Genomic DNA, 121896 nt, shown 5'->3' with positions numbered 1-121896 from the left:
TGCCACCGTGAGTTAATTAGCAGTGAATTATGTGCTGCAGAGGCTTCCTACGATAAGCGAGGTGAGAGCAGGAAGCAGTGATGCAAGAGCATTTGCTGCGTAGTACAATGAATAACTGGGGATCTGGCATGAGACACACAGGAAAAATCCCTGGCTACAGGTTACTGCTGCAGTCCCCCACTCGCCTCCTACCTCACTGACCCCTGGGGAGCCTGTGACCACGCTCTCTTGCTCTGGTTTTAATTGCTTGTGCTTGCATTTTGCTTTGCGTGCAGCACAGCCCGAAGCAAAGCCCACGATGCTCCCCTGCCCGAGGAAGCACGCGCTGCCTCCCAGGGGAACTCGCACAGGTGATGGCTTGCTCAAAAACTGACCCGTGGCACCTGCCTGTAAATACGGAGCTGGCCCCATGCTGCACCGAGGGGCGTGGGCAAGGCCAACTACCCTGCAGGGATGGGGCAGGCAGGCAGGCAGTGTCGATGCACTTTGAAGAATTATAAATCAAGGAAAATGAGAGTGCTGCAGGATTTCAGAGTGTCAGAGGCAGATTAAAAGGCTGTAACATTCAGGAGCAAACAAAAACATCAAGCGAGATTTATGCTGAAACAGCCTCGGTGTTCCCAGTGCTCCCTGCACCCATTAGCACAGAAGGGTGGTAAGTATGTCATCTGCCATCGCTGTGTACAAGGTGCTGCTGGGCTGATGCTCACACCTAATTCAGATGCACGTTGTGCCCTCTGGATGCACCACGGAGCTTTGGGAAACAAAGGCATTAAATAAATACGCAGCCAGGGAGCAGGGCTGCAGGACTGGCGCTGCTGTGAGGCCGGGCTCCCTCCATCTCCGTCCCCCTTCTCTCCACTTTTCCAGACCCGAGGAGTTTCTCTTGCAGGCTGACGCTGATGTTCTCCAGGCTAACACTTGGACTTGATGATCTCAGAGGATTTTTCCAACCTGAATGATTGTCTATGATTCTACAAAAGAAGACCCAGCCACACAGGCTGATGTCCACACTATTTGGCCATGTATTATCTCCCAGTTCTTAATTCAATCTTGAGCCGTAAGAGACTGGGCAAAGCTGCCCTGAGAAGAGGTGTCCTACAAACTGTGGTAGAGCCTGGGGCTGGCTTTATTAATTTTCCCTTAAAACGTCTGGCATTGATTGCTCAGATACAGGCGGAGGAGCTGGGCCGACCTTGCTGGACATCAAAGCCTACCCTGCGAGACTGGAGCTTAATGTTTCAAAGAAATCTGCGCCGCATCCAAGTGTGTACAGGATATGTGCATGGCTTCCCCATGGATTTATCAGAAGGAAAACCAAAAAGGAGACAAACATCTTCTGGGGTGAGCTTGCTGTTTGTTTTCTTAGGGCACTGAGTGAAACGTATCCATGAAACCAAGCGTCCATTGCTTACAAAACCACGGGGTGTTATGAAATCCTGAGCCCGAGGAGGTCAGCAGAAAGGCTCCAGCAAGGCTAAATCAAGCTTCAAATAAATGTGGTTTTGGTTTGCGGCGAACCTCTGGAGAAGAAATTCCAGAGAAATGGTATAAAGTTTGGGACAAATTCCCTGAGATTTCAGGAGGCAGCGAGGGGCCACATGCTGCAAGCCCGTCCCCCAGGGAGGCAGGGGAAGGAACATGCGCCTCGATTCATGCCATGTGGGGCCCTAAATTGGGGTCTTCCTCAGGTAACCCGAGGCCCAGCCCTAGGCACTAACAGCATTTGTAACCATCGCATTAGAGGACAGCGCTAAATGAGGATTAAATGATTAATTTCGTTGTTTACCATGCAGTTGCAATGCTCATTCCCAGATGCAAAGACTCAAACTGCATTAGAAAACACTCACCGTCTCGCTGAATAAATGCCCTCATTTGTCTTTTTTTTTTTTTTTGTTCCTTACAGGTCTTTAAAAAATAATTACAAATAGATCTTTTCTTTCTGCCTTTTCCCCACCTCCCTGCAAACAATGGCCTGTCCAAGGGCACCTCGGCTGCAGCTGCTGCTACCTGCGAGAGAATATATTACAGCCTTCACCTCCAGGATCACCTTGGAAACGGCGGAGAGGCTTTATGTGGTGTCCAGAGGAGACCTGGCCGTGGTGCAGGGCCTCGAAAAGGGCATTGCCCTTCTGCAGAGCGCTCTTGATCCTCTATCTGTGGGTCACAATCCCCGGGTGGGTGCATCCTGGTGTGGGCTGGCACATCCAGCCCTGGCCCCACAGCTGTGGGCATGGTGAAGTGAGAGTGGATGCACTGGTGTCTGCCCCAGGTGCTGGGTGCTGGGGCTAGGAAGCTGTTTCAGGCCCTGTTTCAGCTGTTTCAGGCCCTGTTTCAGCTGTTTCAGGCCCTTTTTCAGCTGTTTCGGGTTGTCAAGCTCTCTGCTGTGTTATCACCAGGAGGAGTCTTCGCACCACGGAGAGGAGGGAGCCCGCTGCTGCTGCAGCAGGGAAGCTGATGGCAAGGCAGCTGCAGCTGCACCCTGCCGAAATCCATCCCTGCCTCCACCGCCTGATGCCCTCCTGGAAAGGAACAACCTCACAGACCTACGGCCAGTGGTAGGCAAAATGGCAATGCAGCCATTCGGCCTCTCGTGGCAAGGGTTTAGGCACTAACGACACAGCAGAAAATAACTGAGTTCCCCTAGGACAAACACACGACAGAATATACACGCAGAATGAAATCAGGCTGCTGTTTCTACCTTCTTAACCACAGCTTTTTCAAGGGGTCACCACCCGTGCTCCCTCTGTGCACGTGGGACAGCTCTGCTGGCTGCTGCAGAGACGGCGGTGGCATCTCTGCAGCGTTTTGGCCGCTCCAGAGACCGCTCCCAATGCACATAAGGCAAAGTGAAGGCCTGGTATAGGTCAGGCTCGTAGCATTCATCTCGCTGCAAACCAAGGGGATGCTAATTGTTCTACTTAATCACCGGGGAATTTTGCAAGAGCTGTCCTATCTCTTTGGCAGAGCACAGAAATGATGGCAGGGTGGTGGGGAGATGTCACTGTGCCAAAAGGAGTGGGGGAGCGTTGCAGCTTTTGGGGGCATGACAGGTACGTGGGCCCCTGGGCATGGCATTTCTCATTAAATGAGCTGCACTTTGTAATATTTTCACCAAATATATGTATATTTCAGTAATGGGGGTGCTGATGAGAGTGAACCCAGAAAAATGGTGGACATCAACAGACTGCATGATGGAGGTCAGAGAGAGTGTTAATTGCCTTCAGAGGGCCAGCTTGTGAGCTCTTTGCAGTATTTTTACCTGCCTTTACCTCTTGAGGAGGCACAGTGATGCTGTAAGAACAGGGCTGTGGGTGATGGTGGTTCAGAGATCTGGGTGCACATCCATGGGCTGCAGAGGAGCCCCCTGGCCATGCAGCAGGTCCAGCAGCCTTGCTATAGGGTCAGGAGCCATACAGCACTGATCAGCACCACTTTTATCAGAATGAGGTAAGTTCATGGGGACAATAACCTCATGGTTTGTGTTTTGTTTTGTTTTTTTACTCATGAGTGTTGAGGATTTCAGCTGAAGGCTGAGCTCAGGGATCAGCACCAGGAGCATCCCCGGTGCTGCAAGGCCAGGACCAACTCCCCCCGCCCTGCTTACAACTGGGGGAAATCAGAGAGAAAACGGGCGCTTGGCGTTGCCATGGATACTGTGAGGCCGGACTTGCCGAGAAGGAAAAGGTTACAGAAATCTGGATGCATCCTGAAAACGCTCCAATTGTGTTTGTTTTATCAAAAAAAAAAAAAAAAAAAAAGTTCCTTTGCTTGTGCAGAGGTGACATGGGTGGCCTCGCAGTTTCTGATTCCTGCTCCCCCACCCTCGCCCCATCCCCTCTTTGCTGCTGGCCCTGTGTCCACTGCTGGAACTGAACCCCCAGAAATGCCTTTAACAGTTTCCTTCTTCCTTCCCTGTCTCCGGCCACCACCTCCCCTCTCCCTGCCCACCTCTGTGCCCTTGTGGGGCTTCCAGCCCCACGGGGCTGGCAGCAGCAGCTCCTTTCTTCCTCTCTTCAGGACATCGCAGCCTGGACGTCACCACCTTCTCCCTTTCTTCCTTCCTCTCATTGGAAGCTTCTTTGTGGGAGACAGCAAACAAACCCAAACCGGTCCCAGCCTTGGCCCACTGCTGAACCCAAATATGTTTGCATTTCTCCACAAAAGCCACCACATCCCAGGCGTCACAGCCAGATTGCGAAGTGCCCTCCAGAATGCCCTTCTTGCATCTCCTCTGCTTCCCCTCTTTCTCTTCTTACCAATAATTATAGCTGAGGGTGAGACAAAGCCATCGTTGTACTTGCCCTCCAAGGATAACATGGGGGAAATGCTGTAAAAACTCCCCCGAGTTAGCTGGTCAGAGCAAAGGGGACTCGTCCCTGCAGTAACACAGCATTATATTATATTTATATTATTTGGTACTGATAGAACTCGAACATTTATTAAACTGCTGTGAGATAGTGATTTAGTATTTTATTGTCATTAAGGAAAAAAAAAAGTTCCTAAACTGATTTAATAAATGCTTGAGGGATGGTGCTTTAGCAAGCCATCACAAATGCTGTGACAAGGCGGTGGATATATAACCCTTTACAGCAGGATCTGAATTGCCCAAATGTTAAGCCATCTTCTCACATGATGACAAAGAGCACAGCTTCTGAAGAGTTGCCAGTATTAGATACCTCTTCGTAGGTGGTTTTACAGAGATTTTATTTGTGCCTCATTTAATTTCCACCATATTTTCCACTGACTCCTTACTCAATGTTACCAGTATGTTTGGTAGGAGAAAGCCATCATTTAATTCAACTGAGGTAGCTTTTTTGACAGATCAACCTACTTTGTAGATAAGATTTATATGGTTTTCGCAATCATCCGTGATTTATTTTGAAAACAAAGTGCTAGATAGCACGCTGGAGAGGCTGGGAGGGAAGATTTGTACAGTGTTTTTTATTTCCATTTTACCCAAGGGAACCTGAGGCCAAGGAGGTTAAATAAATGCTCCGAGTCACACGGGGCACTGGGCAGAAAAGGAAATTCAACCCAGACCTCTGCACGTCCTAGACTAGAGCAGGGAACGTCAGATGGGTAACCTTGGTCAGGGGATTCTCAGCAAAAGTCTTCTTTCAAGAAACAAATTCCTGGCAGTCCTTCCCCTGCTAGCTTTCGAAGCTTTCACGCTGCCAAAAAATGAATTGCTCTCTTTGACAAAGCTTTCGAATTCATTCAGGCTGAATCTGTTTCCCCTTCTGGATTTCAGCTATTAACCACTATTTTTATCTCTGGCACATCCAGCCACCACATATCCTTACATAAAGCCACTTCCCGCTTTTTCCTTTTGCACTTTGAAGGAAATGGGATTGCTTGAAACGGAGACATGCAGAAAGGTGGCTCCTCTTTGAGAAGTGCAGGATTTCCAGGCAAATCTTCAGTGCAGAGTACTCCTCACAGCAAAAACTAGTTTTGCTGAGGCACGTGATGTGCTGTGAGGGGTGTTTTTATTCACCATTTATTTGCAGCCATGTAATGAAATACCTCTTCTTTGTTCCAGCCTGTTTCCAATTTAGTCACTGAGAAATAAAGGAATCCTGGGAATACACCCATCTCTTATCTGGCACAACAGCAATGTCAGATTTTTAATTTTGAATGAGACGACTAAAAGTGCTTCATTAGACAAGGAGAGGGAGCTGCTGCATGGGCTGGAAAAGCTGGGATGTGATGGGATATTCCTACAGCAGGCAGTAAGTGAATGTCCCACTATCACAACCCAACCCAGCTGCTCTGCTTCCTCTGGCTTCAGCTGGCACCAGTTGGCTACAGCCATGCAGGTGTTTTTAAATGGGGAAGAAAAAATTTCTCATTTGTCAATGAGCCTCGACTCAGGTATCTGTTAGCCACCATGGGGAACAGTGACCCTCCAAACACAATTTGTGACTATTTAATGTTGCAACGCTGTCTCGCTGCTGTTCAAAACGATTTGGGCACCATCCTGGAGAGAACTGGGAGTACGTGTGAGGAGGACTTGTGCAGAAGAAGCCAGAAAGGTGCTGCTTTTGTGGCCAAGCTTCCCAGCATTTACCAGGAGGATCAGAAGGGCAGAAAGCAAAGGAGCAATGTGTTGGAGCACGGTGCCTTTGGGCTGCATTTCGGTGGTCTCTCTCGATGTTCTCAAGAAGCAGTAGGGTTATATGTGGTGAAACGTTTGCAATGTCTGGTCTTTCCTTCTTCCCCCCCCCTTTCCCAAACACACAGCATGTGTCTGATGGGCAGATTCACTCTCTGGAAAGTGGTAGTTGAAATACAAGCTTTAGTGTACAACTGCGCACCGATGTCTCTGTGGAGTTAAAGCAAAAGGTATGTTCAGATGTGGATTCTAAATGTGAGCATAGGGATTAATTTCCTTATTATCCACATGCATGAACAGTACAGAACAGGTAGTTTTTTTGCTACTTCAGAATAAATAAATAAACTTAGCAAAAGCTCTGAGACCCAGGAGCTGTAGCCCTCTGCTAATGGTTTGTGCCCAGAAACAGTGCACGTTAACAAGCCCGTCTCTGCTGAAGCTTTTGATATCGCTGTTGCACTTGACAACCCCGACACTGAAGTGGCTCGGAAAATGTCTCTGCTGGCCTTGCTAATGCGCAAACTGCCTCCTTGCACTTACCGAAATGCCTCTTGCAAGCACACACTGTGCAAACACGTCAGTGTTTATTAAATCTGGGCCTGAGATGTGGAGCGGCCTCGGTCTACTCCGATACCACGGAAGACAATGTTCCACCCCCTGCAGGGTCAGCTCTTAGCTGGTAAATAAAGCTATATTCTCATTCTTCATCAAGTAAATTCCCTTTCTCTGGCAATTGCACACCCTTGGAGTGATGCCAGCGCTATCTGAATGTGACTTGCCCTTTGGGGAATTTCCTTTAATATTTTCTCTCAGAGGGATGAGAGAAGCTCAGCATTATGACGCCCTGTATTCATATAAATACCATGAAATGGTTGTTTACAGTCAGCTGTGCAATAGTCCAGCAAAAAGCCCCACTGTGCTCATGATGGGAAGGGTTTAGAACAACAGGTAGCTCTGAGAGGACCTGCAGCCAAAAGCTAGATGTATTTATACTTGCTGCTATGAGATTTCTGGTGCTCAGCATCTTTGGGGATCACATCACTATATTAACTGCTCAAGCTTTCTGAAGATTGAAAGGCACAGCCTGGACCCTAGGAGACAACGTGGAAACGAGTCAACAATCCAGGGGCAAGCCCAGTCAGTTCCGATAATCTCATCAGGCAAACTAAATATTTAAGTTGAAGCACAGACACTTTTTGTGGTGAGGATTTCAATTTGGACTGGAATTTCACAGCTGTTTTTGGTGTCTTTGATCTTGAACCAAACTCAAGTCCCCAGATGCCCCAGGCTTTGAGGAACCTCAGAGAAGCCATCTCTGAATCTCGGTCTGAAATACGCTGCTCTGTGGCAGTGGGAATCGAGTTTCCCATGGGTTTGGGCTCTGCATTCCTTCCCTTCCCCTCCCAGCTCTCTCATTTCCTCCCCGCCTGGCCGGGCGAGCGGCAGCATCTTTTATGCCGTGCTTGAAGTTACGCACGGGCAGACTGGCCGGCGGGTTCCTGCCTCTCATTACAGATAAGAGACTGAAAGTGTTTTTCCCCTTTTATTTTTTTATTTTATTTTATTTTATTTATTATTTTTTTTTTTTTAATTTAAAACTTGTCAGATGGCACAACTGTGGGATCTCTGTGTCTGTCAAGCAGGATTGAAAGGGAAAGGTGGATTAAAAAAAATTCTTAGCTGGTCACTGAGACAAGGTGACAGCATAGGTGTTGGTTTCCTTTGAACACTTATTGAAGCAGAATCTTGGTTATAGATATCAACTTTTCCATTTTACCTCTTTTTTTTAATGCTTAAACAGGTATGTTCTGCATCTGAGACCTTCGATTTGAACACAGGATGAGTCTACTGAATGGTGTTGGGTCATTCCCATTACCCTTGTGTCAGAAGCAAAAGCAGCACAACTTCATTTTGGAGTTTTGTCCTCAACCGTCCTGTAGCCAAAGCATCATGGTTTGGCACTAGGTGTCTGCAGCACAGCCTGGGGTGCAAAGAAGACAGGCTCGTGGGGATCTGAATCCACCCCTGTGAAGAAGCGAGAGGCTTTTGAGGGCCCTCTTCTCTCTGACTCTGCTCAGGAGTGCCCTCACTGGGCCGGCCTCCCTCCAGAGGCCATTGAATTAGTGAACAAGCTGTCAAAACGTGAAGTGAAGATTAATGCAGTGACCATGGGCTTCCTGAGGGCAGCAGCGGGTAATGCTCCTGACCTTGCACCACCAACACCGCTGCTTCCAGGCAAGGCCATATCCAGCAGAGCCTGGGCTGCAGAAGAGTTGTTAATCCTTCAACAACAAAAGTTAAACTTTCCTGTGACAATATGTTCTCCATTACCCAGGATTTTTAAGGCTGAGACCAGAGACCTTCTGGAAAAAGATATTGTCATTCACCAACAAATCTGGGGACATCCTGATAACAAGTGAAAATTTAAGAAGATGGGCAGATAAATCGGTCTTTTCTAGGCTTAAATTCTGTGCCTGTAGCATCCTAGGGCCCAGGTTCTCCACTTTCTTTGTTCAACCAGGATAGACAAAAGATGCTGCCTGGGACTGCTGCTAGCCCCCTGGTGTTGTGCTGGCGGGGAGATGTCCCATCCAGTGCCCCCTCTCTCCTGCCACCAGTGAGGGGTGGTGTGAGCACCCAGACCCCCTCGTTCTGCTACTCTGGGTTTAACCACTGCACAAATGGCAGCCAAAATTCATTAACTTGATTGCTCAGAGCTGGCAGCAGTTTGGAGAAGAAGGAAAGAAACTAGAAAATGTTATCCCTTATCTCTGCTGGGTTTCTCAGGCACAGAGTGGAAACCTGGGTGATCCATGAGCTCTGCTGAGCATCCTCATGTTATGAAGAGATCTGGTATCACAGCCACAAGTCTCCTGTATCGTATCTCAGAGATAGGGAAAAATACATTCTGTGGGATATTTTGAGGAAACAGCTGATAGAAGAGCAATGAGATACCGTCTTTTCCCCTATGGTAATAAATTTAAAAGCCAAAGAAGCAGAAAGATAAGCCATAAGAAAGAGGCTCAAGCTTCATTGTTCATTTTGATAATGTTAAAACGCTCGAGATCAACGAGAGCAGAAGCAGAATGTGCTTCCATCAGCAAAACTTACAATGAAATTAGATGTCTGCTTTACGTGTTAATGGCTGCCAAGAAGCATGCTCTGATCTTTCAGCTGTCATACTCTTGTTTAAAAATGATGGATGGCTGGATTCAGCATCTTCTAAAAGGTGAAATGAGAGGGTCAAAAGAGCCCTGAGACCTTTTCTGCAGGAGGAGCTGGATCCAGATGAACCATTACTTGAACAATTCTGACCTGACAGGGACTGGCACCAGAATCATCCCCAAAGGTTGGCACTGCTCTCAGGCACAGGCTGCCAGTGCTTAATTTAAGGATTATTGGCAGTCTGCAAGGGATGGAGGCAGAAAGGGAAGGCGAGCAGCCTCAGTCGTGGCCTCCAGAGGAGCAGAGAGGCTGGGCACAGGGCTGGAAACTGAAAGCAAGGAGATGCAGCTGTGTTTTCCCACTGCGCTGGGGCTCTGTGGATAAAGCAGATTGCACTATGGAAATATCCTTTTCACTCCATCAGCTCACCAGCAGAGCTCCAACTGCGTAGGTTAACACCTGCGCTGAAAGGTGGAAATTGGATTTTCTTCTGAAAATCGAGCTGGGAGAGTAAACTTCATTCCCTGCACACTTCATGGTAAGGGCTCAGAGGCAGGCTCCTCCAAGCTGCTCCACTTCATTTCCAACTGCTGCGGGTATTGCTGGTGGGGGATCCTCTGTCTGCATGCCAGCAGCCTGCAGGCATATCGTTCCCCGTGTGCAGGTAGAGCTTATGATTTCATTAGGATACCCTGGAATTGTGCAGTCTGAGCTGCTGTCTTTGTACTGATGCGCAAAACATTTCTTTATAACTAAGGGGCAACAATACCTTGTAATGCTAGGATGTACAGCCTTTCCGAATGAAAAATGCCAGCTCGCGCAGAGCAGCATCACTGACATATTTCAATGGCCAGAATGAAGCCATGCCTCATAAAATGCAGGAGGTGTTTCAAAAGCTATCCTTCAGAACAGGCTGAAAGAGTACTCCAAGGAAGAAAAAAAGGTTGAGAATCAAATACTGGGGAAAAGTTGCTGAATGCAGCTGACATACACATTCTAGCAGTATTCCTATGGTAAGAAACGGAGCTCTCTTCAGTTTATTTACTGAGGCATTCAGGTGAAAAAAGATAATTTTCTCACTTTTGAGTTTCTGTGTTTATCATTTATATATTCAGCATCATACAAAAGTCTTTCAGCACTGGCACTGTGAACAAGCACCCAGAAATCACACATTTTCTTGGCTACACCAGGTATGAAATCCAGGTTTCCCTGGGATGTTGTTTTCTATGGCAGACACTCAAACAAATCTTTCTGCAAGACCTCCGTGCTTACAGGTTTAACGAACACGTTGTTTAAGGGCGAGTGAAGATTGTCCAGGAAAAAAAAGCCAATAACCATAAAGCCGCAAAGGTCATAAAGCTAATCAAATAAAATTTTATTACACAGCAGGTGAGATTCCCTTTATTCTGCTCTAAACTTTCTCTGCATTAGATAGTTTTCTCAGCTGAGGCATCTGGCTGTGAAACAAATTCCAGAGGAGATTAGGTGAAACTGAATTTGGCCTTCTGAAGAAAAAGCTGCAGTCCTTTGCCTTACTGAAAGCCCTGCAAGAAGAATGGCATTGCTTGCATCATTCTTCAGTTCAGAGCCACCATGCAACAAAAAAACTCCCTCCATCAAAACCAATAAATCTATAACCTTTCCCCAAAAGTTACGCTTGTTTTGGAAAGGAGACAGTGCATAGGACCCTATGAAACCCATCCAGGAATTTGTTTTCAACATCCGTAGTCTGCAGAAGGAGCTCAGATGCTCTTGTACCGTGCACAAGACTTGGAGGCATGCTGATTAAATAGCACCCAGGATGCTGTGATGCTGCTTCAGTGATCTGTGTGCTGGTTTGCAATCATGGTCCTGTCCCTGGAGACACAGAGAGCTCTTCTGTGAGACCTCGGGGACCTGCAGGTGCTCTACCAAAAAGTGCTGGGATGTGAGTTCAGCATGTTGACACAGAAAGGGTCTCTCACCATGGCAATGATCCTTATGATCCTTATGGAACCCTTGGGCTCCATATTTTTCAGCTGTTTTTTTAATTAATATTTTTATTTTATTTTATTTTGTTTTATTTTATTTTATTTTATTTTATTTTATTTTATTTTATTTTATTTTATTTTATTTTATTTTATTTTATTTTATTTTATTTTATTTTATATTTTATTATGTGTAAATACATACATCCCTTTGCCCACACATGCATGTTCACTCTCCTGTAGAGAAGCCTTTTAGAAAACTGGAATTGCTATTAAAGTGACCCCTTGTTGGACAGCAAAGACAAAATAGTGCTCGTTGCAGAATAATTACATTGACAAATTACTGGAGTTGGATAATGTTAATGTCAATGCAGCGCCCCATGTCTTCAGTAAAACTGCACCAGTATGGGGGAAACAGAGAAAAAACAGGCCACAAAAGTAAGTTTTGGAAATGTAAATAAAACAATAGTTCAGTGAGTGGGGGTAATTAAAGGATGGTGGAGAACAGAAGGACAGCTTTAACTCTTCTTGGAGCTGCTGTGCAGCATATGAGTTGCTCCTTTAACTTATTATTGCATGAAATACATAATTTACAACCACTTGAAATCAAAGAAACCGTAAATTTTACCCTCCCTGGCACAGAGCCTATTTTTTTCAAGAACAGTAATGATTAGCAGAGCACCTATTTTTTAAGTGTAGTTATAACAAGAGTTCAGTGGCATGGATTCCTTACGTCATTGTGAGTGCAAGAGGGGGCCAGCACAAATATTCCAGTAAGACAGTAAAACCCTACTGGGTTATCCCAGACCCCTTGGCATTGTGAATGCACAACCTGAAGGTAACTGTGACCTGCAGGACTCTCCACAGAGGCTTTTATTGACTTTATGCTTCACAGACAAAACCACAACGCTACTGAAACTCGGCTGGTTCAAAGGAAGGCCATCTGAATGCACTGCAGCATTCTGCACTGTTTATGCAGTGAGTCTTTATAAAGGTTCCTGGAAAACTTGAAAAACTTTAGGAGTATAAATGATTTTTCCCCCAAAAGGATATTGAAGTGCAATGCCATTCTTTAAATTAACAATGAGGTAAATGAAAGTTAGTTTGTTCAAATGACTGGCTTTATTTTTGTAGGGATGAGGTGGAACATTTTAAATAATTTGATTCAAGTAAGGGCAAGAATCTGGGTTGTAAGTCTTCGCAGCAGGCAAATTAATTTCCTTTTCCTTTCGCTCCAGTTCATACAAATGTTCAAATCCACCACCAAGCTGGCAAGTTCATTTCTAAAACAACCTACTGGCTCAGCAGCTAATTGTAAGTTAAAAATAAGGTGTGGTAGCTGAGTGCTGTTCAAAGCCATAAAAGTACTTCATTTTCCCCAGCACTAGTATTTACTTGCAGATTTAAAAAAAAAAAGACCCTGGCCTCGACAGTTTATTAAGACTTTCTGTCCTGTGCTGCAAATTGTCTTTAATGTTGAAAACTGGATTTAAAAAGTCTTACAGATGACCCTTATTTTCTGAAAAGTAAAAGGAAAACATTTATGTTTCTATAATGAGAGCACTGGAATTAAACATTGTGATGTCAGTCTAAGCAGTATTACTCTAGCTGCTGTACAGTTCAGTGATTTTACTATAATAGTTTCTCATCATAATGTTTTTTATCTGTAGCACATAGGGGATGGAGAGACTGACAGAGCTGTAATCTTTCTTTCAGAAGCACGGTGTTAGATGAGCTGGGGCCAAATGAAAATACAACTCTGAAAGGAAGATAAAGCTGGCCTTTATAAGACTAAAGTAAGACATGTCAGCCTTTCAAATGAAAGATAGGCGCTCTGAAAATAACACCGTGTATTAAGAAGAGATGGTACACGGGGTAAAATTTGAGTTTACAGGACAAGGCCTGGAGTTCATTTGTTCCTGGCAAAATGCTGCACACAGTTGTGTGAGCTCTGTGTGAGCCTACAGTCGTCTCTGCTGTTTCTTCTTGGTGCAGCCCGGTGCGCGCTGTGTTGAACATGTTCATGAAGGCTAGCGCCCTGCCCCAAAAAACTCACCATTTATTAGACCACATAACGAACAAACATGTTCTCCTGGTTTCACAGCTGCCTGCGTGTACCTGCAAAGCTCCTTCAAGCGTATCGGGGCAAACTAAGCCTGGAACAGCTTCAGCACGGATGGTGGCTACCACTGGAGCTGCCAGCACTTGCCAGGATGCCCTGGAACGAGCGCTTTCTTCCATTGCCCTCCCCAAGCTCCAGAGCTGTCTTTTCTGTGACCTGCAAATGTTTTATGGGCACTGTGCCTTCCAGCCCAATATCTGCCCAGCAGTGCTGCATGGTTGCAGTGAGGGGAAATACTCCGGTGTCTCCGAGCTATAGCCAGATCCACCACCGCTACCACACGGGCCATCAGAATTTTAACAAGGCGATGAGATTGCCTCGTCCTTGACAGGACGAGGGGGAATGGGCTTAAGTTGCGCCAGGGGAGTTTTAGGTTGGATGTTAGGAAGAACTTCTTTACTGAAAGGGTTGTGAGGCATTGGAACAGGCTGCCCAGGGAAGTGGTGGAGTCACCATCCCTGGAGGTCTTTAAAAGACGTTTAGATGTAGAGCTTAGGGGTATGGTTTAGTGGGGACTGTTAGTGTTAGGTCAGAGGTTGGACTCGATGATCTTGAGGTCTCTTCCAACCTAGAAATTCTGTGATTCTGTGATTCTGAGATTTTTTACACCGCAGTGGATCATTGCCAGTTTTCGCGACCCCAGCTATAGTTTTACGTCAGGCCTTCACATCAGATTAAAGCGGGGTCTTTGACAATTTTGTCTTTTGCAGGTCCATCCGTGGGACCGCACGTTGTGCCACGGGGGCGAAACAACCTCAGGAGCTGCTGCTGGCGGTGGTTTAGGATGCACTGAGGGGTTACGTGGCAGTTTATGGCGGGGGGATGGATGTGGAGGGTTATGGCGTGAGGTGACGGGATCCTGCTGGGGGTTAGTTAGCAGGGACAGGGGGTCTCGAGGCGTGCCGTGAGGTGACACCGTGCATTGTGCCCCCCAAACCCTTTGGGGTGCCCGCTCCCCTCACCCCTCAGCCCCATGAGGAGCGGGGCGCGGCGCCCACGGGGCTCGGGCTCCATTTTGAGCCTCCCCACGCCCACAGCGGGCACAACGCGCGGCTCCCCCGGGGCTCTTTATTGAGGGGCCGCGGCCGGGGGCGCCGTGTGGCCGCGGCTTTGTGGTGCTTGTGCGGACACAGGGGGCGGGGGGCGGCCGCCATTGCCCGCGGCGGCCCCCTCAGGGCGCGGAGCCCCTCGCGCCTCGGGCCCTGCGGGAGCGGCCGGCGGCCGCGGCCCCTTTAAGGCGCGGGGGCGCGCGTCACGTGGTGCTCGCCGGGTGCTGGGCGGCGGTGTAGTCCCTTGACCGGGGTGGCAACGGCGGCCGGCGGGGCTAACGGCGGCGGGCGGGACTACAACTCCCAGCGCGCCCCGCGGCGGCGGGGGCCGTCTGCGGCCGCGTCCAGCCCGCTCCCGCGGTGCACGCCGGGACTTGTAGTCCTTCACCGGTAGGGATACATGGAGACGGCGGGCGCGAGAACTCGTCCTCCCAGCGTGCCCCGCGGGGCGGGTTCCCGTCAGCGCCAGGGGGAGCCCCGCGACGTACAGGGGGATCACTTTCCCCTTGTGTCCGCCATATTGGACGGGAACTCCGCTCCGCGGCGCCGGGGCCGAGGCAGCCCCGTGGCCGTGACAGGCGCCGCGCCCCGCTCCTCGCCGCCCTCCCCCCTCCTCCTCCTTCTCCTTCCTCCTCCTCCTCTTCCTCCTCCTCGCCGCCAGGCGCCATGAGCCCGGCCGACGCCAAGCGCGGAGCCAAGCGGCGGAAGAACAAGCGGGGCGGCGGCCTCGGCAGCACCGGCGGGCCGGGGCCGGGCGGCGGCGGGGGAGCGGGCGGCTTGGCCAAGGCCGGGGCCGCGGCCTCAGCGCCGGCAGCGGGAGGAGGAGGAGCGGCGGCGGCGGCGGCTGTGGCGGTGGCAGCAGCACCGGGAGCGGCCCCCGGGAGGGCCCCCGGGCAGGCGGCGGCCGCCTCAGCGAGCCCCGGGGGCGGCCTCCTGCAGGCACCGCCCGCCGCTAACGGAGCCCCCGGGGGCGAGGTGAGGAGGGGGAGGGGATGGGGGGGACGTGGGGGGGGGTGGGGAGCCGCCCCCCGCCCCAATTCGGGGGATTTGGGAGGTGGGCGGTGGTCCCGAGGGGTTTGGGGTTGGGGGCGGTGCCCGCTGCCCCCCCCCCCATTTTCCTTTTTCTTCCCTTTTTTCTTCATTTTTTTCTTTCCTTCTCCCCCCTCCCCAGCCGCGGGGGGCTTCGCCTCAGGCCCCTCCTTCGTGGGGGAGAGGCGGCAGCGGGGGGCACGGCCCCTCCTGCGGCGGGCAGCACAGCCCAGCCCCCCCCATAGCCCCCTCACAGCCCCCAGTGGGGGAAAAAACCCCCAGGAGCAGCGCCTGGGCGGGTCGCTGGGCCTTTCTGCCAAGGCACTGCCGGAGGATGAAGCCTTCAGCAAGGTGTCCTGCTAGCCCGAGCGACAAAGGAGTGGATAAGTTGGTGCTCTGTTCTCCCGTGAAGGTTACCTCGTTATTTTATGATTTTATTTTTTTTTTACCCGCACAAAGGTTGAGATTATGTGTCATATTTGCACAAGGATTTCCTGCTGACAGCATCTTCAGGCTTCCCTGCGTGTCGCACAGCCTGCCCGGCTTCCTCTTGTTCTCACAAACTTGTGGTGCACATGAGGGGGGCAGAAGAAATGGCTCCTGTGTCACGGGGCGGTTAAAGCACCATGATAATGAATGCTTTTTTTTTTGCTGTCAGTGTTATTTTGTGTTTTGCTGGTCGATAAACGATTTGCTATTTGTAGATTAACTCATTTTTTCTTTATGGTAGCACAAAAAGCCAAGAATTATTTAGTTACCTGAAGCCCACGGTGGCTTAGAGTAACCATTTGTCTCTGTCTGTTCTAACCCGACGCTTATTTCAGGTGTGATTTCTCTTTGGGACAGTGCCGCTTGTATGCCTTAGATATCCAGCAGAATGATGGACGTAATGGTGAAGAGATGTGCAAGCTGTTTTTAACTTCACAAATCATCCCTTCTGGTTAAACCTCTTGTAGGAAGGTGCATCCTGTGTTGTTTTACGTCTTAGATTGCAAGTTCTTGCAGGCCCGAGTTCCTAGGAATAAAGAAGGGGAGTACAATGAGCAGCGGAGCGATGGGCAGGATGCTTCACCGCTGTGATTCAGAAAGGCTCCGCTGTCCCTGCTGGTTGGATCTCTTGTCCCTTGTGCTTAGGTGCAGTCCAGGACTTTGGTTGGAGAAACTGTACTGGATCGGGTCTTTTTCTGAAATTCATTCTCTTAAGGGCAGCATCACTTCTAAATGTTCTGCTTCTTGTTTCTTCCTCCTTTTAGACTGGGTACTTCTTAATCACATTTCTTAGTCTTCAGCAGTCTTTGCTTGGAGAGTGAGTCTCCCAGGTTAAATGCAGTATTGCAGCACCAGATTTCTAGGAAAATACATCAATATATTATTACTTGTACCAATACGTTATTTGTACTCTTTCAAATATGCACAACATGTTATTTTGAATGCATTGTGAGTTTGTCTTAGTTGAATTTTCTTTGCCTGTACTCTTAGATGTGTATATAATTCATCAGATGTTTGTGTTTTACTTGTCAGTATGGCACAAGTGACCCAGAAGACTGATGGACAGACAGGGACTTAACAAATCTATCAGATCAATTAGTTAAACTTAGAATAAACCAGTGACAGATTTCTTATTTAATGAAACAGTAAACACTAGAAATGGATTATAATGGGGGTAGATAAATCCCAGTGCTCAGCTTCCAAAAGGCAAATGCTTAACCTCAGAGATGCTCCTTTCAAGCTGGTGCTGCTTCCTCCATGCTGGATTCCGTGACCTCTTGCTTGACATTTTCAATACCTTTCGGTGGTTGTGGCAAGAAGTTGCCAGCAGCGAACAAGATGAAGGTTTTGTCTCTGAAAAAGTTGAATGATAAAGCATCATGAAATGGCTGTGAGGTACTTGAAAACGTGCTGCCCTTAATGGCCAGTAATTTGCTAGTTAAGGGTACGTGGTCAAAACAAGGCCGCGTTCTGTGACTGAAAGCCTACCATATGTTGCCTCTGGATGGAGTTGAGAAAGAAAACTGTGTGTTTTACATGATTGATCACTTCTAAATTAGGTGCAATGTTTGTTTTGGCTGCGTGGAGAGTAAGCAACGCGCCAATAGCTGTAAGTAGTACCCAGACTTGCTTTACTTTCACCTTGCTCAGAATATTCTCAAGTTCCTGTTAGTGGGTAAGAGAAATCAGCAGCCAGTTCTCTGCTGGACAAACGTCTTAGGAAGTATACATATATATAAAATTATGAATAAAAAAGCACAATTTCTAATTTCCAGTGGTGTTTGCTAGTTGTTAGCATGCTTTGTTCCCATCTTTCATCACTTCCCTGACATTAGGGCATCCATGCTGGATGTTCTGGGCACGTTCTTCTGTTGAAGTTTCATTAAATGCTTCTTCCAAAACTTGTCTGAAGTACAGAATGAAATGAGAGGTTGGAGAAATGATGCTCTGTGTGTTTTGCCTTCCTGTCTGTCAATAACTTTCAGGATAAGGTTTGCATTCGGTACGTTTTATGGAAGGGCTCGAACAGAGTTATAAAATGGCTTTATTTATGGCTGGAACTAAAAGCGCATGTGCCACTATTAAAATTCGAGCTGAGACTGTTAGAGCTAACAAATATATTTTAATTGAGGCTTTTATGTGTCTTATCTGGAATATTATTTTTAAGACTGTAGGCTACATTCTGCGTTACGGTTACGTGCTATGTCTTGTTCTGGGCTGCAAGTGGGCAACTCCTAATGGAATCTTCCTGGAAGCTATGTTGCCCCGTGCACATGCTTTAAAGCATCAGAATTCATCCTGTACAGCGCTCTCAGATGTTTGGAGTGATAGGCAAGTTCAGGATGCTACGGCAGTGTTTTCAGTGCAAGGGAGTATCTCCGTTTTGGAAACCTTTAGCTATGTCTAATTAACTTGGAATTGAAACTGAAGTCGTTCGTTTCTGTGCAGTGCTCCTGCAAAACTTCCCTAGGAGAGAAAAATGAAATATTTGGGGAGTTCGTGTGTCTTTAAATAGACCGCTGCCTGTTTTTATTCTTAATTCTGTAATGCATCGCATCGGGCCTTCTGAGCTTGCCCCTTTAGCTCTTTGACTGGCGGTTGGGTCATAACCAACTGCATCTCACAGCATCGGTCTTCAGCAGCAGCTGCACACCCAAGGTTACTCCGTAGAGACCTGCCTGGTCCTCAGCGTGCTCAGGGACTTGGGAGCGAAGGGCTGGAGGTCCCTGGCTGACCGGTCGCTGGAGGCCATCGAGGTGAATAATTCAGTAGCCATTTTACAATGCTCTCGCTTCTGTTTCTCCAAGTATCATTTCCATCAGTAAACTGCAGCAATGCATTAAACCCTCTTGCGCTGGAGAGCTGTCGATTTTTAGAATTTCCATGAGATATTTCACTGGACTCTTCCTTTATTTATAAGATGGTTCCTAAATAGATATTCTATTCACGGCAGACCATACGTTGCCACCCCGTAGACCATTTTTTCCCAACAGCTTTGTAGCTCAGTGCTCCAGTTGATTGCACTTCACTGATATCCGTGCTTGATTTGTTGGAGGTTTTTCTTCTTCTCTCTTCATCCCTCCGTGAGTCAAACATTCAAAAGAAATAGTGTATAAAAGATGAGCTTTGTCTGCAACTCAGGAGTTCAACAAATACCCAGCTTTTGTACATAGGTAACAAAAAAGGCAGGTGTATTTTGATCAATTTTTATCAGTGCTCAGGTAAACTTGATAATTCTAATAAAATAATCTTGTAACCTCAAGCTGAGGAAATGGGTACTTCAAAAAAAAAAATCATGATATTTCATGAGAAAGAAGTCTTTTGATAGTCCAAGAGCACACTTCTTCCTCTGACTAAATACAATTCACTCCTTTTTTTTTTTTCCCCTGTAAATGGAGGTGCCTCGAAGAGCTTATGCTCTGCTTGTTTTTTAATAAAAGGAGATGTAACAGAAAGGGCTGAAGCCATTAGGGCTGATTTTAGGTGGAACGGTTGAGTTACCTTGCTAATTTAGAAAGGAATCGTATTGCGACTTAGGTTGAAGCGTTCTAGTTAGCTTCATTTAAAACAAGCTTAGTGGTTGCATAATGCTCACATTAATAGCTCTTCCTTAGTATCTTCGTGTGATCACTGAAGGTATTTTTCAGCTAAGAGGTCGGGGACCACAGGCACACCTCGTGCCCCTCCGTTCGGACCCGGTAATGCCGCCCCTGGGCAGCGTGTGCCTGCCTACTCCTGACCTTGACAGATCTCCGATCCCCGATGGCTCCATTTCTCCCCCACCTCCTGCACCTGCTGCATCATGGTCAATTGATAACGAGAATAATCGCTTGCAAATTGTTAAATGAAACATGTGCAAAGTGTGGCCAAAATTGCATCTGGTTCAGCGGTGCCTAATCGGGACTGGCTAAGTAGCCTACTATGGCTTTGTTAGCAAGGAGCTGGGGTTCGTTCTTGCTGGATTGGTTGCAAAATGGTTGAAAGAGATTAAAAATATATTTTTAACTATTAAAAAAAAAAAAGACTGACTCCATTCCCTTCCAAACTTCGGTTTCCTGTCTGAAAATGAAACCTTGATGATTTAATTCAGAGGTAGGTTAACTTGAAATTAGGTTACTTGTCAAGTGGTGGGTATTGATGGCAACAGCCAGGGTTCTGACCAGTCACTGTCCTGCAGGTTTTTGATACAAAACAGCACCTGAAGTGTCAATTTTGTGTGTGTAACACTAGATTTTCTTTGTTACAGTGGGTATCCTTTTGTAGTGGTACCCTGCCATGGGGGGAGCCCTTGGATCCCAGTCCCTGCGATGGTTTTTGTAGGGATGCTCCTCAAGAAACATAGGTTTGGTGAAGATGTATTGTTAAGAAGTTAGGAGAAATAATTGGAGATGAGCTTGCTTTTGCTTAGGATGGACGGGGCTTCACGGATGTGCGAGGCAGGGTTCCAGCACTTGTATGGGTACAGGTAATCAAAGAAGATTGAATATTTGTTGAGGCTCCTTCAGTGTTGGGGAGAGGTCACTTCACTTTAATAAAAGTGATGAGAGCAGCTCCTACATCTTTCTTTCTTGTGCTAAGTTTTCGTTTGAATAGTGACCGAGGCAGCTTTGGACTGCTCTATTTTGAGGAAGAGTACGTCATATGTGAAGTTTTCCTGGGATAATGGAAAGAAGGAAATACTGAAGTTAAATAGATAGACGATGCTGCAGTTTAACTCTCTCTCTAATAACTCAATCCACAAGTTCAAGTTTCTTCTGCTGCAGATGAGGAGTTCAAATGGGAAATGACATCTGTAATGCTGCTCTTAATGTTATTAGGGGAACTGCCACAGTTGAGGCTTGTCAGAGGATGCAATACAATAAATATGCCATTATTTCTTCGGCATGAGTGTTACTTGATGATTTTCTATTATTAAAATTCAAGGCAGCCTCTGACACTGCTGACCTTCACCTCGTAGCCGTGTGAGCAAATACGCCAGGAACTGGATGAAAGCTCAGAGCAGCGCCGTAATTCTCCTGAAGTATATCCTTGGAGCAAATAACTCGGCTGTAGCACGTGCAGCTGCTGTGGTGGTGCAGAGGTCGGTCTGAGCACCGCGCTGCACAGCGGCTTTCAGGGGAACAAATTCCTGGGGTTGCCTCGTGAGGCTGCTGGATGAAGCTGTTCCTGCTGGACTGGTGATGGAGCTGGAGAGAGGCGTTCAGGGAGCACGTGTGCTTATGTAATTAACTGAGCTTCTGCTGGACAGGCTGCATGACTTAGGGAAAATGTGCTTCTTTCCGTCACAGAATTCCTAGTAATGACAGGGGGTGCTTGGGAAGGAGGCATTCCTGCTCTGAATCACGCTGCAGCAGACAGGTCTCTCTCCACCCTGTATTATTGGCAGCCTGAGGGGACTTGGATACAAGCTGGGCACCCAAATGTGGGGATAGTAAGGAAGTCTCTGTGGAGGCCTTATTTATCCTTGGCCTGCTTACTCAGTTATGGCTTCTTCACTTTAAAAAATAAAACTTAAAGCTCAGAAAGGTTGAAATGAGTGAGCCTCATCACAACCTTGGTCGCGTCTTAAAATTGAAAAAATAGTTTGGCTTGTTTATTGGAAGGAAAGAGTGACTCTGCTACGCGCTTCTTGGAAGAAAAGCTCGGGCTACTTCCAAGAAATCCTGCGGTGTGTAGTCTCGTAGCCTCTCTTCAGACCCAGACAAAGAAAATCAAATGGGCTGCGGATGCTTCTATAGATCTGTAGTTGTATGGTGGAACAGCACAAAGCAGCACCTCTTGCACCTTTACAGCAGTGACCCTTTAACACCTTGGACTGGGTTATAGGAGCTTCCTCAAGTGTGTGTCTGCAGGAGCTTTAGAAACACGAGGCCGCAGCCATCCAGCTAAATAACCAAGTCCTCCCAAGGTTACAGAAATCATCGCTTCAGAACCCAGAGCTGTAGAGTTCGTTGATGTAGAAAACACATCGGTAATGGCACCTGGGCTTTAGGACTGCTCTTCTCCTGCTGGGCCTCGAGTGTGGCTGTGGGAGGTGACGTCCTGCTGCAGGAGGGGCCGGGAGCTGTAACGAGGAGTGAGGACGGAGCGTGCACGGCTGGCAGTTGCTCTGAGAAAAAGCTGCTGGATTTCTTTAACTGCTTTGGCAGCAGCTCAGTGGTCTGCGTGGAGCTGCGAACAGATGGAGGATGTGATCAGCTGTTGGGGCAGTGTGTGCTGCTCGAAATAGCTCCTCCTTGTCTTCTCCAGGGAAAGGTGGCAGCACGGGTAGAAGTGTCCAGCAGCCCGGGCTACTTTGCTGTTGTGGAGCTAGATCTTCAATACCTGTCTGCGTTCTTGTAGACGCTGTTATGCCGGCGCTGTCAGGGTGTTAGTGAAATCACAGCTCGCATCGCAGTGTCAGCTTTGTTCACTTCCATCCTCAGGTCGTTGCTCACTTTGGAAATAACAGCTTCTCCGCTTAAAAGTTAAAGCAAAACCAAGCAGTGCAGAGGCAGCGGCTGGTTTATTTCCCATCTGTGCATGTGCTGAGAAGGTGGGTTCCCTACACATTGTGTGCGGCTCCAGTATTAAACACCGTTGATTGATAGCAGTTCACTACGTGGTGTGAGGCTGGTGTGTTACCTGGAGTAAATAAATCCAGTAGCTGCCCTGTGAATCTGGAAAGGGCCCCGTGGACCTGTAACTATCTGTAGCTTCTTTAATTAGGGCTGTAAACACTGGCAGCTGAAGTCTAGAGCAGTGAAATAATTGCTGGGTGCTGGTGGTGAGGTGTCCCTTTTCCCTCCCCCTTAAGGTCTGCTCTCTCTCCATCTTTAGGAGATTGAAAGCGTGGCAGGAGTGACCATGGAGGTTATTCCCCAAGAGTGAAGGGTACCAGGGGCACGTTCCCCTACAGAAGCTGGAGAAGGCTCACAGTCCCATACAGTTCAGCATTCAGAAAGCTTCTGGGGAGAGGCATAAACCAGGTGCAGCAGGTTGCGTGAGGACCATCCATCTCATCAGCCAGCTTTCGTCTCAAATCGGCCACCTAGGCTAATAAATGATCTGATTCATGGTAATAATCTGCCTCGGAGGTGGACTTTGCACTCTTTGGTGCTAACGTGGCTGGCTGGTGCGCAACCCAGAGCTGGTGTTCAGCCTTGCCCATCAAATGGGCTCTGTGTGCCACTGGGAGCTGGGATCCCAGGTACCTGTCAGCTAGACCAAGGTGTGAACATGACCCAGAAACAGCATCTTCATCCAATTTGGGTGTAGCCCCTTTCTCAGGGTCTGCTCTTGTCTTTCGGTCTTCTTGTCTCTTCCCCATCTGTCGGCAGCAGCAGGTGCCAGTCACAGGTTGGCAAGCTGAGAGCAGGGTCAGTCTGGTTCGTGGTTAGTGAGTGGGGATGGGGCCTTTGGAAGGACAGAGTAAGACGTGGCATTTTGATTCCTCTTGGATGATGTGGCAGAAGAGTTGATTCGGATGAGGAGAAAACTGTAAAAGCATGAAATTGGTTGATGTTAGATGAAAAGAAGCTCGGCCTTGTGAGATAGGTGAGTGAGTTGGTGAAGACTCAAACCTCCGCTGAGCATGACGTTATGTAACCTGCTTTAATTGAACTTGACTAGTAAGCTTTCTAGATGCATCACCTAATGACAGCCTCCAAACCTCTGAAGGACAGGGCTGGAGCTTGGTCATGTTGGTGATGTAAGGAAAAGAAGAGAAGGCAGTCCACAAAATCCCACTTGTTTGCATTAACAGACTTCTTCCCAGAGTCCTGAAAACCTATGTATTATTTCATTAGGACATTTCTCACTGTATGTAGCACTGCAATTTGCTGGAACTTGCATTGGATGTAATGTTCTGGAAAGTGCAGTGAGGCTCTGCATTGACTCCTGGTCTGCTTTAAGCTCTGTGCTGCCTCAATGCCCATTCCTCCAGAGCCGAAGAGGCAGTTTTAGGCTGGGATGCCACACTGGGATGTGATCTGCCTCCTGCTTCTCCTCTTCGATGCCTCTCTCACAGGCAGAGCAGTGCAAGCAGCTGTGTTGGTGCAGCTGGAGGCAGGGCACGAGCTGGGGGCATTGCAAACTTCTGGCTTTCTGCAGTATTTTGGGACTGAGGTAATTTTGCTTTTAAACTAAGGGGGTTTTGAAAGCCAAAACTGCTGGTTTTTTTTTGTTTTCTAGGTGCAGGAATAGTGGCTTTTGCTCCTAGAGCAGGACCCTTCCAAAGCAAGGAAGGTGGTGCTACCACTGAGCTGTACACAAGCACAGCTCAGGTGGTTTTTTTTTGAGTATGACCTGGTCTTTTTCTCCTTCTTGCTCTGGACGCAGCAAGCTAACAGCAATCATGCGGTGTGAAGGCACTGGGAGTTAACAGTCCTCACAGCAAACTTGGGCCAGTTTGTGACCCTCAAGGAGTTAAGGAGCCTCTTCCAAATTGTGTAGCTGTGTTAACCCCAGTAGTGGGCTGTTCCAAGCTTGTAGGGAGTTCATCCCCAAGATGGATGTGAGGCTCTGAATTTGGGTAACACCGTTGGTGACACAAGCCCAGCGGCTCCTATGGACAGATGTGAGTGTACTCATGTTCATACACGTGTGTGCATGGATCCAAGTGGTTTTAAGCATGGCATTCTTCAATGGGGATCAGTGGTGGTGTTGTGTGAGTTGGTATGAAGTACCTTGTGGGCATGTGAATATTTCTGGAACGTGTGCTCACCGTGGTAGTGCTGCTCCTAGCCAGACGAGTGCCCAAGCAATGGTTTTAACGCTGGGTTGCACGGTGAAGCCAGTCACTGGGAGCACACCAGTTTGCCTTAAACAGCAGATCAGAGCCACAGCCCAATTTTGCCAGCCTTTAGTGTTTAATTGGTGTGGAGTTAATGACCAAAAGATTTCTTAATTGCTGTAATGCTTCCAGGCTGCTTATCTTCAGTAAGCTGCTAGCACAACAGATGGCAAGTCAGTGGCTTAGCTGAGGTGGGCTACAAGTTCTTCATCACTCTGTTTGAACGGCCATAACTTCCCGATGTGGCTGCAGATGATGGGTAGTCAAAAAACAAAATCTCCACTGGAATAGGCGTCAGGTGAATTCAGGTTCTGTTCCATCTCTCAGCAAGGCACAGAGCACTTCTTTACCCTCAGAAGACTTTGCAGTTACACCTGTGTGATCATCTTTATTTCATCTTTATTTCATCTCAGCTCTTTTTTCCCTGCTACTCCCAAGACTCATCTCCACGAGCTGTCACTCTCCGCTCCTGTTCAGGGCGTCCGTGGGGAATTGTCCTGGTGGCTGCTGTGATGGGAGACAGATCGGCACAGCAGGGCTGGAGCTGGGCTTTGTGGCAGCGCAGTGTCTGGCTACGAGGCTGCAACACGGCAGTAAGAACAGACAAAATTAAACGCCCATGGTTTTCAGATGGGCATTGCTTTAAATAACAACAACTGATGTTTCAATGGAAAAAAAAATGCACAGGATTTTTTTTCTGTCCTGAATCCAGGCTACCGTACGTGCACACTGTTCTCCCCTAGCTTTAATTTTGAAGCATTATGTAGGAGAGGGAGGAACTTTGTACTGAGGAACACTGCAAAGTGACGAAGTTAAATATTAATTAGTATTTAATGTTTTCAGAAGTGCTGTCACTGGCCACCCAGCTTACTTGTTTTCAGAACTGTGGGGAAATCATGACACTTGATCATCAGTATTTTGGGATATTATGCTTAGTGTGGTTTTAAAACTTGGCTGACACACGTCTTCATTACGAAAATGAAGAGGAAAAGTGTTATTTTTTTTGGTGCTCTAAGTTATTCTGAACATTTGTTTCCATTTTTTTCATCAGGTGAAAAACATGGTGGTTGTATAGGGTTTGCTTTGGTCCCTAGGAGTTGATCAAAACATCACGAGCGATGGTCTACGGAAATGTATTCCTTAAGTGGAGTTTTCAAATAGGAATTTGAACGAGTGCTTGCCTTTTGTGGCTTCTGCCTAAGGGACAGAGTATGTATATTTATCTCTATTTCCTATTTCAAGTATACATCAAAGTCTGAGGCCAGCTGTGAAGCTCAGAAGTCAGCGGGGTGCTGCTGTTACCTGGTAGTGAGCTCATCCTCTGGCAGTAAGGTGCTGCTGAAAGCTGGGCAGAAATCGAGTCAGGTTTGTGTGTGGTGGTCCATGCCTGTGTTCTCTTGAAGCCTAGAGGATATGGAAGTCCTCTCTTTTCCTGAAAATAGTATAGAAGAAATCCATTAAAGGAGGTTGTTTCCAACCCTGTTAACGCGTGTGAGCTTTTGCGTTGACAAAATGACTGATGTATAGGGTGCAGTGTAATAGTACCAGAGTACTTGAGTTATTGCCCTAATAGTAAAAGTTGCCTTCCAAATAATTGTGTTTTTATTCTTTGTTATCTCAAGCTAAGAATGAGCTCTTCGGATGAGATAATTTTCAATGGTTTCTTTGTGGTCCGTGTGTTTCCTCTTTTTTAATAACAGGAATTTTTTCTTCAGGGTTTTATTTTGTCTTGTCCCATCTCAGACGCTTCTGCCACAAGTGCGCTCTTCCGTATGGTTTGCCCAAGTAATATAATGTGTAAAAATTAAGGGTTTTTTAGTGTTTATGTTAGCTGATGATCAGAAAAAAAAAATGCAAAGGAATTTGCATTAAGTGTCCCCTTTCCTGGGATTTAGCAGAGCAGGAATCCCTTTGGTTAAACCACAAGAGGGTCACTGGAGGAAGATGTCCTTCGGGCACTTGTTGCACCTGCCCCTGCAATAAGTGGTTGTGATTCTTCCTTCTCTCTTAAAATTAATAAATAAATCAAAGCTCACTTTTCTGGAGAGCCAGCCCTCTGTGCTCTGCTGACCTGTCCTGTGTAGTTGGTCTGCCTGCAGGGAAACTCATTGGGAAACTCCAGCTCCTACAGGTGCCTTAAAATGCTAGAAAATAGTGGTGGGAGCAGCAGAAAGGATGGCTCCGTGTCCCAGGGCTACTCTGTGTGTTTACCCTTCTCGTTAGCTTGTCTCTTCTCCACCTTCCAGGCCTGCCTGCAGGAGGGAGGGCACACAGGTGGGTGAGCAGCACGCAGCTGATGGCCCCATTTCTTCCCCTGGGGAACTTTGAGGAGACCTCACTTACTCTAGAGCTTTGTCACTTTTTAAAGTACCAGTGGACACCAGGATCGGTAAATATTTACCTTGATACAAACCCAAAAAGTGGGTGATTAATCTCAGAAATGCCATTCATTGACTCGAAGATTGATTTTTATTATTATCGTCATAATTCTGCTCCTGGAAGCAGACCGAAATCCAAGCAACCACACGTTACAGTGCTGCTTATAACCATGCTAATTGAATTATCATGCTTTACCTTTTAAACCTTGTGCTAGCCGAATAGCCAGCCTTGCTGCCAGTCTCAAATAGACTCTTTGTGAAAAATGCTTTGCTACAGTCTTATCGAAATCCTTGTCTTTAATGCTGGTCTCTAACAAAGATGCTGTTGCTGAATAGCTGGGCAGTAGGTCTCTGGGGCTTTTTTTGTAAGGAGCTGACTAGAAGCTGACACTTCATTCTTGTGAAGGTATTTGTGTATTGTAACAGGATTTCCCCTCAAATTCCTCTTTCATAACCTACAATGAGGCTCTCAGGTACTGGCAGCGTGTGCTCTGGCAGCTGGGTAGTTCTTCGGTTCCTTCTGCGCATTTTAAACTGTCCTAGAGCTGGATGCAATGTTCCAGAGCCTCCTGTCAGGGCTATAAAACCTTAATTTGAAGCTTCATTCCACCCCTGTTTTTATTTTGCTCATTTCTCCCTCTCCTGGCTGATGGAGACAGCCGTGGTGGTGCTGCTCTTCTGCTGACCTCAGTGCTGGAGACTCCCCAGCCGCACCGAGCAGCCTGTTTTTGTCCTTAAATACATCCTCTGCTGCTAATTTGAGTCAATTTGAGCCAATGTGAGTCTGCCTTGCTGCAATTCCAGCACTTTATTGTTTGGGGGAACTGCCTGTTCCTCCCAGCAGTTGTCTGACCCCCGAGCCTGGTGTCCCTGCTTCCTGCACCCCTCCCAGGCAGGCTCCTGTCTCTGGATGTGGTCTCCCTTCTCTCGCAGCATTTCTCCCTGCTGTTTGTGCCCAGCTGCGAGCACCGTGCTGGGCAGGAGGTGCACTTCTCCATGGCAGACTTAGCAGAGCAGCATTAGGTGGGAGGATTATGTCATGTGTCACATAAGCTAGGTGGCCCACTGGAGCATTAGCCTTCTTTCCAGCGGGCTGACCTTGTTAACTCTTCTGCATGCTGTCCTTCACTTGCTTTTCTCTTGTTTCTTTTTTTTTTTTTCTATTTATTTAGGGGTCGTGTTGTGTATTTGCTTTAAAGAGAAAGCCAATGTCTACTTGAGTTTTCAAAGATAGGATTAGGGATTTCAAGATGGCTTAGGGGGCTTCCTGAACAAATGAGTCGAATGTTACCAGATAAAGCCAACTTAATATTTTTTTCTGCTTCACTGTAGCAGTTTCCAATCGCCGTCTGACTCTGGAAAGGTGTTTTTACTCATTAGTTGGTGCTAATTGTGCTCGTCACCTTCTTGTAGCTGATCTCTGTAGTAAGGACTAAAGCTGTTTTCCCTCTTCATTCAGCACTGGGCAGATTCTCTCTTGTTATTAGGAGCGTACTTATAGAATGATTTTTCTTAGTAGCCTCAAGCTGCGAATTGTTTCATTCTGTGTCTTTAGCCTTTTTGATTTGTCCCCTCTATTCTCTTGCCATTGTTATGCATGTTATTCATTTTCTGTATGCTTTTTCTGAGTCATTTTTCTCTTGCTATGTTTTCTGCTCTCTTGCTGTGCTTGGTTTTCTTGAATTTGTTTGTGTCCTTTGTGTCATTTGAGAATTAGCTCTTCCTTGCCTTCGACTCGCCTTCTCTGAGCTCTTATTTAACAATATTAAATCTGTCTCGGTCTGTCTCTTGCTGTTCTTCTTTCCTTTCCCTCTTCAATAACCATTGACTTTATGGCTGCATCCAGTGAAACTGTCTCACTGTTTACTGGCAGCCATTTCTTTACTGCTGGCTGAAGAAGGGTTCTCTGGTTGCTTTATTTTTTTTTTTAAGAAGTCAAGTTCTTGAACTTGTGCTGGAGTTCAGTGTCCAGTAGATGCCTAGGTTCTTAGGATCTCCTTGTAACAAGACGTCCCGTGCTTTTCTTCACTCCCCTACCTGCTCAGAGAAGGTGTCATCCAGCCATCCACCACTTCTCCTGGCAGTAAGCTTGCAGCTTTCGAGTGCTCCTGCGCTTGGTGATGTTTATATCCTTCAGCAGTCAGGCACGACACTCCTGGGCTTTTGGGGATGAGGCAGCTTTTGTTGGTGAGTTTTTTTCTTTTCTGTACTGACTGTATCCTCTCTTCTTTGGTCTCCCAGCTGGGAATACACTTTTAGGCAGTAGATGATAGTCTTGCTCATGAGTAAAGAATTCTAGCTGCTTTTTTCCTGCCTCCTCCAGTTGAATGCACATGGCTAACCCTGATGGATTGGTTGCTGCTTTCACATGAACTTCAAGTGAGTAACTCCTTTCACTAACTTACAGGTGCTTATTTCGGGTTCCTCTGGCTTATCTTTGGACTCTGTTTTGCTTGTAGCAGTGTCACTAGTACCTGCGTGGATGGGCAGCCACCAAGGGTAGTTGGTGTGACAAGTGAGCACTGAGCACACCTTCAGGGTGCTGCACAGCTGCCTGTAGGTTAGCTGTGATGGCTGAGATGGCTGCTCCTCTTAGGAGCTGTTGCAGGCAGCCACTTGAGGTTTTTTGGGGTCTGAGGGCAGGCAGAGAACAAGGTGAGAAGGGTGCCTGGCTTGTCCTCTCCTCCCTCCTGCAGCTGGAGGTGAAGCACACCCTGTGTTGGGCTTCAGCAGCGTGCTTCTCATGGCTGCAGGACGTTTCAGAAGTGATTTGACATATGCATGTACAGCAAACAGCTGGAACTGGGCAGTTTGGGGAGGATGAGATACAGGGACTGAGATAATTTGAGGTGGATGTTGGCTTAATTTGTAGCTGATCAGCTCGGTGTCCATAGGTATGCTTCTAACAGATCACAAATCTTATGTTAAAGCTTACTTGCTGTCTTCTCCAGTAATTCTGCTGATTGCTCTGAAATCCAGCTATTAAGTAGGGCTCTGCTTCTTATCAATGCTCATTTTGCAGAATTGAAGGGGCTTAGAACCGGGGAATTATTCATCTGCCTTGATTGTCAGTGTCACGTCCACGTACAGCGTGTGATTCACCTGGCAATTCCATCCCTGTACTGTGGGGAGAGAAAACCACATAACTGGATTGAGATGCTGCATTTGGTTGGTCCTTCGGGTAATGCCTTTCCCCTTGCAGGGCTTTACTTAATATCCCAGGAGATTTTGCTGTCAGGAGTGAGTCAGATGAACCCTTCACCAGTTTGCCTGATTAACCAGATAAGGGCAGTTTCTTACAACATCATTCCTGTAGGAGGGCATCTACGGTTAGATCAGCGAGGCTCCGTGTAATTCATTCCTAAATGCTTGTCTGCAGCATCCCGAACTCGCCTTGGAAGGAATGCAGCTTGTTCGTAGGCATGTTCTTGGGATTTTTGTTTTGCAGCAGTCCCATTGATGTTCTGTGTTTCTGTTCGGGATTATTGAGGTGTAAACAACAGATTAGATCTCTGACAACTCTGTACTAGGAAAAAAAAAAAAAAGCATTTGCGTGGTTGTTACTTGCCAGGGCTGGTTGAAAGACCTTTGGGGTGTTTGAACTACCTGCTCGGAGCACTTCTGGTGTTGTACAGGGGGGGGGAAGTACTTGAATCACCTTCGTTGTTAGCTGTTGGTATTTCTTCAGCACAGGCTGCTGCCTAATTGCTGGAGAAGCGTTGAACTTCTTTCTAGTACAGGAAGGGCAGGATCCTGGGAGGGGATGGATTGGCTCTGCTGTGCTGTGTCATGCTTGGCTGCAGAGAAGGAAAGGATTGCACGGGGTATACGAGCTCCTCAAGAGCTTGTGGTGTGTCATCAAAAAGAAATCCCCCTGCTTGCGTGTTCCTCAGAAGAGCCTGGGTTCTGGTGGCTGCACGTCTGGGTAGCACAGACCCAGATCTCGTTCACTCAGGTCTAAGCTTGCCTGCTCTTAAATTAGTTCGGTTATTTCGTGTATCTGCTCCCATTCCGCTTGTGAGCTGGGGAAGAGCACTTAATGGTGTGCGGAAAACTCTTTACAAGGTAATTATTGTACTTAAATGAGGGAAAGGCACGGCTTCTTCCTCCTCCTTCCATTTGGGCTTAATATTAACTTTGATTTTATTTCAGGTTCAGGATTGATCTTGGAAATTTTCAGTGCTTTTACACTCAGCTTGGAATACTAAATTCTGCTTTAATTGCATAGTTAAGTCGTGTAAGAGCTTTAAAACTATCAGCCCCAATAATAGTTTGTTTTAAGTATCAGGAAGACAAAGATAAGTCACGCTGCAACTCAGGTACAGATATCTATGCCACTACAAAGCCTTTTGATATCAATGGGGATAAAATGTGATGGGATCTGCGCAACATTTTTTGGTCCTGTCCGTCTGTAGAGATAACAAAATCCCTTCTGGTTAAACCTCCTTTGCAATAGACTTTCACTACCTTGGTTTTCGGTTCTTTCACATGCTTCATGCTGGGGTTGGTGGTGTTTTACTTCAGGCTGAGTGTATTCCAGGACCTTGTACGTGGCTTTTCCCTTCCTCAGCTTAATTCTCATCTTCCTCCCACCCCTGGTGTGCTCACAGGGAGGACTTTGTCACAGGTCTCTCTCTGCTGGCCCTGCATGGCTGTCCCTGTGCCTGTTCCAGTTTGTCATCGCTTGAAGCTGGCTGCCCAAATGAAGCCTCCCTGAGGGCCGTGAAGCAGCACTGAGACTTCCCAGTGTCTTCTGAAAATGCAGCGTGGTGTGTCTTGGAATTGTCTGCTTTTAGCAGTCTTAAGGTTGGGAACAAGCCATTGGTAAACCCAAATCCTTTTCCCTATTCATTTCCGAATCTTGGTAGAAAATCGATCTCTGAGATGATGTTTGGTTGCAAATGCAGCAGGAGACGCTCATTAAGCCCTGGACTCTTGTGGCTTTTTTTATGTTTCCTTAAGATGTGAAACGTCTTGATTTGGAGCTGGTGGTTGTAAAATCCTGAGGATCAGAAATGTGAAGTATAGAAGACAGGGATGAATTTAAGATGAAAGAGAAGACATTCCACAATTATCAGCACAAATCACTAGATGTGTGCACAGTGATGCTTTTAAACTGCCCAATTTCCAATTCCCATTTTTCAATTTACGTGCAGTACCTCAGATGGATGCCGTACAGAATACAGAGACGATAAGGATGTTAATTGCTGCTGGCTTTATTCTGCAGAAATGGTCTTCTTGGGCCAAGTAATGGGTTGCACAAGTATGGGCATGCTGTACTTCCTTGGTTACACACAGTCCAAGAGCTGAGAGCCCCATGCTTAATGCAATAATTTGGGTTATGTTCAAAAACATTTCTTTAGGAAAAGAATTAAGATAGCATCACAAACAGGATGAGCACAGGCTTATGTCACGCTTTGCAGCCATGGTTTATCTGATTTGTATCTGATTTCTGCAAAATGTAGGGATTTGATTCTTCCTGTCCTTACCTTCACCATTCCTTCCTCCTGATGTCATCGCTTTGTTAAACTAAGTAAGCCCTCATATTTTTGTGCTAAATCCTGTTTCCACTTGTTCTGCCTCCGTTCAAGTTAAACAGATTTGTATGACCAAAATTAATGATTTTTTTTTTATTCTGGAGAGGAGTTTTTCTTGTACTTCTGATGCTGTGAGGAAACGGCTCATCCAGTGAAGCTGTGATGTGCACGAGCAGCGGTGCTGTGGTTTGCAAAGCGGAGCTTGTCAGTCAGATAAATCCACCTTTCCCCCCAAGGGCAGTATCCTTCACTTACTGCAGTACGGTATGGATTTCAGCACATTTCTCTAGTACATGTTTATGTACTTAAACACGATGTAAATTGTGATTCTGAGACTTTGTGTGTGCGTGAATGAGACAGATGGCTTTTGGCTCAAAGGAGGAGAAGGGCAAGATCAGGCTCGCCAGCACAGGCACTCCTCGCGGCTTCAGGGATCTGGCTCTTTCTCCTGCAGCCATCCTTCTCCTCGGAAGGGCAATTAACCATTAACCACAGGAGACTTCGTCAGCAGAGGCTGGCCACGGCCGTCAGCGTTGCTTGGAAGCGTGCGTCTTCCTTCGGGAAGAACGTCTGCGGGGCCGGGCGGCGAGCTCTGGCCGCGGGCTCGGGGCAGTGCCGCTTCTGGGAAAAGCAAGGCTGGCTTCAGCTCGTTTCCTTCTGAAGGTGAGGGGTACGTTCTCCCCAGGTGACACGAGTCTTTGGGCTTGTTGTCCTGGAAAACCATCAGTTGTTAATTAGCATGGTGGCTGTAAGGGTGTGTACTTCTCTGCGAGTCTAGGGAGCCGTGGAAATGCTGTGACTCCTCTTGCTGTTGCCTTGGAGGAAAATGTGGAATTTTACTGATAAAATGGCTTGGAAGAGAATAAAAAAGAGCTCTCGGTTGTTAGAGGAGAGCCTGTATTTGTTCATTATGCTACAAATAACCAATATTTGTGCAAGTGTGACCAAATTTCATCTGACCTAGCTAGTCTGACCTTTGTGGCTGCTGTGCTGATGGCATGTACACAGCTGCACAGTATTTAACATATTAAAACAAAAAATCCTAACCTGGGCCTTGTATCTATTGACAACAGTATCAAATGGAGGAGTAGGGGGATTATTTTGTATCTGGCACTGTATTCCTACCAAATACCCTCTCCTGTGGCTACCTAGCAGGCAGGATCACCATAATTGTGTTCCTGACTTCCAAGGGCCTGTTCTCTAACCCTTTCCAGTTCCTCAGAAGGCAAGAAATCATCTGTTCATCAGATACAAGTGTCTGAAGATGTCATGAAAGAAGAGCAGTGATTGAGAGTAAACAAATATAATGAAATTTGCTAATTGCTTTTGAGCCTGGATGAATTCTGGGTTAGGTGATTTGCTACTTGCATAAACCCTACTTAAAGATTGCTAGATGGTATCTATCAGTTTGAAAAGGCATCCAAACAGGAAGATCTTTTGGCCTTTGTTATACAAATTTCATGTGACAGGCAGTACTTAAACATGTTTCTTAAGTACAGCTTTTACAGGATTGGTTTTAGCAGTGGAATTCAACTTGGTGCCTGCAGAGGTAGGTAGCACTGCTGGTAGCATCTGGGTATTTCATTCCTAAAAACAACTGTGTATTCATATATATGCATATTTCTTTTTTCCCTTTGGATAGTTTTTGATAGAGATTAGTTGTCACATCAGATTTTTTTCTAAAAAAAAAAAAAAAAAAAAAAGAAATCTCACCTGTAAGTTTCATGGAATTAGTAGTTCAAGTCTGCATCATTCAAATTAATGTCCAAAGAAGGCATTTGTCCTTGTTCAATAAATGAAAACAGATGAAAAACTCCTCTTTAGTATAACCTTTCTTTTAAATTGGAAGTAAAACAATTGTAGATCGTTGTCCAATTATCTTTTTAATTTTTCTTTATGAATGCTTCCCATTTCTTGTCGAGATCCCAGCTGTTTTTCCTGCGTGCAAACATTTTCGTGCTGTTGGCACTATGACCTGTGAACTCCGTATTTCCTAACAGGTGCTCGTTTCCTGGAGGATGTATTTCAGGTTGTTTCAGCCAAAAGAAAAAAAACGTGTGCTGTTGAATAATGTACAGGAGGAAGAGCTCAGAATATATGGGCGCTGCTCTCTTAAAAATCATTACAGGATAACAATGTCAGCATTCTTTTGAAAGTGCTACTTCAAAGTTGTCTTTTGTAGGTAGGATTAAAAAACAAAAACTTCTCTGGGATACTTTCAGGCACCTTTATTTGCGGTGTAGCTCAGCTCACTCAAGACGGCTGTTTCTGAGCACAGCTTTTTGTCAATCAAGGTTTGATGGATCGGTGGTTTGTGAATTGAAGTGGCTGTTTGGAGTCGAGTCAGTTTTGATTACTGTGTTAGAGCAGGATTGTTATATCCTCTCTGAGGACCCAAAGGCAAGAAGATGCAGCTGGCTAATAAACAATTCTGTGTAAATTCACAGGAAGTGTTGCTTTTACCTGTTTTCAGAGGACTCGCATCCTTTAAAGATTTAACATTGCAAGAAGATTGTTGGTTTTTTTTCTCTTCTTCTTTGTTCAATGCTGTCTGATTTCCTTCCTGCTCTATTTCTGAGGTTTTTGTATGTCATCAGGTTAAAAACAAAACAAAACCTTGACTATGTATACTTTCCAGGGTGACTTTTTTCAACCTATTTATGTGTTTGGTCTGGCAGATGCTAACAGTGCGTGGCCAGCACTTTTGCAGACAATGGAAGAACACGTGCCTTCTGACTTCTCCAGCTATGAATCCTCATGCCTGATGCTGAACAGCAGGACTGTGTACAGGTCACTCGGCCCTGTGATGGGCATGTAAATGGTTAAATAATGTTTTCAGAACAAACACAAAAAAAAAAAAACCCTTTTGGCACACAGTTTTGTTGGCCGAGTAACTCGGGCTTGAGTTTTCGCAGGAGGTAGCAGAGGCTTGTCATTTGGGCTTTGGTTTTGGATATCTCCCAAAAAGGGTGAGCCAGGGACAGCCTCCCAACCCAACTTCACTCCGAACTTGTAACTTTGGTAAAACTGGGAAGTATTGGTCTACTAGGGCAAGTCCAGTAAAGTCCAGTATACACCTCAGCCTTGCAGTTCCTTGTTTATATCATTCTTCTCCATAGGTTGGACAGTAATTATGGTAGATACTAATTCTGGGAAAAAGTATTTGCTTGGAAATAATATGAGCTTCTGTTGCAAACTCTATTGCCATTTTGCCTTAATATCAGAGGTCCTATTTTACTGTTGGAGAAGAAGCAAATCATATTTGGGATCCTGAGACATCATTTTGTAGGGGCTTTGAGTCATAGTCAGTCAGCTTACTTCGTTATCTATAGGCAAGGTAAATCAAGTTTTCTACATAAAGCCTCCCGGCCCTCAGCTTGTCAGCCTGTCTGACCTCCCTTATCCTTGACAATTTTTTTTATGAATGCTTTTTCCTAAGCTATGGAGATAGTGTTCTGTTTACACCTGTCCCAGTGAGGAGTTTTCAGTAATGTGACTTGCTGAAGAAGGGAAGCCTTCAAAGAAATTGTCTTGTGGGTTAGTCAAATTCAGTAATGGTGTGGCTTGACTTTGTGGAGAAAATACTCCAAGTCTGTGTTTCTACATTAACAAGATGAGAATTGCAATCAAATGTCACCAAAATGACCCGACTCTTCCAGAGGATGAATAATGAGCATCTTCCAGGAAATTGTGAACAAGAAGCCTGTTTAGTGAGCTCGAAATAAGTTGACCTGGGATCTCACGAACTTAATAGCAGCACGAGTTAACCTGGAGAGAACAAGTCTTAGGTGTTTTCTGTGGAGGTGCTTGGGTAGAGAATATCACATTTTGGATTAATGTGACGATTGCGTATCGCCAGGTATACCTCCAACTCAGAATAGGTTTAATGTTGTTCCTAACAAGCTGGAGGAGTATTGTGCCTTACCTTTTGGAGGGCTAAAGGAGTGACCTACTTGGCAGCAGCCTCGCTGGCTCCTGCAGCAAGCGTTTGGTTCTGTAATTGAGAGCAGCACTCGAGCTCTCTGCTCGGCATTTCCCCATCTCTGCTCGTCTTCACAGACAAAACAAGAACAAATTCTCTCAAGTCTGATGAATCATCTTTTTGTGGTGCCAGCATTGTCTCTCTTCTTCCTTCCCCCGTTATAGATTATTTCCTGTATTTAGCCCTTGGGTATGTAAATCCCACCGCCTGGGCCTGATGGAGGGAACGTGCTTTACAGGCAGTTTTTCCAACCTGCTGGATCCACGTGGAGATACACACAGGAGCTTACTTAAATGGGTTTTAGTGGCATACTGCTGGTTATTGTAGCCAGCTGAGGTATCTCTCAGTGACGTGGTTGTCTGCAGCAGCTCTGGTTTCAATTCCTCCTGTTCCCCAAAAGTCATCTGCGACCCGGAGAGGGTTGGTGATGCGGTTGCTTTGTGCCCAGCTCCGTGGCTGTCAGGTGGAGATTTGGCTATTTCCACTTCGGAACAGCATGGTAAGATGAAAATGGTTTGAGCACGCTCATATGCTGTATTAATGATTTCTTTTAAGTACTGTAGCTACCGAACATAAACGTGCTGTATGGTAGGCAGCGGCACAGCGAAGGATTGACGCGACACATGAGCCGTGTGGATGCGGAGTGCTTTCTGCCATCTGGAACCCGTGCCAGATTTCTCACTAACTCTTTACGCCTGGCAGCCGTTCAACTTCTGGCAACTTCTGCTTCTCCTGCGACTTGATTATTTCAGAGCTAAAAGGTGGCTGATCTGTATTTGAGGGTAGCATTCAGATTCTGTATTTCAAATTTTGGGTGTAGCAAGAGTCACAGAAGCCTCATAACATCCTCTGGAAAGCTTCCACAGACTTCAGCAGAGATTTAAAGGCTTTCTGAAACTGCAAGCACTCCAGTGGCTCTTGAAGGAGTCCCAGGGGACCGACTTCTTGCATCACTGACTGATTCATGGATGTGTTTTTATGCATTGAAAAGTTTTCCCATCTCAGTTGTTCGGGCTCTGCTAGAATAATTCAAGGTAAGCTGGGAAAAGAGAGCCTAGGAGTTTGTGTTAGTGCCCAAAATAGCAGGCTTGGTGAAATGGATTAATAGCCTGCAAAATGAATCAAGTGGCTGACTTGTTGTGGGTACCCTGATTTTGATGATAATCACTTTATCTCTGCATAATCACCTTATCTCTGCTTTCTCTGCTTTCTGTTTGGAACTCCAAGATCTTTAGTAGAACCCAGATCTGTTCCTGTAGGACAGCTTCCCGACCTTCCCCACTGGTGGCCTTCAGCTGGTGATTTGGGCAGCTGATCAGTGCCCTCCCTGCTCCCTCTGTGTCAGCTCACACACCGAGACTCCCTGGCAAGCAGGCATCTGTTAGCAAGTACAAGTGTGTTCTGTTCAGAGTCACTAAAGATGTGCAATTATCACCTAAACATTGGGTGTTCATGGTGTCAATTTCCTAAGCAGAAAACACAACTGCTTCTAAATCAGCGTTGGGCACTAGGATGTTTTGTTTTTATCCTCATGATTACTAAAACTATTTGGAGGTCCTTGTCCACATCCAACCCTCCCCTGAAAATGAAGTTCACTCTGGTTTCACTGCTGCATCACATTAAATCGTGATTACGCCTGTAGGTAGGAAGCTCCAACCTCTTCGCTGCTGCCAGTCCAATATTTACCAATTTACAATTACTGCTTAGAAGCTGTTTGGAATTAAATCAGGATTTATTTTTGTCTAAAACAATAACAAACTCTGGTAGGTTCCTGAGTTCTGTGAGCAGTGCTGTGCCACTGATCCTAGAAGTCTGGGACACGCTGCTGATCACTTTACTGCTTGGTTTTGGGCAGGGTCATTTTATTTTCTGCATACTCCAGTGCTAGGAAGAAAACTCTTGCATTGAACCTTTTAAAAATATGGCTGCACCCAGAAAATCCGTAGGAGTCTGTGTTCTTGTTACCAAAATTCCCCAGTCCAAGGTCAGTCTGGCCTGGGAGTTTCAAGACCATGGACAGGGACGGCTGTGGCAGGCGGAGGTGGGCTGTGTCACTGCAGCCTCTGCAGCTCCTGGCCCTGGCCAGAGTGCCAGTAAATATTCCTGACAGCTTCCCCTGGCCACGGCAGCGATGCTGGCATCCTCTCCCTGGGGATTCCCAAGTGCAGTCCTGGTTGATGGCTTGGCTGATTCCAGGACCTCTGTGCCCTGCTTCTTTCGGGTTCAGACCGCCCTCAATAACTTGGCTAGAATAAAGGCTGAATACGCTGCCCCTTGTAGCCCACATCGTGTTGTGCTTTATCGGGCTTGGGCGTTGTTTTGCTTTGGTTTTGCTCTGGGTGGGATCTTGGAGGGCTTTTATGGCGTGCATGGAGGGGATCTGTGCAGGTTTTGGCAAAGAACTTCTTCAGCAAGAAATCAGACCGTGCTTTGCTTTGTCTTCTGGGTGGGTACTTTCAGTATGAAAAAAATGATCCAAATACCAAAATACACGAAAGCGCCTAGGCCAGAGCGATGGGGCTGCCCAGTAGATGTGTTTCAGCCCTCGCATCCTCTGGAAAACTGCTCTACCAGCTAGGCATCATGTGGGCTTGGAAAAAGACTACCAAAGGGAGAAGTGTTGATGGTTGGATGTTCAGGAGCAATGGCTAAAAACAATGAAACACGCAAAGAAACAAAACCCTTGCTGTCCTAGAGGCCAACGTGCTGCCCTGTCCCACAGGGCTTGGTACTGGGCAAGTGGGGAAGGGAACGATGGAGCACGTGTGGAGTGATCCTTCTGGAAAGGTACCATGAAAGCTCTCAATAGCCAGTGAGGCAGGCTCTCTCCTGCTGAACCTATTCCTCGTGGTGATTTTTTTATAATCATTCTTTGAGCTTCGACTTCCCCGGTGCCCTATCCTTAAATCAGCTCTGGGCACGGGGGCAGGAGCCTAACGTCCACCTCCTGAAACCGCTGTCTTCTATCCCTTGGACCGATGGCACAAAGACATCTTTCTTCGTCTCCAGGACTCACGAAGGACTCCGGCAGCTTCATTCATCTGCCAGCAGCAGCAGCTCCGTGCCAGATTGAGCTGCGGCTGGCAGAGGAGCGCCGTGGCTCAGCCGCTGCCTGGAGAGCACCCAAGGAAGAAGCCAGAGCAGCATCGGGCTGCCGGAGGGAGTGAGGAAGGGAGCTCTGCGGGTGGCCACACGTGGGGCTGCTCCCTCCCCAAGCTGGGAGGTGATACAGAGCATCCCCACAAGCTGGGGCAGGGGGGTTTGGCACAGCAGGTACACAACAGGGGGGCAGGTAGCGTTGACCAGACCTCCTGGTGGCTTTCCAGAGGTGTTTTTGGGGAGAGAGATGAGCAGGGTTAAGAGTGGTGGCTTTTTTTAGTATTATGGCACATACAGAAAACGTGTTGTCTATGTTTCAACAAATTTAACTGTTCACCTCCCTGCAGAAAAATACGGGAATTAATTCAAGTGCTGTGGAGTCACCTTTGAACATTGTGGAATAAAGTACAGCCTTCACCTAACCTTCCGCTAGTCTGTGTCTTCCCTGTTGGGCTTGAGAAAGTCCATGTGACGGTGTCAGTGGGATGCTTTCTGTTTTCCCACAAGAGAAATGTGATTAAATACCTTGCTTTTCCTGCATCATGTCTCTGGACTGCTGAGGGTTCAGCGATGATGACTTAAATTCAAGTCTCTTTCCCGTGCCTTTATTTTTCCTGAGGTTTTCCTGAGACTCTTTCATCCCTCGCTTTCTTGGTGCTGCCATGTGACATAACCGGGCTTCCATCGCGGGGCAGCTGGGCGTGTGTTCATCTCCTAACTCATCCCTCAGCCTGCTGCAGCTCCCGTGTTGATTGTGGCAGACCATTAGAGCAGCTCCTGACAGGCTTTGTTTGAGTGTGTGCGTCCGAATTGCTTGGCTGGGTCTTCAAGGTCATTCAGGTGACTTGAGAGCAGTGCTTGCAGCAAGGCTTCCCTCCTCCTTCGTGCTTTCTGGTGTGAATTACCCTGTGCTGAGGTAGTGCGCCTGTTTTCCAGAAAACTGGGGTTTTAAAGAGGCTGAATTCGTGTGGCAGCAGCTTGCAAGATCTCTTTTAACATCTGTAGAAAGAACAGACGATGATTTTTTCTAATTAACCTTACGGTGCAGAGGGCATGCGTGGTTCCTCTACTAGGGATCCTGACGGTTTGTTTCTGGCACTCACCTTCACAAAATAGCCTTTAAAAAAACCCTGAAAATAGATGTTCAGGACTGTTTAAAAATAAATAAATAAATAAATTAAAAAAAAACGCCTCGGGGTTGTCCAGCAGTGACAGCTGTCTAATTTGTCTCTTGCTTCACATTTACCCAGGGAATGGCAGCTGCTGACACACGGCCCAGTAACCAGATCCTGGGCGGCCCTCCTGCCTTTCCGCAGGCTCTTCGGGATGATGATGAACGTGGTGCTGCTGGGGAGCTGCTGCAGCTTGGGTGCTTTCTTGCTCCAAACTTCACATGGGGACAGTTCCTTCATCTGCTTTGAGAATTTAACCAATACTAAAAAGTAAACCAAACCCACCTCCTGCTCCTCTGGTGGTGGTGAGGTATAAAGCAAGTGTTTACACACGTGCAGCTTTTCTATCACTGAGCTGCTTTATCCTGACCGTGACCCACTCCTGGGGGTCGGTTTGAGTTACCCATTTGCCTACGTGCCACCTTCCAGCAGTGCTGTGAAACCTCCTCGGCTGCTTCCTGCATAACGAAAGCTTTCACTGGGAGGATATCTTGAAGCTCTTCCGTAGTGAACACGAAGGAAAATAAATCTGGTGCTTGTGCCGTGACCTTAGCTCATTGGACCTTTATTTTAGTGAGAATATTTTTCATTTAATTCAAACCTCACAGGTTCTCAGAGGCTGCCTACTCCTCTTCACAACCCCTGTGCCTTGACAAAAAGATGTAGCTCAAGTTTTTAGATCTTCCCCTCATTTCCTTAAATTTTGTGAGACCATCTCATTGTATTTTTTTTCCTGTTTAAAACCAGGCAGTTTGCAGCTTGCTATTGTTTGGGCCCCATTTGGACTGCTCCTACGAGATTCCTCTAATTTTTCTCTGCTGTGCTGTTTGGCCATCTCCTTCCCTTGCCTGTCGTGTCAGTGGTGCCTTCCTCCCTGTTCCTGTCTCTTCAGTTCTTTTTTTGCATTTAAGTCTCACATGGTGCCTTAAATTTTATTGCCTACAGACATTTTACTCTTGATGATTCCCTCTGCTTGTTTCTTCTCTTTTTAGCTCCTTGATGTTTGTTCCTGTTGAGATATTATGATCACTGCTAAGTTTTGGGGGGGGGTTATACTAATATTTTGAAACAAACAATGCAGAGTGCCTAGGATCAAGAGATGTAATGCTACTGACAAAAGAAAAGGCACCTTATTCTATGAAGCAGTCACTCCTGATAATCAGTATTTTGTTGTGAAATGTTCTGGATAACGGAAACTTCCCAATATTTTTCTTTTCTTGTCGAATTTTTGAGTACCTTAGGTGTGGTCGCTCAGCATCAGCATGTGAAAATACTGTGGGTGATGCTTTTCTTATAATCAGTGTCTTGAATATGAGGAAGACAAATGTATTTCCTTAATGAAAAGGCTTTTGAGAGACTCGTCTTTTTTGAATTTTCTCAAGAAAGATTTTTAGAGCTGCAGCTACTGATTTCATTCTAAACTTCATAACTGCTTTCTTTCTTCTTGAAGGCACTCACATACCTCTGCCCAGTCAGCCTCCAGTACTGGAAGCCCGTTAATTGATGAAGAAGAGTTTTTGTTCAAAAAAATGTGGTTTTCCCCCTTTTTGGAAAGGGGGAAAAAATAAAGCAAACTTGATTCGATCTTTTTGCTCCCATTGTTCTAGATCTGAGGTGTCTGACTTGCATATCAGGAGGGTGTTTCTTCAATGCCCACTCCCCAAAGTTAGTTTTCTTATTGGTGTCTTCTCTAGTAATAATTTGATGCTTGTTTTAACCTCTACTTTGCCTTTGGAAAGTCCATCTGTAGACAGTTTTGCGATGATGGGTCTGTAAACCAAGCAGCTGGAGCTGGTAGTCTGTGGATGAGTAGAGCTGATGGATGCTCCTCTGTGCTGGGGGAGGCTTCAGTTTGAGTTTCTGGTTTGTTAGCAGGGCAAAAATGTTTTCTGAAATCTGTAAATCTGACATGCAAGATGTGAGTTTGTTTTTTTAAGTTAAATGGGCTAGTTGTTGTAGTCTTTAAAGCGGTCTTAAAAATATTAATATCAGACAGTAGGTAGAAAATTGGAGAAGAAAAAGAGATTAGCACAAACAGAAGAGGTAGAATGAAGGTGGGTGCTCCATTGTATCTGAAATTCAAGCGAGAAACCAGTGCTCAAGAACAGGGAGGATGGGGAATAAAAACACTTCCTCCCCCTCCCCTTTTTTTTTACTCAAGTGCATTTACATTCTTATTCTTCGAGGCAGCGTGGTGTCGGATTCTTTGCCACTGTCGACTTCAATTCACACGCTTTCTTAACTTTACTCCTGTTCTAGTGTCATCAAATAATACTGGATGAAAACACTTGGGACTTGTGGAAGGTACTTCTTCAGAGTCTGGTGTGGTTTCTGTAACACTTGTGGAAAAACAGGGTGCAGAAAAGGTCTTTGAGAGGTTTCTGTGTGAATCAAAGCTGGCCCAAATCACGGCCCAGCGGTGGGATAGCTGACTGCAGCTCCGTGTGGCTTGCTGTGGAAGAGTTCCTGGTTAACACAGCATGCGTTCCTGAGCAGCATTGTATTCAGCTTTTTGAAGGAAGGGATCTTTGGTAATTGTCCCAAGTCACAATAGATGCTTAAAAGCAAAATGCAAGCAACCAAATACAGAAGGAAAAACTTTGTTTTGCTTATGGCTGATTTTCTGTATCAAGTCACTCTGATCAGAGCTGCACTGCTAGTAAAACAGCTATACTACAAAGGGTTAAAATACATAAATTGTTATTTTTTTTGCATCTGTAGAATGTTGTTGTTGAAGAAATGGGTTTTCCCATGTCTGCAATCAAACAATCATGGAAATTTTAAAAGCTGTTTTATCAACCCTTAGCTTCAGGGGAAAGGTTCTGTTGTTTCTATTTCTATCCTTAATGCAGTTTTTAGCATACAACTTGACCAGTGTATTGTTATTTTTTTCCAGGTTTCGCTAAATGGTACACAGTTTACAGACAATTCTGTTGGATCAGAGTTCACAGGTGTTTCCCAGGTACGTGCAGTCTGATTTTGTGGGTATTATGGAAGCAGTCATAATATGGGAGAAGGAATTACAGTAACATATAGAGGAAGAATCAATAACAAGATCTAAGTTTTTAGTTTGCGTGAAGGATTTGGCTAACTGAAGCCAGTTTCTTATAACTTCACTATTCGAGCTTTAAAAAGCAGTGCAAGTTACTATTTCTAAAGTGAAATTATATTATAATAAGCTTGAAATTGGACATGGATGTGAAAAAAGCTATGCAGTTTCATGGTAATAAAGTTATTCTTGGAAATAAATCTAAATACATAGCAGAGAGGCAGTTATTTCTGTTCCAGCTTGTCCTAGTTCCAACTTTCTTTTATGAATGTTATATCTGAACATGTTTCAGAGGGAAAAAGTGAGACTGGATGTTTTCTTGCAGAGATCCATCACACTTCTTTTGAAGCTTGACTAGTCAAAAACTCTTTTCTCAAAATGTACACTTCAACTCTGATTTTGCTAGAGACAAATACATTTATATGACTTTAAGTGATTTCTGGGTTGGATTGGATTCAATTTCTGTTGTAACGAATGTTCGCTGCGTTCTTAATCTCATAAATAAGAAATGGCAATCCATAACTTAATTTTAGCACGACAGAGCTACAATAGACAGTTGTGATTCTTATCGTCTAGATCTTGTTGAGGTTCTAACTACCCTGTTTGAAATAAACTGCCTAGAGACAACAGCTACGTAGGTGACCCCCTCGGTTTTCATTCTTGAAGTCTGTGTTAAATATAGGCCCAGTTAGGAGACTGTGAGGATTTCCCTGAGTTGCTCCTGCTTTATTTGCCATTCTGTGTTTTGTTTGTTTAATGATGAAGTTCTAGAAGTCCTCACGATGTGGTTGGTGTTACGTGCTGAACTTTACCTTTGCAAAGGAGCATGAGGTTGTTTTTTGTGAACTTGGACATTCTTGTCCTCCACTTTGCTTCCTTGTTGGAAGATGTTCTGCAGCTGATGATGGTTATAAGGATTTGCCTTCAGAAAGGTTGGAAACGTCTTCATTATACCAGCAAAGATTTGATCTGGCATCAAAAGCATCCTTCAGGAAGGAAATGTTCAGGGCTAAGGGGATGAACAGCCATGGTGGTCTGCTGTGTTTTGCAGACAGAGTTTAGGTGTCAGTATGAGGCATCAGCTCAGCCAGGAGCTGTGTCTAGCTTGAGAAATGTGTTCCTGCTTGTAGAGCCATTCTGCCTTTAAGGAGGCAGAGCGAGTCTTCCCTTTTAAATGATGGACCTGAAAACCTTGAGTGACACCTGGAGAAGGTGTTTGTCTTGCCCTAGTGCTTAAATGTGAATACTTGAAATGGCATCAATGAGGGAGGAGATCAGCTTCTGTTACCAGATCTCTGAAATTTCTCATGAATTTCTGAAAGATAAGATATCTGGGGAGATGATTTCAATGTGTCTCTTATTAGTCCGGAGTTCTCAGTTCTTTCCATATTATCGAGTCAGTTTTAGAAACACAAACCACAAATCAACTTCATAACGCTGTGCTGGTTCTCTTCAGATGTCAACACTAGGGAATTCATTTGTTCTTCCTGTGAAGACAAGAGGACAGTCAATTGTGTTACAGCTCGACTTAGTTCCTTGCCCTAGAGAACTTGTTTGATATGTGCTTGTGCAATACATGCCTACAGGATCTTTAAAGGAGTGTTGTGTTGGTGTTGAGCAGTATTTAGATGGATGCTTGAATGACTAAAATAAAATTTAAATATTTTGCCTTTCCTTTGAGAAAGAATGTGGCTGTTTTCTAATACCTAGTAAGAGGCCTACAGGAAAGCTGGAGGGGTGTTCCTTATCGGGTAGCATAGTGATAGGACAAGGAGTAATGGCTTTAAACTAAAAGAGGGTAGGTTTAGATTAGATATAAGGAAGAAACTCTTTCCTCAGAGGGTGGTGAGGCCCTGGAGCAGGCTGCCCAAAGGAGCTGTGGCTGCCCCATACCTGGAGGTGCTCAAGGCCAGGCTGGATGGGGCTTTGGGCAGCCTGGGCTGGTGGGAGGTGTCCCTGCCCATGGCAGGGGGCTAGAACTACATGATTTTTAAGGTCCCTTCCAACCCAAACCATTTTACAACATTGAGGCTTGCACAGAGGATATTAATCATTTAGGCAGGGCTAGTAGCTGTAGCATCAAACACATCTGAAATTCTGCCATTAAAAGATGTTTTGTTCCGTCAGTTACAACTTTGACTTCCTGTGAAGTTGTTCTTGCTTGGCTTGTGCTGCTTGACCTATTTTAGAGCATCAGTCGTGGTGAACAATCAGCATTTCGTGTCTAAACCATGATTTCATGCACAGTAGCATGAGAAGAGAAGTGAGATAAGAGATTTTTAATTGCCTTGGTCCTCATAAGTCAACAAGTTTGCTTTACTCAATAGCTGATTGTGGATTTAAGGCCTCACTGATTTTTATTTTTTTTTGTTAAAAGCAAGCTAAGTTTCTGTTTTGCAACAAGCTTAGCTGAGAGTGTCTTTGTTTCAACAAATACTGAACAGGAAGGTGACGGCAGACTTCAGAGCTGTTATTTGCCTGTTCACTTCTGAGAATGACAACAACAAAAGGAATTGTAAGATTTCCTTTTTTACTTGATAGATTTTTTGCACTTAGGTTCCCCCTCTAAAATAATGCAACCTGTAGTTCATGTCCATTAAAAGCATTGTTCTCTTTAAATGGAATTTATTCATAATACCAGTTTGGTAAACAATTGTTATTAAGACTGCAGTGTTTGATCTTGAGATACTTGAAATGTTTACCATTTACTAATGACTTAGATTTTCAGTTTGTTTTTAGATCTCAGAGTAACTTTCTCTGTTGTGTTCTCTGAATAACCAGTATGCTCTCAAAACCTTTATTTGTAGACACCATTTACCTTTGGCTTGGGCCAAAGGGCACCATATACAACTGGCGAGCATTGTCTTCTTTGTAGAAGTGAACGAAAAGATACTTCGCTTTCAGAGAGCGGGATAAAAAATTCTAGCAAAACAGCACTTTCCACATCTCCAAAAGCAAACAATGTGCTGCATCTTCCACTGTGGGTGTGTCCAGACTGTAGACGAACAGTCGAAAAGGAGGAGAGGCATGCTACAATAGAGCAATCTCTTGTGGTGAGTTGAAGTAATTCATTTTGGTACACTAAGATGTTCTGCTACAATGCGCTGAATGCTGCTCTGTGCTTTGGAGCCACTTAAATTGTGAGTGCTTGGGAAGTATTTTAGGTGATCTCGAGTTAAACTGAACAGGCAGGTTGTTCCTTGCATTTGAAAAATGAGGAGGTCTGAGTTTGGGATTTTTGAATATGGAAGGGTCTATTACTGTTCTTTTGCCCTTTGAATTTAGTGGATCTCATGCTTGGTCCTTTCCCCTTCTTGAATTTGGTTTCTTTAACTTGTACCAGTGCTACTTCATTCAATCCAGTGTTTTCCTATTCTGCCTGCTCATATGTACTTCCCCCCCTTTGTGGTCTATGAAGTAGACTAAGTTTTCCTTGTGCTTACTCTGTTCTTTCACTGTGCTTAGAGTCTCGGTTCTGTCACTGTCCCTTTCCTTTTTAATAAAGAAGCACTTTGCATAGTATGTGTGTAACAATCACTCATTTTTGTAGCACTGCAGGCACTGATTAAATGCACGGTGTTAATATTCAAGCAATGGTTTTGTTGTTCTTTTTTCAATTAAGTGTGAAAAAGTATTTTCAAATGAGAACTCAACCTCAGTAAGAGCAGTGCTCATCCTAACAAACGAAGTTCTATGTCAGGTCCAGCCAGGCCCCATCAGAAGTGAACTGTAAGGCTCCACTGAAGAACCAAATCATCACAACTGATCTGGGCAGCCTCAAACTTCCAATAATTGGAAGCGTTATAGATTCCAGCTGACATCTCTGTGTAGAGAGCTAACAGACTGTTCGCAAGCCTGCAGGCACATGCAGATCTTATTTCAGTAAACAATTCAGTGTGAAAAAATGATTGACTTGGTATAGCATAGGTTGTGAAACTCATGTTAGCGGCTCAGTTAATCCGTGTTTTAATAAGGACAGTTTAAGAGTATATCACTTCTACTTAGTTATTGTTTACTGATATTCTTGCTATTAACAAGGGTTAACGAAATTAATCCCAAAAGATAACATTGAAGGGGATTATATCAACAGCCTGATGGTGAACATGTTCTAGAGATGTCAAAATACAGCAATCCTGAAGCACGTAATTGTTCAACTGGGTCAAAAGTTTTGACACATTGCATTAAAGCTGAGCTCAGATAGTAAAGACATCATCCTAGGAAGGCAGGCAGGATTGGCTTCCTAAAATTCTTAAGTTATAAATACACCAGATCAAATCAAAATAGATGATGTTTAGCAACTGTTGCCTTGTTTCAAGAGTGATTTTTCACAGCAAACAAAGTATCCAAGTCTGCAAGTTTAACTTAAAGCAGCTAAATGGATTAGGTGGCTAGTCAAATTGGGGAAAAAACGGGGGGAGGAGCTCAAAAATTCATTAGCAGTCACTGCAGACCAGCGTGTAAGTGGCTTTGTACAGATGTTTTTGTGCTCTATCTTCTGTTGCTGTCATTACCTGGATGTTCTGACGCTTGCATTGCTTCAGCACCATCCCCAGAAACTGCTCTTGTTGGCAGTAGGTGCGGGCAGGTTTGGTGTAACATCTGCCTGCATCCTGCTCCAGGATGTGGAGCGAAGCACAAAAAGCCCTCTGCCATTCTCCTGCTGTGGGAGAGGTTTCTGCCTGGCCTCACAAACAACTGGTGGCAGCCATGGGAGGTGCAGGAGGGGCAGCGTGCTGTACTAGGGTTGGAGCACAGAGGAGAAAGAAACTGGAGCCCAGAATACCAGCAGGCTGCAGAGAGAGCTCTGTCATCTGCTAGGGCTGAGCAGCACTGCACGCAGGAGGTGGGAAGCTGCTGGTACTGGGGTTTGGTGCTGACATCCATCACGGCACAGCACTGCGCCTCGCTGTTATAAACAAGGAGCCTGCATGCTTTCTGCTGGAATGGATTGTTAAACTGCAGAAGTCAAACACACTGTCAAGTAAGAGACGGAAGAGAGATGACTAGTTTATATGGTTAATCGTGGATGATGCAAGCTTCCCCTGAGCTTAGTTCATTGTTTATGCTGGAGAGCATAAAAGTGATAATTATAACCAACGTGCATCCATTATTAGAAATGGAACTCTATTTACATTTCTGGCTTTCTCAGTCCATCTCGTGCATTTATTGGTCTTTTCAAAGATAAATTCTCTGTGCCTGGTGGTCTTCTCCCAAAATATATTCAGCACTAAGAATTGTCATATTATTTGCCTATCTATTAACATTCTACGCTTGTACCTTACAAACCAAAGTTGCTACCAGTGTTTTTTTTCCTTTCAGAGCCAAGACTTCCTTTTGCACATGCCTCTTGGAAACAGTGGATCACAGCAGGAATCTGTAGGAGGAGGAAGGATAACTGTTGGTGCGCAGACGGTGCCTGCTGCAGATCTTAGCAATTCCTCTCCTTCAGACATAGCATGCAACTGTGAGGCCTGTAATGAGCGCAGGTAGGAACTGAATTGAAACTCAGTAGCATAATGCCTGTAGCCAGACCTTCAGCAGTATTGTGTTTGTTATGTTTGTGAGCAGATGAGATGCTTGAACTACTCATCTGACAATAGTAGTGACTCTTACCTAGTTTTGTGCTGTATTTTCACCACGTACTCTGGTTTTAGACATTTTTAGACACTTGAGGCTTTTCTTGAAGAGTATCTTCAGAATAGTAGGGATCGATACACCTATGTGTTGTACACATTGACAGTAACTATTTTTGTCATGATTTGCAGAGAAATTTCAGCAGAGACTGAACGTGAATCTCAGCAGCTTCAAAATTACTGGTCAGAAGTAAGATACATGGTTCGATGTATATATCGCCAAGCTGGGACCCCTTTGGCAGATGACCAAGACCAATCTTTGGTACCAGATAAAGAAGGAATGAAAGAGCTGGTGGATAGGTATGGCACTTCGAAAACTATATATTAATTACTGAGGGGATATTTTTTAATGAGTTCCAAGTAACTTGGAGCATTGCTTTTTTTAATAAAATGTTATTTACCATCTCTAAGTCAGTTGATTTAGAATGGTTGCCTGTCCATTAGAATTAAAAGTCAGAAGAGTTTGCTGTACTTCACATGGGATTTTAAAATGCTAGACTGAATGTATGGAAAAATATTACTTCTGTATGCTATTTGCAATAGGGATATTAATAGATAATCATGGAAGAATTCCAAGAATCTTATTCCTCAAAAGATATTGAGATGATTACTGTTAATAATAAGACCCTGTTTAGCTTTCCCCACATGAGGATCTTACCTTGTTGAACAGACTTGATTTTATAATAGTGATAGCATGTTATAATCGCTGTAACATCTAGAAGGTATATTTGAGCTTTTCTAGGTATGAAGTCACAGATGTGCTTAATGAGCTTGCTGGTTATTTTTTTTTCCTTGTTAGAATATTATCGTTGCCCTTGAACATGCTGGAGCACTTCATTGTAGCTTCTAGCCAGCTGAAAATGTGGGCAGAGAATAGGTTCTCTCAGTGTATGTACTTAATACATGAAGGTCTGACTGATCTAAACTGTAGCTTTTTAGCTTCAACAAGAAACTGCTTAATTCTGGCAAGGTAGAGAAACTTTTGAAAGGTATTCACATAAAGCTGTATTAGAAGGCTATAGTTCTGAATCAGTCTTAAGAAGTAATTAAATGAGCTTTTTGCACTTCTGTTGTATAAAAACTGAGTGTTTAGTTTTGAACGTGTTGTGTAACTGCGGAGTAATGTAGTATGCCTTATTAGTCACACTTTGTTTATTCAAATGAAATGATCAAAACACACAACATAGGTTTTGAAATCAAAGATTCTTAAATACAGTCATGCTTTATTTAAATTAAGTGATCAAAGCATGCAATATAGGTTTTGAAATCAAAGATTCTTAAATGTAGTGTGTAGGTAATTAAAACTGAATCACAGCTAAAATGATTGTTTATTTCTATACAGTTTCCCTTTAATGGAAAAACTTTGGATATTTTAACACAAGCTGTGCAGCTTTCTTACATACGAGCCTTTCTCAAGAACTGTTGTTCCTCACTGTTGAGAGATTATGAAAATGAAAAGGCAGAAACAGTGAAGGAAATGTTCAGTGTTAACATGATTTTGCATTCTTTGTGGTCTCCAAAATATGAAATAAAATTAGTATACTAGGTTTGTACAAACTGGATTTGTGCAGACACACGTGACTTCAGTCTGTGATACTAAAATTTAACAGAACTAGTCAAAGTAGGTACTGAAAGGTATTTTTTCTTCCTTTCTAGAAAGGAAAAGGAAGAAAGAATGTCGGTAGTGTGCCAAGTATCATGCTGTGGCCAAGTAAATCTTTTTTTGAAAAGGCAAACTCTTTATTACTAACTTCACACTCAGCTCTGTTAGAGAGCACTGGCAAGAAAAAAACCTGATCTGCTTTTTCTTGAAAAGAAGTAGTGGTGCCAAGTAGTGTCCCTATTGTATGCTGGTCACTTCATGACAGTGTGATAGCGCTCTACTGAGGGAAGAGCAGGGACTAGGGACTAATGGACTTGCACAAAGCTGTAAGTACTTAACTAATGCCTTTCTTCTTCCCCACCCCCCTGAGACAAATGCTTCAAGTCCATGCATGGTGCTTTGAATTGTACAGTTTCACTGGGAAGTGCTTCAAAGCAGCCGTCATGTTTTGGTAGAAAGCAGTGAAGGTGGCTGATTGAAACCCTGTTCTTGGGACTGAAGTGCCCACTGAGACTGAGTTACGGAGTCCTGCTGGGGGCTGGTGCCTAAACCATTCCGTTAGGTATTTGAGAGCTCTCAGTATATGGCTGGGAAAGAGTGGTGATGGTGATGCTGATTTTGCTCTGTATGCCAGCTCAGGCTCATGCGTTGCCTTCTCCCACCAAGGAGCCATATCCCGATGCACACATCGCAGAAGGCAGCCCTGGTTTGTTGGGCAGCCTTCACACGCTGCTTGGAGCTGCAGCAAAAGATTCTGGTGTGTGGGAACTCCGGGTGCAGCAACCACAGCACCTGCCCAGGATCCACAGAAGAGTTTTTCCTTCTCTGTGTGGTGGTTCAAACCCACATTTCATTTCCAGAGGAGTATCAGACCTAGCCAGCTCTACACTGTCCTTCCCAGGAAGCTGTGACTTTGAATAGCTGCAACACTCACTGCTGCGTGGCTAAAAGGATGTGTAGAGGGCAGTATGTATCTGCAGCTTGAAGGTTAAACTGCTTCCCTCAGAGAAATGACTACCAAATTCCGGTCTAGATTTTTAGTCTAGATTTAAAACAAGCCCCAAGAAAGCCACCACTCACTTCTGATGATTGTGGCTTAGGTGCTACTGAAGTAGTACCCTAAGCTGTGTTCTTAGAAGGACTCTTAAAATGGCCTTGTGAATCCCACACCCCTCTCTGCACTGACACAGCTTTAATAAAAAGTGCAGAGTCATTGTAGAGAAGACCCCCAGCTTGGGGTAAGAAACTCTCAATGAAAGTGAGAATGATTTTGAGTGAGTGCCTTAAAAAATTGGGATTTGTGTGAAATGCCATTCTTTCAGTTGAATTTAACAACAGAAGGGTCCCTCAAAGCAGTCACAGAGCCCAGTCTGGTTAGTATGTGTTTACCCATGGGCTGACTGCCTGATGAGTCAAGCTCCTCCAGTGGCTTGAAGTAAAGGACTGTCCTTCTGCATGTGTTAATTGAGCCCAGGTCTGGCTGTTCCAAATAGACACTTATTAGGGTCGTATGGAAGAGAAAGAATGAAGAAGTGGGAAAGAAGCATGCCTGTAGAATCTAGGTGCTTGTTGGGTTGTATACCAAATGAGTAAGGGTTTTTAGGCATGCCAAATGAGTAAGGGTTTTTAGTTCACAAGTTGCAGTGAAGTCCTGAGGTCCTAAATTAGTTTGCTCAGGGGCAAACATCCTTTGCTAGTCCTAGTCTGAAAGCTACACAGCAGCTGAGTTCCAGAGCAGTAGGGAACTGGGCTGTTCTCCCAAATCCAGGGTAGTTGTGTAAATCTTAATCACTGCTCCTTTTTAATAACAATAATAATTATCTATAACTGCTAAGTATTTTTAGGAGAGTGAAAATTGTTGATTGTTTTCATGTAATTTTTTTTGTCGCAATTCTTGTAAAAATACAGGCTTTGTGAAAGAGATCCATATCAGCTTTACCAACGGTTGGAACAGCAAGCTAGAGAATATGTACTTGAAATGAAGGTTCGTCTGCTCAGACACTTGTCGCTGGGGTCTAAAGTTGCATCAACATTAGCAATACAAGGGCCACCCCAGGCACATCAGTTCATCTCACTCCTACTTGAAGAATACAGTGCACTCTGTCAGGCAGCATGCACAATCAGCGCCTTCCTAGTTACTCTGGTAAGATTGAAAAAACAACCTATATGCTCCAGCTTGCTGGGGTAATGATAGTAGAGATGTTCTGGGTTCTTTAAGAAGTCAGCTGTGATTTGTAAAATACTTGGAGGTGGGGATATTCTGAAAACATGGCTTTTGCTTTTCAGAACTGTAGGTTAGGCATCTCTTACAGTGAATCAATGAAATTAGCCTCTGTGAAAGAAGAGGTGCATTGCTGTTTGTAGTACTTATTCTGAAGCTAGCCTTTAAGGCAATCTTCTACAAAATCTTAGGTAATTTCTTGCAAAATGGGTGAAACATTTGTTTCTCTTGAGTGATGTCTTGAAAAACACATTTAAAGGATGCAGACTTGTGTGTAGCACTAACACATCGTTCTCATGTTCAATTTTTCCTTTATAAACAGGAATGGATACTGGAAAAGATTATCTCTTCCCAGGAATTAATATGCAGCCTAATTGCTTCTAAAGTTTTTGTTCTCAAATCCCTTTTTTTGTCAGCTGATCATGCTGTCAGGTTTGGAATTGAATTGGCAAGTAGAAAATGAGCAATAGCCTTAAATCTGTTCCTGAGTAACTGTCCATCATGTGTGAGTCATACAGGAAACAAACTTGGTAGTTGTTTAAGGACTGAGGTTATTAATCCTGTTGTGTTCAGAACCTTTTTCTGTACATCCTTTTCCATGACCATTTTCCTTTTTCTTCTTGTGTAAACTTTGCGCAAGCACAAACTTAGTCAAACTGGTCAATTTTTTTATTGCTGATTAGCTAAAATGACTGCCTGGGTACGTTAAGAAAGGGAAAGAGTGGGCAGTAACAAGATGACCACAGGTGAGAAAGATAAGATGGAATGGAAACTGAATGTCATCACTGAGGTGGGGCTGTTAGTGTGCAGAAAGTCAGGCATATCTGGTACTTTTCCTGTTGTCAGTAGTCTGTATTTGTTGTTGTCCGTATCATCTTTGCAAGCTTTATCACTTAGATACAGATAAGAGGTCACTATATAACAACAGTGACAGATAAACTGCCACCTCCATTTTTTTGGCTGCTTTAAAGTCATCAGCCGTAGGTGTTTGAGAGAAATACAAAGTAAAATACAATTCCTGTTGTGTTTAAAAAATAAATAAATGGCAAATAAGAAAACTCAAAGTACCCTAGACTACTCTTAACCTTTTCTTCCTGCAGCCCAGTAAGTACTGAAAGCTTCATTTCTACTAAGCTATGACATTGAGAAGTTGAAATGTGAGGCTTGGAAGTATAAGATACTTTTCTCGTGTCATACATTTGGTAGATTTATTAAGTGACCTTTTCATTAAATAGACTGGTATGTCACAGATTTCAGTACAGATAGCAGGGTGACTAGCCCTTTCAGTGTGCATGGTCATTTTCTCTGCAGTTGCTAGTGCACTATAGAAGAATGAATCTTTTCAGTTGAAATACACAAAAGGCAGTCAAGATTTTAAAACGTTTTTTACTGCAGCCTTCCTTTTAAAGGTTAAAACCTTTGCAAGTTGCCTGCTGTACAAAGACTTACAGTGCCTTGAATCTCTACCTACAAGGAGATAATTTCTCTGTGAAGTGATGACTGTCCCACCTTCCAAAGGAACCCAGCAAATGTGCAAAGTGAGGAGCAGGAACTAAAGCCTTTTGCCTTACCGAGGAAGGAAAGACTTTGCTGAAAGCAAGCTGGAGAGACTGGGGGCAGTATAGAAAAGCCCTTGAGTGTAGAGACCTCAGTATAATGGTCTAGAAGGAAGAATTTACCTAGTATTTTTTGTGAGAAATACTGTTCTCTTCATAACCAGATACACAAGATTTTGTAGGTAACTGTTGACCATCTTGTTCACAGCATAATATAGAAATTGTGTTGGTTATTCACCTTTTTCATTGTTGACCCTTGAGAAAGTATTAGCAATTCATAGAAATTCATTAGCAATTCATTAAATATTTTGAAGACGTAGCATTCAAAGTGAAAGAGTGCGTGTCTCTTGTGCAACTGGAAAAAAATGCTACCTCTATATAGTAACAATAAACCAAGTCCCTGATTACATGTATTTTCGAATACTGATATTCTACTACTTACATCTGATGAATATGTATTAATTTTTAACTCACTATGTTTAACAAAACTTTGAAATTCTAAAATATTTCTGGTTACTCAGGGTTATGGTGCATAGGCTTCATCCCCTGGTCTGATGGTCAGAATGCTTATAGTTAATTTTGCTGTTTGAGGGAATCTGCTGTAGAAAACATGTTTGCTCCTGTTGATATGGAAAAACATAAGAACTCGGAAAAAACACATTGTACTTATCTTTGATTCTGATGTTTTGATAATAGACTTACTTTTTAGGCCTTGAAATTAAATACATTTGTATGTTAAGTAATCCTAAATAGAAGAGCATTCTGCTTTTTAGAGAAGTGAGCAGTTGGTCTCTTGGCTATTTAGAAAACTTGCATTTTTCAAAAAAGAAGTTGCACTTTGAGAAACTTCTCTACTTGATTTATGTCAATTTTGATGGCAAGCTATAATTTTTATTCCTATGTGTCTGTTACTGGATAAGTTCAAAGAACTGAAAAACAATCACAGATGAGACAACTTGACAAGAGAACCTGAGAATAACTGGTTCAGATCATAAGATACATATTTCAGTGCAGAGAGAAATAGGAGCTTTCAACAACACAGTCTTTCTTTTTCATAATCCATGCTAATTTAGAAAAACAGAAAATGAAGCTACATCTATTAAGCCATTAAATAACTGTTTCATAGTTTGAATATTAAAACTGAGTAATATGTGAGCTGAATAATGAAGCCTGTAGGCTGGTGGGTTTAATAGAAACTAGACTTAAAAGATTTTGTATTGAGACAAAAGTATTCTTTCTTTGTTTTATGACCTGAGCTTATTTCTGTTTATTTTTTTTATTATAGGAAAACGAACATTTGAAGAAATTTCAGGTGACGTGGGAATTGCACAATAAGCATCTGTTTGAAAATCTGGTATTTTCTGAGCCACTCCTGCAGAATAGCTTGCCAACGTTAGTGTCACAGCTAAGGTAGAGACTTCAACTTTTCTCCTTTAAATAAGAAAAGAGAGCAAAATCCATGTTTGCAACCACTGTGTTTAAAAATAAAAAATTGCTCTGGTTGTCCAATTAAATAGGTAAAAAGTCTTGTCAATATGTTTGGAAAAGGGTCTTTTTGATGGAGCAGGCTGCTGTCATTACTTGCTTGTCAGAAGAATTACTACTTCAGTCTGCTTACTTGTGGGTTATCTAGTAAAATGTCAGTGCCCTGTGAAAATGCTGATGCCTTGATTGGAACAGTAGTCTCCTCATCAGGCACTGGTACTGTATTCACAGCTCTGCAATTAAAGCCTGAGCACCTTCCTGCTTCTAGTGGTGTACAAATAACTTTTTTTTTCCGCTTTCTTCAATGAACAGATTGCTTAAAGAAAACCCCACACCCTTGTTGTATGTTTGTAGATCTGATGGCATATTGCATTCTGTAGATCTGATGGCGTATTTCCTGGGGCTTTAGAATATGTATTTTGTTAGTAAAATTGTTCTGCTTGTGGTTTGTGTGCCTGAAAGGGCTTTTTTTTTTTTTTTTTTTTTTTTTTTTACAGAAAAGGTGTTGTATTTATTCACAGAAATTTAATTCTTAATCTTACAACCTTAATTTCTGATCTTCTTAAAGTACAGCCATGCATGGCTCACGTTGACCTCTCACACTTGTTTCTGATGAAACCGTTCGTGCTCTGCATGTGCTTGTCCTAAAGGTAGTGTCTTGGATATTTTTTTCCCTGCTACAAGAGCAATATGATTAAATGTCTCAGTTGCAAGCAGTGTTGCTCACAGCAAAAAAAAAAAAAAAAACTTTGGTGTTCTCCCTTTGCTAGCTGATACTCAAAAGGAAAGCAGGAAAAGGCAGGAAAAGATGCTGGGCTCAGCACTGGGTTGGTACTGAGACCCCTTTTCAGACAGGTTTTTCTGTTCCTGTGTTCAACAGCAGTTGAACACTGTTCAGTTGCATGCTTGTCCTTTGATCTCTTGATCTGTGCTTGACTTCCCAGTGCTGCTTTCACTGACTGTCCTCAGGCATTTTGCAAGTTTCCTACAAAGGTTTCTCTGCACCTCTTACTACATCAGTCCTGATTGTATCGAGGCTATTGATACTGTCATTCTCTATAGAGATAAGACTGTTAAGAAGTGACCTTAAGTTTCTCTTAAGTCCAAAAATGTTGGATTGTTTGCCTTTACCTGTTGTTCTCAAGTGCTACTGGAATTCAGATCAAAGCTGTGTTTCTCTGAGGAGCTTCACTGTAGTGACAGCTACTTCCAAGGCTTAAAGTCAGAATCTGTTCCTGCAGGAACTGCTTTACCAGTACATCAGTGCTCCCTATATAACGTTTGTGTTTTTCACTTAAATTGTGGTTTTGCCTAGATTGAGTGTTCTTTGAAAGCAGAGGTTCAGCACAAGCTTTTCCTGTTCCATGGTTTCTAGTTTATAGACTCTTTCTTCAGAAAGTATAGGCTTCTGCCCTTACTTTTCACGTAATCAGATTTTTTTTTTCTTACAAGATCTCTGGGCCTTAACCATCCCTAAAGAAATGTGAATAATCCTACCTTCCATTGGGAATTTGGTACCATATGGAGTGGAGGAACATCACAGCAGAGGCCTCGCATGGGGGAGCATAAGCATCAACCTAGTCTCCTGATGATTTCATCTTGAATAGCAAATGAGGATTGGCTTTTTGCACTCTTCACTGTTGATTTCAAGCCCTTGAGGGCTTCTCTTTGAAGGAATACTGAACACTTTACAAATGGTCATCGTATAAATGCACACCGATTTGTGAAGCGTAAATTCTAGTAGAAATTCTCAAGGATCTGAGAAGCGAAACCATCTCTGAGAGGGAGGATCTCTGAATGGTCTGTCTCTAGCAGATGGAAATATAGGTTGTGGTACATCTTATGGCTAAAGTGCTTGTTTATAAGTTTTTTTGTGATCATTGAGGTTCCTCAGTGTGATCATTGGTCTTATCTCTAGGTGTTGCATCTGTTGATGCTTAAAGAACCCTGGTCTTGCTGTTCTGCTGGTTTGCAAAAGGAGAAAACTACTTGGTTGTACTTGGTTGAGTGAGCTCTAGAATAAGTCCTTTCACCTAGCACAGGACTATCATTAAGCTCAGACATTAGGAATAGTAGTTCAAGGAGGTCTATTTGACATGCTAAAAGATTTACAAGACACTCAACTTTTAATTGTTTTTGTAGTTGCCATGAAGAGAATATAGTCTCTGAAATTTTCAGAAGTTTGTGATTTACCTGGGTTTTTTATTAAAGCTCAGCTTACGGAGTCTTTAGAAATGCCTAGTCCAGTTTAACTGCACAGCATTAAAAGAGCCTTTGAAGGATACAAAAGTATTGTGTTGTCTTGTAACTTCTGAAAAAAAGATCTTGGCTATATATATAATTTTCTAACCAAAAGCCTATTCCTTGTTTCAGTTCTAAGAGTAAGCACCTGGTTTTCTTCCAATTCCTTGAAGAAAAGGCAGCCTTCTGGTTCAGGATACAGAGCTGACTTTTTTGCAACAGTCAAGACTCCTCTGTAGGCAGACCCTTTCACTTCTTCCCACCCCCCAAAAATAACAAAAGGCCACAAATTGATATGGAAGGGATGTTCTGTTAGGTGGTTATCTTCATTGATATTTATCTCTTGTCCAGTTTTGCCTTACTGTTGTTAGCCTTGCTTACAAGCAGTAGAGAAGGTACTGCTGGAGTTTTGTGACAGAAGATCATTGGTCTCATTGTTTTCCCTTCCTGAAACGTGAAATATTTCATGTTTCCTTCCTGAAATGTGAATATTGAGGCATCCCAGCTTCACTTGGGGTTTTGAGTGTTCACGCTTTCTGTCATCCCTCATCTAAATGACTAGACCTTTTGTACATCTTGGGCTGTTTCAGAATGCGTAGTTTGTGTGCTGTGGTTAACTCTGAGGATATTTATCAAATGTCTGACTGTAAAAGATGCTTGCTTAGTGATGATGCTCAAACACAGCAAGCTTGAGGGGAGGTGGGATAACGAGCTGATACAGGTGGTCAGCTGTGCCAGGTCTGGTCCTCTTCTCAGGGTAGACTAGAGGGCCTTAATGGGCTGCAGCTTGTTCTGTTACCCTGGGTTTCTTTCAGAGGTACATTTTGTACAATCTGCAGACCAGCTATAAGAGCTGTTCGTGTGCTTACAAACAATTATTTAATCAGCAGGGCTTCTAGATCAGACTCTACAATTCATAAGGGTTTATTTTCATAATCAGTATTTAAGGAAATCCTGTCAGCCGTTGCTTTACAGTTGCCTTGGGGTAACAGTATATTTGCTAGTAGCATGTAAATAATTGTTAATCTGTACTCAAGAAACACAGTAGAAATTGAAAGTATAAATGCTGCTGTGTTGTTAATTGAAAATTTAAAAAATGAAGTTTACTTCTAACTTGAAAGCATATTTTGAAAAGATGTTTGAGCACAACTAGTGCTTGTAAGTGTACTTCTATTCAACTGCAGCTGTGAGAAATTCTTGACTTCTGTGTGGTAAGAACCAGAAATTCACATCATTGCATCATACCAAAAACACAAGCTTTAGGGAAAGTGATTGTGATCTAGTGACTGGAACTGACAGTGCTGAAGTCTTTTTTTGTACCCTACCAAAAAAGGACTTCCCAGGTTTCTAATGCGCATAATTGCTTGCGTAGCCTTCTAAGGTGTTTGTGTTGCAAGTTCTCATCAAAAAAAGACATGAAACTCACGTTCATCGGGAAATGGATACTAATGCTATAACTTGATGCTTACTCTTGTCAGTTGACTCTTTGCTCAGCTCTTGTTTATGCTTAATTGCCATCTTAAAATTAATGGCTCAGTTCTTTGGCAGATCATAGACGGGGCTATGTAGTTGTTGGTTTGGGTTAGTATCCTGGGGCAATGGATATCTGTAGCAAACCTTCAGAAATGCCATGCCTGGGCTTTAATGTCAAGTGTTAAGATGTTCGGATTTTGGTTTTGGCACAGGCTTGTTGAGCCTTTGACCAGCCACACAACCTTTGTGCTTAACCATGCAACCTTTATGTTTAGTGAAGCATCAGCCACTTTCCTCTTAATTACTGAGCAGGAAAAATGTTGAAAACCTTTAGTCTATTTGTGTCAATTCACAGGACATTACAATTCAGTGTGCTTTAAAGTCATAATTTCTAAGAATTATGAGAAATAATTGTTTCATTGTTTTTGAAGTCAGGATTTAGGGAGCTTGCTTATTTTCTTAAGAGTCATTGTGATGATGTGCTCTTATGAATCCTTTTTTAAGGCATTTGCTGTACAAAAACGTAGTAGTAGAAAGGAAATTAAGTCTTTATCCTATTTCTGGGGCTCCTTACGGTGATAGTCATCGGTGAATGGCATAAGCACATTCTGAAGTTGATGTTGCTGCTCAAGCGATAGTAGATTACTGCATGCAACCAAATTCTCTCACTTGTGTCATTCCGTAGCATTTTCCCAAACTGGAGGTAGTGTAGTAATCTTTTTAGCATTGATCATGAGGGTTCTGATTAACAAGCTTCTAGCTTTATTTTTACCATTTTAGCTCGTCAGTGAATAGTCAACTTGTATATTTACCCTTTAGAATTTGGAAGGATAAATATATCAAGCAATAAAATTGGAATAAACATGGCTCAGTAGGGTTGACATCTGGTTGCCCGTGGGAAAGAGGCTCTAGAAATGTTGCACTTCCCACATTCTTGCTATTATTGGTTACAGAGCACTGGAACAAGCAGTTGTTGGTTACTTTTTTTTTTTTGAAAAATGACTAAAAATACTCATTTTGGGATACAGACAGCTATGTGGGCCTAGGTATATCGATAATGTCACTTGAACAACATTTTACAGGCTGGCAGAACTCGGTGTGATTTTCGATCGAATGTCTCTTCTGTAACAAGCGCTGTTTGAACTTCCAGGGTCGGAACAACACACGATTCCTGTAGTGAAGATATGTATAGTACCTTGCTACAAAGGTATCATCAGCTGGAACAGGAAATGGGTCAAGTTGCTGAAGCATGGCTTGAATGCCAGAAAAGAATAGATGACTATGTCGATGAACAGGTAAGAACTGTGTAAACAGTTTCATGACTAATCATGCAAGGGAGCAGCTCGTGGAAGGCTGTGCCTCCGGTGAAGAGTTTCTTTGGTATTTTTATTTGGAGCTTTGAAGCTACACAGTGATACTTTTTTCAATGATGTCAGTCTTAGAAAAGAGAAAAGAATCCTAACATAATAAAACATAATGGTGATTGTGCAGAAATACCTTCAGATTGTTGCAGCAGATTCTTATGCCCTGTTTTAGAGATGGTCTTTGAATATTTTTCAGTGAATTCAATCTGTGAATTACCCGTAGTGCATTAATGTTGAACTTTCTTCCCTAGACATTGCTGGTTGGGGGAGGAATCCCCAAAAACTAGGCTTCCAAAATAATTGTATTAAATGAAATTCATAGCAAGAGATTGCCTTGAAATGATTTTTAACTTCTTTATACGTGTTGCATATTGTGATAGGAACTTTGTCATATCACATTCAAAACCAGAACTCACAAGTCTCACTACATAAATATTTGTATAGATGTACAGATATTTGTAGATGTACAGTGACATCTGTAGCTACCTGCTTTATAATTGTGTGTTCTAACTGCTGATTCTTCTGGGTCTACAAAAAACTGTGTTGTTACACTGTCTTCATTGTCAAGAGCTTACTTTTAAGAAATGCTGGCTATTTGTCTTGAAAGTGGTAGTTTATGCTCTCCCAAAACGACTCCTTTGCTTTTTGTCTGCAGTTCAAAGATCTCAAATTGTTATAACACCTTAGGGATAAGGCTTTGGATAGTGTTCAGTTCAATCAAGGAAAATAGAAAAAAGAATTTATCTTGAACTTGGCGATAAAGTTTTATAGAACACATATTTTAAAGTTCTATGAGCATTACAAGTATAGAGATCTCATTTGAAACTTAGTAATGCTACGTTAGTCTTACAGGATACTTTTAAGTGTTACAGTACAATGTGAATGTCCTCCAGAGGGTCTTCCCTGTGATGAAGATTTAACTAAACTTCTACCATTAATTTCTGTACCTTCAATTGGGAAGTTTAGGAAGCTTTTCTCTTGTTCAGGCTGCTTTTTTGCACCTGAATAATGGATAAGTGAAATTTCAATCATCTCACTTGGTGTTATTAGAATTCATTTTCTTCATGGTTTCAGTGGTGTGGCTGTCTGATGCTGCCTCTCCAGTAAGAAAAGGAAGTCAGGTCCCTTCTCATCATGCACTAATTTTGCCAAAAGCTGGAATTTGTGTAGAGTTGCATTCATATTGAGCTGCTTATTTGATCTGTATGCTCCCCAATATAAACTCTTAACTGATTTCCTGTTTCTCTGTATCAGGTGACCATGCAGTTACCACAAGTGCTTTTTAGAGCATTTTTTATCTACTCAGAAAATCCTGTACCCTGATGCAAACAGAAACCCTTTGTCCATTTGGGGAAACATAGCATGACATTCGTATTAGTGAATTAAAAAACCCTGCAAAGGGCTTATGGGGGACAACAATTTTTAAAGTAACCAAATTTTATAGGATGTATTGATAATTATACATAGAAAAGCATTTCATAGTCCCACCTTAAAGTCTATGGTGATGTTACCTATGACTATTCTTGATCAAAATCACATCGTACCTAAAATTGCAGTGATATTTTTGTCAACAAGGTAAAAATCATAAAGCCCAGCTACTATGGAAACTGTGGATCTGAACAGTGAGTGCATGTTGATTATTTGTTGCCTCTTGTCTTAACAAAGTTGTGTGGTTTTGCTGCTGGTGTATCGATGGTCAGAGCGTGCAGATCAGCAGCTAGTAGAATTTAAGAATGGTCCTTCCTTATCTGCTGTGAAACTACAACCAAAAGTTCAGACAGGACATGAGTGAGCAAAATTAATGGACCTCTCCTACAGTGTGTGGAGCTACTTGCTCTTGGGTTGAAAAATGAACAGCTTTGGCAAGCAATACAAATAATGCATTTTTTCTAAAGACTGTAAGACAGCTGTGTCATGCACAGGCTTGTAACAGTGACACACTCTTATATTGTGCGTACACCAATAACATGCAGGAAAAGCATTCATTCATATCAACACCTATCAGTGACGCGTTAAGATGACGTGAGGAAGATGCTCAGGGAATCTGTAATACACCAGAGTTTCAGTACGTACAGTCTGTACCTCCAGGTCCTACTGTTTACCAAATTTAGACAGCATTTAACATGGGAGGTTGTAAATGTATTTCAGTCATTTCCGGAAGTAAAGGCTAGATAATCATATGTACTTTGTGGGTGTTTCCTTTTTTTTAATTCTGCTGGCTCCCACAGAAGAAAGGAATATGGAAATGCCTCTGCCCAGTTCCACAAGAGTGCAGGGAGAGCTTCTTGCTCACCTCTTCCTATTCACAGGTGATTTGTTGCAGTCCTGGCCAGCATAGTAGAAGATAAACTTCATAGTATTTTATGGGCATAGTTGTTCTTTTGTCTTTGTGGCACCTATACATCTAAACATATCTTTTGCTATTTTTGGTGCTGAGAATTTGCAATAAGAGGATTTTTTTTTCTAGTGAAACAGGCTAGGGAAACAGCTTAGATTCACAGGTGAAATTTGGGATGCTCAAAGGTATTATACACATCTGATAGAACTTAAAACTTGGAAACAGCAAGCATCCTGTGCTACATGTTCAAGCATCAGAGTTTCTTACAGGTGGTCTACTGTAATGTGTCAGTTGTGACCAAACTATTGTTTTGCTTCATGCTTAAATCTGTTTGAGTTCACATGGCTGTCTCAGTTCAAGATACCTTGTCTGATAGATCTCAAACAGCTTTTAGCCTTAGATTAATAAAAAAAAAAAAAAAAAAAAAGAGGCAGAAGTTAGTCATAGTAGACATCTCCTCTCAGCTGGGCAGCAGTGCTAGCATATTCATTGCAGATGCATGAGACTGGAGTGTAAATTTCTCATTCTGACGGCATCTCAATTTCTGTATACCACTTCCCCAAAGATTTCTTAGGCATGAATCATGAGGTTTGTGTTGAAGATGCTTTGCTCTGCTGAAATAGCAAATATTTGGGGGTGGGGGGTGGGGATGGATGGACTGATTCCCTGTTATTTATGGAATTAGTAAGTTAAGATACTTGCGGACATGGTATAGGAAAGGCTGCTAAGGTGGAAGTAGGGAAACTAACTTCAGCCCATTAATACTTAAGAGTACCAGGATTTAAGCCATGCTATTTTCCTTGATAGTTTCTTGGCAGACTTGAGTAGGTAGCTCCCAGTTAATGCACTGGCTGTTTTTAAACTTTAATTCTTTGGCATCAAAATCTTCTTTCATAATGTATAGCAAATGTAGGTGCTCAGTTTTAGTGGTGAGACTTCAGCTAAGTGTCTGGACACCTAAAGCAGTGAGTACTGCTGTTTTTAATTGTACCTTAAGGATACTCAGAATCTGATAGTATAGCTGAGATGAAATCTTCAACATCTTTGGCTTTAGGCTCTGCAGCGCTCATTAGTGTGCCTAGGAAGTGGTACAAATGGTTCAAGAATGTTTCATGCGTGCTGTGTAGGAACACATGATAAACTCCTTTTGTGTTGCTATTGTAACCTCCCTGGAGTAAGGGAAATAAAAATGCACAGTAGCAATTAGAATTATATGCTGCTAATTGCATCAAAAATCCATTAGGCAGAACTTTACCACTTAATGCAGTTTCAAATCCCCAGCTTTAGATTTTCAGTTTCCCTAGTTAAATAATGGTAATAGCAATAACACACTTAAATTAATATTAAGGCTTATAACTTTAGATCAAGGGATAAATATTTGGAGGCACAATTTTAAAGAAAAAAGATTGCTAGTGGCATAACCTACTGCACTTTGGTTTGTTAACATATCTTTATGAAGGGGTTTGGTATATTCTGTTGCTGCAATTCTTTTTATTAGCCAGGTAAATCAAAAAGTAAAAGAACCTAGATAATTGTTTTTCCTTGCTGATGAATTAGTGTTCTTAAAAAGCTGTAAGGTACAGTAGGAGAAGCTTTGTTCCTGTGTTCTGCTGTGTTAAAGTTCATGGAAGCTTTGGGGTTCTGTCAGTAAGTTTGTTTGCTAAATCAGAATAAGATGATTTCTATACAAAACGTTAGGAGCTCTGTGCACTTTGTACAGTGTCATTCAAGGTCAAGTAATTATAAAATTTTTCCAGCCTTAAATAAATCATGGGAATGAAATCGATTGAGATAAAAGCAGTAAATAGTGTTAGTCTAGGTTGCTACTTAATCTTATGTTTACTCTTCTAATTTTTTCACTCAGATTAGATGGCTAGTTCCACGTGTGGTACGGGAGTTTGCACTGCGCCTATACTGAGGCCTTGCTAAAACTTCTGGCCCTAGATTCTGATGGATTTCAGTGTATCTGGGATGTTAAAGGTTTAATGACAAAAATTCTATGAAATTATGTAGTTGGAGGGAAAAAAAAAAATAAGTAACAATAGTGGAAAAATCTTACTTAAGAATAGTGTAAATGAATATAAAATCTTTTACTTAAGGGACCCAAATCAAAGGATTAACAAATAAACTAAACATCATGTTGACTGAGTATGCAAGTACTTTCAAAATGGTGTAGATGAGTTAGATTTCATGAGACTTTGATAGACCGACTAACCACAGCCTACAATTTCTATGATTAAACCAATGAGTTTTCCTTAAATTCTGTTTTAGATGGCAATGAAAACAAAGCAACGCATGCTAAAGGAAGACTGGGAATTTTTTAAACAAAGGCGTTTTATTGAAGAGCAGGTAGGATTTGTTTATACCATACTAAGTTATATTAATGTTTCCTGTATATTTTTAAGATGCAAACATCCGAGTGTAGTATATTGTGCTAGTTTTCTATGACCTAATTCTGTGACTTTGCCAGGCTTGAAACTTGGTCAGCTAAAGTACAGAAAGCAAGATCCAAGATGAGTATGTAAACTTAGTAACTAAAAGGTAAAAGATAAGCGCTGTAGTCTTAAAATTGAATATGTGATGTTAAAATTCCCTATGAAATCAGAGGAATTTCTGATGCCTCAAGATGGGATCCAAAACAGCCAATACATTAAGTGTGGAGCTGCCGTGACACACGGGGTAGGGAATATTGTGTTCAAGAGCGTGTTAAATTCCCTTGTGTGTGCAGAGCTGGGGAGCGTGAGCCGCAGCAGCAGGGTGGCTGACTGCATCTGTTAGGGCTCTGGAGATGTCTTATGCATCTGTTCTGTGGGGTAAAGCCTGAGCAGAGGTACCCACTTTTTTTTTAAGGTGTAGCCGGAAAGGGGCCACTAGCAGTTGCCACTTCAGTATAAATTATCTGCTATTTAAGGCACACCACTCTTTTCTCTAGCCTGGAAGTGTTCAAGCACATATTGTGCTTTCTGTAAGAGTATAGAGTGACTAGGCCAGAGTCGACACTGGATGGGGGGTGAACCTGTCCACTCCTGTACCACTATACAGGAAGAAATGCTAGTCTTGAGCCAGACAGAGTATGATTGTACATTTTTATAAACTTAAGTTTAAATTGGCAATGTCTCAAAACAGTCACCAGTACTTTTTTCTTTAAGGAACATAAGGCTGTGTTAACCACAAGTTTGGAACGTCTGTTCAACCAGGCCCCTCAGAGGGACTTGAGGGAGAATCCTCTTTTTACTTGATCCTAATTGGGCTTAAGTGAGCTGTAAGCCCATGGCTGCTTAGGTAAGGGTCAGGTCTTGCCATCTACAGAAGTGGAAGCTTAGGCACATCCTTGTTTAACCTAAGGTTTGTGGGTATCTAATGAAATTAGGTGCTTTCAGGATTAGGCCTCTGCCAGTTGGAGGTTATTTAGATTGTTTTTTCACTAATGTGGTGAAGTCCTGTTTTGGGCAGCTGCTTCATTCCTTGAGTCTATCCCATTGTGACTGCAGAATTAGTCCTAATTATTTTTTGCAAGCTAAAGGTGAGTTTGCATTCTTTCTCCATTTGTCAGCAGTGTCCTTTTGTGCATACTATGAAACATGACAAGAACTGCTCAAGTTGAGTGTGTGTCAGCAGAAATACCATGCGGGGTGCATTTACAAATGAGGTGGACTTGGCTGCTTTACTGTTTCAGTGGAGAAACATACTTTCTTTGAAGAGCTTCAGTGCCAAAAATTTGTCTGTAACTTAGTACCTTTTTAGTCGTGATCAAAACATCACTTTCATAAAACTGTACCTTGTAAAATACTTCTCCTAATGAACCCTTTTTGATTATGCAATATGTTGACATGATGTGCCATTGAATTGTTAATGGAAAGATTTGCACTACTAAAACATTGCCTTTATAATTTACTTCAGCTTAATAACAAGAAAGCACTAGCTGGGGAGAACAACTTCACAGACACAATGAGACACATGCTGTCATCACGTTTGAGCATGCCTGACTGTCCCAACTGTAATTATAGAAGAAGGTGAGATGATGTTTTTAACTTGAAATCATAATACATGATTAATTTCTTGTGTTAGATGAAAAAAGGACTTATATTACTGTAAGAAAGAGTCTGGTTACTTTAAATGAATGCTTCTCAAACAAGGTCATAAATATCTGTAACTTTAATTCTTGAACAGATGTACTTGTGATGACTGCAGCCTTTCACACATTTTAACGTGTGGCATCATGGATTCTCCTATAACGGATGATATCCACATTAACCAGTTACCACTACAAATCGATTCTGCTCCAGATTATCTGTCTGAGATCCGCCCACCTAGTATGTCTTCAGCAAGTTCAGGATCAGGTTCCAGCTCGCCTATTACCATTCAGCAACATCCAAGGCTGATCCTCGCAGACAATGGTTCTGCACCAACTTTGTAAGTTCTTCTGTTTTAAAAATTTGAAGTAGTGAATTGAACTTAATAAGGCAAGTTACATAGGCTAACCATCATTAGGTAATGCTATTTTTGCATCAAAGTAATTAATCCTGATACTGTATTCAGAAGACCACAAGTCCAGTGCTGTATGCTGTGCAAACACCTGAAGAAAAGCTTTTAAAAGCTTCCAGAGATGTTGACTTAATACTGCTTGAAATGTGTTGTTCTCCCTGTTAGAAGTATCTGCCACCCTTTCTCTTCATGGAGATCACAGTAATCATTAGATTTGAGGCCTTAGGCTAATGGTAGGCTTTTGCGTCTTCGATAATTCTGAGGGGATAAAACTGGTTGGCTGACTTCTGTATGTGGTTTGGGTGGATCTAGCCAGCAGTCTTCTGTCATGTGATATTCTAAAAGAATATTTTAAAGAAGGAAAACAAAACAAAACAAAACAAAAAAAAAAAAGAAACTTCAGTACTGGTGGGAATGTTAATGAAGTACTTAGTATCAGTCCAGTCAAGGAATTGTCATCAGGATTCTGTGTTAATATCATGTGGTGAATGAAGAAGGTGCAAATGCATGGGATGTTTCTGAATATCACTTCACTAAGTTCAGTTTTCTTTAAATGTTTACTATTTAACACTATGATCACTGTGATCTGTGGTTTGATCTTTAATAGCGGGAGTTTGGGTCATGTTTGAAAACAGGCTATGTGATAGTATGGTTAGCTACATAAATACGTGTTTTGTAATTTCTGTAAACTAGATTTGGTGCTGAAATGTCCAGAATTGGTAAATTTGTCTCTTCAGAAGCTAAAGAAGTTAAATTCAAGTATTACTTGCTGTAAAAAGCCCCTTTTTTTTAGGGAAATGCTGCTGCTTCTTGGGGAAGAGTCATTTTATTTCTTGTATCGGACCTAAGCCTACTTGTTAGATTTGCTCTTTGCACATTTTAAGTGTGCCTAGTGGTGCCATCACATAATTTAAACTCTGGTGAAGTGTCTCATGGAATGCAAAAAGATATGGTGCACAGTCTAAAAGCTCTTAAGAGCTCGGGGTTGGTTATTTCATGTTTTTACAGCAATCTTTGCAACACTTGCCTGGAGTGGGGAATAAAACATGCCTGTTCTAGCTGTCTGTAAGAAAACGTTCATTAAGCATTTTAGAGGAGACTTTGAAAAGCACACAGGTGTGGGGTCATCTAGCAATTGAGAAACTTAAGATTTATTATGACATGTCGAATATTCAGTACTTATACTGACTGGTTTGGAACTTAATGATGGAAAAAGTTAAGTTCTACAGTGTGCTCTTTGCCACTTCACACTTTCTTTAAATGAAATAATTGGCACAAGAAGGCCTTTTCATCAAATTCAAGGTCATTTGTATCCTGTCATTTTTAAGATAACAAATTTATTGGTCATAAGACATTGTTGGAAAATATTTTACATGGAAATAGCAGAGAATCTTATTTTCAGTACAGATCTTGTGTTCAGGCATGCACTTACTGCATTCAGTAGGGCTATACAGCAGATTACTTGGTTTTACTTGAATGAAAAAAATAAGGTCAGTTAAACAAGTCGAAAGAAAATGCTTTGACTCCCAACTGGGATTTTAATATAAGTGATACTCCATCTTATTTCATTTTGGTGACTGCTTTCACGATAACCGAGGTTCCTGAGCGCTGTGATTTACCTAAGCCTCTCTTCCCCTCAGTGGTAGTGATGATGAAGATGTTGCACCATTATCAGCAAAATTTGCTGATATCTACCCACTAAATAATTATGATGATGCAGAGGTGGTAGCCAACATGAATGGAATTCACAATGAGCTAAATGGCGGAGGTGAAAACATGGCATTGAAAGATGAGGTACAGCATTTACATTGTCTTACTTTTTTCTGGCAGTTGGACTTTTTTTGCTAGAGAAAGGCTTGTCCTTCCCTCGGATGTTAATAAGTTGATGTTGTCTAGTCTCCTCAGGTGAGCAGTACTAGCAGCAGTTCCTCAGAAGCAGACGATGAAGAAGCAGATGGGGAGAGCAGTGGTGAACCACCAGGGACTCAAAAGGAGGAAATGTCTCTAGGAAAAAGGGCATTAAGGAAAGATGAAGCAAAAATGGATAGTCCACCACCTTCCTACCCTAGTCAGCAGGTATAGTAATCTACACAAGAATCTTCCAGTAAATGGACTTCTGAAATGTGGCTGCTTGAATGATAATAGTTGTCTTCAATTTTAATTATATATTCAAGGTTAAATGCATTAAGTTACCTGTAGTTACCTATGATATCTAAAGTAAGTTTCAGTTGATTGTATACTGTCATGGTTACTGTCTTCCTTTCTCGCAAACGGATGTTACTTATTTTGAAGGTGTTTTCAGTAGAAGGGAAAAGAGTTTCTTCCTGCCTTGTATGAGTGAGAAACTCAAACGTTTCTTCTTGGAAACTTGGTCTTTGCTACGTGTGAATGTTGTTTGAAATTACTGTTGTGGGGCATCCAGTGAGAGTGCATGGTTAATGAGCGTATTATAATCCTATATCTGAGGACTAATTTGCCTTGTTGAAACCTCGTGTAGGGTCTGTTGCATACAGCATGATGTGTGGTTTGTTGTTTTGGTGGTTTGTTGTGGGTTTTGTTGTTTTTTTTTTTGGTTTAAGATTGAGCTCTTTACTGTAAGGTCACTAAACCACCCAGAGTATTTGCTCAGCAGGCAGCAGTGTCTGGTTTAACAGCTGAACAAATAGTTCCGTGAGCACCAAAGCAAAGCATCCCCTGGACTTGTCTTTGTGTGGCTTTCAGTCTGAGTTATCCTGCAGCTCTAACATGGGTTCACTGCTTCGAGAGGGAAAATATCAGTCACTCTTATTGCTTATTGTACAAAAGACTCTGCACTGGAGGGGGCAGCTTTGAGGGCTTAGATGATAGTCAGGTGGGAACTCCCATTCGATGTTCCCCTGTGGTTCAGATGTTTGTAAGGCCCTCTGGTGAAAGGATTTTCTCCTGTGTTATGGGTATTAAGCTACAACGTCTCAACATGCTCACTGAAAGAAAAATCTTTTTTTTCTGTGTATGGCTGACCAATGCCATAATGCTTAAATGGGTTGAGACATCTGTCAAGCTAGCTTGAAACTGGCAAACAGATCCAGCTTTTGTTGTGGAAAATCAAGTGCTGCTGAGATTATATAAGGCTGCTTGCCTTGGGGAGGTAAACTAAAATGCAAGGTGAAAGGGAGCATTTAACCTTTCTCTTTTTGTTTTCTTGGAGCAAAAAATGATTAGGTACTCTGAAGAGCTCTGACTTCTTTTTAGCCTGATAATCAGGGCTGTGTGTTTACCTTGTAATGCTACATGCATATGATTAATGTCACACATGTATTTGAGATCTTTTGGCATTAATCTACTGGAGTTTCTCTTTTTACTAGGTCAAGAGAGGTGATCCTTCCCCTCTACTTGGCATTGCTGAGGCCACCCCTGTAGCAGTTCTGGGCCCCCCAGTAGAGGAGAGACACGGATATCCTGGAAAGAGCCCAACAGAGGGCCACCAAGGTGGTGAAGGGCCTGGAGCAGCACTGCTGTGAGGAGAGGCTGGGAGAGCTGGGGCTGCTCTACCTGGAGAAGAGAGGGCTCGGGGGGATCTTGTCAATGCCCGTAAATACCCAAAGGGAGGGTGCAAGGAAGATGGAGCCAGGCTCTTCTCAGTGAGGGCCAGGCCAAGAGGCAGTGAGCACAAACTGGAGCACAGGGGGTTCCCTCTGAGCATCAGGCAGCACTTCTGCGCTGTGCAGTTGATGGAGCCCTGGCTCAGGTTGCCCAAAATACCTTGTGGCAAAGGCTGTAATGCTTTTAAGTGAACATGAGGTGTTATTTCTTCCTGAGAGGAAGGTATATTGGAGAAAGATACCACCTGTCAATTCTTTTCTAAGATGGTAATGTTGTTTCTTGGGGAAAAAAATCTCTACTGTCATATTGCCGGGAAGAAATCACCACTGGGAAGTGTTCCTGGTATTGCTTCCAGTAAAACCATCTTCCAGTAAAATGCCCAATGAAAGTGGTAGGAAAAAACACTAATTTAAGAGGGAAATGGAGCTGTGCTTTCCTGGGCTTTTTCTCCTCCAGAGTATTTGAATCCTTTTAAGACAGAGTAATGATACATTGAGGTCAGTTAAAGGGTCCAGTAAGACACAGGTTTTACAATGGTATAAATGACTTCTTGTTGTGTAATGTGGACATTTCTTACAACAGTTGCATGGTAGTTGAGTTTGGAAGAGACCTCTGCACATAGTCTAGTGTGACCCTCCTGCTCAGAGCAAGGCTGCCCAGGCAGGGTTGCTCAGTCCTGTATCCAGGTGGGTTTTATATATCACTAAGGATGGAGGTTTCAAAACTGCTGTGGGTAACGTGTTCCAATGCTTAGCCATCCTCACAATAAAATCAGTATGTAAACACTTGGAGTGGAATTTTGAGCCTGCATTTCAGTCTGTGCCCATTTTTTCATGGGATACCACTGAGAGGAGTCTGGCCCTGTTGTCTTTACCCACCCTCCACCCCTGCAGTCAGGTATTTATACACACTGGTAAGATCCCCCTGAGCCTTCTCAGTTGAGGCTGAACAGTCTCAGCTTGCTCAGCCTCTCCTTGACAGATGCCTCAAGGCCTGAATCATCTTTGTGGCTCTTTGGGGGACTTGCTGCAGTACATTCACATCCGTCTTGCACTGAGGAGCCCAGCACTCGACCCAGTAATCCCACTGTGCCCAGCCAGTTTTTAGCAGAGGGAAAGGATCCCCTCCTTTAGCAAGCTGGCAATGCTCTGCCTAACATTGCTCAGGACTTCTTCCAACTTTATCAGCTAATCAACCCTTATTACTACTTTCTGTGCATACTGTTTTTCCATATACTTGGGAAATTATGGAAAATAAACATCTAATCCCATTTACCTAATGGAGTAATTACCTAGCAATTGCCTAATGTTGTCAAGGTTCCTGTTCCTGTCTCTCCTTGACAATTCTTATCAGTGTTTTGCTTGTTGTCACTGATAGTAGACATTCAAAATTTGGTATCAAATTGTGTTAATCTTTAGGATGTTCCATGCTTAACTGAGATAAAGATCCTTTATTAGTGCTTTTACTTAACTTAATAGCTTCCCATAATGAAAGAATTCAATGGATGCTCTGAATTTATTAATTATGTATGCAAAAGTAATCGTTTATAATTATGAAGAAAAAATCATGGAGGGAGCTGTCTGACTGTATTATAAAATACGTTGATTTTGTTTTTTTTTATTTTGCACTTACAGGCTGACCAAGGCCCAAACGCTTGTGAATGTCACGTTTGCAAACAAGAAGCTTCAGGTCTTACAGCCTCTGCACTTGCAACTGGACGCCTGCCTGCTGGCCATCAGTTCATGAATCCTGAAAAACCTGCACATCCCGCACTTCATCTTTATCCTCACATCCATGGACATATACCTTTGCATACAATCCCACACCTTCCTCGTCCACTTATCCACCCTACCTTGTATACAGCTTCCCCCTTCACACACAATAAGGTAAGCCTGCCGAAGCAGCCACGTTCTGGTCCCAGGAGAAATGCTGTACACCTGTGTGAATTACTAGGTGACAAAGTGTCCATAAAACCGTAAAAATCACTTTAGTGTGTGGTCTGTTTGTAGGAGTTCTTTTTGGAAGAAATGGTGTGAGGGGTAGGGAATAGAACAGATTCAGAAATGGTGAAAGGTTCGTACAGCAGAGCTAAGAGCAGCTATCATCAGGAAGACTGACAATTTCCTTGCTGTGAATAGGAAGAATGTAGAATCAAATGAGTCTTGAATGGTAGAAGAGTAATGGGGCTTTAGTCAGTGTAATAGGACTAATTAAATCTCCATTTAATATATACTGGAGGTTAAAATTTAATATTCCATTTTGGTGATAATATCCTGAGGTTTCTAGTTCAGTATTAGTAATTTTTTGAGAAAAACGAGGTATTAAAAATACTCGCTTTTCTCTGCTTTGAGAGAACTTGATTTTTTTGCAGGTTCTGCAAAGTTCTTTTGACCCAAGGCTTTTAAGTAATGAATGAGAGAGATGCAGAACAGATTGAGACCAGGTGACTGCTTTTAGAATTGAGTCAGAAGCAAGAGCTAACATTTTTGTGGTGCAGTTTCACGTAATATTTCATTGAATCAAAATGGGTCCTGCTGAAAGGGGCAAAGACTGTCATTAGCATGACATGTTCCTGTCATCTCCCGTCTGGTCCGGAGATCCTGTGGTTGCAAGTAGAGTAGATTAGCTCACTGAGATGATCATTAATGAACTCTTGCCATTCTCCTTAATATCCTCATTGTTTTTCCTGTCTTATTGGTGTCCTTTCCTTAGTTCTGTTGTGATGCAACAGTTCCTTTTGTCATGCTCCAGCCTGACATTTCTCAACAGCCCACTGGCGATCTTCTGAAATCCTGAATTGTTGTAATCTCCACCTTTTCCATCCTTCCAGCACTTGTCCCCCATCCCTTTGTAGCGGTCCACTCAAGTTCTCATCCGTGCAGTACCCTGATCTCTGCTCTCTTTCCTTTCAAAAGACCTTTGCATAGTGAAACATCTGCAGCGTATTGTCAAGGCTCCACCAGAAGCCCCATGCAGGGTGGCAGGCTGCTAGCACTGAGTGGCTTTATTATGCTGGCCAGATCTATTAGTTTTGGCACAGCACCTGAACCAGCTGGGCTCCATGTATTTATGTTGTGCGGGAGCTAGAAAGGCATATGTGGAAGCTGAAGCTTTAGGGAGCTTTCACGTTTGAAGAGCCAGATGAATTCAGCAGAGCTGGTAGTGAAGGAGCTAATAAGCCCGACTGCATCAGGCTTGTTTCATCGTGGAAAGGCTGTTCTGTCTCTGTGATGTTTTTTCTACCCACATGTGCAAGTTTTCTTTTATGGAGGGTATTCCTGCTGCTCTGGCTTTCACCATTAGTCAGATGATGAAAATCTGTCTGGATTTAAAAAAATAAAAATAAAAAGTCCAGGTATACAAGTTCTCTTGGTTGGGAGTGTTTAGGCATTAGTTTCTGAAATTACTGGACTCAGGTGACATTTTTAATATTTAGATCTACACCAGTATAGCCTTTCATTGCATGAAATGTGGAGGAATGGGATGATCACTTGAAAAAAGCCAAAGAAAAGGTGACAGTAATTGAACGTAATGCTGGAATTGCACAAGGTTTCTGGAAGAAAGTTACATTTTAGAATGTGAATAAACAATTTCAGCTAGAAGAAATGGGGTGCGCCAGAACAACTTGCCTCTATAAAACAGGAAAAAGTATTGTATTGGGCTTATTTTAAGATGATTTTTGGAATAAAAGGGTGCATTCATTGCCTGTTTCAAGCTGGGAACCTTTTAGTACTGGAGGTGAAAAGAGTAGACAAATACAATCAAGCTTTTAAAAGATGTTTTCAAATAGTAAGTGTTTAGTTCTTCTATTGTGCTATTTCCAATCCTGAAGTTTGTAATCCTTTATCACAATTGTTTTATGTGGTAGTGGTTATAATGTCAGAGAAATGTTTTTGGCAGCCTAGGCTTTGAAAGGTAGTAATTCCTAACAAGTTCTACATTGAAATAAATATTTTTAATGAAAAATGGTGACCCACTGATATTATATATTTACCACGGTGTTTTTGGAGAAGGCTTCTTGGTATTCATCTTCTATCTAAATCTAAAGGAAATGTTTATGATTATAAAATATATACATAAAATCTGTGTAATAAGTTATCTGCATTTAAAAAAAAAAAAATCAAACCCATCTTTTTATCATTCTGGGAAATACTGTTTATTACCCTTAGCTTTTCACAATGCCTTTCATAATTGAAACAGTTTATGATTTGAATGTTGCTGTTGGAGTGACTGTGTAAGCAAACAGAATATTAATGAGGAAAATACTCTTTATTTTTGTAGGCATTACCGCCAGCTCCAGTTCAGAATCATTCAAACAAGCATCAAGTATTCAATGCATCTCTCCAAGATCATATTTATCCAAGCTGTTTTGGGAGCACTCCAGATTGGAATAGCTCTAAATTTATAAGTCTCTGGGGATCAGAGATGATGAATGACAAGAACTGGAATCCTGCTACATTCTTGCCTGATACAATTCCTGGTGAGGTTTTGGTATTATTTCACACTGACTAGTTAAGTCTTATATTTTGAGTGGAATGTGGCACTTTTTTTCCAGGAATGGAAGGTTTTATCATCACGTTCCTATAAGATGGGGTGCTGGCAGAGACTTGCTGCCATTTGTACTTCAGTGGGGCTGAAAATTGGAAAACAAGTTCCTATGCATTGGTGATAGGACTCTAAAGGCAGAAGAATAGCTTACCATTTTTCACCTGTGGTCATTGTAGAGGAATTTTTGTCTTTGGATGCTTAGGGTTGCAAAGAAATTGGAATTCAGGGGAAGCTTAAGGTATTTTTATTCTTCTGTTATGAAGGCCCGCTCATTTTCTACAGGGTCATAAAAGCACTGGTGACATGGTACTACATCCTCCTTACGGTGCACAGAGATAGTGTTGTCATTCAAACAGAGACATAAATCTAGCAAGTGATTTATTTAAGCCAGGAAGCCTTTGGAGATGTTAAGTGTTAAAGTGAAATAGAACAGGTTAATAAATAAATAACCTGTGTATATCTTCCATTCACACGATAGCAAATATAAAAATTGCCTTTTAAAGTAACTTGTATGAAAAAGGGAGCTTGGTTTTGTGTTTTGGCTTTTTTTTTTCCAGACTGATCTGCTGCTAACTTGGGTCAAGCTACTAAAGTGATACTTGAAAGGGAAGACCTTAAAAACTTCCAGAAAACTTTCCCCAGTAGCATAGCTCATCTCCATACAAGCGTAGTTATGAGTAGCTGTTCCAACAGATGATTAGTGGCAAGCTTGTGTCAAAGGTCTGATCACAAAGGGGTTACCGTAGTTGTCTGGAATTACCAATAAGTAAAGATAAGGTTTATAACACCGCACTGATAGAAGGATGTGTTGTTCCTGCCTATGTTGTAATTGTTGCATGGACAACCTGGACTTCCCATGTTGAAGCTTTTATACTTAGGATGTAAAAAGGTATCCAATTTTATTTTTTCAAGTATAAATGGCTATAGGTATCTGTAGCGTCTTTGCTACTTGTTAACACATTTGGCATGTAACTTAAAGGGTTTTTTTACTTCTGCTGTGGGACTTCTTAACACTTTCACTACAGCTGTATTTGGGGGGGAGGGAAAGGGAGTGGTATTTGGGAGGAGAGGATCAGTTCACTAATCTGACCAAGCCAATACTCACAGCATATCCTTGTTCATCTTGCAGCACTACATCTAAATTATGAAATGTTGAGTTCTAAATACCATAAAGACAGTTCTGTAATTCTATGATTCTTAATTACTGTGTGTGTTTCAATTGAAGGGAGTGATATATTAACACCAGCACTCTCAGAAATAAGACCCGAAGCACTTCCTACTACATCTAGCAACGAAGCATCAGCAGTTACTGACAGCAAAGAGAAGAAAAATGCTGCAAAGAAGAAATGTCTGTACAATTTCCAGGATGCCTTTATGGAAGCTAATAAAGTTGTCATGGCAACCTCTTCTGCCACTTCTTCTGTCTCTTGCACAGCTACAACAGTGCAGTCAAGCAGCAACCAATTCAAAGTATCGTCCAAGAGACCTTCATCAATAGGTAAGGAGTTGTAATTCACAGCTTAGTAACTGACTCGAATATATTTAATCATAAATATCTATACGTGTTTATTTAAGTAAAGTTTTGTGTCTTGAGATTATCTTTAATCAGTGTTCTTACTACTCTTGAGTGGTGTTCTCTGTACTCATTCTATAATTTGGTTAAAGACTTTGGTATCTGGGCTTCGGGACTGGTAATTTATGTTGAAATACCCAGTTTTTATAGAAACCGAGAACATCTACCACTGAGTGATGTTTTCGGGCGTTTAAACGGAAACTTATTTCTTTTTAATTGTAAGCAGTGTCTTTTTTTCCCCTCAATTTAGGTGAAGTGTTCCACAATATTAATAAAGAGGACCATAGACATTCTGCACCAGTTGCACCACGAAATAGTCCTACCAGTTTAGCATCCCTTCCTTCACTGTCTCCTGCTGCACTGTCTCCAGCTTCTACGCCCCATCTTCCAAATCTTGCTGCTCCTTCTTTCCCCAAAACTGCTGCAACAGCCCCTGGATTTGTGGATCCTCATTCAGGTCTTTGTCCTGCTACGGTTGCACCTCCTACTTCTACCACAGACAGCTCTGTAAGTGCCCCGCCAAGTGTCTGCAGGTAAGTCTAGCAGCTGAGTGACAGAACTAACCAAGCTTTGATTTCTACAGAGCTGTATCTGTTATTTCCTAGCACACTATCCCACTGTTTGGCTGGGCACTGCAGTGCTAACTCTCAACAGAGAAGAAGCAGCAGTACTAGGATTGCTCTGATAGACTTGCCAGAATGTTTGTGCTGTCAGGTACCTACTGTTACATGTAATGGTTGTGCATACCTTTTCCTTAACTAGGATACTGAATTGTGAGCATTTTTTCTTTTGCCTTGTTCCCTAATTTTTGATAATGATACTTTTTTTTTTTGTGGGAGGGCAGGGGGTGAGTGAGGAGTGAGCTTCAGAAGGAAGATTCACATATGTTTTGCAGATAGGACAGATGATGGTATGTTTTCACTTTTTAAACATAAGAACAAATGCTAGATGAGTTTTATTAAATATTTTCTACAGTTAAAGGAAAACCACATCACAGTTCCAGAAGAAATGAGCAATAGATGTGTTGGGCATGTATTTAAGCTGTCCTTCGGAGAGAATAAACTGCTGTGTTGCTGCTTATTGGAGAGACATACCGTGTTTTCTCCTTTAAAAATTTTCTCCTTAAAAAATTAAGGTACAAAGAGGGTAATGGCAACATCTTGTTTTTTTGCTGATGCCGATTTTTTTTAAGTGAAGGGCTTGAAAATCTGTCTACAACCAGGGGATTTTAGAAATAAGCTTGGCATTTTACAACTGCATAGTTGTCTTCAGACCACAAGCAATGAGATGGCAGCTATTTCAAAACGATTCCAAATTAAAGCTAAAAGTTTCTGCTTCTGAAGTTATTTTACCCCTTTTAAAAACAAGGAGGAACACTTCCACAGCTCACTCTGTAGGCTACTTATTCAGTGAGTCACCAACTGAGTTTTTCATAAATCACTTTGCCATGCATCATCAAGTCTCTCTTCTTGGTTTTGAGAATCTCCATTTGAAAGCTACTGTAAGAATGCCTTAGGATTTGATGCATCACTGTTGGCTGACATCCCGGTTAGAGAGGTGTTCCTGATGGATGTACATACAGCTGTACATGTTTTTTTCAGTGTTACTTGTATTATAATTTAGAGTTTGTAAAAACTTTTTCTCACTTTAACACAGTGATCCTGATTGTGAGGGCCATCGCTGTGAGAACAGTAACACATATGATCATCAACAGTATGATGGAGAGGAGAGCCAAGATGAAGACAGCTGTTCAGAGCATAGCTCAAGTACCTCAACATCCACAAATCAGAAGGAAGGAAAATACTGTGACTGCTGTTACTGTGAGTTCTTCGGCCATGGCGGAGTAAGTTGCTGGATTTCCAGTTTTATTTTTTCTTTGTCATGAATTCATCAATTGCATGTGACATTAATGCCACCCCCTTAGCTGCAGTGTAGAGCTTGCTGGAGAGAAGAGTAGTAAAAGGAAGTTCAAAGCATGGGTAGCAAATAATTTTCCTCTTTGAAATGAAGAATTGAAACAAGCCTTTCCAGTTGAAAGCAGTTCAAGGGTAATAAAAATGGCTAAAAGATTTAGGAAGCAACTGACTTGGATAATAGATACCATGTTTGACTATGACATTGCAAATGGGCATTCAGCCATGTAAATAACTTCACAAAATTCATGCGTTCATCTATAGTAGTGTAATTATAAATATTGTGGTGAGTTTGGGTTAAAATGAACTTCATGTGGGATGTTTAAAAAAAAAAAGTTGGTGGCAATTTATGAACCAACTTCGAGTTCTCCAAGTACTCATTTTAATGTGACACTAAAAAAAAACTCACCTAGAACTCAATCAGAGTTAGTTTAAATTATATTTTCATAAAAGGAAAACCCAAACTGCATTTTGCCTATTTTCAGTATTACAAACAATTTTCTTTGCTGGTGCCTTTTGATAGGTGCTGACTTGAATTTGCCTTTATAAGGTACTTTGAAGAAATTATGAAGCTTTGAACTATAGAGTTTATACAAAATCTTTTTTCCCTATTGTTTTTTTTTTACTCCTTAAGGATTTGGTTGGAGCACCTTCAAGTTTTCTTCATACCCCTAACATAGCTAGTGATTCTCCTAATGGCCTTTTCATTTTCACAAGCGAAATGGCAGGAGCTGTTAAGTTACCACATCAATTTTTCTTAATTTTTTATTTTGTGCTGGCCTTACTTGTACATCTGTACATATAGTCTGTTTTAATAATCAGGTTGCTAGTGGGATTTGAGTCTCTGGCTCTCTTTTTCCCATTTGAAATAAAAATTCATCTTATGGGCTCTGTACTTGGTCAGCTGTAGCTTCATCCTCAAGCCTGAAGTGAATTTGTAGCCCCTGCCCTGTGTCTGGAAGGGGCAGCGAAAGGGATCCTGTGTCTTGCATGTTCCCACCATGCCTGTGTTTCCTCTGTTATTGTCAGTAGTCTGATGGCACAGTGAACTATTTGTTGTGCTGAAGAGACAGAACACTATAGGAGTTTTAGAAGTTAATAGGCTTTGCTTTGTTGGTTTAGGGAGTTGAACTGGTGCAGCTGCAAACAGGTGGGCACCAGATCTGCTGCAGGAGGGGAGAGGCGAAGGCAGGCAGGAGGAGCAAAGAGGAGTCGAGAGGCAGGAGCTGAGGTTGGAAATGCAAATACAAAACATGGTTCAGGAGTTCATCTTACAGCAGTATTAACATGTTATTGATGTGCTGGAAATATGCTGGTGTGCTTTGGTGCAGGGTATCAGCCCTTCACAGTGATGGCCCTCAGGCCTGTGTAGCCCAAACCCTGAAAGAGACTTGATAGATCATGGAAATGGCAGCAAGGGTATGCTCTCTTAAATCTTCAGATGTAGCATGCTGAGCACAAGGAGATATGAAAGTCTCCTTTCTTGCTTTTAAAGGCCTCTGTCTTCTCACTTGCACATTCTTCTGCAAAATTGGTCATTCTTCCAATTGGAAAATAAAGCTCGTGAGCTAGCAACAAGCCTGAGAGATCTGTTGCCTGTTAAATATCCGCTCAGGTGCACCTACACATAAAGAGTTCAGTATGCAGGTTTTGACCTTCAGTTTGGACCTTGAAGGTCTCTAAAACTTCAAAATCTCAAGAGTATTAGGTCCGTGAAGCTTTTAGTCACTAAATTTTTGTCTGATGTCCATTAGCCGCCTGCTGCACCAACCAGTAGAAATTACGCAGAGATGCGAGAAAAGCTTCGTTTGCGTCTAACAAAAAGGAAGGAGGAGCAGCCGAAGAAACCGGATCAGATCTCCGAAAGGGAAAGTGTTGTTGATCATCGAAAGGTGGAGGACTTGCTACAATTCATAAACAGCTCTGAAACCAAACCAGTAAGCAGTTCTCGGGCAGCCAAGCGAGCCAGACATAAGCAAAGAAAGGTAAGATCTAAAAGTGTGCTTATCCTAGAACCTTACATTTGCATCTAAGTGTGTTTTGTGCTCACTCTTTAAGTATTATGGCTCTGTACTGATTTTATAATACTGGCCTAACTATTTTCTATGTAGTTTGTGGTATTCTGCCTGTTTGTGCATACAAAGCCTACTTACCCGTTTTGATGCTTAGAAGTTACATAGAACAAGAGGATTTCTCACAATGTCCTTGTGTATTTTGCTGCAAGTCAGCTTTATAGTGGAATTCCCTCACTTCAGAAAGTTATTTCTAAGTGTCAACAACAAGAATTTGATAGCTGTATAGAATGGACATTTTGAAATTGGAGGAAATTAGAAAGCTCATGTTTCTTCATTGGAATAATGGTTATGAAAGATGACTATAAGAAGCAAGGAAACACATGGTCAGTGCTTTCATGAGGGTGGAGAAGTTAAGTTTTGAGTTTTTACGTGTAGAATGACTGTGCTGGGTACCTTGCTGTCCCAATTGAAAGAGGTAGAGTGCTGTGCCGTGTGATGGTGTGAAGGCCTGTCCAAAGTCAGAGTGAAGTGGCAAGCTGCAGAGAAGAAAATAAAAATTAAAGGTTGCTTTCAAACAGAAATTGGCAGAGACATTTCAAACACAAACATCTTTGATGTGTAATACAGAAAATATTTTTTTGAAGATGACAAAAACACTTGCTGAGTTAATAGAGGAAAATGATTTTTCTAAGTTAAATAAGCAGAAAAATTGCTTTATTATTGCAGTTTAAGTATCAACCTTAACATACTGCAAGCTCAAATTGTAATGAGATTGATTGCTGAATGTTTTTGAATTCTGGTAAGCACATTGTGTGACATCACTGTAAATATTTCATGTTTGTGGATTTGTTTGCTGGCATGAAGTCTGTGTGCTTTAAATGCTTCCATGGGTTTGGAAAACCTGATGTTTATGTTACAGGGTTATGTTTTTTTTTTTTTGCATGACTTCTGTAACTGAAAAAGGAATCCTTTATAGACACTTGTAAATGTGCAGGAAAATAACTACATGGACAGGATTGTTCTCAGTGTACAAATCCCATTTTGCTTGTTACGAAAGAACAGTACTGCACAAAGTTTTAGTTACTTGCAGTAACAGCTGGAAAAAAAAGTCCTATGTCTTTGTTTTACATGGTTACGGACTTATGGCTAACAGAAAATTTCACCATCCTTAATATTTTTGACAGTTTGGAATGTGTCTTTAATGTGCTTAGTGTTTTGCTTTTAGTGACTGCTCCTCCTAATGTTAATAAACACTGAAAAGAAAGTCTACCAGAAGGGAAGAACATGTAAATGATGCAACATGCCACAAGCATGAGTTACCTTTGTAATTCACAGGCAGTTGAGAGAATGAAGCTGAATATTTTATTTTCAGCGGGGCTTGGTGATTATAGCAAACTTTGATATGAAGTTAAGCTTAGCATTAGTAAAAAACAAACAAACAAACAAACAAAAAAAAAACCATGAATGGTGGTTGGTAGTGACAGCAGTCAAATGGGGGTCAGATAAGCTGGTAGCCTAACGCCCTAAGACTTAAGCTGTTCACACACAAAACCAAAAAGGATACTTAAAACTAGTTTCCAAAATTTGTGTCACTTCCAATAATCCAACTGTTCTTTTGTAGCTTGAAGAAAAGGCTCGGCTTGAAGCAGAAGCCAGGGAAAGGGAGCATCACCAGTTGCTTGAAGAACAGAGGCGGCGAGAAGAAGAGGAGGAGGAGAGGCTGAAACAAGAGCTACAGCGGCTTCAAGAACTTCAGCAGCTGAGGGCTGTAAAGAAAAAGAAGAAAGAACGAACAAGTAAAGACTGTCAGAAGGTGGACATGCTTACTCGAAACTGCGAGACAGTGAAGGAATCTGTCCCAAATGCACCTGAAGACATTCAGAATGGTACACTTGAGCAATCAGAAAAGATAGAAACCTCCTCTGGTTCACTGTCAAGACATGTGAATCACACAGAACAGAGGCCGGTTTCAGAGGCAGGCTGTGAACTATCCAACCCCGTAAACACTAGAGACTCAAAGCTGCTTTATCAGAAAGAGGGGAGTGTAAAGCAGCATGAGCCCCTCTCCTTTCTGCTTGATATCATGCATCAACATAAAGAAGGAAACAGCAAACAGAAACTAAAACAAATAAATAATAAACCATGTGCTGAACAAGTGAAAAAGCCTGTTGAATCCCCCAAAGCAACTGAGATTCAGACAAAAACCAGAAACCAAATAGAAGCCAAAGCAAAAGCAGCAGAGCTCCCAACACTTGCAGAACCTAAAAAAGAGGAGAAGAAATTAAACAACAACAACAAAAAACAGTTGAACCACATAAAGGAAGAGAAAGCCCCCGTACCAAGTGAATCCCCTTCACCTAATGAGCAGCAACAAAATAATAAGCTAATACTTGCAGATTCTCCTCAACCAAAAGGCAAGAACAAGAAAAACAAGAAGAAAAAAGGGGACAAAGTCAACAACTCCATTGGTAAGTATATAAGAAAGATGAAGAAATCATGGTTCTTTATTTTGTTTTTTTACTACTACCGCTTAAGTCCAGACGTTTATCCTTAGTCAGCCCTGCTAATGTAAATTAGAGAAACAGAAAAACAGGTTTTGGGAAAACTCAAGCCCCTGTAATTATAAATTCAGTTTGTTTTCTGGGGTGCTCAGTGGTGTGATGTACGATCTTAAGTTACTTGTGTGCTTTTAGTAAACGCATATACTTTTAGTGGAGATGTGGAAGAATAAACTAGCACATGCCACTGTTTTTGTGTGGTTTTTATCAGTAGAGAATCAGTTTATTTTCTGTAGTCTGTCTCTTTACTGTTTAAGAATATTTAGAATACTTGAGCAGTATGTGGAATTCCATTTTGAACTTGTTTGAAAGCAAAGCTGTTTCTCATACAGCGTTGAGCACAGTCTAAAATTGGTCTTACCCTTTGTGCAAGGGAAACCAGGGGATTCTGCAGCCAAAGAAAAATTGTTCGTGCATATTCATTTTTTCAGTGGAAAATATTTTCTTGCATTTATATTGACAGGTGTAGTAAATACAAACTAATTCACTGGTTTTTATTTGTCATTGTGAAAATTTAGTGGGATTATGTAACTTAATAATATGGAGTGTTTTCACTACATGAATACCAGTTTGTGCTAGTAAATAGATTTATCTGATAGAATTAATAAAACAGCAGAAGTTGAAGGTGACTCGAACAAGTTGCACTTGCATAGTTTTCTTCCCATTGAATTTTTTGCTTTATTTCATTTTCCTGAAAGTATCTAATAATATGATTTAATATCAAAGCTGATGAATGCCTGCAGTGCGAGCTGGTTTGCTCTGTCAACATGCTCATCCATGTGCTCTTCTCAGGCACCAATTTGCTCCTGTGTGTGCTTGGTCCCTCGTGGGGCTGCCTGTTGGGGTGGCAGTTTGTGGTGCAGACATCTGTCTGCTCAGAGCACCCGGTCACTCCCCAGTGATCGCACAGGAGCTGAGCAGCAGCAGTGCAGAAATGAGCTGCCTGTTCTCTAGAATGATTTAGCACAGCAGTGTGAACTGCAATATTCTCGGGTAAGCACATACACCTGCCCCATCCTTCTGTGGCAGTCTGTGCTTGAAGACACATGTTTCAGTATACTTCTGTTTCTTAAGCTTTATAGAAATACAAACCAAGCCTCTGGTTGTTGTAAGCCAGAGATGGAGCCTCATTTTGTTTTTGTGGTTTCATGGCCAGCTTGAGTCAGCCCACCCTTCTTTCTTTTAATTCTTATTTTCTCTGTTTCAATTTTGTGTCAATCTGACCGTGATACAGCCCTGAATATTTTTCTCTGAGACCTTAGTTCTTGTGTATACGGTGTTGTGGTACAGTCTTAATTCCAATCACTGGAAAAACACAAAACTCCAGTCTGGTTTCTTCTCCTGGTCCTACAGACATGTGGAGGAAACCCTTGAATAGGAGTGGGTGGGTAGGTTGCTGCGGCTGCTTGCATTTAGGTATTTCCCACATCTCTCCTCCACGTATCCACACGTACGCACACCCCCACGCTTCTTTTCTGCTACTCTAATAAGTACACTTACAGGTTCTGAAAGCTAATGTTCAAACGTGAGGAAGTACAAGGACGTTATCTCTTTATAAATTCAGAGGCATTGTGCTGCTCTCTGAAGGATCTGGACAAGGCAGTCCCTTTGCTTTGAGTCGTTCTGACTTCAGAACTAAAAGCTAATGTAATACACCTTGCATTTGGTTGCAATTTCTTAAAGACACAGGATTGATGTATTAAATTAGCAAAGGCACAAAAAATGAACTAAGGAAAAAATAATTGTAAAAAATGAAGTGTTAAGGCAGTGAACGCTGCTTCTGTTGTGATCTGTTTCTTCAATTTATTCTGGCAGGATTTTCCAACTCTTCATTATAAAGAGGCTGAAGAAAATAGGGTACAGGGAGCCCTGTTTTACAAGGCTTTCTGGTTCTTCTGAAGTAAGTTGCAAGGCCAAGGCACACAGTTTTTGAACCGTCAGGAGTGCCTTTAGAGAAGTCATCTGTTCTCTTAGATCCAGGGGTTCTGGAAAGCTGCCCTGTGTGCTAGGTGATTTCAGTTGCGTTGAGTTTCATGGTTTTTGGAACATTTTCTGAGGCTGCTTCAGAGGTGAGAATGGAGTATACATGAGGTGAGAATGGAGTACACGTCAAGTCAGAAGAGGCTTTGTGAAGAAAATTCTCAAATTTCTTTCTACAAAAAGCTTTACATTTCCTGAAGCGTGTGTTTATTTCAGCAAGTACAAGAGGATCATATACTGAGACAGTATAATACACCAACGTGGTTACAATGGCTGATGCCTAAATTCCTGCCATGTTAAAATATTAGAAAAATGTTTAAATAAAAAAAAAAAAACTAATTGCACATGGCATGACTTGCAGACAGAGCCTGATAACAGTGTCCAGGAGGAGTACAGCGTCTCTACAAAGAATTCTTGAAATTCTTTCTTTATGAATACTACTCTTAAAATGCTTCTAGAGCTGTTTAGTTAATAGCCAGGCCAACAAATTTCAGGCAAACAGTGTTCTTTTGCTGCCGAATTTGTCAACGCCCTTGTATAATTTGACCTTTCTCATCGGTGTTCCAGGTTTATTGGATCTTTTGCAATCCCTGTGATCAGTACATTCACTGTTGATTAGTCTCCTCCTTACTCCTGTCTAACTCCTTCTGAAGGCTGAGCTGAGAAATACTAGTATAACGTTTTTAAGAAGTGGCTTTTCAATTATAAATTGCTATTAATTCAGCCTAAATGCAAATAATGAGTAGTCCACAAGGTTCAGACAGTTCTTTAAAAGTGTCTTTAATGCAGCTTGTTCAAGCTTATTCCTTTCTCCGTCCCTCCTCCCCATGGAACCTAACTTAGTGTAATCCTTTTCCCTTTGTAGATGATGTTTTTCTACCCAAAGACATTGATCTAGACAGTGTGGAAATGGACGAAACAGAGCGAGAAGTGGAATATTTTAAAAGGTAAAGTGCTGTAACCTCTGCCCATAAAGCTGTTGTGGTGCTTTCAGTGTATTTAATGACCAATTCCTTGTCATCATCTTTATGTAGCTTTATGTAGCTTTCAGAATATCCTCAGCTACCATTTTTTCTATAAGCAAAATTTGAAAATGTTTATTATTCACACAGACAAAATACTTGCTAGTGGTTTTTTTAAATATATATATATATAAATGCAATGTTAGATGTTAAGTACTGAACAAATAAAAACTTCAGAATTTCAGAGCAAAATGTTATTTCATGAGGGTTTTTTTTTACATGTTTAGAGGAGCTATTGCTTTAGAACTTTTTGTTATGCATGAAATATAGATGGCACAACTGCGGGTACTAGCTTATACTAATGATTAAAGAGGGCATGTTTACACTAGTGCAGTGTCAAGAAAAAGAATGAACGGATGTTTGTGAAACTTTGTTCTTCTGTGAGTTTTGGTTGCTTTGCCGGGGGTTATGCATCACATATTTAAGTTATTCAGATATGGGAAGACAGCTCATGTGTGTGTAACATAGCACGTGTTCTTCAGTAATACCATAGATTACTCAAATTTGTCGTCTTTAATGGTGACTGGGCGTGCTCGTTTCCCATAAATACTTCTCAGTGAGTCTTTCATTGTGATAGCCAAAGCTGAATGGCTACAGATCCATTAGCTTCCTACCATTGAATAGTTTTGGAATCCATACTAGTGTTTCACAACTAAAACCATTTGTTTAAAGGGTGTTTTTTGTTTAAGCTCAGACTTGCAGTATGGATTTCAAATGTTCTCTGAACTCATACTTTTGATAGTCAATGTGCCTGGGAAGTGATGTATATCTGAGTCTTGCGAAGGACAACTGCTTCTCTGTGCTGGTTATTTCTATATGAAATCCATGTGCCAGATTTAAATTAATGTTAACATGCACAGAAGATGAAATTTCAGAAGTACAGACTCTATTCTTAAAAAGTATTTTTCTAAGTTGTGCCAGTTAACAGACTTTGCTATTTAAACTAAAAGGCAGATTTTATGAATTAAATGTGGCGTACATTAAGTAATGCTATTGTTGGCATAGCACCAGCACTGTGCTACAAGCTGCAGGTAATATTCTTAGCTTCATTCAAGTTTGCAGTGTCTGTGATAATAAAACAGGAAAGTTCACCAATTCTTTACTTTCAATAAGATAAATGGCAGAAAAGTGTCCTTTACTTGCAGAAGTGTTGCTGAAGTTTGGAAATGAGTTTGTCACACATGATTCCAAATGAGCAATTAGAGCTTTTATAACTCTGCTCTTTTATAACCAATTCAGTGATTGATATCATCTCCTCCTTTAATTCCATCTGTTAGGAAGTGCCCAATTCTTTATGCGTGCCTGCAGTGCCCTGCTAGGTGCTGTTTAGGGGAATGCCACGAAGGCACATTGAGTGTGTTCTGTCATTGGATAGTTCCCGATACAATCAATGGCAAGCCAACAACATCGGTGGAATTCATACTCTTCAATGATAATTTGTTAATTTGTCATCCTTTCTCCTTGCTTTGTTAGTAGGATGATAGATGGATACGTTAATTACACCTTGACTTCAGAATTGATTTTGCAAAGTGCTTCTACCTTTGGCACAGAAAGAACAAAATAAGTTCAGTTCTTCTAACCTTCCCCTGTACCTTTTTTGTTTCTTTTCTTCTGTCTGCTCCCCTTACTTGGCTTTCAGCTGTTAGAGAAGCTGTGCAGCCTTTCTTTCAGAGAAGGGTGCTACAGATGGAGCTACCTTGAAGCTATAATGGAACTTGTAGCCTAATCAAGCTACACCATACCTTGATAAAGGATTGAAACATGAATTAACTGTCGATGAAACACCTGTTCCTGAGCACATACCAAGCTCTTTCAGAAGTTCATCCATAAATGTGCAGTGTGTCCAGTGAAAGCTACTAAGTGGATTTTTATTTTTTAAAGATGCTTTTTCCAGTCCAGTCCAGTGGACTATTTATCTGCTATATTATAAACAAATCTCCTTTCACTAGGCCTTTGTCTCATGTAGTTTTGCTGTACTCAGAAGATTGTTGTTAGAAAAAGCAGTGCCCAATGCCATTGGTGCTTCTGCTCTATAAATTACCTACATTCTTACTATTACAAGGGTTTTGGTACATACAGCCGTGTCAGCTCTGGTTTTAGTTAACATTCAGCTAGCTTCTGTGTTGCTAGTGTTCTTTGCTTCTTCTCCCAATTATTCTTGGCAATACAGGGGTGTTCAAAGAAATGGGTTTATGAATAAGGGGCAAGTAATTTTTTTCATGGCATGATTTTTTTAAGCTTTGTACTTCCGAATTGGAATGACCCTTCAGAAAAGGGATACCATCAGTGGCTTGATTTTTTTTTTTTGAAGAACATAAGTTTTACTCTATCACTTTTTTTTCAGATTCTGCTTGGATTCTGCTAGACAGACGAGGCAGAGACTTTCCATCAACTGGTCCAATTTTAGCTTGAAAAAAACCACCTTTGCTGCACATTGAAATGACACAATATGGGGAGGGAACCCTGCAGGAATCAATGAACGACAACTCCACTTACCTGTCCTGCTGTGCTGAGAGCTTATCTGGTCTTGAGCCAGTGCTGCCTTGCCTTGTCCCCAGTGCTGTGTGGATCTGCACTGAACCCTTTGGCCTGATAATTCTTGCGGACTGAAAAATTGCCACTTTCTACCTGAATTTGTTAGCTTGTGTGCTTGTAGTCTGTGAGTGAGACTTACTTGATTGTAGCTGTATGCCGTTGGAGTTGGAACAATAGCTCTTTTCCATCTCCTTCTGAATGCCTTGGCCTCAAAGACTTTAAATTGCTTAGGCTTGGGTGGAGGCCAAAATACTAGTTTGCATCATCTGCAGTGGCTCCTGTCACTTCTGCATTTAGCTATGTTTTGTCATTCTGACTCCTGACAAAGGAATGGACCTAGTCAGTTGTGCTTTCATCTGCTCCAGAATTCTCCTGACATGACTTCATGAAAAAGAGGCTCTTATGGGACAAGTATTTCCTCAGTTCTTTCACAATCTACTGTTTAAGAGTGTACAAGTTACGCTATTTGTGTTTTGATTTTTTTTCCTGACTTGTAGCCAGCTTGTGTAAGAATACTTGCAGAATGAGAAAATTTAAAAAGAACAGTACTCACACTATCAAATCTGTTATAGAGTGTATAATTGTATTAACACTGAAGCCTAACTGGCTACTTTTTTAACATATTGTTAAGTAATATTAAAATCATGTCTTTCTTTTTGAAAGATGGAATACATTAGTATGGCAGAAGACTTGTGTCTTGCTTTTTTCTGCTTGGGTTGGGTGAGGGAAAAAACAAACATTGCAAAAAAAAAAATAATGGTATTCTAAACAAAATCTAATCTTGTGCCAGAATTGGTCAGTGAATGCTGCTTCATTTTAGTGTATGTTTCTCCGAACGCTTGTTTGCCACCTCACCTGATGGGAAAAACTGTCCGCTGGAGCGAGGAGGACTCCTGCTGGATGCTGGAATTAAGTTCGCGAATTCTGTGAATTACAATAATACGACTATTATAATAGGTACTTTATGAGAAACAAGGTGATCCAAGTATTTTCAATTTCTCTGTTGGTATAGAAATGAAACAGGTAGGCTTGATGTTGTTGTGTAAGTATTTAACAAAATAGTAACGTCTTGTGGGTTGCTTAGTGTTGTCCACCATGGAGGAAAAATGGTGTTTTAGGATTTTCATCTGTGTAAAGATATAATGTACTTAGAAAAGTTTCTCTGATACTGTGCTATTTATTTAGACAACATTTCAATTTGATGACCATATTTACCCAGACACCCTTTCATTTTTATAAAGAAAATAAAACTTCCACTCAATATATACTTAAAAGGACAATGCAGCTTCAAAGCCCACTAGCCTCCTTCTCCAGAACTGTTCCCATGGTTTATTTCTGCTGCTCGTTAACATGTGTTTCAGTGTGATACGGCCACTGGGCTTGGGTCTGCTTTGCAAGACACAGTGTAATTCTACAGCTTCAGGCTTGAGAAGCTTTAAGAAATGATTGCTTCCACATCCCCTTTGAGGCCAGGCGGCAGCAGGAGGGTTGGTTTGGCTACAATATCTACATTTTCACTCTTCATCTACAATTTCACATCCCTCTTTAGTCAGTCCTGGAGCTCCTGTCCTAGTGTGTGCTGCTGGTACAGAATGTTGATACTCAGCTAAACCCAGCAGCTGTAGGCAATAAACCCAGCTGCTGCAGGTAACTGAGATCTCCCTTGTGTAGAGGGAATGATGCAACCTGTTACCAAATTACAGTCCAGAGGTTTAAAGGTGACAACTTTTGTTACTCATCAGTTGCTCATCGGATTCAGGTTAAGGAAGGGAGTAATGGAGTAGTCTCACTTTTTTTCTTCCATTGAAGTATTGTAACGTATGTATTTACCTGCTGGAAGAATAGGATCTCAGACCCAGAAGGTGGTATCTGTGCCATTCTAGCACCAGCTGTCTCTGCAAAGACCGTGAGCTGCTCAGAATAGCTGCATCAGTTAGTGCAGGAGTGACATTTGCTCCTTGGGGCCATCGAGGCTTCCATCTGCTGCAGCCTCAGTTGCATAAAAGTTTAGACATTTCTATTATGGGACACTGGCTGTGGAAAATGTGGTTAAGACACCCAAAGCTGGATGTGTGTGGTATCTCTTCAGGCTTTTGTGGTTCCAAACCGTAGCACAAGGTGGCGGTGTGTGTCATCAGAAGGCATTGCCATGTCAGTGATCTGCGGCTGAGGCAAGGGATGGAAAATCGAGTTGATGTCACCTGGCCAAATAATGGTGCAGCTTCCAGCTCCTCTGGAGGAGGAGAGCTTGGAAGAGTTTTGAGATTTCTCTGATGGTGCTAGAAAACTCGTAGCATTTGTTTTAACTAATAAATGGGGAAGAAAACAAGCTAAGAAAGCTGTTGAGTGATATATGACTATGATGTGTTTTTCTTTATATTGAAATCCTGGATTAAGAGAACAGGACTCTTTTTGTACCTAGGGAGTGTGTCTGTATTTATAATCTTTTTTGAAGATGCTTGTCTTATGCTGCATCATGAGGTATTGATGCAACTGACGTGACTGCATGCACTACACAGGAAGCGTAAAGAACAAATCTAAACCCATCTGCTGCTGCACCTTGAGGAGAATCTGAAGGCAAGTTATATTTTTCTGAGTTCATAATTATGTGAAGATGTGTGTGGACCTATCTGGGAGCCAGGAGATCTAAAAGTACCACTGTTGTGGCCTTGGGCAAATGAGTTAGTGACTATCACTCTACCCATTAAATGGTTTTATTAAGGATTTGCTGGATTATGAGCGTGTTCTTTATGCCCTAGTAGTGAGTTGAAGTCTGAAGTGCAATGCTAAAACCTCTTACTGGACACAAAAGCTCTGCAGGTTCAGGTGTGTTCAATACAGATAAAATGTGTTCAGGTATAAGAGGTTGAGGTATCTTGCAATAGAGGAGACCTCTATAAATACGTAAGTGAGTACATTTTAGTTCTTAATGAGAGTTTTGAACAGTGCTGGTATCGAGTGCTCTAAGACTGCTTTTACACAGGGATGCGGAATCTGCGCTTTGTATTCGCTGTTGCTGCTTTCTGAGGCAGCTGTGGTTGAGAGGATGTTTTCCATTTTTCTTGTCTTCTGTTTTCCCCACAAAACAAAGAAATAATGTCCCATAACTTTTGGGTGTTTCTTTTCTTCAATCTGTATGTTCTGTTTCAGCTTTGCTGCTGCTATCAGCTGTAGAGTTGGGCCTCCTTCAGCTCAGTGCTTAGAGATACAGAAGAATCTGCCTGTTGATGCACAGTGAATCTAAAACTGTTGACAAATGTGCCAGGTAAAGCTTTGGTTTTCTGTAACTGTATAATCCAGGGGAAAATGTAGTGCTGTGCCTACAAACAAGACGGATACAAATTGAATTTTAAAGTGGATGGTGTCCAATTCGTGTCCCTGTGGTTTATAAAACACATAAAGCAAATTGAGATGAGGTGTATACTAATAGTTATTTTTTCTCAAAGATGTTCTTGTAAACATTTTACCAGTCTGAATGTTTTGTTTTTAGAATGCCTTGAAACATGTTTTCACACTTAAATTGCAGGTCTATAGCTTTTAATGTTGTCTGTTTCACCAGATATTCTTTGATCAGAAATATCTTGTCTTACTATTTCGTTAGCTATCCATTGCAGAGTCACCAGGAGAGGAGACAGTATGTAGTCTGGATGTGCAACCTAAGTTTTCATTCCAGTACATCTGTGTAGCAGAAGTAAAGCAATCCACAGATCTACATAGATGCAATGTGGCAAGAAAGCTTCTGGACAGTTCTTTTTAGAAATCTCCAAAAGATTAACTTCAGCCAACGACAAGCATTTGGGAATCTCGTGTCAACATTTAATTCAATTTTCGTCATCTGTTTTCCTGGAAGCTGAACAGAAAAGCCAACATCTTTGGCAGGGCCCTAATACCCATGAAATGACAATTTCAAGTATGTTAACTGTCAAAGAACACATGAGAAGTTAACATTTTTGCTGTAAAATCCTTATATCTGGCTTGTCATCTATGATAAAAGGAGACAGTAGGCAGATGTAGTATCCATGGAGAAAAGGAAAAAGGTATAGTATTACATGGAATAATAAATAAACTTTAGTGATCTATGTGTAACTGATTATCTGCAACTTATATTGTATTAACTAGCATTCCACACCAAGTATGTCACTGAACCAGCTTATACAAGTCTGACTTTTTCTGAGAGAAAGATGTCTAGACTTGCTTTCCCATTCTGGTTTCCTTTCAACAGGCCATTGACTCAAATCAAGTTAGCACAATGGGTTGGGCTAGTGGTTTTTGTTGTTTTTTTACAAGCAAGTAGCATGTTGTCGAAGGTTGTTGTCTCTAGTGACCGAAATACAGAATTTAAAACCAGGACTGTGGAGTGGAAAGCTGGGATGTTGAACTCCTCAGACCAGATAAGTATCTTGCTGCCTGTTGTTGCCTCAGGTTTTGTGCTGCAAACCCCTCATCTGCATCAAATATTGGAGAATGGTTCTGTGTTAACTGGAACTACATTATCAGCGAAGCCCTCTCCTTCCAAAAGATGGGGGGAATGAAGCCTCTTAGTCATTTTTTTGGGTACATATACCCTGTTTCATGCACTTTGTGTTCAAGACCTTCTACCGTTTTTTATCAGTTTGTTGCTTGACCACTAACTGGTTTCTGTACTATTGTGAAGAACAATTAAGATGACATTTTTTAGAAACTTTGTATTTTGTTTTCACAGAATTGGAGCCACAGAACAGCTGAGGCTAGAAGGGACTTGTGGAGGCCATCTGGTCCAACCCCCCTGCTCCAGGAGGGCCTCCCAGAGCAGGGTGCCCAGCACCACATCCAGGTGGCTTTTGAAGATCTCCAAGGAGGTGATCCCAAAACCTCTCTGGGCAGTGTGTACCAGTGCTTGGTCACCGACACAGTAGTGAAGTGCTTCCTGATGTTCAGAGGAAACCTCCCGTGTTCCAGTGTGTGCCCACTGCCTCTTGTCCTGGTACTGCTCATCACTGTGAAGAGCCTGGTTCCATCTTCTTTGCACCCTCCCTTCAGGTATTTATAGACACTGGTAAGTTTTCTGTTAAGCTGTGGGCAAATCAGAAATAACCAGTCTGTAAGAGAAATCCACTTGGAACAATCTTAATGGGGAAAGACTGAGTTGTACAAAGCATTATATGAGTCTCTTCACTTACATGTGTTGGTTATATCAGGGTGTAGTTCTTTGTTCTAGTGAGTAAATTCTCGTTGGCTGGAAGTGAGACCACGGTTCTGCAGTCTTGCTGACTGTGAAAGAGGTGATTGCTTGAACTGCTTCTTGAAAGTAGGAGGGAAGGAGAAATTGTACTGGTACACTGGCATCCAATGTAGTAGTAGTACTGTTGTCTTCCTCTACACTTTTATGCAAGACCATCTCTTACATTTCTTAATTGAGCATGCTCTTATTTGCAGACAGTTATAGGAAGTAGGAGTCTTTGCCTTCTAGTTAGCAAGTAAATGGACTTTTTCACTTGAAAAGAGCAATGGAAACAGATTGCTACCATTCATCTTAGTTGGGACTTCTACTTGCATTGATGACAAAGAAAGAAATAAGCTTTAAAGGGTAGCCTTCCCTTCTGAGACTGAGTGCATGTCTGAGAAGTCCATTTAAAGAATCAGTGAACCTTTTCAGTAATGTAACTGTTGCGTGTCGGTTGCTCAAGCCATTTTGTGGTCTGCAGTGAAATTCTGTCATTCATTCTGCCCAGCTGCCTCTGAGTCTGTCATTTACATTGATCATATTTTATGTATTTCACCGGATGGGGAAAAACTCTGAATGCTGTTTTGTAGAAAACTCTATCCTTCCTGTGTCATGAGTTACATTCTTTGAGTCAGACATCTTCACTGCATAGAATGGTGTGTTAATTTTTTTATTATTAAAAAAAAAGACAGCCTGTAGTATTCTTTATAATCCTGGGAGAAGATGGCATCGTGCTTATGAAGATGCATGGAGGGGATGAGAACAGAATTGTAAGGCAAAAGGCTTAAAATTATGTAACGTGTGTCTCCTTATTGATGCTGCAAAGGGTTTTGTTTAACACTTAGCATAGCAGTTTTCTGCTGGCAGCTTGTTTGATAGCTTCAAATACGTCACTCAGCTGCTCAGGACTAAGTGCACTGTTTTACTGTTCTGGTACAAATGCACAGTTGGTAGTTGAGCACTGGTGAAAGAGGTATGTAAATGCACATGTAAAGTTATAAGAGGTTTCAGATGTTTCTGAAGTTCTCAGCTGAGCTATAGCTGGAGATGTTAGTGAGAAGAAGGAGTGGAAAAGAGAATTAAGCAGGTTGGTGTACTGATAGCATGGTATGAGAAATAATCTTCTTGCCACATGAGAAAGGTTATTCTCTTCCAAAATACTATTTTTAGTTTATTCAAAGACCCCCAGTTGTGATCATTATAGTAATGGTTCTTCTGAAATCCATTTTTAACCCTTCTTAACTGGCAATCAAAACTGGCCACAGCTGAGTTGCCAGAGAGCTGTCATGTTCCTGTGTGGGCTGGGCTTGCAGTCTTGCTTTAGCCAGTATAGCCTGATTGTTTTTTCCTCTTTCTCCATGCAGATGCCTTTTTTGGCCATTAGTTTACACTTGTGCAATAGGAATGTCATCTGTGCGTGCTTTGGATCATCTTAGGCATAGGAGCTTGGGGGGTTGCGTGGATTAGGCCTTGGCAATGTCTTGAACCAGAACGTGGTGATGCATGCAAGTAGACTAAACATAGGAGAGAAATCTTAAAGCCATTACCCTTACAAAAGGTATGTTTGTCCTTGAGTTGCAATCCTTTAAATGATGTGGTGCAGGGACAGATGAGGTCTGACAAGACCCGTTGCCAGTTCTTTTCTCATACACGCAATAGGTGAGCTTGAAAAGGTAGGAGATTCTGGGGTAAGTAGTCTTCAAAGAGCTAGAGCCCAATTACAGTTTTAGGTGATCTCTGGACTGGCTGGGTGACAGCTTATTGCTCAGTTTTCTGTTTAAACAAACAAAAAAAAACTTTATGTATTCAAACTGGGAGATTATCATCTATATGCTAGATTTGTTTCTGATAGTAGTTGACACTCGTTATCGTGTTTAGCTCTTGGCAACCTTGAACGTTGTTATAATACAGAGTCACCCAAACAAAAGTACCCCGATGAGGAAACGGTGCAGCTGGTTGAGAAATTGTGGAAGTGATAGTGTTTTGAAATGACTGGGGAGGAAAAAAACAAAAACTAACACTTTTTGGGTATAGTTTGGAATGTCTTCTGTGTGTTAGAATTGCAGGAGATAAAGCAACATAAGTGAGGAAAACAAGCATGCTACCAATTTCAGTTATGTTTGTAAAATTAGATGTTTTAAGGTGTAATTAAATGGTCTAAAATGGTAATGGTCCTAAAGATGTTTGAAATATGTTGGGTTTAAACATTGCACGGAGACGTTGACTTAAAATCCTACTTCCTCTTTGTTTTTCTGCTTGTGGTAACATTTTTTTGTAGGCTTAAACTTTATAAAATGTATGATTTTGTGGCCATGATCAGCAAATGTTGTGCACTGCCCAGCTTCATTGCTTCTTGTATGAGAACCAAAACTAGGTAGCTGTGGCTGAATGAAGAAGGGGAAAAATAGGTGTTATCCGCAGACTTATCTTTAAAAGACTTTTTAAAACGTATGAAGTGTTTTTTCTTCATCATAAAGTCTTTAGCATTTCCTTTTTGCATTGTAGCTTAATTTGTGAAGAGTGTAAGAAGTTCTAAACTTTGAGGGTAAGCTTCTGTAGCCTACAGCTTTTCAGAAATGCCTTGCTTTCTTCTGCTAAAGGGCTCTCATTTTATTCTCTTACTTTCTTAAATAGCTTTTGTTTCAACCTGCAGACAGCATTTCTCTTTTACTGTTATCCGTGCAATTCAGTAGCTAATCACCAAGCTGAGAATTGGTCTCTCCTTATGATTATGAATATCTGAAGGGTATTAAGGATGCCTCCAAAACGATGTTAGTTTTCCACACCAGTGTATAGCTGCAGTGAGGCAGCAAAGAGATGAGATATTTCTTCCTTTTTATAGAAGAAGCAGGGGTGCAAAGGTGAAATGGCTTCACCCAAATTGTTGTGGAAGCCCAAAACAGACTTGGACACCAAACGCAGCTCTCCGGAGACCTGAGTCTGTGGCTGATATAGTGAGCTGATAGAGTAAAGCATTGTAGTTTTTTGCTAGTTTCTTATTTCATGGTGTTCTTTGTACTGAATGTTCTTTACCTTGTGTCACTTAGACCACAACACCCCAGTCTTGCCTTTACAGACCTTGTGGCTGAAGTTCCCTGAAAATGCTTATGAAGCAATTGGTTTGCGTAAGTGGTACTGTGCTCCTGAGGCTTTGTGCCAGTACAACTTCATGGACTAGGACCTCGACCTCTAGTGTGTTCAATTAAGCTCTTATCTCACATGTGCCTGGAAGGCTGCCATCACACCATAGTGCTTTTTTTATCATGTGTGGACAGCTGCTTGGCTAAAACCAGATGAAACACCCTTTGCTGTAGGACAGACCATGTTGTGAGTAAGCTTGGTAGGGTCAAAATGAAGTAAAACTCCTGGTTGTTCTCCAAACAGTGTTGGATGAGAGAAAGAGGAGGTTCTTGTTTCTTTAGCTCATTCATTCCTAGCATAGTAACGGGATGTCCAGTGCTGGCGGAGGTGGTCACTGAGATGCATAGGAACTCTTGCATAGGAACTCTTGATTTCTTGCTCTGTTGTAATCTCTCTTGGTAGATTTTCATGCAGTGGGAAGCACGTCCCTCACACCCGTGGCCAGATGGCAGTCCAAACCCACAGTACTCAGTTTTTCTATGGATTCGTTCAACCTCTTGCTCCTGGTTTTAGTAATTTGTCTTTTGGCTTAGCACATCAGGAGATCAGGTTAATCCGATTGCTGTTTTCCATCATATGCGACCACATTTCCTTGTGAGAGTGGGAACTGTGAAATAATCCTGAAACTATATACCACTTCTCTGCTTTTGAAAGATGGCTTACTCATTAAATGCCCCCTCTGTACCTCTGAATGATGCTTACTCTCCAGAGCACAGAACAGAGTTTTGGGGGAAATTTTCATCTGAAAGGCGTTGTGCAAACCTTTAGCAGCAGCTATGAAGTGAGGTGTCTGGAACATTAAATGCTACAGAATGGTGTGGGTTACATTCTGACATCAGTCCTGCCTGCACTGGCTACCTGGTTCAGTCTTACCACCCGATGTATGAAGAAGTGAATCAACTGGCTTACATCTTCAGTGCTTAAGAAGCAGTTTGGCTACGGTGTAAATGTGGTCTCCAGAAGTGCTTGTTCTCCTGTGTACAGTGACAATATCTACCCACTAGAAGTGAATTTCCAGGAAAGCATGTGACTTACGTTGTTCACCTTACTTTCGCTAATAGAGAGAAACTAAGAGCATTCATCAGAAGCAGCAAGTTTTGCATTGAGTGAGGAGCCTTGTCTCATAGCAGATGTACTCATTTGCATGGAGTGAGCTAATTTCAGATGATCAGCTCAGAATGGGTTCATCTAATTCAGCTGCTAAATCTGCCATTTCCCTCTGAGAAGTGCAGAGAGAATTAAAGTCATCTGTCCCTGTGCAGACAGGGGAAGGAGATGAGGAATATGCAGAGATTTTGGCAAGTTTAGTTAGGCCTCTTGGTCTGGTGGGATAACTTTATTCCAATAAAATGAAAAGTTTTTCCTTAAAGCTTTTTATTGAGAATTCAGTATGAAAATTGACACTTTATGTAAAACTAAAAATAAGCAAACAAAAAAAAAACAACACACACAGTAAAGAAAATTACATGGTCTTGGGTATTTAGCTGAGAAAATAATCTTCCTTTTATCCAGCTGTACAAGGTAGTGGATGCTAGATTTCTGTAAGGCATGTGTGATGCTTTTAGGTAATACGAGAGTTGCCATAATCTGTGCAGAAGATGCAAACGTGCCAGTTGTCGTGCTTCAACCTCAGTGGAGTTACCAGGGTTGCAAAAGCTGCAACTTTTTCAGTGGTGATGGGACCCAAGGGGTAACCTGAAATATTCAAGTGCCTTTGTGAAGTGGGTAATCCTGGGTACTCTTGGGTATTCTTCGGTTTGCCTTTTGTCTGTGTAACTAAGGAAGTTTGGTTACTTTGGAAGCCCAGGCTTCAAAACGCAGTAGGGCTGAATATCAGCTGTTAGAAACACCAAAATAATTTCTGCGGATCCCAACCTTTTGGGGTCTGGAGGATATGTGCTGTTCTTCCCCCTAGGATGATGTGTTGCTGAAATGCTTCTGCTCCCTTTGTCGTGGCGTTGTGGCAGTCCCTTGTTGTAAAAGCTGCCCTGGAGAGGAAATGCTCTACCCCTAGTGAGAGTGGTGTGGCTGGCATAGAAGCTGATATGCTCCGTGGCCAAGTGAGCTTCCTTTTTATGTCCACTCCTCTTCCCCTGCTGTTTTCTACTGCCAGCAGTCAATTCCTGTTCATGTTTAAGGATCAACGTCGGGAGTATTTTTCCCTTTATCCAAATTTTAACTAAGTTCCAGTTCTTCCTCCCTGTAACCCCATGCGTGGTGTTTCCTTGAACGTATCTCAGAGGACAGCACTTAGCAGCTGTGCCCCAGGAGGGAACAAAAACTGAATTTTCAGGCAACAATAAAACTGCCAGTGCAGTTTGATGCTATTTCGGTGAAAGTATATGGGACAACCAACTGGGCTTGGATAACAGCACTATAAATTCTACCTGGCTCCCCCAGGCCTCTCGTCAGCAGTACTGCCAGCCAGGAGGAGATGAAGGAACAGCTGACAGCAGCAGAGAGTGGTTTTATGGGTTTGGCTGCAGTTCCGATTGTACTTCTCCCCGTGCTAATTAAGAAAACGAATGATTAGCACAGATCAGTGGAGACTGGTAGCAGCGTGCCCTGGGGAGCATTAGCCAGATGGATTTGGGGTGGGGGGAGAGGCTGAGCTGGGCACCCACTGCTGCTGGCGACATGAGGTGGCGGTCGGGGCGAGCCTGCAGCCAGCAGAGGGCTGGCTGCTGCTAATCAGGAAGTGGGCATTTTGCAGAGGTTTTGGCTTCCCTTTCAAATTTTGAACTTGACTCAATTCTGTATGACTCAGGCTAGTTTGACGCTTCCAGGAGACGGGCTCAGGCCGTGCCCGCTGCGGGATGCCAAGGACCCACAGCCCTGCCCGCCGTGCTCATACGCAGCCTGGTTACCAACGGGAGGCGTGGGCTGCCGTATTCACAGCAAAGGTAGTTTCTGGTGAGCTCTAAAACCTGGCAGAGCAGTGAAGTGAAGCACATTACAGCCTGGGTGCTCCTTGCAGGTGATCTCTAGCACCCTCCCCATCCAGACCGGGCCATTCTGGTGCTCTCAAAGCTGCTGCATTACCTGGCAACAGGTGATCACAGAGCTGTTTTCATCTTATTGGGGGGGAAGGCTGATTTTAATACTGCAAGGGGAGTTTTAGTTCTGAAGGCTGCACATGCTCATGTCTGTATTGCAAGGCTTGAAACGCTTGGTCTCCAGTCAGAGCCTAAAACCAGAAGAACCTGCCAAAGAACCTCAGAGGAGAGAACTGCAGAGGAGGAACAGAGGTTAGGATAATCCAGGTCAGGAGGGATTTGTGCAAGTCTCTAGTGCAGCTCCTGCTCAGGGCAGGGTTAGCTTTGAGATCAGATCAGATTACCTAGGTGTTGAGCCAGTTTGACCATAAAAGCTTTCAAGGATGGAGACCGCAACCTCTGGGCAGTCTGTTTATGGGTTTGTTAGTTAAAATAAACTGACGCTTGGTTATTGTTCATTTTATAGCTTTTAGCTCACATTTTCATGTCTCTAAGCTTTCTGTATGTGTTTAAAAATATCCATGTCATGGATTCTAAGCAAGTTCTAGGGAAAGAGTGGGGGTTAGCCCATGCATTTCAAGGCTTTGCAGGTGAAGCAACATTCTTCACTTTATTTTGCTTCCCTCTGTTTAAAATCTACAGTCTTTTGTCACTTATTTTTTCTTCCACAGTACCCAATCCACCTCTATAGCAGTGGTAGAGGAAGGACTCTGTTTTCAGTATGTCCTGGGCTGCTTCTGAGACTATTTTAGCACCTTTCCTTTAAGTATCTCAAACCATTCGATGCTCCTTTTTAGGTGAGCTAGGTATTACCTCAATTCCTGAGCAACTGAAGGACGGGACAATTAGATGAGAACAGCATCTAGATCTCCTGTTTCTACCTCAGCAACTTTGTGACACCTTGCATTCAAGTAATTCAGTTCTAATCGTGAACATCAGATGGCTACGTGCCTGCTTTATCTCCACCTTGAGGTAAAGATGGTTCTTGTGTAAGGTGGTTGTTCCACAATGAAAACACAGTGTCGTAAGCATTGCGCTGATAGTGTTAATTCATGCCCGAGTGATGTAGCAACTGGCATGCGGGGTGATCTGCTTGTTAGTATTGTTGTGGGCTGCTCTTGTTGACACGGAGCGGTGTTCCACGCTGGCTACATCATGGTTCTCTCAGGCCTTTCCCTTTTTTGAACCTACACAATCTGTGTGTTACACTAAGGAAATGCTAAATAAATGGCATTGGGTTTTCCCTGGCTGAAATTAGTTGTTGACCTTAGACTGCCATAAGCAACGTTTACAGAAAGCCCCCGCTGATTTTCCTGGTGGGCTTGAGGAAGCCTCTGAGCAGCTTTTTGTGAGTTCATGCTTGGAGGAGGAGTGGAAGGGATGGTGTGAATGTTGCGCTTTCTACGCGGGCTGTGATGGTTGCTTGAATGAGTGGACTTCCTGATTCAGAGGTAAAGAATGAATGGGCTCTCCTCATAGTTTCATTTTTATTATAAAAGGTACTTTAACAGCTCAGCGGTGTCTGCTGCCCCACGCAAGCGCTGCCTAGACGATTGTTTCCACTGCTTAAGGAAAAAGTCCATCTGACGCACCAATGGGAAGTCGGTGCTTTCAGTTCATTAAAGCAAGCATCTGTGTGGATGTGCTCAGCTGAGAATACTTCAATGTATAAGAAGGGTCTGAAAAAAAAATTAAGCTTTAAGTGCTTCCATTGTCTGAAGGCACACGGTGTTCCGGCTCAGCTCCTTCCTGCTGTTGTAGCACAGGGATGAAGTGTGTAGTTGCTCTTTGGTTGTTGCAGCACCCTTGATTTATTGCTTGACCTCACTTTATTTGAAATATTAAAAAAAGAAAAAAAAAAAAAAGGAAGTTGCTTGCTATAGTATGATGAATTTGGAATGTATAAAAAGGAGTTATCTGGCCAGTGGTTCAATTGAACGGGCCTGAGAACTCATAATATCCTCATTAGATCTGTATTCATCTTCCTAATTTTTGGTTTCCCTTCACAGAGCTGATTTTCCTGTCTGTATTTGTAGGCTGTCTCCTTCAAACTGGTTTTTACTGTCATGTAAGTAGTTCTGGAAGGTGGTCTTGTGTTTTTTTTTTCCCCATTTGCTCAGATAGTTGCTTTGGCATTGCATCCGAACAGCAAAATCTGGATGTAGCAGCAGGATACTGATGAATTGTGGACAAGTTTTCTTAGATTAGCAATTCCATCCTAGACTTAAAGGGAGCTCAAATATTATTGGAAAAACTAGCAAACACAAACAGCAGGGTAAGGTGTCTTCCACAAGGAAGCTGTTACTCCCTTTTCAGTCCTAAATGAATTAACTTCTTACCTTACTGTGTTGTTGAAGTACCGGACTTGCTTGCTCTACAGGCTTGAGAGCTTTTCAAACTGGGAGTATTATGGAATTACAAGTCAGCCACCAAATCTGATGTCAGTCCCTTGATGATGGGGTGAAGCAATGAAGTTAACAGCTTTTCTGATATGTTTTAGAGGGCAGCACAATGCTTGGCCCATCATTCTCTCACCTGAGATGCTGGTGTTGAAAAACGTAATTCTAGTAATTGTAGCATCTGGTAGTGTAATGTGTACAGGCAAGACCTGTTAGTGAACTTAAAATGCCCATTTCTTTCTTGTATGCATTGCTGTACCAGGTCTTCTGTCCATTACATATTTCGGTTCTGTCACAGCTGTGGCTAAGATGATAGACTGAGATGACATTTCTATCTTGATTTTCCTTTGCATAGCCAAAGATTTTATGGTGATCCCTGAGGAATTTATAACCAGAAGAATTCAGGTTGGGAGGGACTGCTGCAGGTCACCTACTCTAGCCTCTTGCTGTCTTTTCCTATACCTAGTTTGCCAAAGTAGTCCCTAATCCACTCTTTCTCAACTCTGGGTTATGCTTAATTTGCACAGACTCTGCCACACCATTTGGCAAGGTCTGAGAGCAAAGTAGGTAACTTACACCTTGGCCTTTTTTGTGCCCTTGTGATTGGACTTGATTGGGATTGGATTTTCTTTGCTGATGAGATATCTATTGATACCTTCTGTATCCCTTCCATATTTCAAATCAAATTATGCTTTTGCTTTCCTGTTCCCCTGTGTGCTCAGGCTCTGTCACCATATTCCTCCCAAACAGCCCCTCCCCACTTTTACCTTCCGTATACTTCCTTTTAGTGCCTGAGCTCAGTCAGGAGATCCCCCCCCCCCCCCCCCCAGCCCCTCGTTTGCTTGATATCCTGCCTTTCAGAACAGATCTTTCTTCTGCTCTCAGTGGTGGTTCCAGATCAACCAGCTCTCCTGGGCCCTTTTGCCTCAGCCTCTGATGGGATCTTGCCTTCCCAAACAAGCCCAGAGTTGCTCTTTGGAAGGTCAAGATCTCTACCTGCCTACTTTCAGGATCTTTATCACCGTCTTATGATTGCAGCCAACACTGATCAGCCTTCGCATGTTTATTTCACTTTGGTCCACGAGTAGCAGAATGAGCAGAGTACCCCTCCTGACCTATCACACTTCTCAAAAAGTTGTCCTCAATGCCCTCTTGGTTCATTGCTTTCAGCCCTTCCTTGTTACCCTTCCAGCAGATACTGGGGTTGTGAAAATCCCCAGGGAGAAGCAGGTCTGGCAGTCAAAAAGTTTTATCAGCTGACTGTCTGATTTCATCTGCTTTCTCTCCATTTTGGTGGTTTGCAGCAGACACTCCTCTGATTGTTGGCCTCCCATCTCATTCTGACCCATAAGCTCTTGACCAGAGCTCTCGACCTTTTTCTTTTCTTCGTACCTGAAGAGACATCCATCCGTAATAGCACTGCAGGAATGTCAGCTGCCCCACTGCATCTCTATTCCTACAGATCCTAGCTCTGCATAGGTGCTTTGTGTCTGCAACTGGACTTGTGATTTCTTCTGTTTTGCTGTACTTATTTGTGTACAGACAGAGCTTTGAGAGAGGTCCTGTCCTGCATCTTGAGAGCAAGAAGGTCTTGGGAAAGGATTACACTGCCTACTGCTTGCTCCTGAACTTTCCTTTCTGTATAACTGGTCCTGGTGTCAGTGTTTCCACAGACCTCATGAAGGAACTGAGCTCTTCGATGGGTTTAGGAGATTTCAGAATGCCGTTGTTCCCAGGTATTGCTCTATCCAGGGAAAAAAACCTTTTGTAAGCCCTTCCTAGGACCAAGTGAGTGAGCACACGAGGATATGTAGGCACTTCGAACTGGCTCCTGCATATGCAGCTTCTATGGTCTGGGGTTGGGTTTGTGCATCTTCAGAATGATGCTGGGCTGCTTCTAATGATGTGGTCACTGTTTAAGACAGTCTGCAGATCTGCTGAATCCCAGGTGACACACTTCCACTTATTTAACATACTTGCACAAATGTGTTCTGTGATAACTTATGGTCAGACATCTTCCAGCAGGTTTTGCTCATTTTCAGTGCTTTTCTGTGATGGATTCTGACTGTCATGCAGTGGACTTGAAAATTAGTCCCCAATGAGGAAGAGCAGAAGAAATTTTTTTCTTCCTCTCTCCATTGTAAAGGAGCAGAATCAGCGGGCGTCTGTCCTGACACTTCCTCCTCCTCTTCTCAGAAGCTGGAAGACTGCAGTTCCCTGCTCCCACATCCTCATCTCTACTCAGATGTGTGCAACTATTGATGATTATAACAAGCTGTTTTTTTCAAGTCCAGGGTTCTTCAGGTGAATTCCACCAAGGCTGTGATAGCTCCTAAGTTGTGCCCGAACTATCTGAAGAGGAACCATCCTAGAACAATTCTTAGGAGGTCAGTATGCACTTCCCCTCAGCACTTCTCCATAGCTGTGGAAGTTCATGTGTACTCGCCTGCTGTACTATCTCAGTAACTTCTCTTTGTCCTTTCTCTTTGAGGGGGGTCTGCTGTGCACTGTCTGAGAGAATCTTTCAAAAGAGAAACTAGCTAGTCATTGTGGTTTGTGGCCCACCCCCCTAAAAAAAAAACATTTCTTCCAACTGGCAGGTGGGATTTCTCTTACACATGCTCTTTAAAGCTCCAGAGGAGGCTCCATGTTTGGTAATGTATTGTGATTTCTGTGCTTCTGTAGCCCAGGACTTCTCCTTATCACACCTGTGCTGTGTTCCCTGTGCTCCACAGCTACTGGGATCAAATGGCTCCAGGTTTATTTTCTCCTCCACTATGCCTGCCTATAGCCAGGAGAACATGTCTAGTAATGCTTGGTTGTGGCAAAAAATGCAATAAAATAGACCTGAGAGCGATGGCAGCTGTAAACCCTTGGGATGGAGTTATATGACCCCTTGCTGGGTCATATCGCTGCATGCAGCTTTATCACTGGGCAGGTGTGAAGATGGAAACAGCTCACTAACAGTGCAATGAGCTTCGTGAAGGGTACACCTCTTCACATGCTTTGACAGTACAGAAATAGCTTAATGTAGCTTTCCCAGCTTACCACTTCTTACCACTTATCTGAGGGTTTGTCTTGATGAAATCATCACAATGTGTTTTTCGTGTTTCTGCTGTTGAAGTTACCCAAAAGATACTCTGGTCATCTTTACTTTCTCTTCCGTGGTGACCACTCTGTCCTTGTCTGCTTGTCCCATGTTCAGTACAGGCACTGAGACTTTGTATGCAAAGGATGGTAATATCATTTCCTCCCTTGATTAATCCTTTTTCATCTGCTTTATCAAACCTCTGGGTTCTTCCTGCCAGAGGCTCCTTAAAACATACTCAAATGAGTCACTGTGTTAATATTGATTATATTGCAGCAGCGGGGTATTTGGTTCAAAGTAACTTCAAATATCAAGCTCTGCCAAAGCAGCCTCTGGCTGCATTCATTCTCTCACCTGCACATTTACCCTTCCACACACACTGAGGATGAGCTTTCACTCCCTCCACTGCCAAGCTAGCTTTACCCTGAGCTACCAGGTACTCACTGAGCTCTTGGTCTACCACGTGTACCTCTGTTCCTGCTGCTCCCTCTGTGCAGGGAAGCAGGGAGGGATAGCCTTGCATCCCAGCACCTTGCTGCTTCATCCTGACTTGTGACCTCACCTGTGGGGAGTAGTGGAAGAAGAAACAGCTGCCAGAGAGCATTTCTGTGTGATGGAAAGGGGGACTGAGCCAGAGGGGGAGGCTGGAGGAATAAAGCAGCAGCCTGCAGCCAGACAGCCTCTCTGCTGCAGGTGCAACGTGCCTGAGCTTCAGCCTTGGTTCATCTTGCCCTCAGAAGTCAGTGCTGTGCTCTTCCAGTGGCAGCAGGAGGAGGGAGACCAAAGGTAGGGAGTACCAGTGAAGGATGAGGGATTTTTGTTGTGATTTCTCATTTCTCTGGAGCATCCCTCACGACTCCAGTTAGAGAATGCCTGGTGTCTCTTTTCCCATGGTAATTTTTCTCTCAGCTAAGTCCATGCTATGCTTTGAGTGAAGCCAAAGTGTCCTGGTGAGGGCATAAATATGCAGCCCTAGCATGTACGTGAAGTAGCTGAACTGATGCTTTGCTGGAGAAGGGAGTTCCTTAATTCTGAGTGTGCTTGTACTTGCAGCCCTAATAACCTTTCCGTGAGCGTTTGTGCTTGTGAAAGAGTATTTAAAAAAGAAAGTGCTCTAATAACATTATTTGACACCTATATTGTACTTGTCATGATTCTGTGATTCTCAGTTCATGCTGAGGGCGTGCTGATGTTCTTAAGATCACCAGGAGGCAAACTGCAAAGTTAAGTGACTCGCTGAAAGCAATGCAGTAAGTCACTGTCAGAGCATGGCACATCCCTACCTTGTTCACTGTCTCCTCTTCATGATTAAGCCCAAGACCTGTTTCAATTTGGTCTTGAAAAAAAAAAAATGTAGCAAGTGAAGGCACTAATGCATCAAGCTAGCAGCTTCTGTGGGCATATGCAGTAATTGCTATACCTAAGGGTTTTCCTGTTTTGAGAAGAAAAGGGACTTTTCCTTCTTCCTCCTTGCCCATCCATAGCTTCGCTGTTCCACTTGGAGCAAGAGATTTTTTAGAAAAGGAAATTTTCCTTGCTGTTTTCATAGTTGGAGCAAAGAAGTTTATAAAAACTTCATGTGATTTGAATGCAAAATGTGAATATATTTGGAACAGCAGTCACATAGGATCTGTCGCTTGATTGAAAGACTATAAGGTTTAAAATATGTCGAAGAAATGTGTTTATTTCAATACAAAATGCTCTGTACTTCATTTCGTACAAGATAAATTGTCACCTGCTACAGAAAACTGCAGAGCTTTTTTCACCTAATCCTGAAAAATGGTAGTAAAGGGAAAAGCCTTCTCTCATAATTACTGCAAAGTGGTGTTTTGCCTTTGTCAGATGAAGGTCTTTCAACCAGCTGGTAGTTCTTCATTTTTAGCATTTGATTCTGCTCAAGCTCTTAGCAGCGCAATCATAATTTGAAGCTTGTTTGGTGCCTGTGGTTTCCAGCAATGCAAGTGTGTAATGTGAAGCTGGAGTTGAGCCTAATGAATTGCAGCTTTCTGTGATTTCTCACTGCAAGGAAATCAATTTATGCCGTGAGGCAAGGCAGAGAGAGGGTAAGATCAGTTCACAGTCATTTGAGAGCCATTAATCTGATACAAATGCTTTCCCCTCTCCTAGCTGATCTCCTTTCTTGAAATGCTGCCCAGTTTTTAGTGTCAAAAACAAAAGAAGCAGCCGGAGCATCCAGCCACAATACTGCCCCAGGCTGTGTTTCTCAATTACAGCTCCAGAGCTGGAGCGAGCATAGAGCCCATCAACACAGGCAGCGTTGAGGCTAACCTCTGCTCTTGACCATGAGGTTTTCAAATCCTTGTGGTGAAGGCTAGTGATGCTCAAACGGTATTCTATTTCCATACCTCGGTTGTCATCCCTGCTACGCAGAGGACCTGTTTAAAATATCAGCATACCTCAACCACAGTCTGGTTGCGGTGGCTTAATCTCGCAGGAGGTCTGGCCAGCTTGGTAATTCCAGCCCGCTGCTCATGTGTAGGTTGCTCATCGAGATTGGGGCATTCCTGTGCCACGATCCCATGCTGACAGTGGGCGTCTGTCTTTGTTCCTGTCTAGGAGGACTTTTGGCTCTGGGTGCAGCCCCAGCTCCATGAAGCTGTCGGTGAAATTCCTGCTGACTCCGGTAGGGTTTGGCATTCCCCAGCTCTTGGTTCCTTCCTGCCCGCCTTCATTCAGCTCCGCTTTGGGGCTCAGCTCTCTTCTCTAGCCCTTCCCTGCCACTCTCGTCTCCTTAAAAGACGATAGAGGTGTAGAAATAGCATATTTTGCAGTCTTCAGAAAGGTTATTTTGTGGTTTCCTGGAGAGTCTAAGCTTGCGTCTAGCTTGCTTGTCAGTACTTTTTTTTTTCTTTCTCTTGTGAAACTTATATGCTGAAGGCCCAGTCTCACAGGAAACCATCTTCAACCAAACCACAGCAACAGACGTATCACACATATCCCCCTCCCCAAAACGCTCTGAAAGATCACATAGGTGGCACAGTTTCACAGCCCGAAGAATTTCACCACTTTGCAGTGGGAATGCACAGAGTGAGCAGGAAATCCCAAGACGTTCCACTGCCTCTGCCTCAAAGGGCCAGCCTCGGCTCAGCCTCATACCAATTCCCCTTAGGGTTTTTCTTCTGCTGGGGGTGTGTGGGGCATGACATCTACCTCCATCACAGTTAACTGCAGTTAGCAGGAGGTCTCCTCCAGGCTGTGCACATGCTGCAGAGGTTGCACGTTAAGGTCACGGTGGGTTTTCACTAGGTTGGACTAAACTTCAGAGCAAGTACGAACCTTTGTGAAGTTGCCACTTGTTGCCCACCTGTCATGATCCTTTTCTTCTGTTCGTCATTGTCCTTTGCAAGCCTTGGGTTTATTTTTTTCTGCTAGAAGTTAACGCTGTCTGTTAGTCATTCTTTCAATGTGTTATCTCTGTTTTTAGATAATGCTGTTATATTGGTTACCAATATACAGAGCACAAACAAAATATCACTAAAAAAGCCATGTCAGTAGTGGTCAGTGAGTTTCATATTTGATTGAACTTGCTAATTTTAAGTACTGCTTTTTCACGCAAAGACATGAGTTGTCACAGTTAGTTGGTCACTGTCTGGGATCAGGAGAAACAAACTTCTACATTTTAACTAAGCAGTCAGCTACTATGAGCATGAAAATAAACTAGTTGCATTGTATTCCGTCTTTAAGGGTGGTTGGTAATCATTTGTTAGCTCCATGTAGTGGTACAAGGAATCATTTAAACAGAAGGTAATAGCAGTAACATAATAAGTTAGGATGAAGTCGGAATTGGAACTTGGAATTTATGTTGAAAAGTCTAGGTCCTGCCTTGTCCAGAGGTTAATGAGCATCTGAAACTGTTGAATTATTGTCTCATATCCAGGTTTATCTGCACAGAATTTACAACATCTTCATAAGACAATAACATAACTTTTATTCTGATTTAACAACAAAGCCTCGTGGTTGAAAATAAGAAGTCATGGGTTTGCGTGACACTGCAGCTTGTTGTTAGAAGAATCTCTTCCTGTGTAATTCCTTTTGGACTGCTCAGACTCCTCGGGTTTATCTGAGTTTTCCCAACCCTGGATTAATTCCATCTTTCTGCTTTTTCTCAAGATTTGTAATAGGTTGGTGAAAGGCCAAATTCTGTTTCTGGTATTGGTTGACAAAATTACTTACTCTACCTTTTTTTTTTAATTTAGTGTTTATTTCTTATAATAAGCAAAATGTTTCTTATCTCGTTAGGCCTGACCACTGTGCTACATTTTTGTAGTATGTTATAAATTATTAGTGTGAAGGATTTTTCCTTTCTTTCCATGTCTTTCTGGTGTTTACCCATTCTTTAAAGCACAACTTTGTTTCTCTTGTTACAGGAGATTGGAAAGACATGGGGGAAGGCCAAGAGCTGAAGGCCAGGGAAGCCCCATTCCCACTGCTCTGGGAGGCCTCAGCTGCTGCTATCTGCCCGAAGCTGTGGGTATGGGGCAGGTCTGAAGGTGGCTGTTCTCAACACACAGCACCTGCAGCCACCACACCTGTTCTGCAGTGTGTCTGCAGGTGGAAACTCACCTGTGCGTGATACCCATCCTGTGGTCTCCACAGGTGTTATTTGGCGTCTTGCATAGGCTCTGAAATCACAAACCCTTTCCTGCAGGCAAGGAAAAAGACCAGAACCACTTGGATTTAACACTCGGCAGCTTCCATGACAAGGTGAAGAAGCCTGGGAGGTGTTGTGTGTAAGGAGATAATGCTGCCATTCCTGTTCTCTGTTCCTCATCCTTCTCTCAAGTTTTTGCAGGGTTGTTGCTTTGTATATCTCTGTCTTGGGCAGATGGCTTGTGCCAAAGTAAAATGGGAAAACTTTTAAAAGTATTAGGAGCAGACTGAAGCAGGAGAAAGATGAGATTTGTATGGCAGAGGGGTGATTTAATGTAGGGAACGTGACAGCTGTGGTCATTTCTCTCTTGTCCATGCACTGCTTTATCCCTGCCCTACATCTTCAAAGCCTTTATACCTTCTATACCTTTATATCTTACATACCTTTCCACATCTGTCTGCGAGGCTCAGAAACATGACCTGGAGCCTCGCTGTGCTTCATGGCTTACCTACAAAAAAAATAACCAAACAAGAAGCAACTATCATTGTTTGTAAACCTCTGGCATGGCACAGCTCGATGGCAGGGAGGTGAGGAGCACGAGGGACCTGTTCAGGATGGGTGCTGTGCCCCACGTGGCCGGGAGATAAGGCAGAGCCCTGGCCGCATGACTGCGAAATAACGTCTGGCACACAGCAGCGCTGACTGCAGGTACAGACCACAGTAGCTGGATGGGCAGACGGGGGGAAAAACCCAGAAGAATTTGAAAACCTGCTCAAAAAAAGAAATGGTTGGCTCTCTGCATGTTGCAGTAGAAGAAACTGCACACGTAACAGTTCGAGTAATGAGCCCGAAGAGGCCACACGGCGAGATCAAAGATTTTTTTTGGCGTGATGTAGCAGTGATGAAAACTGCCGGAGGATGTCGCAGTCGATGACTTAAGGATGGAATTTCCACACTGCTTGTGAGCCCTCTTGGTTATGCAGGGGTGACGCCAGCCCTGCAGGGTGACTTGAACGCCGATGGTTTTGTAACAGCCTCTAACACGCAGCCACTGCATTTGGGTTGGGAGCTCAGCGCTCCTGTCTCGGGAGTGAATTTGTGACGTTTCCACGTTCCTGTCCAGGAAATGAGAGAAATCCTCGCCTGTTCCTGTACGGTCAGAGGAGGCTGAGGAGAGAGGAGGGCTCGGATAGTTCTCAGAAAGAATGAATGAATCTGCCCGGAGATGTGACACTGTCTGGTGCGTTTCTGGATGCTCTTTGGAGCACATCCAGGGATGGATTTCATCTAACAGGAACGAGGAGCTGTAAATAACTCAGCTGTTTGCAGTTCCCAGTTGCATTGCCCTGATGTTGATTCTGGTTGCTCTCTGAGCAGAGACGAGCAGACCTGTGCTGGTGGGTAGCACTGCAGTAACACAAAACCCTTCTGCCAGAGCTTTGTGTGTCTGGGTGTCTGCTTTCGAGGTGGGCATTTCAAGGCTCGCTCCTGCTCTTCTGAAGCACGAGATAAATGTGTCTGAAGAGGAGGGTGGGGGGGAGTAGGTTTCCCCATCCATAATTTCAGGATTTTGGCTCCTGATGTTGGTATTTTCACAGGGTCACCTGAGGTCATTCTTACTGTAACTTCTTGGAGGACTTCTAGGCTATTTATTATGTACATGAAATGCGTCCCCCTGTGATATACAGACATTATGGTTTCACAGTGACTAATGAGACTAACATTTTTGTTTCATTCTTGGAATAGTTTGCAAACCTCTGGCCAAATGAAAGCTAAGCTGGACACTGAGTTTTCACTATTGCATCAAATTTTGTGGCATGACAAGCTTAAAAACATGCTGTTCCAGGAGAATTTCATCGCTGCAGCAGTAAATACTTCTATCTGTCAGCCCAGGTTTCATGACAAACTGCTGTGTTCGTACGTGTGCACCTGTCCCTGCTCATGGCAACTTGCAGAATTGGTTTGAATAAGTTAAAGTGAAACACGTTGTGCTGTTGAAGCTGTTATCCTTTGGCTCTCATTAAAAGCTTTCTTCTCAGCTTCCTGTGCAGAGCCCTGCAGCCCTGCAGCAGGCTGCGGGTGATGAAATCAGGGAATTTCAGCGAGTCAGAGAAGGAAGTGAACGTTCAGTTCTCCTGCACGAGCGTGTTCAAAACTACCCTGGTAAAACAGGGGGGGGTAAAACACGCTGAAATAACTCCAGCAAGCAACTTCTTGTTCCAGCAAAGAGATGCCATGTCACTGCCTTTTCCAAAGCGAACATCTCCAAGAGTGTGGAGCTTTGTGAGCCGAGTCCTAAGGCAGCTGTGCTGTCCACATGGCTTTTGGTTAAGGTTAGCAGCGAAGCAAATGCCATGTTCTGGTGCAGGCAGGTGGTTAACCAGAGGGAATTTCACTTTGCTGCGGAGATGGGAAACCACAAGACGTGCGCCTTCCTGCAGGCTATGCAGTGGGCATTCAGAAGAAATCCTGGGGGTGGAGGATGTGGGGAAGATGCTAAAAATTCAACTTGAGATTCCTCTGGTCCATTCAGAGAAGCTGTAAGAGATTTCTCAGGTGGGTGGGGAAGGATGTGTGGCACCACACGTCTGAGAGCTCCTTTTGTTAGCCAGATCAAGATGTATACTTGGGTTATAATGGGTTCACTTGAATACAGAGGGCATTTCTTCCAAGCACCTTCACCAAAAGCTGTGCCTCGTGATGCAGGTGTAGTAAGACTATTAAAAGGGACCTATTTGAGTAAGGCATGTTAAAAGAATTAATAGAAAACTGTTTTGGACTAGGAGCCTAGGAGCTTTGTGGTGATGACACAGGGGGCTGCTCTACTGTATGGCAAACACTGAGCAAAACACCTTCATCTCCTGAACAGATGAGCTGAAGGTGGCCTGCAAATAAAGAAAACCTAATTGGTGATGTTTTATGTTTTATCTATCAAGAGTAGAATATTTGGAGGGGTTTTAAGGGAAGAAGGCAGTGGAAATGAATGCCAGAAACCAGTTGTTTCTGCTCGCTTTGTATCGTAGGAATATCTATCCTGTCAGTTGGATTGCTACCTAGATTGGCCTTTTTTGGTGCATTTTGGGGGAAAATTTGAGTGAAGATAATCTGGATGCAAAGAACATTCTGTAACATCGCTTTGCAATTTTAATATGTCCTTCAGACAGTTAATGCTGGAGAGGTGTTGCATGTGAATGACCTGCTGGCGTACAGTCATCAAAATGAATTTCATCACTGCTCATCTGCTGATTTCTGCTCTGATACGTCCATTTTGCAGGTACTCAGGTCTTGTTAGAATGAGTGGGATTAAAATCAATTATACAACCCCCCAGACCAGATGAACTTGCTGTAGGAATCTCCCCGAAACAAAGTGGTGTACACAGCATTACTTCCTTCCCGTGCCAACATAATGAACATGGAAATGAGTGTCCTTGATGAAGAGCCAAGGGGTTCAGCCTCTGACAGAGGCCAGCAGTGGACAGCATGGTGAGGACTGTGTTTGCCCTGTTTCTTGAGGATTCCCTGCTGGCTTTCATCAGCTAGTGACAGAGGGACTCCTGAGCCAAGCGATGCACCCTGGCTTATGCTTAAAAGCAACTGTTGCAAATCTGATGATGCCTTTTGTCACTTTTTTTGTCATTTTTTTTGTCATTTTTTTCCTCTGGCTATCAAATTTTTGCCTTATGAACATCAGTGTCAGCTGATCTTCTGTTCATCTTGTTCACTCATGGTTTTTTTAAACCTCAGGCATCTCTCTTCCTACCTAAAAGGGTCTAGCTAAGTTAAGCTTCGTGTGTGGAAGCCGTTCTGCATCTGTTTAAATCTAGTTCACTTTCTGTAGCTTTTGTGCTGTCTGGATCTCATTTATCAGGAGGTGACCCAAGCTGTTCACTCAGTGGTGAGAAATGGATTTATAATTCAGCACAGTGCCCTCGGTTTCTGAGTCTGACCCTTTCATAATTCTTTTTGCCTTCCCAGTGCTGCCCAGTCCCTGCCTCTGTATGCTCGGGAAGCTCAGACCTCAGAGCTCGAAATGGTGAAGGATGTGGCGTTTCCTGCCTGACTCAGGACAGGTACTGTTCTGTGGGTTCAGGCTTACAGTGGAAGGAAGTGCCAATAACTATCAGTTAGGACATGGATTTTTTTTTTTTTCTAAAAGCTGACTTATTAGAGAGGGAGAAAATGGCTTTACGTTGTTACAAGCTGTAGTATAGGTCGTCCCCTCAGGTCCATGCTTGTTTTCCCCCTTTTCCTGTCTCCCTTCCCACACCATACAACTCCCAAGAAATGGAAAGGAAGTCGTTCCCTAAAAATGTTTGGGTTCCCCTTCTGATTCCAGAGGAGGACACTTGAGTCATGCTTCAGAGTTCCAATAATTCCCCTGATTACAAAAATCACATCCTTTTTTTTAGGAAAAAGAAAGTTTTGATTTTAAGGGGAGCTTAGAAGAAAACAGGAAGCTGGTGCTGGCAGTCTGATCCGTGCTGCATGCGAGGAATTTGATTTCAAAAGTCTTCCCAAACATAAGCTTAAGGGTCGCAAAGTACCTGGGTATTTGCAGCAGCTTTTTGTCACTGGCTTGCACTGCTCTAATTTTCGAGGGAAAGGAGAAGCATAAACTGACTTACATCAGCGTACACAACTGAGTTTATCCTTGATCCTACAAAAACTTGAAGCATGAGGTTTCTTCGTGTATGTGCAGGAGTAGTTGAAGGTCCAAGTGTATGCTAAGAAATGCAGGTGTTCAGAAAGCACCAGCAATTCCCTTGTGCTAGTAGCTCCCAGAGCCTCTAATTGAAGCTTTTTATGAGATTTTGAAGGATTTTAATAACTTTTTAAAAAAAAAAAAAAAAGTCTTATTCTGAAACTATTCATCTTTTTTATTTTGTTGGAAAAACTGTGGGGTTAGAAATTGTAACGAATAATTCAGCCATAGCACAGGTAAGGACGCTGCTGGGGTCAGCGTGTCCCAGGAAGGTGGACAGGCTCTTTCTGTTGTGTGGAAGAGTTTGAGACAGGCTTAGCTGTTCTTTTTCACGGCATTAGTTGGTCTGATACTGTATTTCTACATAACCCTGTCTCAAAGTAAGCAGCACATCCAAAATAAAGACATCAGACCTTTGTCTGCAGCATTTGTCTTTGATTTCTGAAGGATTTCATCTGTCCCCTTCCCTGCTCCGGGCAGTCTGTGGAGTCATCCTGTATGGGCTGAGGCAGATATACTTTTCCTTCTGTTTCACCTGCTTTTATTCCTTCTTTTCCTGGATGATTTTGTCTGGCATTGCTCTCACCAGACAGCATCCCCTTTGTTTCCCTGCCTTTCATTCAGATTCCCAAATCCCTGAGTATTCAGGGGCATTCAGGGTTAGGTCACTGCAGCCTCAGCTGTTTCTTAGTGCAATTACAGACGTGTTAATCACTGCAGGTTATCAATAGCAGCACTGCCCTGCTGCTGCAGGGCCACCATCTAGAAAGACAAGTCTGAGAAATTGGATCCAGTCATTACAAAGCTGGGAACGTTGTTCACTGGGTTCAGGGGGTTTTCTGATAGGGCTAGGTGGCAGAGGGAGTGTGCTGTGTGCTTCTTGCCCATCCTATTGTCTGGTGTTAGTCACCGGTGCTGATTAAAGCCCAGCCCAGATTGGAGATACTAAGGTGACTACTACCAATGTGTCAAGGAAAAGGAAGGTGTAAACTGATAGGAAGATGCAGTGGCTGAATCCCACCCTGCGTGTACAATAGCTGTCTGTGCACCCAAAGAAACACAGAAACACATCCTGGAAGGATGGGGAAGGGGGAGAGCTGGGCCCAAGGAGGAACAGAAGAGCTGGAAAAGGGGATCCAGCTTCTTGAAACTGTGCGTTGTAGGAACGTCTTAGGTGTGCACAGCTGAAGGCTTGGGGAGGCTGGAAGAGCAGCGTCTCCTGTCTTACATTAATTTCAGGCAAATGGGGAAGTTAATTTGCTGGAGGTCCTGACTAGTGCCATGGTGATGCAAAGTTCTCCTCTGTATTTTGTGTCCGCAGGTTGGAGGCAGCATGTCAGTGGTGCAGCTCCCAGACAGGTGCTTTACAGAGCATAGAACCAAGTCATTCCCAATTTTTAGTAAATTTTAGTAATTTTTAGTAAAGAATCAATTCAGACAGGGTTACGTATTTGAAGTGATTGACAATACCTCCAGCTGGAGGTACTTGTGAGGTTTTGGAAAGCTGGTTGTGTCTTGGAGAAAGCTGACCTAGCAGAACCAAAACTGTTATTGAAACAACCTGTTAAACTGATGGCTCTTGCAGGGGAGACACAGGAAGAAAGCCCCAGTGAAAGAGCAGGCTGGGTGAAGAGTCTGAAGGCTGGGAACAGTCAGGTTCAGGTCTGCTTCCACACAGCCCTCCTGTGCCCATCATCCATGATGTGCTGGGTGAAAATCCGTCCTTCCTCTGGGCTGAACGAGAGCCACCCCTGAGCATCCTGCTGGCTGCAGCACTGCCCTACAGCAGGAGAGGTTCGTGCCCCAGCTGCAGACACGTGTCAGCACAAACACATGCTGTTCCTTTTACGTGTGTGCATGGATTTGGGGTTGATGCTGTGCAGCTGGGCTGGGAGGTGGTGCACGGCATGGTTTCTCTGTGGATTGTTGCAGAAGCACTGAAAAAGCACTGAGAAACTTTCAGAAGTCTGAAAGGCTGGGGTGGCAGCGAGCCTCGGCCGGTTCTGCTGTCCCAGCTGCTGCCTGCGGGGTCCAACGAAGTGCTGGGAGGCAGGGAAGGGCATTGCTCCATCCCGGGGAGTGTCTGCACAGGGCTTGGGGATGCTCAGCAGAGCCAGGCAGGGCTGCCAGCTGGCATGGGGCTGCAGTGCCATCACAAAGGAGGGACAGATCCGCAGCACAAGCCCCAACAGGGTAGAAAACGGGAGAACTTGTCCTGGGGAGGCTGCAAGGGGGTTTCCAGTTGGGGTAGCTAACGGAATTTGGGCTGGAAGGAGGCTTCCTTGCCTTCTGCAGGGATACAGCCTGGCTCCCCTCAGCCTTTTAACCTATTGTCATAGTTTCTAATCATCTCCTAGCCTAGAAACTCCCGTGGTCTTTTGTCCATTTTTGCTGTCTTTTTCTCAACAGTTTTCAAACGCTGTGTACCACAGAGGGATTCCTTCGTGTCCAGCTGCCAGCGCCCCTGCTTGTTCCTTGCTCTCTGGTGCCTGGCTCCAGTTGCAGCAGCCCGTGACTCATTCCAGCCTCCGAGCTGCTCGGAGGAATTGCCCTGTTAGTGATTCCTCTTCGTGGTTTTGTGCAATTCAGGAGCCCTGAAATTACGTAACTTTGCAGTTGTCCTTGCTGAGCTGCCTGCGTTTTACAAACCAGCTCTGATTTGCCAAAGCTGTTCTGATTTCTTTCACCAATGTGCCAGCATCTCCTTTTACCTTGAGATCTGCATGTGAATTTAATGCATCTGTCCCATCCCCCATCAGTGGAAATGGAAATAACTGCTTATTCAATCCAGGACTAATCTTTAAGTCTCCTAATTTGATACATTCTTAAGGACTGGTTTTTGTACCCCTTGAGATAATTTTTTTTATAGGTGGCTTATGGAAAATTTGTCACAATGCTGTTCAAACTCTCAACTTATCTCATGCTATCTACTACTTTTTCCCCGTTCTCAAGAGCTGTTATCCTGTAAAAGGAGGAAATTATCAGTTTGACCATGAATAGTAGCCAGCATGGATTTGTCAGGAATAAATCACTTTCTTGCTGTCAGGTAGGTATTTGCAATTCATCTGCTTGTTCCTTCCTAGAAGGTGAGGGGGATTAAAATTAGATTTGTTTTGTTTCTGTTTTCAGGATGTTTGTTCTTTCAGAGTCTCTGAAGTTTCATCTGTTCTCCACGACTTCCCAAACAAGGCCAAAAATGTTTGGGAATTCAAGAAATTCAGCCAACTTTTCATACGTACTTGGTGATGAACAGTACTTGGTAATGAACAGCATCAGCCAGCACTTTGAAAAAAATCCAATTCATCCAAAGAATCCCCATTTCTGTTCACCCTCCTTTGTTATCACTGGTGTTTGTTGTGTTAAGTGCCCTGGTACAGCCGGTGCTTGTGAAGGAGGCAGGAGCAGAGTGGTTGTGCCCTTCTTGCATCAGATGTCAGTGCTTTTTGCTTGAGTTGGGCTTAACTCCTTCTTTTGTCTTCCTCTTTCAGTTTAATATCAGGGTCCCTGTCCTGGTTTCAGTTAGCACAGAATTAATTTTCTTCCTAGTAGCTGGTGGAATGCTGTGTTTTGGCTTAGAATGAGAAGAGTGCTGATAACACCCCGATGCTTTAATTGTTGCAGAGCAGTGCTTATACTAAGCCAAGGACATCTCAGCCTTTGCTCTGTCCTGCCAACGGGCAGGCTGGGGGGTGCAGTAAGAGCTGGGAGGGGACAGACCCAGGACAGGTGACCCAAACTAGCCAAAGGGGTATTCCATACCATCTGACGTCATGCTAAACAATATATAGGGGTGGCTAGCCGGGGGGAGGGGGCCGGACTGCTCGGGGTTAGGCTGGGCATCGGTCAGCGGGTGGTGAGCAATTGCATTGTGCATCACTTGTTTGTACATACTATTATTACTTTCGTATTATCACCATTGTATCATCATTATTATTATTATTATTATTATTTTCCTGTCTTATTAAACTGTCTTTATCTCAACTCACGGGCTTCACTTTCCATTTCTCTCCCCCGTCCCAGAGAGGGAGGGGGGAGGGTGAGCGAACGGCTGCGTGGTGTTTAGCTGCCAGCCGGGTTAAACCACGACAGTCTTTTTGGCGCCCGACGTGGGGCACGAAAGGTTGAGATAACGGCAGATCTGACCAGAGTGTGTTAAACTAAAATTGGTATAAGTATTAGACCTGCTTAATAGTCACTTGTCATAATGCTGATTGCTTTAATCTCAACTGTGCTGCGCCTGTTTTCCAAATTGAGTATTATAGCACGTTATTTTCCGTATGTGCTCTCTGTCATGTTGTTTATCCTCTCCGGGCCCTGGTTTCAGACCATTATGGTACTGTGTGTTGTACCAGTGGCTTATGAGATGATGAAATATCTGGCCATGACTCTAACCTGGTATTTGTACTCAGTAACATCTTCGATTCTATACTTTGGAAACTGTATTTTGGAAACTATTAGCAATTGTATCTGTTGCCTTTTTTCATTAGGGAGTCAATCTGTGGAGGGGAAAGGGGAAGATAATTTTTCTTACTTGATCACTCTCCCTTTCTCCTTCACCACCCCTGTACCCTCCTTGATCACTCTCCCTTCCTCCTTCACCACCCTCTTATCCTCCGAGTTTATTACAATAGCTCTCCAAGATATTGAATATCCTTGGGATACTCAGACCAGCATAGTCCTGTTGTTCTGCCTCCTGAATGCACTTCAGGTTCTGCTTAAAGTTAAACAACTACTTAGGAAGCTCATCCGGAGATCTGCCCGGAGGCAGTATAGTTGTGGGTGGCAGGGAGTATGGGAGGATATGGGCAGGCATCTAGACCAGTTGGCACCCCCAGTGTTTTGGAAATTCACCCCTGAACAAGTGCAAAATCCTCAAAAACTGGCAGAATGCTTGAATAAAAGGTGTCGCGATTCGGGAAGTTCCAAAGTAACACAAATCATTGTAACATGCTGGGGCCTGGCTTACGCCTATCGAGCTGCCATGGATACTGCTATCAACTTAGTGACAGACCCTGCGGCCACTCCAAGTCCCGTGACAGATCCAACGGCCACTGTGACCCCTACGGTGGACTCTGCAGCCGCTCCAGTCCCAGCTTCTGCAGATGCTCCAGTCCCAGCTTCTGCAGATGCTCCAGTCCCGGCTCCTGCAGCCGCTCCAGTCCCAGCTCCTGCAGCCGCTCCAGTCCCAGCTCCTGAAGCCGCCCCAGTCCCAGTTCCTGCAGCTGCTCCAGTCCCAGCTCCTGCAGTCGCTCCAGTTCCAGCTCCGGCCGCTACTCCAGTCCCAGTTCCTGCAACTGCTCCAGTCCCAGCTCCTGAAGCTGCTCCAGCTCCAGCTCCTGAAGCCGCTCCAGCTCCAGCTCCTGCAGCTGCTCCAGTCCCAGTTCCTGCAGTCGCTCCAGTTCCAGCTCCGGCCGCTACTCCAGTCCCAGTTCCTGCAACTGCTCCAGTCCCAGCTCCTGAAGCTGCTCCAGCTCCAGCTCCTGAAGCCGCTCCAGCTCCAGCTCCTGCAGCTGCTCCAGTCCCAGTTCCTGCAGTCGCTCCAGTTCCAGCTCCGGCCGCTACTCCAGTCCCAGTTCCTGCAACTGCTCCAGTCCCAGCTCCTGAAGCTGCTCCAGCTCCAGCTCCTGAAGCCGCTCCAGCTCCAGCTCCTGCAGCTGCTCCAGTCCCAGTTCCTGCAGTCGCTCCAGTTCCAGCTCCGGCC

General features: G+C 43.1%; 1 protein-coding gene across 2 annotated transcripts; it reads left to right on the top strand.

Annotated features, from left to right (window-relative positions):
- The first annotated feature begins 15275 nt into the window (after positions 1–15275).
- Positions 15276–90759, top strand: FAM193A (family with sequence similarity 193 member A). 2 transcript variants are annotated; one of them, XM_032186736.1, is made up of 22 exons: positions 15276–15396; positions 43777–43842; positions 46737–46982; positions 49249–49415; positions 49695–49862; positions 53074–53308; positions 56228–56352; positions 61292–61436; positions 66115–66192; positions 67744–67856; positions 68014–68256; positions 69969–70122; positions 70225–70404; positions 73545–73796; positions 76192–76390; positions 77684–77956; positions 78282–78564; positions 79688–79874; positions 81699–81929; positions 83581–84427; positions 87363–87444; positions 89864–90759. In XM_032186736.1, the coding sequence occupies exons 4-22, from the start codon at positions 49270–49272 to the stop codon at positions 89955–89957; spliced, it is 4035 nt and encodes a 1344-aa protein (XP_032042627.1). In that variant the 5' UTR covers positions 15276–15396; positions 43777–43842; positions 46737–46982; positions 49249–49269; the 3' UTR covers positions 89958–90759. The 2 variants fall into 2 exon arrangements, with proteins under 2 accessions (XP_032042627.1, XP_032042626.1); XM_032186735.1 differs by lacking the exons at positions 15276–15396; positions 43777–43842; positions 66115–66192 and having other exon boundaries at positions 46924–46982.
- Positions 90760–121896: the final 31137 nt, after the last annotated feature.

This window comes from Aythya fuligula, chromosome 4, assembly GCF_009819795.1.
Source record: "Aythya fuligula isolate bAytFul2 chromosome 4, bAytFul2.pri, whole genome shotgun sequence".
Lineage (NCBI taxonomy): Eukaryota > Metazoa > Chordata > Aves > Anseriformes > Anatidae > Aythya > Aythya fuligula.
This window is presented reverse-complemented; position numbering and strand designations above follow the sequence as displayed.

Coding starts and splice junctions, on each gene's coding strand:
- FAM193A (XM_032186736.1), top strand. CDS start 49,270: ATGCCTCTTGGAAACAGTGGATCACAGCAGGAATCTGTAGGAGGAGGA. Junction 70,405..73,544: donor CTTCCTACCCTAGTCAGCAG/GTATAGTAATCT, acceptor TTGCACTTACAG/GCTGACCAAGGCCCAAACGC. Junction 79,875..81,698: donor AGTTCTTCGGCCATGGCGGA/GTAAGTTGCTGG, acceptor GATGTCCATTAG/CCGCCTGCTGCACCAACCAG.